This window comes from Acipenser ruthenus, chromosome 27 (assembly GCF_902713425.1).
Source record: "Acipenser ruthenus chromosome 27, fAciRut3.2 maternal haplotype, whole genome shotgun sequence".
In the NCBI taxonomy this organism is placed as follows: Eukaryota; Metazoa; Chordata; class Actinopteri; order Acipenseriformes; family Acipenseridae; genus Acipenser; species Acipenser ruthenus.
The window spans coordinates 14,525,253-14,669,431 of NC_081215.1; the positions used below are offsets into that span (position 1 = coordinate 14,525,253).

Consider the following 144,179-nt stretch of genomic DNA (forward strand, 5'->3'; position numbering starts at 1 on the left):
ATTATTATTATTTATTTCTTAGCAGACGCCCTTATCCAGGGTGACTTACAGTCGTAAACAAAAATACATATCAAGAATCACAGTACAAGTAATAATATAATTAAGAGCAAGATAAATACAATGACTTTGGTTCTAGCAAGTACAAGTATGACAAAATACGATTCAATAGCGGAGCAGATAACAGTGCCAGTGATAGTTACATCAGGATATAATTAAATACAAAATACTACAGATTAAATAACACTTGACAGATTACAATACTCTAAAGTACAGGATTAAATGCAGTAAAATAGGGGGCAGATAAGAGCAAGTAAAGTGCATTTAAGGAAGAGTGATAAGTGTCCCAGGGGAAAAAAAGAGGAGTTCTACAGGTGCTGTCTGAAGAGGTGAGTCTTGAGGAGGCGCCGGAAGGTGGTCAGGGACTGGGCATTCTCTCACAAACCCAGCCCAGTATCTCACAAAGCAAGCCCAGTCTCTCACAAACCCAGCACATTCTCTCACAAACTCAGTCCAGTATCTCACAAACTCAGCCCAGTATTTCACAAAGCAAGCCCAGTCTCTCACAAACCCAGCCCAGTATCTCACAAAGAAGTCACATGCTGGTAATAACTATTATTTTGTCACGCTTATTTTTATTTCGTTTGTAGAACTTCAAGTATCCAGAGCATGCATTGCCCTGTTCTCACTTGCCTACAGTATCCTGTCATTGACAGGAGCTCTGTGTCACATGATCGGGGTATGTCTGCCTGGCTGCTTGTATCAAATCACGGGTAACATTTTACTGCTTCTGTCTCTTTAGAAAACCAGTAGCTTTGTAAGTGTCTTTTCTATGGGTGGAGGTGTATGGGTAGGCTTGCCTGTACTTGACAGTATAAACACTTAGGCTTCAGACACAGGACTGTGGGTCACCACCATTCATGTAGCATTTATTTCACTGCTTACAAACTACACATAGTTCAGCATATTGTCCTGTTTCATATAACGCACATGTTGTGCTTAAACCTGAACCTAACAAGGCTTGTTACTGTGCTGTAGTTGTATTACCCTTCTCCTCCATCCTTACCAGGGAGCAGTGTCACTGCAACTCTTCCTTAAGAGCTTGCGCTCTCAGACTGAGCCCAACTATCGTGAAGCACATGGCACACTGCATGTCACTGTTTTGAATTGACTTTGCAATTGAATGGAATGTTGAGAGGTGATGTCAAAAGCCCTGATACTGAAAATAAAGCACAGTAAAAACGCAATATGTTACATTGCTATCATGAATGGGGTTTCTTTGTGATGTGGTATGGAATACACTGGGCGAAATGTGCACTCTGATTGGCTGAGAGATCCTCAACAGTCTATAATGTCGGATAACTGATGACAAACAATTACACTGTCATACAAATATGATCCTATCATACATCATATTTGACATTTTCAGATTTTACTTGACATTGTTTACAGTTAACATTTTCCAGTCTATCTCACTAAACAGCATCGATTTTGTTAGTTTGTCATGTTAGAATTTTGGCAATACTTTTCCCTGACTGGCTATACAGCGCTCCATGATTTATAATATTTAAAGTCATTTTATTTAACAAAATAATTTCATAAATCTTACCCGTTAGCGCTCCCATTATGTACATAGGTCTAATTTGTGCAGTTATGAAAGAAACACATGTTATATCAAACAGGTATTTTCTTTTTTAAACACACATCTGCTTCTACACTATAGAAGGTTAAAGAAAGTGTGCTTCCCTTGCCTTCAGGAAGTCTGTTTCTGCTTTACTTCCTTGGTCATGTCACCCCAGCAGAGTCTTTTGGGTCATGTTACTGGCTGAAAAACATGTCAGTCAACAGAGGAAGCCGCTGGGTGGTTATTGACAGGAAAGGACCAGAAAACATGGCTTCAATTTCACTCTGTATGTATCGTGGTTAGAAATGTTTGCTAAAAAAAGAACTTTTCAAAACTTGACATTCAAGAAACTGTATAATGAGTGTGCATGGAGAAAAAAAAATGTATGGAACATTTTAGAATGATCTCTAAACTTCGTTCTAACCTTTTAATCAGCCAGGAAATTTAGTGTAGACGAGCCGCCAATCAGCTGAGCAAGGAGTGCAGTAACAACCTGACATTTCAGGTGTAGAAACTCCATACACTGTGTGGACAACAGGGAAACAGAAGAGAAATATAATGTACTTGATATAACAATACCCTCCAATGTAACAGACACAGCAAACAGGATAACTGTAAATCCATAAAAATGAAAACACGCCAATACTAGTAATTAAAGAAACGCATATTCATATTAATAATAATAATAATAATAATAATAATAATAATAATATTTTATAGCTCAGAATATACTATCACACAATAATATATGTTTCAAATTGGTATTTGGGCAGTAATTACCATTCGAAACCCAATGAGAGACTACACTATATATATATATATATATATATATATATATATATATATATATATATATATATATAGACATGCTCAAATTTGTTGGTACCCTTACAGCTCATTGAAATAATGCTTCATTCCTCCTGAAAAGTGATGAAATTAAAAGCTATTTTATCATGTATACTTGCATGCCTTTGGTATGTCATAGAATAAAGCAAAGAAGCTGTGAAAAGAGATGAATTATTGCTTATTCTACAAAGATATTCTAAAATGGCCTGGACACATTTGTTGGTACCCCTTATAAAAGATAATAAATAATTGGATTATAGTGATATTTCAAACTAATTAGTTTCTTTAATTAGTATCCAATCACATGTCTCCAATCTTGTAATCAGTCATTCAGCTTATTTAAATGGAGAAAAGTAGTCACTGTGCTGTTTGGTATCATTGTGTGCACCACACTGAACATGGACCAGAGAAAGCAAAGGAGAGAGTTGTCTGAGGAGATCAGAAAGAAAATAATAGACAAGCATGGTAAAGGTAAAGGCTACAAGACCATCTCCAAGCAGCTTGATGTTCCTGTGACAACAGTTGCAAATATTATTAAGAAGTTTAAGGTCCATGGAACTGTAGCCAACCTCCCTGGGCGCGGCCGCAAGAGGAAAATCGACCCCAGAGTGAACAGAAGGATAGTGCAAATGGTAGAAAAAGAACCAAGGATAACTGCCAAAGAGATACAAGCTGAACTCCAAGGTGAAGGTACGTCAGTTACTGATCGCACCATCCGTCGCTGTTTGAGCGAAAGTGGGCTCCATGGAAGAAGACCCAGGAGGACTCCACTTTTGAAAGAAAAACATAAAAAAGCCAGACTGGAATTTGCTAAAATGCATAGTGACAAGCCACAATCCTTCTGGGAGTCAAAACTGGAGCTTTTTGGCAAGTCACATCAGCTCTATGTTCACAGACGAAAAAATGAAGCTTTCAAAGAAAAGAACACCATACCGACAGTGAAACATGGAGGAGGCTCGGTTATGTTTTGGGGCTGCTTTGCTGCGCCTGGCACAGGGTGCCTTGAATCTGTGCAGGGCACAATGAAATCTCAAGACTATCAAGGTATTCTGGAGCAAAACGTACTGCCCAGTGTCAGAAAGCTCTGTCTCAGTCGCAGGTCATGGGTCCTCCAACAGGATAATGACCCAAAACACACAGCTAAAAGCACCCAAGAATGGATAAGAACAAAACATTGGACTATTCTGAAGTGGCCTTCTATGAGTCCTGATCTGAATCCTATCGAACATCTATGGAAAGAGCTGAAACTTGCAGTCTGGAGAAGGCACCCATCAAACCTGAGACAGCTGGAGCAGTTTGCTCAGGAAGAGTGGGCCAAACTACCTGTTAACAGGTGCAGAAGTCTCATTGAGAGCTACAGAAAACGTTTGATTGCAGTGATTGCCTCTAAAGGTTGTGCAACAAAATATTAGGCTAGTGGTCCCATCATTTTTGTCCATGCCATTTTCATTTGTTTTCTTATTTACAATATTATGTTGAACAAAAAATCAAAAGCAAAGTCTGATTTCTATTAAATATGGAATAAACAATGGTGGATGCCAATTACTTTTGCCAGTTTCAAGTTATTTCAGAGAAAATTGTGCATTCTTCGTTTTTTGTGGAGGGGTACCAACAAATTTGAGCACGTCTGTATATATATATATATATAGATATAGATATATATATATATATATATATATATATATATATATATATATATATATATATATATATATATATATATTATGATGATAATATTTTTGACCCACATGCTATTTTAGATATTCTATGTTTATTAAAATGTCTGTTTTTCCCCTTGCTATATTGGAGTGCTTTTCATTCCTTGGTTGACTCTCAATGTCATTATTTCAAGTGTATTTTACTATAGTACTCAGCGAGTACAGTGATTATGATAAGGTTCCCGGTTCAAATCCTGGCTCAGCCACTGACTCATTGTGTGACCCTGAGCAAGTCACTTAACCTCCTTGTGCTCCGTCCTTCAGATGAGACGTAAAACTGAGGTCCTACTGTAAGTGACTCTGCAGCAGCAGTTGTGATGCATAGTTTGCGCCCTAGTCTCTGTAAGTCACTTTGGATAAAGGTGTCTAATAATAATAATAATAATAATAATAATAATAATAATGTTATTGTTTACATACAGTGTGATTGTAAATAAACGGTGGTGCCAGTAAACACTATAAACTGCATTATAAGTCACATCTGAGACCAATTGGCAGTAACCACCCTTCTAATTCCCTGAGCGTGTACATCTCTCAACAGGTTTTATATAGACAAATTAAATACATTTCTAGCAGCTTCTAAGTGTTGGGAGGCTACATTCTCTTACACTCTTTCTCTTACACTCTGTATAACAGACCTGATGCCTGGCACAGCAAAATAACCATGTCATTGTTTTTTTATTAAAATATGTCTTCTGCTGTGAATGTGTGCTAAATATAATCTCTAGACACTTTTCAACCCAGTGAACTCTTCCTTCAGTTGATGTACAACATGCTGTTCTGTACACGGTGCTTGGTTTTTTCCACTGTTATCTTTACAGTAATGAGAGAAAATGCGTTGGTTCTGTCTGTGACACTTGATGCTCACAGTGTTGCCAGGTTAAATACATTGTTTATTTCATAATAAAGTCACTGAACATTATCTTCTTTCCCATGCCTGCCACTGCGTCACACCAGATCGGCATACTACATGTACTACTTTCAGCAGTAGAGGGTTATAAATGACAGCTTGAAGCTGTTATAGTTCAGAAAGGTAAACAGACACTAACTAACTGCCATCATGGAAAACTTTATTCTTACTTGGACTCTCGTGAAGCCTGTAGTTTGTGTCTCAACACCATTAGAGAATAAACACTGGCTGATCCTTAATTGATTCTCAGCCCTGCTACATAGCTCTTCCCCTGGCTTCCTCTTGGAGAAGCAGACAGTGTGGTAAATTAGGCTCACTTCCATTTCATCTCCTTGGCACATTGAGCCCAGCCTTCAGCACTGCAGTAAACAAGCATAAAAAAAACTGATGATGCATTACCACATGCTTTTGAAACACTAACAATATGCCCAAACTGGGTCAGTGACATGACAATGCACTCAAAACCTGTGGAAAAAAACTATGCTGTTCACAATCGGATAAGCGCTTTTCTAGATATAACCCCTTCATACTGCGTGTTTGATTGTACCATTTTAAGTATCCTATCTATGCTATAATTTACAATGTTTTTTTTGACATACTTTTAAATTAAATATAATGACTGAAGGGGATATGGACAAAATTGCCAACTCAGAAAGCATTTTATTGGTTGAGATGAGAAAAAGTGGTTTAAACAGACACTTAATAAAAGTGGCTACTGGATAACAATTGAGTGTTAAATTGAATACAGACTGCTTTTCCCTTTCAAGGAAGGGAATATTGGCATTGCAGGAGATATTGTGCACTCCCTTGGTAGTGTAGTGTGAGTATTTTTGTTTCCTGTCCATAATCCCTTGGGGTCATAATACAGGTCACAAAGGTATTTCTAGTGTTTTAAATAACAATAATGGGGCAGTTCTCATATGCATTGAAATCAATATAATGTAATATTAATAACGCGATTGAATAACCATGTTATCGTAACACCAGTACTAACAAATAAACACTATTTATGTAAAAGGTGTCATACTTTCAATAAAGCGCTTCTATGTTTCCCATACATGTCAACAGTCCCTATATGGTCGGGACAGTCCTGATTTCCTAGCAAATGTCCCACATCCCGATATGTATTCTTTGAAAGTCTTCACAGCTTGTCTAGCGCATTCACTCTTGTGCCATGCTGTTCTTTTTTCTCTAGCGGCTGTTGACCCTCGTGGGTTTGTGTTCACAGGACCGAAATATATTACCCCCCCGCCCCCCCTCCACCCTCCACGGGTGTCCCACTGAACAGTTTACAAATGTTGCCAAGTATAGTTGCAAAGTACTGTGCAGTGGTTGCTAGGCAAGGTACTCCATAGTGGTTATTATAGGATGCCCTGACTGCTGCTTGCTTTTTTTTTTCAAGCACTTTAAAAAAGTCACATTAAAATATACTTCAGATCAAAATATCGGCGTTCTCTTATTGTGGATGAAGATTGTTCATTGTTTTCAACAGTTCCTGCTCTGCTCACTATGTTAAGAAGTCAGCCATTTTTTTTAATTCTGGGCCTCATTCAGACTTATGGACCACTTATTTGAAATATGAATACAAAAGTACCTTGATTATTATCTCACTGAAATGCAATACCCTTTCCACCTCACTTCCTGTGTCAGCCTCACTCCCAAGCTCAAGCTCAAGAGGCTGGGACCATTGGCACAGAAAGTGATATGGTATCAGTAAGTTTAAACTTATAGGGCAAGATTTTGAGGAAACACAGTAAAACGCTAACAGAAAGACAAAGTGCTTTATGTTTGTGCTGGATTGTGCCGTCCCTTTCATGTGGTGATTTTGAAGGGCGTTTGAGCTGGCACTTTATAATCCAACGCGTGTCCAAAAGCAAACGGTAACTTATTTTTTAAGACTTCTAACCAGTGTAAAATGCAACTCCCTCATAAAAAACAAAGATGCGTTATAAATTAAGTTGTTTTTCACATCCTGGGTATTTCTATATACAGTTTATAAAAAAATAAAACCTTGCCCAGCTAGTCAGTGCTGTGTTCCTGAGGTATAGGCACAGTGAGCTGTATGACAGTGAGTGACAGTAGTTATGCCAACCATTGGCACTAACACAGACAGAAAAGGATGGGGCAAAGCATGTCACCAAAATCACATTAAGGGGCTAAGGCAGTTTGCTCCAATTTGAGCTGCATTTCATTGCCCTTGTGTTAGAGGTTTGCCCTCTCATCAAAATCAAAGTGTTGTATTTGAAAAAATAAAAAAAGAACAAACAGGGGCTCCCGAGTGGCGCATCGGGTAAAGGCGCTCCATGTGGAGTGCAGGATGCGCTCTATAGTCTGGACGTAGCGAGTTTGAGTCCAGGGTATTCCACAGCCGACCATGGACGAGAGCTCCCAGGGGGCGGCCCACAATTGGCTGAGCGTCGCCTGGGGGGAGGGAGGGTTAGTTCGGCCAGGGTGTCCTCGGCTCACCGCGCACCAGCGACCCCTGTAGTCTGGCCGGGCGCCTGCGGGCTTGCCTGTAAGCTGCCCGAGAGCTGCGTTGTCCTCCGATGCAGTAGCTCTTGGGTGGCTGCATGGTGACTACGCAGTGTGAAAAAAGCGGTCAGCTGACAGCACACACTTCGGAGGACAGTGTTTGTTCATCTTCGCCCTCCCGAGTCAGTGCAGGGGTGGTAGCGGTGAGCTGAGCTTAAAGAATAATTGTCCATTCTAAATTGGGAGAAAATAATAAAAAATAATTGGCAACGACTAAATTTAAAAAACAAACAAACAAACAAACAGATGTTCAGCACAACATACAATAACAAGACTTCTCATAATGCTGTGAATGCTAATGAGAGTTCCTAAAAATCCCACTGCCCTGGTCTCAGGTCCTCCGCACACAAGATCAAAGTACTGTAAACAGTCTGTGTAGGAAGATGAAGCACGTCCCTGACTCTGTAACTGAAGCAATAAGGAGCAGGAGCCACACCATTATCTTGGAAAAAAGGAAGTATAAGCTAATGGCTGTGCTGCTCGCTCATTACAGCCATAATGACTCATGAGTTCAGCAATGAGAAGTCTTTTCAAATCTGTTCTTCTAAAGAGGACTTGTTTTCACTTGGAGGTGCAGCTAGCTTTTATTTGCATATCAAACAATCGCTGAAATCCTTTCCATGCCTTCATGTTATTTGTTTTGGACTATTTTTAGTTTCTCATGCACACAGACTTGTCATAAGTAGACATTACGTCATATTTATATTTGGCAAGTGCTGAAAATGTTTGCAATAACCCTAATAACATACATTAGAGGCCTTGTCACTTCACTATTCATGTCTACGTGTGGTGAAGTACTTTCTGAATGAGAGGAGGCCATTCAGCACGACTAGAAAAGTCACATATGTAAAGTATACATTAGTAGCAATATTTAGCCAGTATAATAGTAACCAATATTTGAATTGTATTCCGCTGCTTGAATTGAAACAGAAAGTAATTGAGAAGCGTGCAGTTTCATATGAACGGAAGTACAGCGGCAATCTATTACATATAAATTATATTTTACAATTTAATACATAGTTGAACAAAACTAGAAGCAATTTATAGTGCACAAACAGCAAAGTGTTACGAAACTGTACATACACAAATAGAGCAGCAGATATTATCAAATTCACCATTTATTAATACTTTCTTAAAGTAGTGACTAGTTGACTGTTTCTACCTAGAGTATTCGACTCAAATAAGTAGTTATGCTACCACTAGTACCTACAGCTCTGACCAAAAGTTTTGCATCATCCTATAGAATGAACAAATTTGCACTGCTGGTGAAGCGTGTTTAAGAACCGGAATAAAAGTACAAGAAGAGTACAAGATGAACCTGTGTCAGGGGCACGGCAAGAAGAGTACAAGATGAACCTGTGTCAGGGGCACGGCAAGAAGAGTACAAGATGAACCTGTGTCAGGGGCAGCGGGTGGGGGTGGGAGGGGGGCATACTGCAAAGGAAACCCTGGAGATCTCTGCGATCAGATTAATAGCAGCCCTCTGGAGAACGTAAACAACCTGTTTATCAAATATCACTTACACAGTCTGGTTGTGTGGGGCTAAGCTGGAATCACTTTCACAGGGAGACTCTGGATTATGTTACTAGTCGGTATACTCCGAAGAGGAGATCCTGAAGTTACATGTAGCTGTAAGCCTGCAATAATATCTCTATGCACAACCAGGAGAACAAACTAAAAGAAATGTTTAAAGAGCCAGGTCATTGTAGATGTTTACAAGCCCCTTCCTATTTTATGATGTTTGCAAGCATTGTGAGTGGGTCTGCGTCCAGTATTGAATTTTTCTAATTTATCACTGAATTGTCTCTTCCTGGATTGGAGCTTGCTTTGAGGTTCACTGGATTGAACAGCCTTCCTCATTCCAGGCAAGTCATATAACAATATGACCTTTCAACTCTGCTACAACCAAAAACCAAGCGCCATTACATAGTAAAAAAAAATAGAAATGACATTTAAACCTACTTCCTCTATAAGGAAATCCCTCAGCAGGAGAGTGCAAAACCTAAACAGTGTCACAAAAAAGCAAAAACAAAATGCACATTCCATTTCTTCATTATCAGGCAATCTGAATATTCTCAATTTAGAACACAGTGTTTTCTTTATGGATGGCAGATTACAGTAGATATGCAATGTAGTCTAGGTGTTTAGAAAGTTCATTCTAAATTGTTTATATGGGTCTGAAAAACATTTACTACTCAAGCCAGCAGTAGAACCTCACAATTCATTTTGAAATGCCATATTGATGCACATCTTAGATCTGACCAGTACTGTGTGTTTTGCAGAAACTATTGAACTGGGTCTATTGCATGTAAATTGTCATTTTATTTGAGCTCATTATTTCAGATTATTCTGTCTTCTTTAATTCTAAATGTTTTGATGTGTACCTCTGTATGTTGCCATCATGCTAGGTCAGAAACCCTTTAAAAACAATATGAGAGTCTCTTACCAATTCAATAATAAAATATGGGAAAAAGCAGGAGCTGGTTATGTCTGTGCAATATGTCCTGGAAGTGAGCAATACCTCCTGGACAGGGACAGAGGGAATCCCTCCAGAGCTCGTTTATGAGACTCAAGCAGGAGCCGGTTGTGTCTGTGCAATGTGTCCTGGAAGTGAGCGATACCTCCTGGACAGGGACAGAGGGAATCCCTCCAGAGCTCGTTTATGAGACTCAAGCAGGAGCCGGTTGTGTCTGTGCAATGTGTCCTGGAAGTGAGCGATACTTCCTGGACAGGGACAGAGGGAATCCCCCAGAGCAGCTTGTTTATGAGACTTGAGGCCAGTATGTGATCCCTGGTCTTGACATGACGAGGCAGGGAAGCTGAGAGCACAAGGCTTTAAATAATAAGTAGCAGGAGTTCCCTAATGTGATGAGCTTTCAGTTCATTTTCATTAATTTCAAACCCTTGTGTTACTAAAAAAAATAAAAAGTTACTTCTGTTGTGTTCCCTGAGTGGGGTCTTAAGATAGGAGCACAACCCTGTACCAAGACATTAGTAAAGCATGTTTGCAAGACTGTTGCCAAGAGTAAGGTGTGTTTAAAACTTGAACATGTTGAAATAAACACAAACAATAAAATGACAGAAAGTGAACTTAAAGAGTCAAAAACGTAAAGTTCTCATTGTGATGGAATCTCACTGGTGCTCTTAGACTAAGACAGCCCGTGTATATCTGTTGGACACACAACTTAATTCCAATATGCTAGCAAACCAAAACATACTGCTCTAGCAGAAGTAAAGCCAAAAACCTCCACTGCTTCAGTAGCCGAAGTGTAAAACTATAAAACCAACTGGACTGTCATTGCCCAGCTAAATAGGACTTTATTAAACATGGTCACTCAGAAATACAACGATGCTGTTTACAGTGTTTCTCAAGTGCTCATGGACTTTAAATGAACTCTCAGGAGGATGGTCCCCAGCAGGATGGAAGCCTAGAATCCTTGGGCCTCATCTATACAAAATGCAGTTTCTGTTTCCAGTCTTACAGTGTTACATAAACCCTGCAGTGTTTAAGAGACACATTACACTGCCTTCACTGTGTGCTGTGTTGTACGTATCGCAGTGTTATATATTTAAACATATTACTGAATCATTTGAGTAACATACTGTAAATGAACCGGGCAATCCATTTCTCAACATTTACTTGGGCGTGTTGGTAAGGAGACAAAACTCTCTTCTAAGGATGGCAGTGTATCAAGATCATGCTCCCCCTGCAACAGTTGTGGTTTTCTGTTCCCACAACATGCCACTTCTTTAGAAGAAAGTGCCAACATTGTTGTAACACTGTGATGTTTCGTAGAAGAAAATCTTTCTCCTGGTGAAAGTGTATTGATCTATCCCCAGTGTGTTTACCTATCCCCAGTGTGTTGACCTATCCCCAGTGTGTTGACCTATCCCCAGTGTGTTTACCTATCCCCAGTGTGTTCACCTATCCCCAGTGTATTGACCTATCCCATGTGTTTACCTATCCCCAGTGTGTTTACCTAGCCCATGTGTTTATGATGTGTGAATGAAAAAAACATCAAAACAATAGTGAATATGCTGGGAAAAAATCTGCCGTATGACAGCACGGGATCCAGCAAAGGTAAAATAATGTGTTTCTTGTCAACACTGCAGGGGGTTCTGGGACACTTTAGTTCACAATTCACAAGGCACTTATCTTGTGATGCAGTAAGAAAAATAATAGAGCTGCACAGTTTAAAGCAATGGGAGGCGCAGGGGAGAAAAAGACTTCACCAAGCACATCAATAGAGGATTCAGGTAAGCTGTTATTTTTTTAAGTATTGCAAACTGTCACTTAGTAGAATGAATGAGGATATCTGCAGGTATGTGAAATACAGAAGCTTTTTTATTTCAGCAGGTTTTGTTCATATAACTCAAAGCATGTGAATGGACATTTATACAAGCAATATTTGAATACGTATGTAAAAAGTAAACACGTGCACCATAACAAACATTTTGACTGGTAAAATAAGAATAGTGAATACATTCAACCAGCATCTGTTTACAAGATGTTTATACAGATGTGCTCAAATTTGTTGGTACCCTTACAGCTCATTGAAAATGCTTCATTCCTCCTGAAAAGTGATGACATTAAAAGCTATTTTATCATGTATACTTGCATGCCTTTGGTATGTCATAGAATAAAGCAAAGAAGCTGTGAAAAGAGATGAATTATTGCTTATTCTACAAAGATATTCTAAAATGGCCTGGACACATTTGTTGGTACCCCTTAGAAAAGATAATAAATAATTGGATTATAGTGATATTTCAAACTAATTAGTTTCTTTAATTAGTATCCAATCACATGTCTCCAATCTTGTAATCAGTCATTCAGCCTATTTAAATGGAGAAAAGTAGTCACTGTGCTGTTTAGTATCATTGTGTGCACCATACTGAACATGAACCAGAGAAAGCAAAGGAGAGAGTTGTCTGAGGAGATCAGAAAGAAAATAATAGACAAGCATGGTAAAGGTAAAGGCTACAAGACCATCTCCAAGCAGCTTGATGTTCCTGTGACAACAGTTGCAAATATTATTAAGAAGTTTAAGGTCCATGGAACTGTAGCCAATCTCCCTGGGCGCGGCCGCAAGAGGAAAATCGACCCCAGATTGAACAGAAGGATAGTGCGAATGGTAGAAAAAGAACCAAGGATAACTGCCAAAGAGGTACAAGCTGAACTCCAAGGTGAAGGTATGTCAGTTTCTGATCGCATCATCCGTCGCTTTTTGAGCGAAAGTGGGCTCCATGGAAGAAGACCCAGGAGGACTCCACTTTTGAAAGAAAAACATAAAAAAGCCAGACTGGAATTTGCTAAAATGCATAGTGACAAGCCACAATCCTTCTGGGAGAATGTCCGTTGGACAGATGAGTCAAAACTGGAGCTTTTTGGCAAGTCACATCAGCTCTATGTTCACAGACGAAAAAATGAAGCTTTCAAAGAAAAGAACACCATACCTACAGTGAAACATGGAGGAGGCTCGGTTATGTTTTGGGGCTGCTTTGCTGCGCCTGGCACAGGGTGCCTTGAATCTGTGCAGGGCACAATGAAATCTCAAGACTATCAAGGCATTCTGGAGCAAAACGTACTGCCCAGTGTCAGAAAGCTCTGTCTCAGTCGCAGGTCATGGGTCCTCCAACAGGATAATGACCCAAAACACACAGCTAAAAGCACCCAAGAATGGATAAGAACAAAACATTGGACTATTCTGAAGTGGCCTTCTATGAGTCCTGATCTGAATCCTATCGAACATCTATGGAAAGAGCTGAAACTTGCAGTCTGGAGAAGGCACCCATCAAACCTGAGACAGCTGGAGCAGTTTGCTCAGAAAGAGTGGGCCAAACTACCTGTTAACAGGTGCAGAAGTCTCATTGAGAGCTACAGAAAACGTTTGATTGCAGTGATTGCCTCTAAAGGTTGTACAACAAAATATTAGGTTAGCGGTCCCATCATTTTTGTCCATGCCATTTTCATTTGTTTTATTATTTACAATATTATGTTGAATAAAAAATCAAAAGCAACGTCTGATTTCTATTAAATATGGAATAAACAATGGTGGATGCCAATTACTTTTGTCAGTTTCAAGTTATTTCAGAGAAAATTGTGCATTCTTCGTTTTTTGTGGAGGGGTACCAACAAATTTGAGCACGTCTGTAACTGTGGATCGGAATCAGGAGTGTCTCAGAGGCGATGGTTACAGTTCTTTCTTGTATAAAGAGACCCGGCCAAGGAGATTTAAAAACAAACCCTAAATGTGAAACAACAGGGCTGCTTTGGATGGACTGGAGCCCAAATTAAAACTGCCATCAGCTCTCAGAGCACAGTCTTCAGCTGCTTCATTTAATAATCTTGTAAAACTTGAAGATTAAGAGAATGCTGCACTTATCCCTCTGCAATAAATTAAACTATAGACCAATGTCTGTGCTGTCAGCAGAGGCCACTTACTGAAAGTATAAAAGGTTATCTTTATCATTCCAATCTCCTCAAAGCAGAACAATCACTTTTCATACCCAATATTCTGCTGCAGAAGCACTGCTTAAACTGACAATATTTTAATAGTGTTGGTAAAAGGTGAAATGACCGAAGTAAAAGTTATTGATTAACTAAATCAAAGATTTTTTAAATTGAACTATAAGCTGTGGATACTGCTTGTAGCTTACTTTAATAGAGCATAGTTGACTGTTGTTACGACCATCAAGTAAGGGGTATTAGTGAGTCCATTACTATTTACAATTTATATGATTATGGGGTTCATTCTCCTATTGCTCTGTGGCGCTGTGCTGTGCATCTGCTAACTGACTTTTGGCTTCTCTGTATTTGCTTGCTATTAGGGATGTGCAGAGTAAGGAATTCCAACGAGTATCATCTGTACTGAGAATGGCAATTTGATCGAGCAAAGCCTCTTACTCATACTTCTGGTTTTAGTCCAACCCACTGGGTAAAAACACTTATTAGGACATCTACACAATCTAAATCACTGTCAAATAATGCAAACACTGCCTGGTCACTTTCTGAGTGCTGGAAATATGTTTTTACAGCATGTCAATGTAAACATTGTAAAACTAACGACTTCTAGCTTTTAGATTTTTGCTTTGAATACATTCTCAAAGTTCACATTTTGAAAACAAATGCAGGTAAATAATTAGCCATTTATTTTATATAAGCAAATTTATAAAATAAACTCAAGAATAGAACTAGAATACAGATTTACAATATTGGGTAATTAAAAGTAAAAAAAGATGTAACTGCATTTGTGTACCTTTTAAACCCTTAATCAGCCTTTAACCAATCAGGGATGCATTCTCATGTCCACAAAAAATAAGTCATTTACATTGACCAAATATGGCAATATATACAACAGCCAAGTACAAATTAGCTTCCTTAAAAAACTAATCCCAGAATCCTCCTGGAAAATGATAGTGATGCATGATCATGAGTTTGCTGGTAATATCTCATCTTATAGGATATAAACTCCTGCAGGGAGCCAGGCTCTATACTGACATTCTGCATGCTGAATACTAAAAGATACAGCAGTCTCATAAAAAATACAGTGTTCAAAGACTGGTCCATTTTTGTAATTTGCCAAACAGGTACAGGTAAAAAATACAAACTAAGCACAGCTAAAACAGGGTCAGTTATATTTAGACGCACAAATCAATGTAATCTCGAGGCTGCTTTTGTCTAAGCGTTCCTGATACAGTGGGTGAAGGTGTTATTTGTTCAAATGACAGTAGTAGGTGGCTATGCCTCCCTTCATTCACCAGCAATGGTGTATGAAATTGAAAATGATGGTAAATCTCTTTAAATCCAGTCTGCTAAAAATCCCTAGAATGGAAGCAGCTAGTATAGCCCACCCCTTCAGGACCTTCTTTACTGTCAGTACCCAACCAGCTGCTTCCCCTGATGACTGACATGATGTGCTACCAGTAAGATGCTTGTCTGTGCTGAAGTGTAACAGATTTCCAGGAGGCGAAAGCAGGTGATCTTTCATAAATCTAGAGTAGTACCCGATACATTGATTTCAAATAAACATGGTTACAGTATCAATGCTCAGCAATTTATAAGAAATAATATTAATTCCTACCAATCCAAATTGATCCGTAATGCTTTTTTTTTTTTTAACACTATAGGTAGTTACACAAAAAATACCATGTAGCTGGCTCCAAACTATATTTGACTGTATATATTCTGTTAAGCTTCTTTTGTCAAAGTCACGTGCGATTGTGATTAATTATTGCAGGATTAGTAAAATAAGTTGACGTCAACTGGGTATTCACAAATGAGAAAAGCTGTCCCAGGTCAGTTGATTTCAATGGTGTTTTACATGTTTGAAACAACAATCCGATGTGCCCTTACTGATTTCCACTGGCTCTTCACTTAAATGTTTGCAGGAATGGGACGTATAAACATGATTGTAAAGTCATGAACAAATAGTAAGTTTTACTGTATAGTACTTAACGCATGCATAAAGGCCATTACACATCAGGTCCAATCTGTGATTTCTCATCCGTTATCCATTATACTGAATGTCAAGGTCATTGTACACCAGCTATGTTAATGTACTTGAACATTCAGAACATCAGGTACAGTGCCTGCTGCAGTGATAAAGATATAGCACTCATTGTGTGGAGCAGATGCCATAAGCACAAAATAACTAGGTTCACCCAATACTGATTAAGCTATTTTGGAGCAACTGCAGTGAAGAATTGGTTACTGGTGAGAATTTTTCATTAAATTCATAAGAAAAGATAGGATGTCATAGGCAGTATGGATGGTTTACAGTTGAAATAAAAATAAAAAGTGATTATTAAAATTGAATAATTGATTAAATATACAAGGAGTCAAATAAATTGAAGTCAATGTCAAATGTTGTAGCTCCCAGCACCTCTATGACCACAGTCTCACTGCCCCCGTGTTTGTGCAGGCAGGCTAGCAATGCCATCCATCTCAACAGCAGGGCTAGACATTCTTTCCACCACATGACGGAGTTCACCCGGTCCCTGTAACATTCACCCCCACCACTAATTATTAATCACAGCTTTCATGAACATGACATATACTGTATCAACAGGATGTACAGAATAATATAGAATAGCAATTAGTAATACAATGTTTCATCACAATTCCATAAGCAATTCTCCAGATATATGCAAACATGTAAGTGTGACATACAGAATTTGATATACACTGAAGCACAAAAGAAACGCAACACTCGGGTCTAATGGATTTAATCAAATATTTTAAACATAGATATATAAACAAAATCACAGAAACTGTGAACAAAAATACACATCAAAGAATCATAAGTTTTCAGTATGAAACGTGACACACTGTCAAAATGAAAACATTACAAAGTTAGTATCGGGTATGACCTCCCTGAGCATTAACACAATCCTGGCAGTGTTGACGCATAGATCTGATCAGCCTCTGGATAGACTGCTGTGGGATGTTCCGCCACTCTTCCTGTGCAGCTGCAGCCAGCCGGCAAAGGTTGGCTGGTCGCAGTTGTCTCCTGTGGATGGCACTGGCGATTTGGTCCCACAGATGTTCTATTGGACTCGGTCAGGAGTAAGAGCTGGCCATGGCAAGACCTTGACATTGTTTTCTTGAAGTCGTGCAATTGTAATCCTAGCACTGTATGGTCTTGCATTGTCCTGCTGGAAAATCGACACTTCCAGATTGGCTTGCAGGAACGGAAAAGCTGTTGCCTCAAGGACAGCGTCAATGTATCACTGAGCAGTAAGGTTGCCCTCAATCTGTACCAAAGGCGTTCTTGTGTTAAAGGAGATTCCTCCCCACATCATTACACTTCCACCGCCCCACCAGTCCTGGGCCAGTGTGGTGACCCTCTGCCTTCCAGGGCATGGCCTGTCCCTCACAGAGCCAGTTTCCTGGTTTCTCTGGACTAGTCTGCTGATTGTTGAAGCAGAACATCTCATTCTCCAGGCAACTTCTCACACAGACAGCCTGCCTTCAATCATGCCGATAGCAACCAGGCGATCTTCATTACTCAAGCGGGGCATGGTTGTATCTTTCACTGTTCTTGCATTAATTAAAATCATGTCTTTTCGAATGGCCATTTATACAGATTATTAATAAGCAATTTTAACTCAACTCAAATACCAAACACTGAGCACATTGTGTTTTTATGAAATCAAATGACTTGAGCTCAGTATTTTGTTATCCCAAGGAACAATACTACTCAAACAATCAACAAACCTATCTGCTCACTATTTAAAATGTAAAAGGGTAAAAGTATATTCTTACATTAAATACTGCAAAGCAACCACTACAATATAGAACTATTTATGTAAAAATTTGAGTGTCCCCCCGTACAACACTGTTGTTTATATATTTCGCTCTGAAACTGTTTTTTTTTTTTGTCTTATCCATGGTTCACTGTAGAATCCTTTGAATCATAGGCTACAGTTGGTAAAGTGGTTACAATACAAATTACAGTATAATCTCAAACATCATGGAAGAGGAGTTTCCATAACGCAGAAAATAGGAAGTGGGCCTCTGAAATTGTATACAAGATATTAGCAGTTGAAGATGCTGCTGGGGAGGAGAGTTCTCTGAGATATTAGCAGTTGAAGGTGCTGCTGGGGAGGAGAGTTCTCTGAGATATTAGTTGAAGGTGCTGGGTGGAGAGTATTCTGGACAGTGAAACTCTGATCTTCATTCACAGAATAAAAGTCTTTTCTCCTAAAAGTCATTTTTCTTTTGTCAAACGAATCATAAATGAAAACTCATGAACAAGAAAACTCTTGTAGGTCGTACATAGCATAGCGTTTCATAACACAGGGAATAATACAAATAAATGCAGTGTGTTCCTGAAGACCTTAAATCTCTGGGGGGAGGAAGTCCTTGTGTTCATGTTATATACATGTAAATGTTTCAAACATCAATGCTGACTCAATGGCAACACCATTAAAATGATTCAGTGTAATACTGACATTTTGACTGCTATATTTGTACTTGTACACTATGTGATTGTTAATGTTGTTTTACTCAGTCAATCTGAACCTGGTAAAAGGTCTTTCAGAGGGAAATTGATTTATTGCCAAAAGTGTTCCCTGTTAGGCAATGTTCAGAAGAGTCCACAGTGTGTGTGTGATGCTGGCTAATGTCTGACCCCGTCAAGCAATGTAGGGCTACTGAATTTCCATTCTGGGGAACAGCAAATTCCATTTTTCAAAAAAGACCAATTCTGTTTTTTCCCCACTATTTATCAATTTATTGGTAATTAAACATAACATTTAAACATAAATATAATGTTGATAGTTGAAAAGTAAATTAATAAATATAACCACATTTTAATTTTTTTTTTAATTAAAGCCAATATTTTCAAACAGACTCTTATTGCTGTAATAGTAAGTAAAGCACCTGAAGACACTTACATGTCAAAATGCTTACAAACTTCACTTGGCTCATTGCTGGCATTAAAATAAGCAGGAAAACGTAATTATATTTAGAGCTTCTGATTTTCGGTTTTAACCGGTAAACGAGAAATGAAATCGGTGTATAGCCAATAAAACACAGGATAAACAGTGTACTCAATTCACGTTATCCACCACTTTCCCATAAAAAAAACAAAAAAAAAAACTACCTTCCCCAGTGCAGTTGGGCAATGTCCCTCCTTCCTGACTTGTATCTATCATTGATTCGTTCTGAATAATTTAAACCCACCCCAACTACTGAGTGGCAGCACATTCCTACATTTCTATTGGAGACTCCACTTGCGAGATTTAAAACAAGATTACAATTAGGAAAGGAGGCTTGTTTGCAGGATTTAAAACTGTATTACAGTTAAGTCGCCCTGGATAAGGGCGTCAGCTAAGAAATAAATAATAATAAATAAATAATAATAATAAAGATACAGAGGATTTAAAACAGAACTGCAAATTGTGGCCACATTTTAAAAAAATGCAGACACACAAAAACCTCAGAATGTGTCCGTGACCATAAGGATTTAGTTGTGGAAGACTGCAAAGGAAAGAAGGTACAACTTAAGTGTGCAAGTATACTGTCAAGTTACATATTTTGACAGAAAAAAACAGCTAGAATTTCTTAAAGTAACCGAAAACAGTAATTTCATACAGTATATAAAAAGCGAAAGCCCAGAAAAAAATGATTTACATAAAATTTGAAAAAAGCTCAAAATAAGCACCGAAAAATGAAATCAATAAAACCGAAAAACAGAAGTTCTAATTATATTACAACCGTTAAGAAAACAAATGTCCAGCACTGTTGTGAGAATCATATTTACAGTCTTCCACTTACACTGTAGCTGTTTAGCTTATTGCTAGCATTATATATGACATATGAAACACTTATATGAAATATGAAACGCATTGATAAAAAGGCTAGTGTTTCTCCGAAGAGGTACGTACTGTAGTTAGTGTTTCCTGTATGACACGATTAGACTTTTAAATTTTAAAGTTTGTGTTGTATGCAGGGCTCCACAGTGACTAAAATGGTCGCCAATGTGACTAAAAACTTTTTGGCAACTGTTTTTTTTCAGTTGGCAAACAAAACATGCTGCCTCTCCCTTTAAAAATACTTTCAAGTTTTATGAATGCGTCAAATTGTTGGTACTGTAAACAAATACAAATAAAAATCAAGCCTGCACATCGCATGTTTGAGAAAGACCCTAACAATCACCAAGGACTGAAAGTCCTGACGTTGTAAAACATGTACACCACAGTAGAACATTAAACACAGTAACTCAAGTTTCCTGCAGTAGGACATAACCTTTTGCTCTACTGAAGCAAATGCTGAAAAAACAATTAGGGAATTAAAAATGAAATTGTGGTTTACTTGATTGAAGAAAGTTTTGGAAATATATATGCATATGGCAGTGATACAGCATGCACGGAGATCATTGTGTCATTAGCTGCACAAATTAACCATTTAGCAAAAGGAGGCAAGACAACAGCACAAACAAGTAAGTTACTGTTTTAGTATTTTAAGCAGTTGATTATAGTAACTAACTTACTCCTAAACTGGCACCCACCAATTGAATATGATCTCAATTTTTGCAAGACACTAGTAAGCATGACAGTTTTTATCAAAATGTTTCTTTAGCTAAACTTAGTTTCTTTCAGAACTGAATATAAAATTGAGTGGAGTAATGGAACGGATGGCAAGGATTTGACCCACATCCTCAGGTCACAGAAAGACAGGCTCGCACAGAGGACCCGGACACTAAAACAGGATGTCCCAGCAGGGCTACCCCAGGTAAACTGATACAGCCTATTGGAGTAACTGCATGTACCACACAGACCCCGAATATAGTCTTGTGTTTGAGAGCTTAGAGTTTGATTCCAAATGTTTTTTCAGTAAGTGCTACCGATAACAGATTCCTGACTGGTCATTACAGCCAGCTCCAAATATAACCCTGAGCTAAACGAGACTCAGACGCATTCATGTGTATCATACAGTTTAATAATAGCAACATAAAAACACTCTAATAAAGTGAAAGAGCTCACGTCCCAAAATAAACATGTTCTTTTTAAACTATTTATTCCCAGTCCCCTGTGTTTCCTTGCCAGCTGTGTATTCAATAGCTGTGCAGAACTCAGATTGGCATCGCAGTGTCTGGGGGTGCAGGACACGGACTCCGCTATACTGGGGAGACCCCTCCCTCAGCGTGGTCCCGGCTCAGGGTAGATCATCCGAAATGTCAGGTTTATCCGAGGGCCCCTGTCGTGGTATTCTTTGGGCACCCGGTGCTGAAAACACATGAGTCATGTTAGGAGAAGAGATCTCAGGGGGTAGTATCTTAGTGAATTTTTTTATTCCAAAAACACCCAGAGTGTAAATGATGACAGACCCGTGCTGTGTAGCTTGATGTCTTGTTCAGTGTGGCTCACTGGTGGACTGTTCTTGTTTCTACAGACCTACTTTGTATTCTCTTATAAACTGGAGAGCAACAAAGCTGCTACTATTAAACCTAAACAGCTTCAGTAATCAGTTACTGTATTTATAAAAACAATTATACAACCATACAGCACACACCATCCTCAGAAGGCCTAACTAGTGAGCTGGCTAGAATGCATTCAATGAATGTTGCACATTTGCAGTAAAAAGCAGCACATGCTATATATAGCTAATGTATTTTTTCCAGCTCTCCTACATACTAGATTATAGAAAGCTCTCAATTTGAATTTCTTACTTTCAGGTGGTCTATAACTGTTTCACTTTCTAGGATATTTCACTTTAACAGTATCTTCAGGGTCAAAGCATGTCACTGACTACAGATCATGTCATTCATCAGGGCAAGCAGCTGGCTGATTCAAGACAGGAAGGAAAGAGTTAAAGGGGTGGGGACAATCTCATGCGCTAGGTGAGAAGACCAAGGAAGTGCAAGACTACCAGAGAGGTATCCAAACAGAGCTTTCTTAACCTAGTATGGGATCCACGTGCACAGCAGGTATGAATATTGGACATCAACAGCTGCAACCCATTTACAATGTTAGCTCTGTGTTTCTTATGAGAATCTAGGGTGACAATCTGAAGCAAGAGATGTTCTAACCCCATATATAAAACATGGAATTGGCTTTAACCTGTGAATAACCTTTGCATGTCAGACTGCTTTGAAATAGGACAATCTCCCAGCTTCATGTGTGGGTCAATGTAGGCCATTGTATTGGAAAGTTAGGTGTGCATGTGCTACATAGTGCTAACTACTGAAGAGAAGCAGAAACTGTATTCTCTGTGAGAGGATAGTCATGCTCACCTGCCAGTCCTCCTGCACTGCCCCCTCCATAAGCAACAGCGTCCCATGAGAAAGAGGGACTCGGATCCTCTCTGCGTACGTGTAGTCTCCGTCTTCTTCCTGCCAGGGATACAAGGGCTGGGTGAGGGTCACACAGGTAACGGACTCCACATTGAGGACTCATCAAGGACAGCTAATACTAGAGCAGTTTCACAAATCACTATTTCAACACAGAATTCTCATCATGCCCTCAAATTGAGAAATACACATACATGCCCGTGGCAAACCCTTCGAGGAGCTCCACAAACACCATCTCATTGCTGGAAGTGTCCATGTGTGCATTTCAGAAAAGCACAGCTCGAAATTATTTCAGAAATGGATACATAGATAGTTGTACATGGTCCAATCTGCTTTGTGACCTTGGTGAAGACATGTTTAGATTCCTGTGGTCAAACATTATGCCAATGAATCTGCTAGCTGTGTTCATCTTTCACTATATACTTACAAAAGCACCAATATTTTATCATTATTTTAATGCATTTCGTGGTCATTAATACAGAAGCACAATTACAGTTCTGCTTTTCCAATGCAAACACTGATTTGTTTAGACTCAGTTGCATCAATCAGTGACATCAAGACTGTGGCCCTACATTCCAGGTTATCCCACATGTGCTGTGCTCCTCCAACACGCTGGAGTCAAATTAGAAGAACAGACTTGCAATATCACTGACAAGAACAGGAGTTTAGATAACATGATATATCTTATGCAACTTCTCTGTTGAACTAGTATGAAGTATACAGTGGAAATGAAGCATTCGGTCTGCCAGTCTGTCTGTCCGTCTGCCACTGTGTGCCAGTGTCCATCTCCCTGTGTGTTCCAGTGTCTGTCTGTCTGCCAGTGCCTCTATCTGTATGTGTCTCTCTGTGTGCCAGTATATCTCTCTGTGCCACCGTCTCTGTGTCTGTGCGTGCCAGTGTCTCTGTCTGTATGTCCGCATGTGAGTGATGGGTGTCTCTCTGTTTGTCTGTGTGTCTGCATGTGAGTGATGGGTGTCTCTCTCTCTCTCTCTCTCTCTCTCTCTCTGTCTGTCTGTATGTCCGCATGTGACTGAAGGGCGTCTCTCTCTGCCTGTCTCACTGCAGCAGGCTGCTTGCGCATCTCGAAATTGCGGGTGTCCCCGAGGCTGAGGGAGCCGATAGTGGGCCGTGGCCGCAGGGAGGGCTCAGAGTCACTGTGCCAGGCGATGCTGTCCTTGCCGTCCCGGTACAGGTTACACAGCAGAGAGTTGAAGGAGTGTCCTGATGCCAGCTCCATACGTTGCCGCAGCTCTGCCAACACAGGGTGCCACTGGCAGGAGAGAGAACCAGGAAATAACACTGCAGCATTATACCAGACAATACAAAGAGAGAGTCAGAGAAGAGGAAGGAAGGGTTTATTTTTACTCAAAAATAGACCTAAATGTCAATCCTTCATGAACCACTAAGAAAGTGGATATTTTCTAAACATTTCATAAATAAAACTATTTTTTTATAAACTGCAATTTGTTGTAAGAATATCTTTTGCTTAACATTAGTATCTTCAGTTTAGTTTAATCACTTTGCGCCCACAGGGTGTGCACAGGTACATCTCAATAGTGCAGCACTAAGAGAGAGACCTAAGTAAAGTCTGGTTTTGTTTAATATTAGTAGGAACTGGGACTTGATTTAAAGCAGTAATAACTGTGTACTGTAGCTCATACTGGTGCAGTGTGAGCGTGTGGGCTGGTGCCTGTGTGTTGCATGGTGCAGTGGGAGCGTGTGGCTGGTACCTGTGTGGTGTAGGGTGCAGTGGGAGCGTGTGGCTGGTGCCTGTGTGTTGCAGGATGCAGTGCGAGTGTGTGGCTGGTACCAGTGCAGTGGGAGCGTGTGGCTGGTGCCTGTGTGTTGCAGGGTGCAGTGGGAGCATGTGGGCTGGTACCTGTGTGTTGCAAGGTGCAGTGGGTGCGTGTGGGCTGGTACCTGTGTGTTGCAGGGTGCAGTGTGAGTAAAGTCTGGTTTTGTTTAATATTAGTAGGAACTGGGACATGATTTAAAGCAGTAATAACTGTGTACTGTAGCTCATACTGGTGCAGTGCGAGTGTGTGGGCTGGTGCCTGTGTGTTGCATGGTGCAGTGGGAGCGTGTGGCTGGTACCTGTGTGGTGTAGAGTGCAGTGGGTGCGTGTGGGCTGGTACCTGTGTGTTGCAGGGTGCAGTGTGAGTGTGTGGCTGGTACCTGTGCAGTGGGAGCGTGTGGCTGGTGCCTGTGTGTTGCAGGGTGCAGTGGGAGCGTGTGGGCTGGTACCTGTGTGTTGCAGGGTGCAGTGGGAGCATGTGGCTGCTGCCTGTGTGTTGCAGGGTGCAGTGGGAGCGTGTGGCTGGTGCCTGTGTGTTGCAGGGTGCAGTGTGAGCGTGTAGGCTGGTGCCTGTGTGTTGCAGGGTGCAGTGGGAGCATGTGGCTGCTGCCTGTGTGTTGCAGGGTGCAGTGTGAGCATGTGGCTGGTACCTGTGCAGTGGGAGCGTGTGGCTGGTGCCTGTGTGTTGCAGGGTGCAGTGGGAGTGTGTGGGCTGGTACCTGTGTGTTGCAGGGTGCAGTGTGAGCGTGTAGGCTGGTGCCTGTGTGTTGCAGGGTGCAGTGGGAGCATGTGGCTGCTGCCTGTGTGTTGCAGGGTGCAGTGGGAGCGTGTGGCTGGTACCTGTGTGTTGCAGGGTGCAGTGGGAGCATGTGGCTGGTACCTGTGTGTTGCAGGGTGCAGTGGGAGCATGTGGCTGGTACCTGTGTGTTGGCCTGCAGGGTGGAGTGGGAGTAGGTGTAGGGCAGCTCTCCAAACCAGCAGGTCAGCCTGGGCTCCTCATAGGACTCTCCTGAAACACAGAGGAGGGAGCTCTTAGCATTTGTTCTTCTGTCTTTACAGAAAATAGCTCACTCACACTTTTTTTTGTATTTTAGGTGACAGCTATTTACAGGCTTGCTCGCTCAGCTATCTCATTCACTGACCTACATTGCTACATGTAAATGCAGTGTGCATACACAATCAAACAATTTACAGATACTCAGATTTGTATTTTCAGTGCACGAGATACTGCAGTTTTTTTATGGAAATAAAGGAAGTGCCTAATCAAATGTGTTTATACATCCATTTCCAAAGTTTCACTGACTTTATTCAAATTCACGATTTCCATAACCTCTGTGACAAAATCGTAGCCTTAGTCACTGTTCATGCTTTGCCAGGGTTCCATACACGATTATGTGATAGGAACAGATTTCGGTATAGACTGGGATACATTTTATTCCGCTTTGGATATGACCTCCAGGCTCTCATTACTCCTCAGTTAAGGAATAAACACTGTATTCCATAGCAGCCTGTAACGTATCTGTGGTTTTAGTACCCAGCACACAAGCAGGAGGAAAGAGAGCTGTGACACATGATAAAAACATATAAAATACACCATTATACATACAAACTTTAAAAATGAAACAAAAGAAACCAAAACAATGGGGAAATACGTTTCTAAAGGGTGACCATCCTTTCTAACTATCAGGGGAAAACATTGCGAGGACGTACGCAGGGTTAAGTAAATCTTGTTCTCTCCTGTACAGCTTGTTGTGCCAGAGCCATGCTGTTCAAACTGGGAATGTGCCAAACAGAACAACATTCTTTCCCCAAATAAGGAGATTTCATGGAGACCTTTAAGATTTTACTGATTGATAAACATATTTGGAGAGAGGGTCGGTCACTGAGTAGAACTCCAGGGACTCTAGATTAAGAAACGATGGACATAATAATAAATGTACTAATGAGTCTCTGGTTTGTCTTGCTCTCTGGCTGAGGGAGACTGCGCTAGACTGGGTCCCTGAGTGTTCGCTTGCCTGTGTGGATATACAGTACCACAAGGGACTTTACGACAGCCCTATATATATGCAAGATAATAATCTGTTGGCCCAAAAGATGAAAACAAGATACTGGGAATGGATTCTGCTTAAAGGGGGAATAACAAAAATAAAAACACATTTAACAACATTATTCTAACTTCCCACTTGCAGAAAATGGTTTTGAAAAGACAGTTCATTTACACTTTGAACTGGGTGACGCCCATTTATTCTGCACTGTGCCTCGGTTAGGAAGGCACCGTCCTCCAGAGAACATGATGCCACAGAAAACAGCATATTAACAGGGATACAAATCACTTAGGAATGTTTCACAGCAGCATGGATGACATCACCTTGTAAATATACAGTGATGCCTCCACAAGTCACACCCATCCTTGTAAATATACAGTGATGCCTCCACAAATCGCACCCATAGTGCCATCCCTTCACTGGCTACCAGTTTACCAAAGATATTAAAGATTATCCTCCCAACGTACACAGCTAGGAGAAGTCAAGCTCCTCTCTACATCTCCCACCTGTTAACACCTTACCTGCCCCTTTGCTCCCTTCGGTACTTACAGACCTGTACATGAGACGTACACAGGGTGAGCGCTTTCAGTTGCTATGCTCCAAGGCTCTCGAATGCTCATTTATTTCACCAGATTTTCTCAACAATTTAGAATGTCCAATTATATTCCCCATTGCAGTCCCAATTCCTCACCCACCTCAGTAGAACTGAAGGTCAGTGGGCGTCCTCCGATCCCACAACCAAGCCAACTGTCTCTTTACACCCAGGAACTTAAGAGCGGATGCCAGCTACTGGCCTCTGAAGGACAAAGGCCAGCCCTGCAGGTGTCCACCTGAGCTCACCAGGCATCTGGCCAGTAGGGTCCGCTGTAGCACGATAAGGAGAAACAGTCCCTGCCGGTTTTGCCTTCCTAACCCGCAGGAGTGCCAGAGCCAATGCAACGCTCCCTGTGGACCAGCAACTTCACACAGCCAGGATGCAAACCTTGTCTTTCCCGGCTGAGCTGTTTCATTCAGTGTAAAGGAGAGAGTGTGTGTACCGTGCTGCAGGGTTGATGTGTTTCAGTGTGAAGGAGAGTGTGTACCGTGCTGCAGGGTTGATGTGTTTCCGTGTGAAGGAGAGGGTGTGTACCGTGGTGCAGGGTTGATGTGTTTCCGTGTGAAGGAGAGGGTGTGTACCGTGGTGCAGGGTTGATGTGTTTCAGTGTGAAGGAGAGTGTGTACCGTGCTGCAGGGTTGATGTGTTTCAGTGTGAAGGAGAGTGTGTACCGTGCTGCAGGGTTGATGTGTTTCAGTGTGAAGGGCAGAGTGTGTACCGTGCTGCAGGGTTGATGTGTTTCAGTGTGAAGGGCAGAGTGTGTACCGTGCTGCAGGGTTGATGTGTTTCAGTGTGAAGGAGAGAGTGTGTACCATGCAGCAGGTTTGATTTCTGCTTCCAGGGGAGATCTGCTAAGAGCTGTGCAAACATCCAGTCCGCCTCGCTGACAGGGAGGAAAGAGGGAATGAGACGCAGCCTAAAAAGGAGAGAAGAGGAAATATTATATAGGTCATCTGTCTGTAATACTTTGTAATTCACAAGAGAAGTCAACACTGAAGAACTGTTTATGTAAACCAAGATCATCCTTTTTAATAAAGTGAATTCATACAAATCTACTTCTGTGTCTCTATTGAATCTATTTTGAAGTCAGCGCAAAGTTTTAGCTTTATAAAACTTGGAAGAAACTGCTCCAATAGTTATTTATGCTTTTTAATGTTGAAGAAAAAATAAAATCCAATTTTGCACGAGGTACCATCTTGTTCCTTTTGTTACAATATTTCCTTTGTGGAATTATCTTTTTTGGCCTTCCCTGGATGCTGTGTCAAAACAGAAACATTGTTCCATTGTCTTAATCATTTGGTTTGTTTTATATAAGCATTAACAGATAAACACTTTATCTATGAATCTCTCTCAATAAATAAGTAAATAAATGTGGAGGACTATAAATTAATAAATTACTATATGAGGCTGTCCAAAGTACTGGTCCTTTTTGTGAACAAAAATGAAGCAGCCAAGGGACATATTCTAAGGGGAATGTCACAGGGATGTGCACTGAATTAAATAACACTTTGCCTGAAAACATGTGTTTCATATACACTACCGGTCAAAAGTTTTAGAACACCTCAATTTTTCCAGTTTTTATTGAAATTTACGCAGTTTAATGTCTCAATGTACTCTGAAATTAAAGCATAGAACAAATAAACAATTGGAGATAAAAAAATCATGGAATCGTTTTGTTTAACAAAATTTAATCTAAATTTTTGACTCAAAGTAGCCACCTTTTGCAGATATAACAGCCGAACACACTCGTGGCATTCTTTCTACAATGGAAATCAAATATTGTTCGGAAAGTTCTTCCCAACACTGTTGCAGAAGTTCCCACAAATGTGTTGCACTTGTAGGTTGCTTTGCTTTAACCCTTCTGTCCAGTTCATCCCAAACCAGCTCGATGGGGTTTAAGTCTGGAGACTGTGCTGGCCATTCCATGATTTGAAGCCTACCGTCTTGTTCTTTTCTTCTAAGGTAGTTCTGACATAGCCTGGAGGTATGTTTTGGGTCATTATCTTGCTGTAGGATGAACCCCTGACCAACTAGGCGTATACCAGAGGGTATTGCATGGCGCTGCAAAATGCTGTGGTAGCAGTTTTGGTTCAGGGTGCCACTCACTCTGTGCAAGTCGCCGACTCTGGATCCAGCAAAAGAGCCCCAGACCATCACGCTTCCTCCTCCATGTTTGACAGTTGGTGTCACACACCGAGGAACCATCCATTCGCCTACTCGACGGCGTACAAAAACCCTGCGTGATGAACCGAAGATTTCAAATTTTGATTCATCGGTCCATAAGACCTTCTTCCAGTCTTCAGTAGTCCACTGGCGGTGCTTCATGGCCCAGGCAAGCCTCTTTTTCTTATTTTGCCATCTTAGCAATGGCTTTCTTACTGCCACTCGACCTGTCAAACCTGCAGCTCGAAGTCTTCTCTTCACAGCTGAAACGGAGACTTGCTTACTTCGACCAGTGTTAAGCTGTGCTTGAAGCTGTTGTCCTGTGAGCCGCCTATCACGCAAGCTGTTGACTCTCAGAAACTTGTCTTCCGATTCTGTTGTGGCTTTGGGTCTGCCAGACCTCTTCCTGTCAGAGTTTCCTCCAGTTTCCAAGTGCTTTTTGATGGTGTAGGAAACTGTACTCACTGACACCTTGGCTTTCTTTGCAATTTCTCTAAAGGAAAGACCTACACTTTTAAGGGTTATAATGGTCTGTCTGTCTTCCTTTGTTAATTGCCTTTTTCTCGCCATTATGAGAGCAATATACTACTTCCTGCAGTACAATACTGTCCAAATAATGCTTAAGAGGGTGTAGTAACACAGTCTGTTCCAACACTGCTTTTATACAGACAGAGGGTTTGTAAGTAATCAACAAAAGTTGGGACACCTGTAGGAATTGTTAGCATCAACTTTCAAGGCTTAATTTACATCCATTGCTGCACAACAGCTGTAAGCTGTTAACCCATTACTTGTTCCCTGAAAAAGGCCTTTTTGTATAACTCTGAAATGTACATTATTTTTCAGTTTTTGGTAACCTAAACTTTTTTTTTTAACCTCTGGCAGTTTACCGCTTACCTTTGTACCATTTCAGGTTATTCACTGGACTTGAACTGCTTAAATTTCAATAAAAACTGAAAAAATGGGGGTGTTCTAAAACTTTTGACCGGTAGTGTATATTAGCTAATACTTTAAACTCAGCACAGAAACCAGGACCAGAGGACACAGTTGAAAATGAAGTGGCGATAGAGACTATTTTTGGGATCGATCAACTTGTATCAATCAATCAATATTTTGTATATAGCACCTTTCAGGATTAATCATCTCAAAGCGCTGTACAAGTTTAAAATTATATATATATATATATATATATATATATATATATATACAGACGTGCTCAAATTTGTTGGTACCCTTACAGCTCATTGAAATAATGCTTCATTCCTCCTGAAAAGTGATGAAATTTAAAGCTATTTTATCATGTATACTTGCATGCCTTTGGTATGTCATAGAATAAAGCAAAGAAGCTGTGAAAAGAGATGAATTATTGCTTATTCTACAAAGATATTCTAAAATGGCCTGGACACATTTGTTGGTACCCCTTAGAAAAGATAATAAATAATTGGATTATAGTGATATTTCAAACTAATTAGTTTCTTTAATTAGTATCACACATGTCTCCAATCTTGTAATCAGTCATTCAGCCTATTTAAATGGAGAAAAGTAGTCACTGTGCTGTTTGGTATCATTGTGTGCACCACACTGAACATGGACCAGAGAAAGCAAAGGAGAGAGTTGTCTGAGGAGATCAGAAAGAAAATAATAGACAAGCATGGTAAAGGTAAAGGCTACAAGACCATCTCCAAGCAGCTTGATGTTCCTGTGACAACAGTTGCAAATATTATTAAGAAGTTTAAGGTCCATGGAACTGTAGCCAACCTCCCTGGGCGCGGCCGCAAGAGGAAAATCGACCCCAGATTGAACAGAAGGATAGTGAGAATGGTAGAAAAAGAACCAAGGATAACTGCCAAAGAGATACAAGCTGAACTCCAAGGTGAAGGTACGTCAGTTTCTGATCGCACCATCCGTCGCTTTTTGAGTGAAAGTGGGCTCCATGGAAGAAGACCCAGGAGGAAAGAAAAACATAAAAAAGCCAGACTGGAATTTGCTAAAATGCATATTGACAAGCCACAATCCTCCTGGGAGAATGTCCTTTGGACAGATGAGTCAAAACTAGAGCTTTTTGGCAAGTCACATCAGCTCTATGTTCACAGACGAAAAAATGAAGCTTTCAAAGAAAAGAACACCATACCTACAGTGAAACATGGAGGAGGCTCGGTTATGTTTTGGGGCTGCTTTGCTGCGCCTGGCACAGGGTGCCTTGAATCTCAAGACTATCAAGGCATTCTGGAGCGAAACGTACTGCCCAGTGTCAGAAAGCTCTGTCTCAGTCGCAGGTCATGGGTCCTCCAACAGGATAATGACCCAAAACACACAGCTAAAAGCACCCAAGAATGGATAAGAACAAAACATTGGACTATTCTGAAGTGGCCTTCTATGAGTCCTGATCTGAATCCTATCGAACATCTATGGAAAGAGCTGAAACTTGCAGCCTGGAGAAGGCACCCATCAAACCTGAGATAGCTGGAGCAGTTTGCTCAGGAAGAGTGGGCCAAACTACCTGTTAACAGGTGCAGAAGTCTCATTGAGAGCTACAGAAAATGTTTGATTGCAGTGATTGCCTCTAAAGGTTGTGCAACAAAATATTAGGTTAGCGGTCCCATCATTTTTGTCCATGCCATTTTCATTTGTTTTCTTATTTACAATATTATGTTGAATAAAAAATCAAAAGCAAAGTCTGATTTCTATTAAATATGGAATAAACAATGGTGGATGCCAATTACTTTTGTCAGTTTCAAGTTATTTCAGAGAAAATTGTGCATTCTTCGTTTTTTGTGGAGGGGTACCAACAAATTTGAGCACGTCTGTATATATATATATATATATATATATATTTTTTTTTTTTTTACAGTACACCCTCGCTATAACACCATTCATTATAACAAACCTGGCCCCTGGACCCCAAATTAAAAAAAAAAATTAAAAGATACTATAAACATCTATATTGATCGTTTGAAAAAATTAGTAACGCAGGCATACCTCTGTCGTGAATATAGATTGTCAAAAAGTGCTCTGTTTTTTGGCTTGTTCAGCAACCATGCGGAAAAGTAAAATTGATTAAAGAAAAAAAACTTGAGGATCTGATGAACTTTTCATGTCGGGTTGATTTGGAATAAAAGCTCAGTTTGTGATTCTTGCATGCTGGATTAAGATTTGCTGCACTTTGAAACGATTCATGTTAGATTGATTTTGAATAAAAGTTCAGCTTCAATTCGGGATTTTTGTTTTTTGTACTGCGTTTTAATTCTTTAACAAATAGGATAAAGCAAAGGCAGAATACTGCATACATGAGACAAACAGGTGCATGTAATTCTACTTTTATTCAAAATCACATCTCATACCCTTACTCCAACAGTTTATCATTCATTTGTATTGTCCTTTCGCTATAACAAACCCCTCGATATAACAAACAAAAGGCTTGGACCCAAACAGGTTTGTTATAGCAAGGTTGTACTGTATATATACCAAAAGTAATATACATACATTCAATATAAAACAATAAATGAAATAAAAACAGTGAATACAATATGATGAGTACTGGTAGGCCAAATTGCCTCCTCTCATTGGTAATTGTGATGCACTGCACCTCACACTGTAGCACCATGTTATTGTGATACACTGCACCTCACACTGTAGCACCATGTTATTGTGATGCACTGCACCTCACACTGTAGCACCATGTTATTGTGATGCACTGCACCTCACACTGTAGCACCATGTTATTGTGATGCACTGCACCTCACACTGTAGCACCATGTTATTGTGATGCACTGCACCTCACACTGTAGCACCATGTTATTATGATGCACTGCATCTCACACTGTAGCACCATGTTATTGTGAAGCCTGCACCTTATAATAAATAATGGTGCTATATCGGTGTGGTGGCTCATACTGAAGCCTCCTTGATGAAGTGTTCATATAAACGACGACGTCTCTTACCTGGACACTCCTGAGGGGCCCTGACTGATCTCGAACTCTCCTTCCTTCCTGTACAAACACACAGCTGACTTTAGCACTCAGGCTGGTTTTGCACACAGGCAGATTTGTTTTATTCCTCACAGAAAAGTTGCCTTTGCAAATGTATACATGTTGTCAGATACCATTACCCTTACTGTTTATACATATTGAGTGCCTGTACACTAAGGCTAACATATAAAAACATTTTAGTAAATACTGTCATCCATGTAATGATGCTGATGAAGGCGTTTTAAGTTTTAATATCCAGTTTTATAGAGAATACTATAGCTAGGTTCAGCTTCCCCTCCATTATGCACCAAGTGCTAATACATCTTCCCTTCTTGTTAGAGTTTGCTACAGCGTATATTTATTTGTAGTCAATACCGTTTTCACACTGGCTCTTTAGAGCAGTGAGCACTGAAGCAGGACTTGCAACTTAATACACCTTAAGTGCAACCTACTACAGGACTAGCTAATGCACCTTCTGAGGCAGTTTTGAGCCTGCATTAATTATACCAGAGTCATTTTACCCTGCATTGGCATGTGTAAACAAGGTGTACTTTCCGCCCGCTGTGTGTTATTGTTTTCTGTTACACATTGATATCCTGTCACTTAAAAAAAGGCTTAATGCAAAAGCTTGTTTTAACGGTGTCTTTATTACAGCGGCCACAGACCCGCACTTACAACTGCATTGTCAAATTTTCTAAATTTTCTTTAAATTCTCAAATTAATAAATCGATACCCGGGTAGTAAAACAAGACCCGGGTAGCGTCAGGTAATTTAAAACACGACGGGTACCCCTGCCGACCTCACACACACACACACACACACACACACACACACACACACACACACACACACACACACACACACACACACGGTTAATCAAACTTTATTTAAACAGGAAATCAATTATTTTGGCACCACTACTGTATATTGCACTCTGAAATAATGTGTAATGTATGAAAAACAGAGCGGATACTCACTCCATGATCACCACCTCTGGCACTTTCCTTTTCACCTGCAGAAGCGAGAGAGCAGGGTTACACTATTAGCAGCAGCTCAGAGGTGAGAGAGCAGGGTTACACGGTCAGCAGCAGCTCAGAGAAAGAACCATGTGAAGATAATAAAGGCAAAGAAAATGTATTTTAAAACATTAGGGACTACACATTTCTGAACAAATATGTTAGGAACATACATCCCTCACCACTGATGTAAATGCAAAGCTAGATCTTTCTATCATGTGTATATTCAGGCAGGGATGCAATCAGCAACCAGTTCCCCAACTGAATATCAGACCAGTAATAAATAGACAATAATCCATGCAATGAGAACACTTTCTAATTCAAAAGCAAGAGAACAAAAAACGTAGACTTCTTGAAAGCCTTAAAATACAACTGAACACATGCATGTGCCAGCAATACATACATGAGGCTGGAAGGGGCATCAGGACGATTCATTGTTCAATAAAAGCAATGGAGATCAATAATGGATTAGCAGTTGCCTTTTTACATGCAAGTGTCACCCTACAAGTCCAGTTTGGGTTGATGGTTAAAGAGAGACGATCGGCCTGGAAACCAGCACAGGTCGGCCACTGTTCTTCAGTCGTTCATTTTAACAAGAATAAACAGTGTGCATTTTTCATTTAAAAATATAATTTATAAGGGAGTTCATTTTTTAGTTCTGTTATAGACTCCCGTATTATGGAGCGTGTCTCCCTCTGGTGGAGAAAGTATTGAACAGTACCTCTTATTTTACCTGTGTGGGCTGCTGAAACTCAAACGTCCTCTCCGCTCCACCCCAGGCACTGCCGACCGCACAGGGCAGGCTAGCTCTCCCACCACTTCCAGTAGCTGCATGTGGACAAATACAAACAGAGTTTAAAAGTCACAGAACAGGTAGCTGAACTCAGATTTCATTGTCACTTTATTGGGGAGTAAGACTCTTCAGACAATCCGTGGGTCAAATCAGGTAAGGCTGACTACAGAAATCCTCTATCAGCAAGAGACCAGCATACCTGCTGATTGAAATCCGACATCAGCATGTGTACAGCGTACCTGCTGGCAGGCCGGGGGCTGGCTTCCTGGCTGGCCCAGCCCAGGAGCCCTGGATTCTCACCCGCTGTCTCTTATCTGCCATGATGCTGTTAGCTGGAATACAAACAGACATGACATACAACAGCAATGTTTAAATCCTGCATGGACCATGAACAGGGACATTACATCAAGGATCCAGCAAGCTAATGAAAAAGGCTTTCCTGCCTTTCACCTCCAGCCTGGGTTCAAATCAAGCTCACTAACAAAACACTTTCAACTTGATCTCAATGTAACCAAGCCCTATTTTGACCACGCAATCTGTCACACCTGTCAGTCTGTGTTCAGGTCAGGACTGAGGGGGAACTGTCAGAATATTTGCCTGCCTGTAGTAGCGCTGTGCATCCGTTTTGCAGGAGAACTCATTTCACACAAATAAAAAAAGATCTTCCAAAAATTAGAACAAATGAGTCAAAGGTTTGGTATACATTTTCTTTTACCGCTAGAGGCATAACACTATGTAACACAATTTTTGTTCCTGGGTAGTAAGTGTTATTTCCTAATTGCTTATGCCTCAAAAGTATAGAAAATGGCTATTATTCCCCACAAACTTTGCTTTTGTGACCAGGAGAGTGATATTTTGAAATTTACCTATTTCCAATGAGAAAACGGGCGAATTTGTGTCTTTCGTTCACATAGTCAGAAAAAAACAACATATGAATCCAAATTAACATGTATTTATACTAAAGTAATACAAAAATGACTACAAAAGATTTAGAAGTGAGTAGTTTTTCGAGATTTACGATTATACTGTAAATCACTTTCACGAATCAGCCCCCAAATGTAGTCTCCCATCATGTTCTCGTTATACTGTCCTTGGTAGCAACGTTCAAAGTCCAGTATATCCTGGTGGAAGCGCTCGCCTTGCTCCTCCGAGTACGCTCCCATGTTCTCCTTGAATTTATCAAGATGAGCATCAAGGATATGGACTTTGAGGGACATCCTACAGCCCATTGTGCCGTAGTTCTTCACCAGAGTCTCAACCAGCTCCACATAGTTTTCGGCCTTGTGATTGCCCAGGAAGCCCCGAACCACTGCGACAAAGCTGTTCCAAGCCGCTTTCTCCTTACTAGTGAGCTTCTTGGGGAATTCATTGCACTCCAGGATCGTCTTTATCTGTGGTCCGACAAAGACACCGGCTTTGACCTTTGCCTCAGACAGCTTAGGGAAGAAGTCCTGAAGGTACTTGAAGGCTGCCGACTCCTTATCTAGAGCTCTGACAAATTGTTTCATAAGGCCCAATTTGATGTGCAGTGGTGGCATCAGCACCTTCCGGGGGTCCACCAGTGGCTCCCACTTGACGTTGTTCCTCCCCACAGAGAACTCGGTCCGCTTGGAAGGGTCCACCATGCAGAAGTAGCAGTTGCTTGAGTGGTCAGTGGGTTCCCGCCAAATTCTTGGGATAGCGAACTTCATGGCTCTCTTTTCCCCTCTGTACCATCCTACAAAGATACATTTATTTCACCCATGACTAATATGCAAGAGATTCTCGCAACATTTTTCATATATATTTTTTCAATAACATTGAAAATTGTAAAACATTTTAAAATTAAAAACTTTTACAATTTTAAAAATTTTAACAAATTTTATAACATAAAATTCCGAGCAACAATTGTCCATCTTACCTTCCAGAGTTTTTTTGCAGTGCTCGCAGGTGAAATGAGGTGCCCAGGGTTTGTCTTGATCCCCGACAGGCATGCCGAAATATGCCTTGTAGGCCTCACACATCTTAGCAGATGCTTCCACAGAGTACTTTTTCGCTCTTGTCTTGATAAATTGGCCGCAGACATAGCGAAATGCGTCTGCCGGATGCTTGCAGCCTCTTGATGCCATCTCAGAAAAATGCAGATATGTATCCACTTAGGCAGCTGGAACTAAACTGAACTGGTGGGCTTAAGGCCCCTGTATTTATACTACTATTTATATTACTAGAAAGTTCTAGAAAATTCTAGAAGTTACTCCAAGTTTACTCAGCACTGAATCTATCTGGAATGTTCTGGAAAATAGGTAAATTTCAAAATATCACTGTCCTGGTCACAAAAGCAAAGTTTGTGGGGAATAATAGCCATTTTCTATACTTTTGAGGCATAAGCAATTAGGAAATAACACTTACTACCCAGGAACGAAAAAAAAAAAAAAAAACTCTGTTACACGGTGTAATTTACAATAGAGCATGGATTGAGATTGAAGTGCCGTATAAACCTACAAGACATTCAGAATGACAGTTAATCAAGTTTCATACATAACTGAGATAGGAGCAAACCATTTCCAAAGAGCTTGGAGTAGAAGGCATGGTCTAATGATTCAGGCGCTTCATGTTTTATTGTTGTGTTTATCGCAGTGCAAGTATCAAACGTAGGCTAGCAAATTACATGAGTGGCGCACAGCACAGTTTCAAAGCGTGGCATTGTACCTGTTAATTTTAAGTAAATTTCTATCTACTGCTGTGTAAAATTTTACAAAACCGTTTATACAGAAATAACAATATTTTATTAGTATTATTGCCAACGGAGTACACACCCTCATCATCATTCAAAAAGGCACCGTGTAATATACGTGACTTATTAGTATAAACCAAGTATAGACTATAAAGATTATGTTAAATATAAATAACGCTAAAACTTACTGATCTTTTAATCTAACTTGGTGGTATTCTTACCGTGTCGCAGTCAACACCGTCCCACCAGTACAGCGAAAACTCGACCAACTTGAGAAAGGTTCCCACCCTCAGAAGGCTTGATCAAGTGACGTGTATGAGGCTGCTGAGTTTAATGGAAAAACACAGCTAATGGGAGGACATTACTTAATTCCTCGGTCTTCCTAAGTCTTTTTTTCACAGCTTTGGCTACACTCGCCATGGACAAAGGGGTCTGCCTAATTAATTAATTAATTAATTAATTAATTAATTAATTATAATAGGATGACAACTGCCAGTCCGTTTTAAGCCTTCACAATTGTGTAGATTCTTTTTTCAATACCAGCTGTACATATACAGTATGATTTCCACAGCTCTGTCTAGATTTTGTCTAGATTCTACTTTTTTGTTACTAATTAAAAAAAAGACACGTGTTACTTGTTAAATAAGCTAAACTGTTATAAAATTCCATAAGAACCAGACAAGTATTAAAAATACGAGTATCGGTGGAATTTCAATGAAGTTAGTAAAATGCTACTAGAGTAGTAAAAAATAATACAAAAAAGCTCTCAAATTGAATCTGAAACTGAAGTACCTTCAGAACAGATGGAGCCTTTTTTTCTTTAGTAAATGCAGGCAGGTGCATAGCATAGTTTACCAGGGGAAGTAACATCTAAAACTGAGAACTTTAATAAACTCAATTGGATTCTGTCCTGGGGCACACAATGCTCTAGCAATCAGACCAAAGACTGTCTCATGAACAGAACATTTAGAATAAAGGAATGATATAGCGGCACCTTATTCAATGTATGAAGATGTGATATCTACAAAGAGAGATACCTAACGATGAGTCTATAGGACCCTGTTAGTACTAATGAAGGCTACAGGATGGGTGCTGAAAAACAAATGTTGAAAATGGTGCAGAGCTCTTATTTATAGCTTGGTTCCTTATAGAGAATAGTTGAAAATATTGCATGCAGGACGGGAAAACAAGTCAAAAATACAGATTTCCTCAGAATTTACTAGACAGATATCATTACATTTCATACCTGTAATGGCTATTTACCATAAAACAAAAGTTTGATGCGTTGCCTACCAAGTTTGCCAAAGTATTTATTAAAATGTATTAGAAAAGTGGCTTTTTACTTCCTGGCATCTCATTGGCTAATACCCTTAGCAGGGGGTACATTAACTTCCAATAGATGACCAGGAAATAAAAAGTACCGGCATAAGGGCCTTTTCACCTGCACAGATATCCTTGAGCCACCTAATGTTCAAGTTTTAAACTACAAAACTTGTTTTGTCTTTTTTTCCGTAACAGTAGCCCATTTTCTAAGCGCAATTAGACCCTCAGGGTGGGCGGTATACCGGAGCTTCCTGCAGCATCGGGCCTCATTATGCCCTTGGGTGGTCCGGTATTGCCCAATGCCGCCCACCCTGTCGGGTCTTATTGCTTACACAAATACTGTGCATGTTGATCATGCCCATTTTTGCTTGTATCCTAACACTCGGATTTTGGTGAAACCTGGGATACACATTCAGGAATCATCTGTATAGGAGGTGCATATAAAACTACATGGGCTGACCAAAACATTTAAAACGTAACCCACAAACTGCATCTCCCGAATGTACAAATGGAAAAACATGCGTCTTATTGAAAGCTGTGATCTGGGACACTGGCACATCTATTGCTTGTCACAGTATTCCACACACCTGTTTACAACAGGTGCCCCTTTCCTTCCGCTGGTGTTTTTCTGTAAACGTTGCCCCCCAGGAGGTCATTCTGGTCACTGCAGCCAGTGGCACGACAGGCCCCACTATTACACCCCTTATGAAGTCACTGAAATCATTGTGCTTTTCAATTATTATTGCTGCCTAGTTGCACACAGCTCTCACACAGCGTATATAGATCTAGTGGAGCACATGGCATGTCACAAGTCCACATACATTTAAATACACTGCTGGTAAGGGGTTGCTCATTTTACTGACATTTTTCTGGCCTGTCAGTGTATAACTGAGTCCTGGCCTTGAGATGTCACAACAAAGGGCTCATTCTAAATGTATTAATCATGCAGAAAACATCAGTTCACCTTCTTCTCACACAATTTACATGATGCATATGAAACAAAATCAAACACCAGAATGCATAGTTCCCACACCCTAGTCTCTGTAGGTTGCCTTGGATAAAGGCGTCTGCTAAATAAACAAATAATAATAAAATAGGAGACTATCATTGACCCTTTAATATTCTTGTATGATAAAAATAAAAACACCACTGGACATGGCTTTTCAGATTATGTTTTATTGTTAGGAAACCTAAATCCATACAAGAAAGTCTACATTCACGAAGCGATAACTCACAGGCAGCCTCCAAGCTAAACATCCAGCATTCCACTACAGACAAACACAGTTAAAGTTCGGAACCAACACCACACACGTCACCCTTTACACCCAGTGACTTTCCCATCGGGAAGCTGTACATCAGCACCATTGCATCGGTTTTGTGTTTATTTCACTGCTATAAACTGAGCATGTTTCAGTAAAGATGCATAATCTGTTTCTAGAAATCCATCCATCCATTATCATTAACCGCTTACTCCTTTACAGGGTCGCGGCGAGCCAGAGCCTAACCCGGGATACACAGGGCGCAAGGCGAGACTACACCCTGGACAGGATGCCAGTCCATTGCAGGGCACCACACACACACAGGGCAATTTAGAGTGACCAATCAACCTGGACAGCATGTCTTTGGACTGTGGGAGGAAACCGGAGTACCCGGAGAAAACCCACAAGAACACAGGGAAAACATGCAAACTCCACACAGACAGTACCCTAGGCCAGATTCAAACCTAGGACCCTGGTGCTGTGAGGCAGCAGCGCTAACCACTACGCCACCGTGCCGCCCGTTTCTAGAAATCATCCATTAAAATAACTAAAACTAAAAGCAAGTCAAACACTACAGTAAGGAATGCATTAGCCAAAGCGCTTGTCTGCTTGATAAGTTTGCTCACTATGCAGTGTACCAGCATCCAAGCTTCCCTGCCCACAATATAGCAGCTTTCTTAACTACATTTTGTTTGCCAGATTTCAATGTGTAAGCCAGGGTGGATGCAGGTTCTTCCATTCTTTAACTCCTATTTTTTGAAAGGAGAAAAAACATGTTCATTTTACAGAAAAACAAAACATCCTGAGTGCTTAAGAGAATGTGAACTACATAACATGGTTGTTTGGTTCTAGTTTTGTAAAATGAATGTTAGATATTGTACCTCTGATTATGGGCCAGAGCACCTGTTTACCCTCATCTCTAAACCCGACTGCATTTTGGTGTCCGTAGTCTCTCCTGTGTGGCTGCCTGGAGCATCAATGGCCACTGGGTTTTGTTAATTGCAGTTGGTTTTCTTCTGCAAGTTCCATTTAAATCAGTATTGTGATCTCATACCAGGACATTTCTGGAAAGTGGATAAGACTCATCTAAAGTGATATGGATTTGAAGCACTACTGTATTAAATAATTTGTACTATATGTTTGTCCCTGGTCATCAGAAAGAGATGATGCATCTTTACTCTTTATATATACACACACACACGCACTCCAAGAGAAGTCTAAAGATTTCCTGTAAAAATGGTCAAGACGAAGTCAGAAGCACTAAATCCAAAACATGTAGAGTAGTGACAAACAGGGTCAGACTTGGACTCAATGGTGATAAATGTTGGTTATCTTGTTATTGTTAGTTTGTTATCACACGTATTCCCATCATTTCAATCCACAAACAGGCTCCTGACTTGGGCTGCACTTACTGTATAGTTAATATATCAAGAAAAGCAAGATTGATATTCAGTAACAGCAACAGCAATGAAAGACAGACTTACCATACAATACAGATATTGATTCCGTCAGGATTTCTGTCTAAATTCGTACTACAGATATAGTGTTTCATGTAATAAATTGGAGATTGGTGGTAGTTTGTGTTTGCATCATTTTGAAAAGTGTGTACAACAGTAGCAGGTTGGATATTTTATGACTGCATAGATAAATCCTTTATAGCGTTGTGGTACGCGTTGACAGTTTTTTTTTGCATATGGTTTAAAAGGTTTCAGTGAATACAATGTAATGATAGCGTACAATAAAATGCTATAGCGGCACCTTATTCAATATTCAGAGACCCAGAAAAAAACACACACAGCTACAGACAAGAATACAGCAGAAACGCTGTAGTCTGTATGAATTATGTAGTGTTTGTCACCCACACACCCACCCACACACCCACACACACACAGCTACTGTATCACTATGCAAACCTATTCAAATTTGTACAATTTCACATTCCATATAATCGTAAGGCTCACCATTCTGCGGACCGATTTGTCCACTCAACACAGACTAGAAACTGACAAACACACAGTAAAACAAACACAGGAGACAAACCCAGAGGTCACTTGGGAATATTTTAGCAGTTTAGCTTCCTCCATGGTTAAGATTCCTCAAAGCAAGAATTTAAAAGTTGTGTATTATTGCAAAACATAAAATGTATTTCCTATAATAGTTTGGCCCACGGTTTGAAGTCTTCCTTCGCACGCTCCTCGTCCTCTTTACTGAGCCTTCTGCTTCTTCAGGTAGCGAGCACGCAGCCCTTTGTTCATCTTCATGGAGTAGTTCATCACCATCTGCAATGGCATCAGGCTTGTGGTCACCCAGCCCTGCACACATATCCACAGAGACTTGATTAGGGACAGACACACCATCACCCTACCCAATTGTGAGCAAAACGCATTGCATTTTTACATTTTTGAACATATTGCTAGTATACTGCAGTTTCAAAAATTCACACAGTTTACAGCGTAAAAATAGCTATATATTGAAAACTGTACATTTCCCGTCCATGTCGTAACAATCTGGCACTGTCCTTGTGCTTTGGACCCAATCAACTCAACTTTAAAGCAATATCTTACAGTAAGTGGACCTCACAAAGTGATTATCAACAGTTCCTTATCATCTGGTTCAACTTCTTAATTCCTTAAAATCAGCTGTTTGGAAACAAACAAAAAAATGAAACCCAACACACAACATAATTTTAGTCCTGTGCTTTGAGCAACTATAGGCCAATATCTAACTTGCTAAGTCTTGGAATGTGTACTGGCCAACCAGCTGTAGAATTGTCTTGCTAAGGGTGACTTACTGGAACAATTCCAGTCTGGTTTTCATGGTCACCATAGCACAGACAGACACATCTCTGGTGTGGCTGGTAAATAACTTGCTGATCACCTCTGACTCAGGCTCACTTTCTGTCTTAATTTTATTGGATTGGAGTGCAACCTTTGAGAGACTTGATCATAACATTTGACTTCACTGCCTAGAGCACTATGTTTCTGTGAAAGGTATTGCCTTGGAATGGTTTATGTCTTATCTTACAAAAAGACAACACTTTGCACCCCTTGATAAATTCTCCTCTTGTACCAGGGGAAGGTCCCTCTGGGCTCCATACTTGGTCCTTTGTACTCTGAGGTAACGTGTGTGCAGAAGAATAATCTGCAAAGGTCATGGAATCACTTTACACTTTCACACTGATGACACACAGATTTACTCGTCTGTCAGCCTGTATTGCTCATGTTAAACTTTAGATGAGGCAATGATAAAGCAGAAGCCACAGTCCTGGGGTCTCAACGTGAATTACGTGATGTATCCAGTCTAAATGTTACATTGGATGGTATACCTATTGAGCTTAGCTCAGTGGTCTGCAGTTTAGGAGTCATTTTGGACCCAGAGCTTACTGTTGGTCATAATCGCACTTTTAGTAGTCATTCTTTCATCTCAGAAACAGTCAAACTTTGATTGTGCTTGACTGTGGTGGATGCTGAGAAACTGGTTCATACTTTCGTCATGTCCCAGATTGATTATTGCAATGCTCTTTTCATTAGTCTGTCTAATGGGGTTGTTCAGAACTGTGCAGCTTGTATTTGGACAACATTTCACTATCTTCCAGTGCGATGCAGGGTGGATTTGAAGGTTTCATTACTGACCTGCAAGGCCCTACGTGGTCTTGCTCCTGTTTATATTGCAGAGATGCTTCTTTCTTATGTCCCTAGCTGTGCCCTGTGGTTGGAAGACCTTGGATTATTGGTGAAGCACAGAGTTAGACTCTCTATCCAGGGAGCGCGTGTCTTCCTACTCAAACTATGCGCCTGAGCTCTGAACCTCAATCCCAAAAGGTATTAAGGACTGATTGGAGTCTTGTTTATATAGTTTGGCCTTGTAACTGCTTAGTCCTGTATCTTAATGTTAATAGTGTAGTTTTGTACTCAATATGTACAGTGCTCTGGGGTGTGTCTCACATCGAAAGCACTTTATAAGTTTAAGTTTGTTGTTGTTGATCCTGACTTGAAATCACACATTAAACATTTTTGGTTACAAAACTGTCCTGATAGTGTATTTTTGGTGCAGCAATGATGAACCTTGGGCCCTATTCATTAAAAACAAAATGACTGTTTTACACAGTGCTTTGAAAAGTGTATAAATTAATAAACCCTCGCTAAATAAGTTATTAACTGCAAACCTGGTGTAAATCAATCAAAATGGGCTTTAAAAACTTGTTTTATAAATAGCGATTGAAATGTGTGCTGAAGAAGAAATGACTGAGTTTTTGTGATTATAGATGCATAACCAAGACCTATGGCTGGTTTCAAAGACCCCCCCCCCCCCCCCCTATTATCACTACCTAGGCCTGCCTTTCTCAAGGGGTATATGAAACTAGCCATTAGTGGAACCTTCTCAATCATTAAAGCCATTTAAAACAGCATATTCTAGTCTCAAAATCAAAATAAATATTTTATATTAGTAGAAATACAGGGGGGTGGTGTCCAAAAATAGTACTGGAAGACCTTCATAAACTCTCAAACAGTTTATATTTCAACTGATCTAAATCATTTTTGTTGATTTTTTTTTTGGAGTGCCCAATTATTTTACCCCTGATTTTCTCCACAATTTAGAAAGTCCAGTTCCATTCCCTCCCTGCTGCAATTCTCCATAAGGAACTCAAGAGCACGATGAGAAGAGGCAGTTCCTCCCGATTTTGCCTCCCTAACCCAAGGGAGAGCCAGAGCCAATGTGGCACTCCCTCTGGAATCCCCAGTGAAGACCCGCAGCTTCACACAGCCAGGATGTGAACCCGCGCTCCCCTGCAGTATGACTCACCCTGCTGCTACCAGGGGACCTCCCAGGGATCCGGAGTCCTTAACCTATTTTAATATTTGCCTGGATTTAACTTGCTGGCTATTTAAGTGTATCCTTGCTTGTCAGTACACTTTCCATTACCACAGTTTGACAGTGTTATTGTTTTAAAATAACATGTTTTGTTTCAGCATCATTCAGTTGAGTCTGGAAAAGGATATTACATTGATATTAAACAAAACATGAATCAGTACTATTTCAACAAGCAGTAGGAGATTGACTTGGTGGTGGACTTTGCCTCAAGAGTCCATTAATAATGCACTATTCAGTTACCTTACTAACCATCAGGCCTATCACATGTATTTTATTGTCTCACAGAGATCCTAATCCTCACCATCAGTGCATGAAGCAGGTAGCCGTTGGTTTGGATCTGCAGCCCCACGGTGCTCAGAGCTGCCTTCACATAGGCTGCAGGGCTGGGCTTGTCCAGGGTCGGCTGCCGGATCTTGCTCAGCTTGGTGGCCACGAAGAAGGGCAGGACGCTCTGGGGAGACGAGCAAGAGAGCGAGAGCGAAAGACAGAGAGAGAGGAGACACACACATTCATTACATTAGATGTAATATGAATACTCACTAGGAAACTAGTTCTGCTTGTCTAGTAATGAGCATGTGAACATTAAACCACACCATCCAGTGAAAAGAGAGGTTTTAAATTGGATTTGATATTTATTTGGGGGATTAAAACAGAATATATGTGTTCTTAGATATACAACTACAGTAAAACGTATTACTGATAGGTCTACAAGTTGTTGTTTAATGTGCAAGTTTCCACTTGACTCTGATCATTGCTTGATCTCTTGGTTGCAGTTTGAGTAGTTCTCCAGTGTACAGTGCAGTATGCTACAGTCTGCACCTCCAATACAGTGCAGTATGCTACAGTCTACACCTCCAATACAGTGCAGTGTACTACAGTCTACACCTCCAATACAGTGCAGCATACTACAGTCTACACCTCCAATACAGTGCAGCGTACTACAGTCTACACCTACAATACAGTGCAGTGTACTACAGTCTACACCTCCAATACAGTGCAGTGTACTACAGTCTACACCTCCAATACAGTGCAGTGTACTACAGTCTACACCTACAGTTAGGGGTGTAACGATTCTTCGTGGATCTGAGAATCATGAGACCTTTACATGATTATCGCATCACAACAGAGGAATGCATGGTTTTATCGGGATACAAGAACGAAAGCACAACATGGTCTGGCATGTTGCTGCTAGCTGGTTCAAAGTCAGAAGAGGCCACAGTAGAACACCTGCAAACACGTTCAGGGAGTGAAGGAAGTACATGGCAAAACGACTTGTAAGAGAATATGAACTTGAATTGTCGTGTTATAATCCATTTTATGAACATTGTATATTGGAAATACATGATTAGAACGCTAGAAGTCGATTTGAGGAATGTGCTGAAAGACCTTTGTTCTCTCATCAGTCAGTTATTTTAATTAAATGCTAATTGTAATCTATTCTTTCTTATGTACATCATGCTAGAAAAATAATTATCAATATTTGTTCAAATGTTACATCATATAGTGATGGAGTCACTTCTATTTTCTTTTTGCAAAGGATGGCATCAACTTATTTTTTTCTTGGATTTATATGTATTGTATATGTATCTTTACACCATTTTTTTGTGTATCTTTAAAACATAAAATTACAAGATATACAGTGGAAGCACAATTAAATTGAGAGGAGCTGAGCAAGGCAGTGCCACAAGGGGGAGCTGAAGTTCAAGTCACTTGAGCCAGATTCATGAAAACCCTCACATGCAAACCTAGACGAACAAACATCCAAGTACGTTCATTTGGAATTTTAATAATACATTAAGTTTCTGTTCAAGGTAAAACGGTACAACTTTTTTTGTTTTCCCATTTTTAAAATATATATTTTTACAATATCCCAATCCCAAATACATATTATTTCTAAAAAAAAAAGCAGCAAGAACAAATACAACATTGTCCATAAAAACATAATGTCCTGTCATGATGTCATCATTACGGAATTAGCACATCAAGATTTTCTAAAACTTAAAGTCAGTCAAACAGGCAAACATTTTGGCTAGTGCATTCATCAGTGTATTGATTAAAACGGTATGTGGTGGATGTATGTAGTAGTTACTTATCTAACCAATGAGTAAATAACAAAGAGTACTAAACAAAGAGCTGTGCCTTTAAGACCTAATAGTGTCACAGCCCTAGGTGTGTGAATGCAAGTTCTTGCTGTTGCTAAGAGTGCAGGTCTCCATGGCAACAGTATACAATAAGAAGAAAGGAAGGAAGGAAGGAAGGAAGGAAGGAGCAGGGCCTCTCCACTGGAATGGAAGTGCATTACCTGCACAATGATCCCCCGGCTCTTGTACTCTGCATGCACTGCTCGAGAGAAAAAATCAACAAATGCCTGAGAGAGAGAGAGAGAGAGAGAGAAAAAAAATAACATTACACAGCAGTCAATATTGAGCCACACCTTCAAGACATAGCAAGCAAAGCCTGCTGTAACCAGAAACCAACCAAATCACAGTGAAGTATTTGCCTAAATTCCAGTGTACAGATATCATCCTATGCATAGAACACCACACCTCATTCCAAAGTTTAAAAATGTCAAATGGAGATTCCTATTAACTTCATCAATTTAAAGAAAGAGTGAACTTGACACGAGTTTCTCAAGAGGAAAATATTACCTAAAAAAACCGCTATAACCTTTTTAAAAACACATTTCTGCCGCTGCACTTTTGTTTAATGAACAGCCTCACCAGGACACCCACCTGTAGGCCACATGCATGATTCAGGGACAGAACCATTTCACGACCAGGGGAGAAGGGGATAAAAGTTATGTTTTACAAAAAAAAAAAAATATATATATATATATATATATATATATATATATATATATATATATAGACACACACACACACACACAGACGTGCTCAAATTTGTTGGTACCCTTACAGCTCATTGAAATAATGCTTCATTCCTCCTGAAAAATGATGAAATTAAAAGCTATTTTATCATGTATACTTGCATGCCTTTGGTATGTCATAGAATAAAGCAAAGAAGCTGTGAAAAGAGATGAATTATGGCTTATTCTACAAATATATTCTAAAATGGCCTGGACACATTTGTTGGTACCCCTTAGGAAAGATAATAAATAATTGGATTATAGTGATATTTCAAACTAATTAGTTTCTTTAATTAGTATCCAATCACATGTCTCCAATCTTGTAATCAGTCATTCAGCTTATTTAAATGGAGAAAAGTAGTCACTGTGCTGTTTGGTATCATTGTGTGCACCACACTGAACATGGACCAGAGAAAGCAAAGGAGAGAGTTGTCTGAGGAGATCAGAAAGAAAATAATAGACAAGCATGGTAAAGGTAAAGGCTACAAGACCATCTCCAAGCAGCTTGATGTTCCTGTGACAACAGTTGCAAATACTATTAAGAAGTTTAAGGTCCATGGAACTGTAGCCAACCTCCCTGGGCGCGGCCGCAAGAGGAAAATCGACCCCAGATTGAACAGAAGGATAGTGCGAATGGTAGAAAAAGAACCAAGGATAACTGCCAAAGGGATACAAGCTGAACTCCAAGGTGAAGGTACGTCAGTTTCTGATCGCACCATCCGTCGCTTTTTGAGCGAAAGTGGGCTCCATGGAAGAAGACCCAGGAGGACTCCACTTTTGAAAGAAACATAAAAAAGCCAGACACGAATTTGCTAAAATGCATATTGACAAGCCACAATCCTTCTGGGAGAATGTCCTTTGGACAGAGGAGTCAAAACTGGAGCTTTTTGGCAAGTCACATCAGCTTTATGTTCACGGACGAAAAAATGAAGCTTTCAAAGAAAAGAACACCATACCTACAGTGAAACATGGAGGAGGCTCGGTTATGTTTTGGGGCTGCTTTGCTGCACCTGGCACAGGGTGCCTTGGATCTGTGCAGGGCACAATGAAATCTCAAGACTATCAAGGCATTCTGGAGCAAAACGTACTGCCCAGTGTCAGAAAGCTCTGTCTCAGTCGCAGGTCATGGGTCCTCCAACAGGATAATGACCCAAAACACACAGCTAAAAGCACCCAAGAATGGATAAGAACAAAATATTGGACTATTCTGAAGTGGCCTTCTATGAGTCCTGATCTGAATCCTATTGAACATCTATGGAAAGAGCTGAAACTTGCAGTCTGGAGATGGCACCCATCAAACCTGAGACAGCTGGAGCAGTTTGCTCAGGAAGAGTGGGCCAAACTACCTGTTAACAGGTGCAGAAGTCTCATTGAGAGCTACAGAAAACGTTTGATTGCAGTGATTGCCTCTAAAGGTTGTGCAACAAAATATTAGGTTAGCGGTCCCATCATTTTTGTCCATGCCATTTTCATTTGTTTTATTATTTACAATATTATGTTGAATAAAAAATCAAAAGCAAAGTCTGATTTCTATTAAATATGGAATAAACAATGGTGGATGCCAATTACTTTTGTCAGTTTCAAGTTATTTCAGAGAAAATTGTGCATTTTTCGTTTTTTGTGGAGGGGTACCAACAAATTTGAGCACGTCTATGTGTGTGTGTGTAATTATATATATATATATATATATATATATATATATAAAATATTTACATTTTAGCACTATTCCCAAGTACAATCTTCATTTGTGTGACTTAAGTTTGGACGTCATGTGTAAGGTGTCTCAGACAGTTCAAAACCTACTTGCACCTTGCAATAAAAACATGCAACTCCAAACATATCTGCCTTCTGTTTATATGTTTAGCATTAAAACATCCATCTGCTAATGAGAGAGCATGCTAGAGAACAATGAGGGAGTATTCAACAGAAAACTTTTTTTTTTTTTTTCTTTTAGGACAATGTCTGCCCAAGGAGCTGCATGCCAAGGTCTGAAGCCCACGTAAATGAATAAAGTGCACCATGTAACCTAATAAAATTCATAAAATCCTTGAAATATTTCTGCTCACAATTAGTGTTGCATTGATTTAACTTAGTCTCTATGCTCACATCCAGGAAAATGCATAAAGAAAATTAGAACCGTACTTGAAGGATGTAACATGCAGTGTGTGTGTGTGTGACAGTGAGAGTATAGGACCTACCTTTGTGGAGGAGTACAGTGAGAGAAGGGGGACTGGGTACATGCCACTTGCAGAGGAGATATTCAGAATGGCCCCCTTGGACCTGAAACACACATATCCTGAATGAATCACCCCTGTAATATCCAACAGATCAGCAGCAGACGCGTGTCTTGCAGTCAGAGAGCTACCCCAGTTCATACCTATTCGGCAAATAGAACAATAACTGACATATTAAACTAACAAGAAACAGTTCAATGAGCTACTCAGTATTGTTCTGAGTAGTTTCTTGATAGTTTTGTAACATTAATTATTTCATTTGCCTTTCGTTTGCTTTCAAATAGGATGCATGCTCTCTCGCTGCACTCCACAACGAGACTCATTTTCCGAGATCCTTTTGACTTCAGCAAGTCCAATACCAGCAGCAGCATCTCCAGATGTGTCGCACCATATGAGTTGACTCAGGGGTGAAATTCTCAAACAAGTGCAGATACTGAAACGCAGCCGAGTGGAAACATTACAAATATTTAACCAATTTGATTGTCAATGAGTAAATTCTTCTAAAATGCATAGATATCGGCAAACAATAAATAAATAAATAAATAAATAAATGTACTTGACATGGCCATTTTAATCCCCATACTTTCCAGACTCTGTGTACTCACCTACAACAGGACCTGGCCATGCTACAATGATAGCCTTGGACTAGAACATATATCCCAGTTGTTTTACTTATTACTAATCCCACAATGATATATGATGTGTGCTTCTCTCTTGTGATTCTGTCTATATTAATTACCATGAACTACTCCAGGAAAAAAAATGCTTTTGATAAGGCTTCAAAGCTGAACAAGGAAATGTGATGGAATTATGTCAGTGTTATACATACTGTACACTTTCTTCAATTGATTTTTCATCATGGCCTGATCATCATCACAGCACACTTTCAGAAGAATTTTTTTTTTTAAAACAGATTTGCTATCCAGAAAATTAACACTGTACATTATGAATCCTCATAAAACCGTTTAAAAAATGCAACATATTTCTTTTATTAAGAAAAGAATGGGAGAACAGTGGGTAACATTAGTTAAAATAAGCCCCGGTACAGAGTACCGGCAGAATTTCACCCCTGGGTTGACTACTGCTGCCAGATTTACCATTTACATATTAAAGCTATTTTTTTTTTTTAATAGCTGGTAAAGTGAAAATCACTTTATGAATGTAACTCTTTGTCTCCTCGTGGGGTGTGATTCTCAATGTTAAGTGCTGATCAGTGAATTACATGGATTAAAGTCATATTTAGTTAGCTGTTATCACAAATCTGCACACAAAAGCTAAGGGACAGCTTTTTTAAGAACACCAAACCTCCACTGCCCCCAGTAGAAACTGACTATTAATGATTCTTTTATCCACCACGTGTCTATACAGTAGCTTGTCTCAAGAGTACAGCAGTGTTAAATTGGCGATAGCACAGGGGTCTCTGTGGGTGTGTGTGCAAATCCCAGTTTTCTCGAACTGTACACACTGCCTATATATAATAATAATAATTTATTTCTTAGCAGACGCCCTTATCCAGGGCGACTTACAAGATATCACATTATTTTTACATACAATTACCCATTTATACAGTTGGGTTTTTACTGGAGCAATCTAGGTAAAGTACCTTGCTCAAGGGTACAGCAGCAGTGTCCCCACCGGGGATTGAACCCATGACCCTCCGGTCAAGAGTCCAGAGCCCTAACCACTACTCCACACTGCTGCCCGTATATATCAAGGGTGACTATAAAGTCAGCATGCAATGTTGCTGTTGAAATGCAATAAAACTTGGCAGATGGAGGAGCCAAATGGCAACAAGAAAACACCATTAATATTACTGACTCATTTTTTATACAATAAAATGTATACTCTCTTATACCACTGAAGCAGTTGTATTTAATTTGAAACGGAACCTTAAAAAACAACTCCATTAAAAGCTGTCCCCGATTATCTGACTCTCCTCCCATAACCCCCCAATATTCTTCAGGCTTACATACTTTGCACACAGCAGCAGAACATTATATTTATATACAGTACTGTGCAAAAGTTTTAGGCAGGTGTGAAAAAATGCTGTAAAGTAAGAATGCTTTCAAAAATAGACATGTTAATAGATTATATTTATCAATTAACTAAATGCAAAGTGAGTGAACAGAAGAAAAATCTAAATCAAATCCATATTTGGTGTGACCACCCTTTGCCTTCAAAACAGCATCAATTCTTCTAGGTACACTTGCACAAAGTCAGGGATTTTGTAGGCATATAGTCAGGTGTATGATTAAACAATTATACCAAACTGGTGCTAATGATCATCAATTCAATATGTAGGTTGAAACACAATCATTAACTGAAACAGAAACAGCTGTGTAGGAGGAATAAAACTGGGTGAGGAACAGCCAAACTCAGCTAACAAGGTGAGGTTGCTGAAGACAGTTTACTGCCAAAAGTCATACACCATGGCAAGACTGAGCACAGCAACAAGACACAAGGTAGTGATACTGCATCAGCAAGGTCTCTCCCAGGCAGAAATTTCAAGACAGACAGGGGTTTCCAGATGTGCTGTCCAAGCTCTTTTGAAGAAGCACAAAGAAACGGGCAACGTTGAGGACTGTAGTGGTCGGCCAAAGAAACTTACTGCAGCAGATGAAAGACACATCATGCTTACTTCCCTTCGCAATCGGAAGATGTCCAGCAGTGCCATCAGCTCAGAATTGGCAGAAAACAGTGGGATCCTGGTACACCCATCTACTGTCCGGAGAAGTCTGGTCAGAAGTGGCCTTCATGGAAGACTTGCGGCCAAAAAGCCATACCTCCGACGTGGAAACAAGGCCGTGACTCAACTATGCACGAAAACAAAGGAACTGGGGTGCAGAAAAATTGGCAGCAAGTGCTCTGGACTGATGAGTCAAAATTTGAAATATTTGGCTGTAGCAGAAGGCAGCTTGTTCGCCGAAGGGCTGGAGAGCGGTACACGAATGAGTGTCTGCAGGCAACAGTGAAGCATGGTGGAGGTTCCTTGCAAGTTTGGGGCTGCATTTCTGCAAATGGAGTTGGGGATTTGGTCAGAATTAATGGTCTCCTCAATGCTGAGAAGTACAGGCAGATACTTATCCATCATGCAGTACCATCAGGGAGGCATCCGATTGGCCCCAAATTTATTCTGCAGCATGACAACGACCCCAAACATACAGCGAAAGTCATTAAGAACTATCTTCAGCGTAAAGAACAACAAGGAGTCCTGGAAGTGATGGTATGGCCCCCACAGAGCCCTGATCTCAACATCATCGAGTCGGTCTGGGATTACATGAAGAGAGAGAAGCAACTGAGGCTGCCTAAATCCACAGAAGAACTGTGGTTAGTTCTCCAAGATGTTTGGGCCAACCTACCTGCCGAGTTCCTTCAAAAACTGTGTGCAAGTGTACCTAGAAGAACTGATGCTGTTTTGAAGGCAAAGGGTGGTCACACCAAATATTGATTTGATGTAGATTTTTCTTCTGTTCACTCACTTTGCATTTTGTTAATTGATAAATATAAACTATTAACATGTCTATTTTTGAAAGCATTCTTACTTTACAGCATTTTTTCACACCTGCCTAAAACTTTTGCACAGTACTGTATATATATATATATATATATATATATATATATATATATATATATATATATATATATATATATATATATATTATACACACACACTACCGGTCAAAAGTTTTAGAACACCTCCATTTTTCCAGTTTTTATTGAAATTTACGCAGTTTAATATCTCAATGTACTCTGAAATTAAAGCATAGAACAAATAAACAATTGGAGATAAAAAAAGAAATCATGGAATCATTTTGTTTAACAAAATTTAATCTAAATTTTTGACTCAAAGTAGCCACCTTTTGCAGATATAACAGCCGAACACACTCATGGCATTCTTTCTACAATGGAAATCAAATATTGTTCGGAAAGTTCCCACAAATGTGTTGCTCTTGTAGGTTGCTTTGCTTTCACCCTTCTGAAACCATATGAACCATCCTTTCGCCTACTCCACGGCGTACAAAAACCCTGCGTGATGAACCGAAGATTTCAAATTTTGATTCATCGGTCCATAAGACCTTCTTCCAGTCTTCAGTAGTCCACTGGCGGTGCTTCATGGCCCAGGCAAGCCTCTTTTTCTTATTTTGCCATCTTAGCAATGGCTTTCTTACTGCCACTCGACCTGTCAAACCTGCAGCTCGAAGTCTTCTCTTCACAGTTGAAACGGAGACTTGCTTACTTCGACCAGTGTTAAGCTGTGCTTGAAGCTGTTGTCCTGTGAGCCGCCTATCACACAAGCTGTTGACTCTCAGAAACTTGTCTTCTGATTCTGTTGTGGCTTTGGGTCTGCCATACCTCTTCCTGTCAGAGTTTCCTCCAGTTTCCAAGTGCCTTTTGATGGTGTAGGAAACTGTACTCACTGACACCTTGGCTTTCTTTGCAATTTCTCTAAAGGAAAGACCTACACTTTTAAGGGTTATAATGGTCTTTCTGTCTTCCTTTGTTAATTGCCTTTTTCTCGCCATTATGGGAGCGATATACTACTTCCTGCAGTACAATACTGTCCAAATAATGCTTAAGACGGTGCAGTAACACAGTCTGTTCCAACACTGCTTTTATACAGACAGAGGGTTTGTAAGTAATCAACAAAAGTTGGGACACCTGTAGGAATTGTTAGCATCAACTTTCAAGGCTTAATTTACATCCATTGCTGCACAACAGCTGTAAGCTGTTAACCCATTACTTGTTCCCTGAAAAAGGCCTTTTTGTATAACACTGAAATGTACATTATTTTTCAGTTTTAGGTAACCTAAACTTTTTTTTTTTAACCTCTGGCAGTTTACCGCATACCTTTGTACCATTTCAGGTTATTCACTGGACTTGAACTGCTCAAATTTCAATATATACTGGAAAAATGGGGGTGTTCTAAAACTTTTGACCGGTAGTGTATATTTTATATATATATATATATATATATATATATATATATATATATATATATATATAGATATATATATAGAGAGAGAGAGAGAGAGAGAGAGAGAGAGAGAGAGAGAGAGAGAGAGAGAGAGAGAGAGAGAGAGAGAGAGAGAATTGGATAATATTCACTGGCATGAGAAAATCCTTTTAACAACTAATAATAAAACACACACTGGCACGCACGCACACACCCGCCCACGCTCACACACACAGCATGCTGTATTGTATTCATTCCAGCTGCCCTGTGTGTTGCCATGGAAACCCATTCCCTTGCACGACCTATATGGTTCTGAGTCATCAGATACCTGTGCGAGAGAGAGATTCCTTCCTTAGAACCAGGGCCAGTGAACCAATTACTGTGCTGAAAATAGACTATTTATAGGGTCCAAATCAGAAGGCCCTTTCAGTTTTCAAATGCTTTGTTTTGTATTTTCAGATCGAACACCCCAGGGCTGAGTTCTCTAATTATCGCTCATTGGGGATTTGGGCAGCACCAACCATACAGACACACACAGATTTTTACACACCTGTAACTAGATTTGGAGAACTGCTTATCCGATTGTGATGCAACTTGCTAAGCATGTTAAACGTATTACAATTTTGAGGGCTGTCCTTCTGTTGTCTGGCTGCATGTCAATCATACACGTGCATACAGTGGATGAAGACCAGGGTGATCTGTTCTTTTCATGTTAGCGATAGCTCTATTTTGCAAGTATGTTGTACTTGTTTCTTTGCCATCATCTATTACAGAACACTATTGAATTTGACAGCCAATGCTAGTTACCCTAGTATTATATTACTACATTTCCATTTTAAAATTCATTGCAAAATTTAAGGGATAGGAATTCCTCGCCTGTAAATTTCTTACTCACATTTTCAGCAAACCTGACAATTGTTTTTATGTGAAATCAAATCTCCTGAAAGGAGGGGGGGGGGGGGGGGGGGGGGGTGGCGAGAACAGGTTTGTAGCCAAGATCAGCTATCTCCCAGCACTTAGCTCTTACTGCTAGGCCAGCTTGCCCAAGTGATGACAGAGCGAGGAAACTACCAGTAGATTCCCCGCTGCCCCCTCGAAGAGTCACGGAGAGTGAATGGAGAATTCTGTGTTAGTCACCATGAGTCAGCGACAAATTCTTAATAGAGTTACATAAGTGGAGCCCCTAAGCCGGCAAGGCAGGCATGGAAGGAAGCTAGGAAGGGGATCCTGAGCAGGGGATGACTCAGTCGCCTGACAGAGGGAGCTTCCACCTCAGAGTGTTAGTCACAGGGATCTCCTTTCACAGCACAGGGGAGCCCCTCTCACACTCCCCAGGGGTGTATGAGAGGGGGTGTTAACAGGGAGCTCACTCTCCAGAGGACTCAGCAGGTGTATGTGTGTGTGTGTGTGTGTGTGAGGGAGTACAGTAAAACATCTGCTTATGTTTTATAAGCCTCAATTGCTCATTAGCTTAAGTGAGGTTGTTGCTACTACAATGTGTTTGATTTAGGAAGCTTGCAGTTTCAGAGTGTGCACGCAACACGACAAGTGAAAGAGCCGATCAGTGCTCATCTCATGGTGGGGACTGATAGGTTTCTTGCTGTGCTCAACACAGTACTGTACGTACAGAAGACTAACAAAAATTAGTTGTTTCATCACAATTTGATACGCAGCTTTCCAGTGGTGGGCAGTTACTCACCTCTCCACCATCCCTGGCAGCACCAACCGCGTCATCTGAAAGAGGCAGGAATAAAGAGAGAGACGGTTAGTCAGGGGTGCCAGGGTACCCCACGCAGCAAAAAGAACCCTACTCAACCCACAGACATTCAGAGATTTTGAAGATTTTCAATGGGTTTAAAATATACTTCTTCTAACAACTAGGCCAAACTGTCTCCCTCCAGTCCCTCAGCTCTAACCACTAGGCCACACTGCCTCCCTAGTCTCTCAGCGCTAACCACTAGACCACACTGTCTCCCTTCATCCCTCAGCAATAACCACTAGGCCACACTGTCTCCCTCCGTCCCTCAGCTGCCCAGAAAGAGGCACATTGCAGTGTTGCGGGTGTCTCATGGCTGCAACGTTTGAAGAAATGTAGGTGTGAGTGGATGGGTGAGCGAGCATGCATGGGGGAGAGAGAGAGAGAGAGAGAGAGAGAGAGAGAGAGAGAGAGAAAAACAGACACACACGACTGTGTGGGTGGTGGGGAGCAGACAGCGTGGGTGGAGCTCACTGTTGCTCTGGGAACCACAAACTGCAGGTACAATAGCATGAGCGAGGAGGGGAGAGCAGATCAGAGCAGAGCAGAGACACCCACCTCCCCACTCAGATCAGGCTTATCTCAGCAAAAACAAGCAGACAAACAGCCCCTGCCCACAGCCTCCAAGTTCAGTGGAGCTCACGTCCCAGGGAAAAACGCTGCAAACTGAAAAGGCATCCTGCTGCAGAATAGTTACCTTCTCACTAAGATGGGCTACAATATAATCCCCTACAGCGAGGCATGCACAAGCAGAAGCATTGCAGACCGAGGAGGGGTGCATTTAAACCTCAACACAGTTCAAGTTTGAGTTTCTGTCATCTAAAGTGCATGCTAGAAGACACTATTATCCCGTAACAGACAACAGAACTCCATTTGCAGTATTGTGGTGTTTCCCCTCTGCTCTCCCACAGTAATCAAATACAGTATGAGTTTATACGATCACCTGTCTTTCTACAGAATAAGGGGTTATTCTTTCATGTACTTTGGTGGGCAAGAAGTCCATGAATTGCTAGCATAGCCGTGTACACGAGAAGACACTCTTGCTTCTCAGATTTGCTTTGTTTTAACTGAACATTTCATTAAGTAATGTATGTACTGCATTGCTCCCTACAGTAGTTCAGGAGCTACTTCAAAAAAAGGACAATTTCTGAATGTTGGTTTCACTAGATTCCATAGCTGATTTAAGAGCTGCACTCTCAATATGCCCAAGCTGATAATTCCTCACCCTGTACACTCTGGTCAAAACATAAAAGGCTAAAACACTTAAAATCCAGGCCAAGAAAAACAGCTCTAAAAAGAACAATTTCCTTTCGTCTCATTGTTACAAAGAAAAAAAAAAAAAACACACACCACAAAGAATCTATTACCTGACAGACTGACGTGACGTTGATACTAATCATGTTGCTGATCATCTGTGAAACAGATTTTAAAAAGTAGTTAAAAAAAGAAAAGTAGGTTATTTGTTTTGCTAATCAATCAGCACAGTAACTTTGCTACCTAAACTCCAACACTTATTTTCATTTATACAGTGCAGCAGGTCAGACGATTGAGCTGCACCTTACACAACTTCTTTCAGCTTGCCTGTTTCTAACTGCAGCCACAACGTTGATCCCATGTTGGGGACCGATGGCTGCCTCTGTACTATCAGCACAGCCACAGTGCGGATCCCAAGGTGGGGACCGATGGCTGCCTCTGTACTATCAGCACAGCCACAGTGCGGATCCCAAGGTGGGGACCGATGGCTGCCTCTGTACTATCAGCACAGCCACAGTGCGGATCCCAAGGTGGGGACAGATGGCTGCCTCTGTAGCCTCTGATGCAAGTCAGACCTATTTTGTTACTCGTGATGTTTAAAGTTCAGATGTGCACGTTGACTTCAGGGCAATCAAACATATATATTCACTTTCTTGTGGCTTACCTGTGCTGCTTACAGTATACCTATCACACACACATGTTTACTCCGTTTTAAAGGGTTCTTACGTTATCAAGGTCAGGGACATCAAGGAAGTACTCTGGATAGCTGTAGGAGATCCCCACGTTGTTAACTAGGGAGAAGAAACAACAAAAGTTGACTGGGTGGCTGAGATCTGGCCTGCGACAACACCAGCTTAGCACCACCCCTTCCTCCCTCCCCCTATAGGGTTCACTATTTCCAGAACATAGTAATGCACAAGAGTGAGCTGCACACACCCTATCAGATACATACAATAAGAGTGAGCTGCACACACCCTATCAGATACATACAATAAGAGTGAGCTGCACACACCCTATCAGATACATACAATAAGAGTGAGCTGCACACACCCTATCAGATACATACAATTAAGCAGAAAGACGCAAAAATCTAGTGGTTTAGATCATATCGCAAATGGTTACTATGTTGCTGTTTTTTCTATTGTATTGATGTTCAGTCTTTAAACTAAGCATACAGGATGGAAACGGATATTATGAGCTTCTCATGAACAGAACGAGGATATGTGTGCTGCAACGGCAACAGGACACAAATACTTGCAGGAAATATCCCACTGTACCCTACAGAAGGATATTTCAAAGAGAATGCATTTCTGTGTTGAGCCACTAGATGGCTGCAGTGCCTAAGGAGTGTCAATGACAGCATTACTCAATCTGGTTTCTTACAGCACCAGCACTGAAGGAATCACTCAGTGTACCCACTCAGTACTCCGATCTCCAGCCCTGCCAGTCCCTTCACTCAGTGAACTCGCCCAGTACTCCGATCTCCAGCCCTGCCAGTCCCTTCACTCAGTGAACTCGCCCAGTACTCCGATCTCCAGCCCTGCCAGTCCCTTCACTCAGTGAACTCGCCCAGTACTCCGATCTCCAGCCCTGCCAGTCCCTTCACTCAGTGAACTCGCCCAGTACTCCGATCTCCAGCCCTGCCAGTCCCTTCACTCAGTGAACTCGCCCAGTACTCCGATCTCCAGCCCTGCCAGTCCCTTCACTCAGTGAACTCGCCCAGTACTCCGATCTCCAGCCCTGCCAGTCCCTTCACTCAGTGTACCCACCCAGTACTCCGATCTCCAGCCCTGCCAGTCCCTTCACTCAGTGAACTCACCCAGTACTCCGATCTCCAGCCCTACCAGTCCCTTCACTCAGTGTACTCACCCAGTACTCCGATCTCCAGCCCTGCCAGTCCCTTCACTCAGTGAACTCACCCAGTACTCCGATCTCCAGCCCTGCCAGTCCCTTCTCGATCGTCTGGTAGATCCCAACCCCCTGTCCAAAATCCACGGCGATAGTCTTGGTGTCAACTTGGAACTTCTCCCCTGAAAGAAAGGCTGGTGTATTAAGAGGCTGCAGCTCAAACGGTTGTATTGCCATACAAGGACACTTGGGGTTAATCTCTGCGTTCCTAGTCTTCCTAAAAGCTGGCCAATCATTTTTTAAAAGAAATGACCACTGCAATGTAAACCGTATAAGGTTCAAGAGAACAAAAACCTGGGCTCATTTTGAAAAACTAGAAATAATCAAATAAAACATCTGTTGTAACATGTTTTTGTAATATTTGCAGAGGTTTCTTCCGTACAGAAAATACAAATACAATGAAAAAGCATTACTACATATTCTGTGTCAGTTTTTTTTTATTATTTATTTCTTAGCAGATGCCCTTATCCAGGCCGACTTACAATTGTTACAAGATATCATATTATTTTTACATACAATTACATTATTTTTACATACAATTACCCATTTATATGGTTGGGTTTTTACTGGAGCAATTATTATTTATTTCTTAGCAGACGCCCTTATCCAGGGCGACTTACAGTCGTAAACAAAAATACATTTCAAGAATCACAGTACAAGTAATAATACAATTAAGAGCAAGATAAATACAATGACTTTGGTTCTAGCAATTACAAGTATGACAAAATTCGATTCAATAGCGGAGTAGATAACAGTGTCAGTGATAGTTACATCAGGATATAATTAAATACAAAATACTACAGATTAAATAACACTTGACAGATTACAGTACTCTAAAGTACAGGATTAAATGCAGTAAAATAGGGGGCAGATAAGAGCAAGTAAAGTGCATTTAAGGAAGAGTAATAAGTGTCCAGGGGAAAAAAAAAGAGGAGTTCTACAGGTGCTGTCTGAAGAGGCGAGTCTTGAGGAGGCGCCGGAAGGTGGTCAGGGACTGGGCAGTCCTGACATCTGTAGGAAGGTCATTCCACCACTGCGGGGCGAGGGTGGAGAAGGAGTGGGCTCTGGAGGCAGGGGAGCGTAAAGGAGGTAGAGCGAGTCTTCTAGTGCAGGAAGAGCGGAGAGGTCGAGTGGGGGTGTAGGGAGAAATGAGGGTCTGGAGGTAGCTGGGTGCAGTCTGGTCAAGGCATCTGTAGGCTAGTACAAGAGTCTTGAACTGGTAAAGTACCTTGCTCAAGGGTACAGCAGCAGTGTCCCCCACGTGGGATTGAACACACAACCCTCTGGTCAAGAGTCCAGAGCCCTAACCACTTCTCCACACTGCTTCCCTACTTTTTCCCCCCCAATGGAATCCTAGAAACAGGCAAGGAGGAACACAGACCAGCGGTGGTCGACTAGCCAGTCATTGTGAAACTCAGGTTTACAGTGCAATCACAATCCCTCACACAGGCATCTGAACAGTGTAGGGGTGTATCTTATACACTCACCAGTCATCGTGAAACTCAGGTTTACAGTGCTATCACCAGTCCCTCACACAGGCATCTGAACAGGGCGTCTCAGCTGAAATTGTGAAACACCCTGTCTGCCTCACCTGAATCAGTGCTGGTCAAACACCTGGTTTGTCTCGCTCTCTCACCTAAATCAGTTCTGTGGAACACACCCTGTCTGTCTCACCTGAATAAGCACCTTGTGAAACACCCTGTCTGTCTCACCTGAATCAGCACCTTGTGAAACACCCTGTCTGTCTCACCTGAATCAGCGCTTGTATTGGCCCATGGTTTTGGTTTGGTAATTTTATCACTGAAATTAACCGATTGCAACAAACAATAATACAAATGAAATCCAAATTTTAAAAAAAACAACAACCGACACAATCGACTGCATACAAATGGTTGGTATTGTGGTGAAACACAGGATTTGCAGCTTTCGGTCTCGGATCTTTATTTAGCTTTGCAGAACTCTTATGAGATTCTTTGGCAGAAGATTGCTTGCTCTAGAACTGCAGCACCCTGAACTATAAATAAACTACACAGCTGATAGTATACAGCGCTGGCAAACCCAGGCTTTCTAGTTTTAACAACACTGGTCCCGAACTGTCTTAAACTTCAGACAGTCAGGTAGACCAATGTTACAGCTAGTGCCTTGATCGATGGAACAGCTTTGTTACAGACAAGGAACAAAAGACTGGCCTTGTGCATTTGTTATACAGATGACATTTAAGCAAAATCCAAACAGCTTGGAATGCATCTACACCCTGAAAGAAAGTGGTTGCTTTTCCTGTAAATACCAATTAATAAAAGTACAAACTTTTTTTTTTTTTTATTGCATGTAGTGTAATGTAATGATTTTTCTTGTTTGTAACAATATATTGTATACAGCATTACAGCAGCTTGTTACAGTGCATTGCCGGTATCTGGGGAAATTAATCTGACACACTGGCAATCTCGCTACTAGCTAGAACACCATTTCTATTCAATGCGAGTTATAGCCTAGATGCCTAGATAGATAGATAGATAGATAGATAGATAGATAGATAGAGAGATAGAGAAATAGATAGAGAGATAGATAGATATAGATAGATAGATATTTAGAGAGATATATATCTCATAGTGCTGGGAGGAACATGGATTTGTCATGTTTCAATATTCTTTCAAAATCTAAATGATGAAATCTTTGATACAGCAATTTATAAATTCTGTTATATTAAACAAATGTAGTGTTTCATGTAGTGTTTGTTCGAATATTTGTCATTGCTAATATATTATACAACACTAATTATTTTCAATCCTTTAGCTGGACTAATACACAGCTTTTAAAATTCTAAATATAGACTAGTTTACATAGAAATGAGAGGGACCAGATTTGTATTTAATTATATATATATATATATATATATATATATATATATATATATATATATATATATATATATATAAAGTACTGATGCACAATTTTACATCAATAGCTCATTGGGCACATTTGACTAGTATTGTTCCTTGGGATAACAAAATACTGAGTTCAAGGCATGTGATTTCATACAAACGCCAGGTGCTCAGTGTTTGGTATTTGAGTTGAGTTAAATTTGCCCAAATGAATTGATTAAGAATCATGCCCCGCTTGAGTAATGAAGATCGCCTGGTTGCTATCGGCATGATTGAAGGCAGGCTGTCTGTGTGAGAAGTTGCCTGGAGAATGAGATGTTCTGCTTCAACAATCAGCAGACTAGTCCAGAGAAACCAGGAAACCAGCTCTGTAAGGGACAGGCCACGTCCTGGAAGGCAGAGGGTCACCACACCGGCCCAGGACCGTCAAATCCGACCGCTACATTTGCGTAATCATTTTCAGACTGCAGTGGCTACAGCACGAGAAATTCCAGGAAGAAAATACCAGCGCGTCAGCAGAATGACTGTAGCTCGCTGTCTGCATGAAAATGATTTGCATGCTCGGAGGCCTTTCAGGGGTAACATGTTGACAGCTGAGAGACGAAATCGTTGTCTTCTGTGGACCAGAGAACATCTGAGGTGGAGGCAGAGAGAGTGGTGGAGTGCTTTATTCACTGATGAATGCCGTTTTGCCCTTGACAGACCTGATGGAAGAACGTGTGTGGAGACGTCGTGGTGAGCATTATGCTGACTGTTGCGTTGTTCAAGCCAACCGGTGGAAGAACACCTTTGGTGCAGATTGAGGGCAACCTTACTGCTCAGCGATACATTGACGCTGTCCTTTAGGCAACAGTTTTTCCGTTCCTGCAAGCCAATCCGGAAGTGTCAATTTTCCAGCAGGACAATGGAACACCACAGTGTTGCTAGGATTAGAATTGCACGACTTAAAAGAAAACAATGTTGTGGTCTTGCCGTGGCCAGCTTTTTCTCCTGACGTCAGTCCAATAGAACATCCGTGGGACCAAATCGCCAGTGCCATCCACAGGAGACAACCGTGACCAGCCAACTTCAGCTGGCTGCAGCTGCACAGGAAGTGGCAGAACATCTCACAGCAGTCTATCCAGAGGCTGCTCAGGTCTATGTGTCAACACTGCCAGGATTGTGTTAATGCTAAATGATTTCATACCTGATACTAACTTTGTAATGTTTTCATTTTGACAGTGTGTCACGTTTCATACTGAAAACTTATGTTTCCTTGATCTGTATTTTTGTGATTCTGTGATTGTTTGATATCTATGTTTAAAATATTTGATTAAATCCATTAGACACGAGTGTTGTGTTTCTTTTGTGCATCAGTATATATTAACAACAATATTTTATATTACATATGTAAATAGAAACATGGGTCCCTAAAGCTCTCTGATGTGTGCTATTCCGCTTCCTCAGGCCTGCTGCTATTTATAGAAATGCCAGCATGCACAGCCTTCAAAACCTAGGCAACAGCAGGACTGCACCTGAATACATGGGCTGCACCAATAACAAGACAGGACTCCAGGCTCTCGGGGAACTCAGTGCAGAGAGCTCACTCAGTTACTACTGCGAGAACACGGGGCCGCTGCAAATCACTCCTCATCTCATTCACTTCCACAGCTAATCCACAGAGCTTTTATCAAACATATTACTAACACATTTTAGATTACATTTCATAAAGAGGGAATCCTGAAACCTTAAAAAAAAAATTATTTATTTTAGCGCAGGTGCAAAATAACCCCTTCACATGAACCCTCCCTGTCACTTGGTTTTGTGTGTTGTGCACAATACGTGCAATCTACAGTATTTCAGTACTGCGGTACAGCATGCTACATAGTACAGTGTTACACATTTTCAGCAAATTGTTCAGATAACTTACATTTTAAAACAATATGTGAACATTAAAAAATGTATGTTTGTCCCAGCACTTGTACATCTTTATTGTTCTTCTATGTAGAGTGCATTCATGAGTAGAAAGATGATGGATTACTGCAGTCATGACAGAATCTTGACCTGAAAAAAGTGCCATTTTTGTAGACCTGCCACTGAATAAAAGCTATATGCTTAATTATCTCATTGAATGATGCTGGAACATGTTAGCTGGGGGGATGTAATGCCCCACCCTACTGCTAAAACGTATTTTACCAAACCAAAATGTCTATATTAAAAAAAAAAAAAAAGAGGAGAGACTGTCTTGATAACAATAAACAGACAGAACACAAAAGAATGACAATGACGATGGGACACTGCAGTATCTATGGAGTTTACTGTACCAGGCACTCTGCTTCAGCTATGTGTTAACAGTGAACTTCTGCATGATCATCTGTGGTTATAGTAACTGCTCCTCAAACTGCTAAGCTCAGCAGTGTCTTCAGTTAACAGACAAAGAAACAGGTCTACATATACTTTAATGAAGTTTCAAATGATTGAACAGCAATAATGAGCATCTGGGTCTGTAAACTCAAGTGTTCTTTTCTGCTTTATTAATCCCCAAGCCTTTCCAAATTCTAAGGAGTTCTCATTCAAAATGTGGACCTTGATGCACGGATCGTGTGAACATGATAGCTGCCCTAAATTTGATATCTGACATGATCGCTGACCTCTTTACCTAATTTTTATCATACACTCTTTGCCTTCTCTAGACCTTTTGGATTGCACTAGTACAAAAATCAAATAAATGTTTTTTTCCCCCCACGCAGGGCAATAAAATAAAATTGTCAGCCACATAGCCCTCTTCCCTAAGCACTATGGTACCGAGCCTTCCAGTTCCCTACCTTCCCCTCTTTAGTTCTAACCACTGGGCCACGCTGCCTAAAATGAATGCACCGAGTAGATTATGAAGGCCAGGTCTGTTTTTCTCTCTGGAATAAAGCACCACCACCCCTAATGTCTCCAATGTACTTGCTTCCGTTCACAAAAACAAGAGCCAGTTAATACAGGAGGAAAATCCCATTCATGAAAAAGTAATCCAGAAGCTTCTTTCCCAGCAGCCCCTGTTCCATTGAGGAAATGGAGCGGCAGCAGCAGGGCCTTTATCCCATGATGCCGCTGAGCCCATTCAGGCATATTGCTGAAGACAGCAGAGAGTGTGCTGCTGCTGATGGAGTCAGAGAGGGAGACAGCGGGCAGAAAGCTTTGACACACACAGATATGTAAGCAAAAAGGGCTGAAATGCAAAGATGGGGAATAAAACCAAGAAGGAAAGGGACAAAGACAGGGAGCAAGAGCCAGGGACATAGTGAGAGGAGTTTGTGGGGGGGGGGGGGGGGGAGGGGGGGGACTGCCTGCCTTTTTCTCCTTGCAGCCCCTCTTTCTCCCCCCTCTCTTCCCCAGGGGAGTGGCTGCATTGTGAAAGAAAAGGCTTCGACGTAAATGGCACTCAACCCCTAGTGAGGCGGCATGGAGCGATCCTAATCTCCTCTCGCATTCGCTCACCAAATTTTCCATGACGATCAAAATATCCGAGGGTTTTTTTATTATACACACACGCAATTATCACATGCGTATTGACTGAATGAATGACGTACTCAAATGCCCTGGTAGGATTCGCATTGAAATTAAATGCAGTGTGGAACACAGTGGGTTCGCGTAGTTCAGTGGTTAGAGAATGCACTGGGCTGCAGTGTGGAAGACATTGGGTTTCACAGCACAAAGTTGTATTAAAAAATAATTAAATCAATCTATAGCTTTACAGACCTACTGCCAACCACCCGATTAAGTAGCTTTTTAGAAAATAAATAAATGGCTAAACTGTTACACATAAAATAGTTTAAAGGTTTTTGTAATTGTAGACTAGTGTATATAGAAGTGAGAAGGACCAGATATATCTATAGATATAGATATATACATTTGTTATGTTAAATATTCCTCCTAGAGCTGGCCGTCAAACTTTACTGGGCTACTGTAGACAAAGGCAATGTAACAGTATTGTTGCATTCATTTAAATATGTTTGTTACTGTGTGTGACTGAGGGTTTATGAATTAACATTATATGTGTATTTGTGTAGTCTATATTTGTGCTTTGAGGGTTACTGTTACAGGTTGGTTTTTTTTAAATGCGGGATTTCTGCAGGTTAGAGTTTTCAGGAGCTTGGGCGACTCCCTAGAAATCTACAGGAGTTTTTCTAGCAACAGAATGTTGTCCGACATGCAAAATATAATGGTAAAACGTCGGGCAATGAGTATTGCACCCCCTGCACCTGCTTCGCTGCTCATATTAAACACCTTGGTAACCTTGAATTGATAATTGTCCACTCTATAAAAATAGGCAAGAGAATTTAGAAAGTAAGGTGTTCCATTTGTGCAGTGGCACCCCAAATGTTATTATGCAGAGTGACTGTGTGGGACATTGTTTTTCATTTTACCGCAAATCATGTGTTTCTACAAGTAGTCACCCACACAGTCATTCTGCATTGGTAGTAAATGGATAACATTGCATTTATTGAAACATCTTGCTTATTAGAATCTTATACCTATTTTTGAAGATGGAACATCTTTTCAGGGGTACCAATGTGGTTCCTCCTCTAAACACCCGTCTCCACACAGAACAGTAACCCTCTATATTATTAAACAGATTGTCCAACAAGCACACCTGATTAAAAGAACTTCACCTATAAATAGGTTTTTAAATGAATCAGCTGGGCTAACCAATTATTACGATCTAAATATGGACATAATGGAGTTAAGGGTGTCTGTTTCTATAAATCCTTCCATCTTTTAATAAACATCAGAGAAACATTAAAAAAAACAGAAAGAGCACAACCATGCAGAAACAGCACGGACACACAGCCACCAAGAAACAGCACAACCACACACAACTACCAAGAAAAAGCACAGCAACCAAGAAACAGCACAACCACACACAACTACCAAGAAACAGCACAGCCACACACAGCCACCAAGAAACAGCACAGCCACACACAACTACCAAAAAACAGCACAACCACACACAACTACCAAGAAAAAGCACAGCAACCAAGAAACAGCACAGCCACACACAGCCACCAAGAAACAGCACAGCCACACACAACAACCAAGAAACAGCACAACCACACACAGCAACCAAGAAAAAGCACAGCAACCAAGAAACAGCACAGACACACAGCAACCAAGAAACAGCACAGCCACACACAGCCACCAAGAAACAGCACAACCACACACAGCAACCAAGAAAAAGCACAGCAACCAAGAAACAGCACAGACACACAGAACTACCAAGAAACAGCACAGCCACACACAGCCACCAAGAAACAGCACAACCACACACAGCAACCAAGAAAAAGCACAGCCACACACAGCCACCAAGAAACAGCACAGCCACACACAGCAACCAAGAAACAGCACAACCACACACAGCAACCAAGAAACAGCAGACACACACAACTACCAAGAAACAGCACAGCCACACACAGCCACCAAGAAACAGCACAGCCACACAGCCACCAAGAAACAGCACAACCACACACAGCCACCAAGAAACAGCACAACCACACACAGCAACCAAGAAAAAGCACAGCAACCAAGAAACAGCACAGACACACACAACTACCAAGAAACAGCACAGCCACACAGCCACCAAGAAACAGCACAGCCACACACAACTACCAAGAAAAAGCACAGCAACCAAGAAACAGCACAGCCACCAAGAAACAGCAGCCACACACAGCCACCAAGAAACAGCACAACCACACACAGCCACCAAGAAACAGCAGACACACACAACTACCAAGAAACAGCACAACCACACACAGCCACCAAGAAACAGCACAACCACACACAGCAACCAAGAAACAGCACAACCACACACAGCAACCAAGAAACAGCAGCCACACACAACTACCAAGAAACAGCCCAGCCACACACAGCCACCAAGAAACAGCCCAGCCACACACAGCCACCAAGAAACAGCCCAGCCACACACAGCCACCAAGAAACAGCACAACCACACACAACTACCAAGAAACAGCACAGACACACACAACTACCAAGAAACAGCACAGCCACACAGCCACCAAGAAACAGCACAACCACACACAACTACCAAGAAAAAGCACAGCAACCAAGAAACAGCAGACACACACAGCCACCAAGAAACAGCACAGCCACACAGCCACCAAGAAACAGCACAGCCACACACAGCCACCAAGAAACAGCACAGCCACACACAGCAACCAAGAAAAAGCACAGCAACCAAGAAACAGCACAGACACACACAACTACCAAGAAACAGCACAGCCACACAGCCACCAAGAAACAGCACAACCACACACAACTACCAAGAAAAAGCACAGCAACCAAGAAACAGCAGACACACACAACTACCAAGAAACAGCACAGCCACACACAGCCACCAAGAAACAGCACAGCCACACACAGCCACCAAGAAACAGCACAGCCACACACAGCCACCAAGAAACAGCACAACCACACACAACTACCAAGAAAAAGCACAGCAACCAAGAAACAGCAGACACACACAACTACCAAGAAACAGCACAGCCACACAGCCACCAAGAAACAGCACAGCCACACACAGCCACCAAGAAACAGCACAGCCACACACAGCCAACAAGAAACAGCACAACCACACACAGCCACCAAGAAACAGCACAACCACACACAGCAACCAAGAAACAGCAGACACACACAACTACCAAGAAACAGCACAGCCACACAGCCACCAAGAAACAGCACAACCACACACAGCCACCAAGAAACAGCACAGCCACCAAGAAACAGCACAGCCACACACAGCCACCAAGAAACAGCACAACCACACACAACTACCAAGAAAAAGCACAGCAACCAAGAAACAGCAGACACACACAACTACCAAGAAACAGCACAGCCACACAGCCACCAAGAAACAGCACAGCCACCAAGAAACAGCACAGCCACACACAGCCACCAAGAAACAGCACAACCACACACAGCAACCAAGAAACAGCACAACCACACACAGCAACCAAGAAAAAGCACAGCAACCAAGAAACAGCAGACACACACAACTACCAAGAAACAGCACAGCCACACACAGCCACCAAGAAACAGCACAGCCACACACAGCCACCAAGAAACAGCACAACCACACACAGCAACCAAGAAACAGCAGACACACACAACTACCAAGAAACAGCACAGCCACACAGCCACCAAGAAACAGCACAACCACACACAGCCACCAAGAAACAGCACAGCCACCAAGAAACAGCATAGCCACACACAGCCACCAAGAAACAGCACAACCACACACAACTACCAAGAAAAAGCACAGCAACCAAGAAACAGCACAGCCACACACAGCCACCAAGAAACAGCACAGCCACACACAGCCACCAAGAAACAGCACAACCACACACAACTACCAAGAAAAAGCACAGCAACCAAGAAACAGCAGACACACACAACTACCAAGAAACAGCACAGCCACCAAGAAACAGCACAACCACACACAGCCACCAAGAAACAGCACAGCCACACACAACTACCAAGAAAAAGCACAGCAACCAAGAAACAGCAGACACACACAACCACCAAGAAACAGCACAGCCACACACAGCCACCAAGAAACAGCACAGCCACACACAGCCACCAAGAAACAGCACAACCACACACAGCAACCAAGAAACAGCACAACCACACACAGCCACCAAGAAACAGCACAGCCACACACAGCCACCAAGAAACAGCACAGCCACACACAGCCACCAAGAAACAGCACAGCCACACACAGCCACCAAGAAACAGCACAGCCACACACAGCCACCAAGAAACAGCACAACCACACACAGCCACCAAGAAACAGCACAACCACACACAGCCACCAAGAAACAGCACAGCAACACAGCCACCAAGAAACAGCACAACCACACACAGCAACCAAGAAACAGCACAACCACACACAGCCACCAAGAAACAGCACAGCCACACACAGCCACCAAGAAACAGCACAGCCACACACAGCCACCAAGAAACAGCACAGCCACACACAGCCACCAAGAAACAGCACAGCCACACACAGCCACCAAGAAACAGCACAACCACACACAGCCACCAAGAAACAGCACAACCACAAAGAAACACACACACACACAAAGAAACACACACACACACAAAGAAACACACACACACACACAAAGAAACACACACACACACAAAGAAACACACACACACAAAGAAACACACACACACAAAGAAACACACACACACACACAAAGAAAAACACACACACACACAAAGAAAAACACACACACACACACACACACACATTTGAATAATGTAGCCAGCAAAGAATCTGCAGACTGACAAACACCCTGCCCTGTTCAATTCACAAATTTATCTGAGAAGTGGGTTAGGGTTGCATTAAAACCAGGATGACTAACAACAGTCGCTAGTTCTGCCACTGTATCACTGGTACATGGTTTGTTTAAAATACATGCATTGGTTTATTTTTTAAAAAGCAAATTTATAGGACAGATTAAATCAGGGCTTGATTTTTAAGCAAAACAAAAGTAGCCCGTACTGCACTACAGGTGAACAGGTTGAAAAGTTCTTTAATTCACATAATTCAATTTTGTTAGCGATATAGTTGTTAGAGGGGATCTAGAGAACACTCGGGTGTTTATTACACTACATGTCACAATATCAGCTTCACCCCGCTTTGAGTTCAGAGCTGCCCACAGCAACGGCAAGGGTTAAAAATGATTACTTACATCAATGTGTCATAATGAGAAAATGGTTCATTTTTTGTGGTATAAACGGAAGAAACAATGGCTCTTGGTGGGTAACTGAAAAAATGAGTTTGTGAGTAAAGACATTACCAACTTTGAACTGTCGTCCTCCATGCGTATGTCTTCCCTCACTCATGGATTATTTATTTAATCTACATTAAAAATAAAATATACAAATGGGAAATGACTAGAGTACTGTATATAAATGTAAATGGTGAATTGTACGTATGCATGTATGTATGTATGTATGTATGTATGTATGTATATGTATGCATGCAGAGTGAGTGAGTGAGTGAGTGAGTGAGTGAGTGAGTGAGTGAGTGAGTATGTATGTGACCCAGAGCTCCCTGGAGATGCAGTGCCATCTCCTTCCCCAGCAGCCCTGTGTCACTGAGGATAAACAGGTGGCTCAACGCCTTCCTTTCAACCGAGCTAAAAATAACCTGGGCTCATTTGCATCAGCCCGAGTGCTGGATGGCACACAAATGCCATGTAGTCACATCACGACACCTGCTGTTACAGGACCCTCGCCGCCCAGAGCTAGCAAACTACCGCAATCCAGGCAGCCAACGTGCCTTTCAAAAGGGTCATGTTCGCATGAGACCCAGGACCGAGAAAAGAGAGAGAACAACCTAGCGTTCCCTTTCAAGTATGAAATTTAACCATTACCTAATGGGATAGAATACCCAAGCCATCGCAAGGACTTGCAGCACCGGCAGATGTGATAAAACGGAAGACAACTGCCTTTAGCATTCTGGCAGAGGACCAATGAGGATCCATGGCATATATTCCACAGTACAGTGAGGGAGAACCCTCATGCAGTGTATATGCTGCAAGGTTACTCTGCTGTCAACATAATATGCTAGTGTCCTAACCGGGCACAGCATATGGAAATTTCTCTCCCTGTCAGACTGGAAAGGAGGTGGATGGAAGGCCTGACTGGTTGATATGGAAAGCAGAAATGCTTTAAGGGAGAAAATCATGATTAGTGCGGAGAGTAACCTTAGTTCTATTTTCCGCAAAAAATAAAACAGGCTTTCGCTGTTAAAAATGCTTGCATTTCACCTACATGTTTAGCGGAGGTAATAGTAAGCAAGAAAACTGTCTTTAATGACAGGAATTTCAGCTGTGCTGAATGTAGAGGTTCAAATGGTGGTTTTGTAAGTACATCCAGCACTACATCAAGTCACCAGCAAGGGACCAGGTCCTTTTCTAGGGGGTCTTAACCTTCGAGCACCCTTCAAAAACTGTCCCGCCAGGAAGCGTGCTCCTAGGAGACCGAGTCAATTTAATATGGCAAGGTGAGATAGCTGCCAGGTAGACCTCAAGCATGGAGGGAGAGTTCCCTTCATCATAAAGGTCCGGCAAAAATTGCAGTATATCTGCCATGGGACAAGTCGTGGGGTCCAGTTCACGTGACTGAGACCACATCAGGAATACACCCCATTTATAGCCATACAGGGAGTGTGTAGACACTGCTCTGGCATTCTGAAGTGTCTCAAGGACTTTGTCAGATAACCCGAGGCGGCTCATAATATATCTCCACTCAGGGGCCAGACCAAATGCTGCAGAGCTGTTGGATCTGGGTGCCAGTCCCCCGCGTCGGGCCAGCAGCTCCCACGGCAGACCGACAGGAGCGGTGACAGTGACGAGAACCATGTTCTCCTGGGTTTTCGGGTGCAAAATTGTCAAGCAACAATCGAATCTGATTTTGTTTACTCTGTAATACACAAACTGTTGATTACTATTAAAGAGGCTCTCTTTGGTACTAAAAATCATTGTTTATAATTCCTGTTGCGTGGATTGGCTTCCCCCAGTAGCACATGACATGGCTTGCAGAGCTCAGCAGCAGACACGTGACCCATATCGAAGGTGTTTCTTTTAGATTATTCTTAAAAGTCAGAGTAATGGATTTGTTTATGAAGGACATGAAAGAAAAACTAATTCCATGAACAAAAGCTCACAGAATTTAAGGGATCATTTGTTGTTATTGTGGACAAAGAAAACAAGTTTTGTAAAACACAGATTTTATATCTCAATTCCATTTGCTCGTGTTAAGTTTGTAATAAAATCACACATTTACGAGATAGTACTTCAGTTCATTTGATTTTCAGATAATCTATTTATCTTTGTATCTTTTACACAAATATATTATATATTTAATTGTACAGTCCTCTGTGTAGGTTCATGATGAATTCCAGGCTGACTGGGAAAAAAAAACAAAAAAAAAACACTGCTTTAATATTGTATCTAGTTGGTGCATATACTAAGCTAGGGAAAGGAAAAGCGTTCCACTTCTTTTGGGCTGGGTCGGATCAGGTAAGTACTTGTTGGTTCGTGGTCGGGTTTGGTTGACTAATTTGGACCCGTGAAGACCTCTACTCCCAAGCTGCTCCAAACAGTGCCCCAACCTAGGTTGGAAGCATCTGTAGTCACCCCCTTTCTCGTGACACAGCCCAGAGCTGTGCCCAAGCACAGATGAGCTGGTTGTTTCCACCACGAGAGCGCCTCCATACACAGGTGACAAGACACTAAGTAAGCGGTGGCGTTCTAAGACAAGGTCCTGGACCCCGTGGTTGAACCAGGCTATAATATAATACATATATATATGAACCCGGTCAGACAAACCAGGATAAGAGAGAAAAGAACCTCAACGGGCACAAGCCTGGAGTTAAATGGCCAAGAGCTTGTGAGAAAACTGCATGGGACACAGTAAACACAGATCTCTGTGTTGCATTGGAAAGATTAAGTGGAACAGTTGAAAAGAAGCTGGATAAATTTGGGGACATCATCTACGCATATGGAAGTGAGAGGTTTGGAGTTGAAAAAAGGAAGAAAAAAGTACAAACTATTCCTGGAAAGTCTAGACGGCAGCAGGAGATTGAACGCTTAGTTAGAGAAAGGAGACATCTGAGGAATCAATGGAGAAGAGCAGAACAAAGTCAGAAGGAGGGACTCAATCTCTTACAAAGGGTCATAAAATATAAGCTTGCAACATTGCGCAGAGCTGAGTGCCTACGGAAACGCTACAAAAAGAAGGAGTGTGCTAGAGCTAACTTTTATAAAGACCCATTCAAATTTGTAAAGAAGTTATTCACCAGTGAGAAGAATGGCACACTAAAAGCATCTAAGGTTGAGCTGGAGAGATATTTGGAGGAAACACATACAGATTCAAAAAGGCAGGAGCCTATGTCAATTCCGTCAGACATCCCACCTATCAATCCACCAGAATACCAAATGGAGGACTGTGCACCTAAGTGGAAAGAAATAGAGCAAGCTGTGAAAAAAGCAAGGGCTTCATCATCTCCAGGGCCTAATGGAGTTCCGTACAGAGTGTACAAGAGTGCTTCAGGAGTTCTACGAATTCTGTGGAAATTGATGAAAGTGGCATGGGAAAAACAGGTTGTACCAAGAGCATGGCGCCGAGCAGGTGGAGTCTTTATACCTAAAGAAAAAGATTCTACAAGCATCAGTCAGTTTCGTCCCATTTCCCTATTAAACGTAGAAGGCAAGATTTTCTTCAGCATTATTGCTCAGAGATTGTCAACTTACCTATTAAAGAACTGCTTCATTGACACTTCAATACAAAAAGCGGGCATTCCAGGTTTCCCAGGATGCTTAGAACACATCAATGTGATCTGGCAACAAATTCAATCAGCTAAAAAGGAGAGGAAGGAGCTCCATGTGACATTCATGGATTTGGCTAATGCATATGGTTCAGTGCCACATGAACTACTTTGGGCAGCATTTGATTTTTTCAGTGTACCGATGACAATAACAAATTTAGTGAAAGCCTACTTTGGAGATTTGCAATTCAGTTTTTCAACTTCAGAATTTAGCACTACATGGCAATGCCTAGAGGTTGGAATAATGGCAGGATGCACCATTTCTCCACTGGCTTTTACCATGGCAATGGAAGTAATCATTAGGGCATCAAAATGGGTAGTAGGAGGAGAGCGCTTGGCTTCTGGAATGCGACTACCACCAATTCGAGCATACATGGATGACATGACAACCATGACTACAACAGTAGCCTGCACTAATCGATTATTGGGCAAATTAACCAATAACATTGAATGGGCACGAATGCAATTCAAGCCCACTAAATCAAGGAGCATCTCTATAATTAAAGGCAAAGTAGTAGATAAAACATTCTTCATTAATGGTGAGGCAATACCAACAGTGTCTGAGAAGCCAGTGAAGAGTCTTGGGAGATGGTACGACGGGGATCTAAAGGACACAGTTCGTGTGGGAGAAGTTAGACAACAAGCAGTGGAAGGGTTGAAGAGCATAGACAGCTGCGCTCTACCAGGTAAACTAAAACTCTGGTGCTTTCAGTTTGGTCTACTGCCGAGGTTGCTGTGGCCACTGACTGTGTACGAGGTTTCTTTGACAACAGTAGAGAAGCTGGAAGCTTTAATCAGTTCATACATCAGGAAATGGTTGGGAGTTCCACGCTGCCTCAGCAGAGTGGGACTTTATGGTAAAGGAATACTGCAGCTACCAGTCTCTGCTCTAACCGAGGAGTTTAAGTGCGCCAAGGTCAGACTGGAAATGACATTAGTAGAGTCACGGGATAAATGCGTAAGGGAGGCAGCACCTGTGTTGAAAACTGGAAGAAAGTGGGCGGCAAAGAAAGCTGTGGAAGATGCAAAGGCTGCCCTTCGAATTGGTGATATCATGGGGCAAGTTCAGCATGGAAGAGGGGGTCTTGGTTTCAGTTCAGCTCCTCCTACATGGCACAAGGCAGCCCCAGCTCAAAGGAGGAAGCTGGTAGTCAACGAGGTGCAAAAGCAGGAGGAGAGGATGAGGTGTATAAAGGCCATTTCCCAGGCCAAGCAGGGAGAATGGATGAGATGGGAGAGTGTGGAACAACGCAAGATTGGCTGGCAAGACCTATGGTCAATGGAACAGAGCAGGATCAGTTTCCTCATCAGGTCAACATATGATATTCTCCCATCACCACAGAACCTAAACCTCTGGGTAGGAGAGGATCCCTCATGTCCTTTGTGTTCATCACCTGCAACATTAAGGCACATTTTGACAGGATGTAAGGTGGCTCTTAGCCAAGGACGGTTTACTTGGCGCCATGACCAGGTGCTGCGATGTTTGGCCTTAGCATTGGAAGACAAGCGTAACATGACCAATAAGTTGTCACCTGTTCCATCAAAACATTACACACAAAAGACAACATTCCTCCGCCCAGGAGAGCAACCACCAAGAAAAGGTGTTAAAACCAATCCTCGCCCAGGACAACTGGAAGCTGCTAGAGACTGGGAAATGCTGGCAGATGTTGGTCAACGGCTTATTTTTCCACCTGAGATTGCCACCACTAACCTTCGACAAGATATTGTCTTGTGGTCTGGATCAGCACGCCTTGTTCACCTGGTAGAGTTAACAGTGCCATGGGAGGATGCTGTAGATGAGGCGTATGAGAGGAAGAAACTGCGGTATGCTCAACTAGCCACTGAAGCGGAACAGCGAGGATGGAGAGTTCGGGTTTACCCAGTGGAAGTGGGTTTCTCAGAGACGTCGGATTCAGTGGCCAAGAGTTGTGTCGCACAGTGAAGAACTTATCTGAAGCAGCAGAGAGGTGCAGCAACTGGCTGTGGTTGAGACGGAAAGATTCTGGCTGGGGATCTCAAGCACAATAGAAAGAAAGAAATGCTGATGTACAGGTAAGTAAGCTGGGCTGAGTTGAGTGGGGGACGGGGGGGGGGGGTGATGCTGGGACGCCAGAATCACCGTCGAGCCCTCTTGAGGTGTCGTGGGCTAGTCGACGAAACACTGAGGATGGAAGGTGCCCACTTGAAAACCCCAGAGATGTACCCTACTTAGCTCAATCCAGACAGTTGTCATGCTGATGCGCTGGGGAGGCCGCACTTTGGTTGATCCCCGGAGCCAGCATCGCAGCCGTTGTGTGTGCTGATGCGCCAGGGAGGCAAAATAAGCTGATCCCTGGAGCCAGCATTACACTTCAGCCATTAACACCAGACTGAAGGATATCTACATCATCATATGGAAGGAAACGTAAATGGATGGAGACACAGATGGATCACATTAGTTTACTGTAAAGCTACGTCTTAGTTGGTGCTTATCTTGGCGAGAGCCGAGTTCAAATCAGCATGAAGTTTTAACATCTACTCTCGTGTAATGGAAATCATATATATATATATATATATTATATATATATATATATATATATATATATATATATAGTGCCTTGCAAAAGTATTCAGACCCCTGACCAATTCTCTCGTATTACTGAATTACAAATGGTACACTGAAAATCTGTTTGATATTTTATTTTAAAACACTGAAACTCAAAATCAATTATTGTAAGGTGACATTGGTTTTATGTTGGGAAATATTTTTAAGAAAAATAAAAAAATTAATATCTTGCTTGCATAAGTATTAAACCCCTGTGCTGTGGAAGCTCCCAGTTTACACCGATGAAAGAAATTGCCCTAACGAGGACACAATTACCTTACCATTGGCCTCCACCTGTGAACCATTAAAGTTGCTGTCATATTTTCTGGATAGAAACCCCACTGTTGAAGGATCATTGGTCAGGCTGTGAATCTGAAGGAAAATGAAGACCAAACAGCATTCTACAGAAGTTAGAGATAAAGTAATACAAATGCATAGATTAGGGAAAGGGTACAAAATAATATCCAAGTGTTTGGATATCCCAGTGAGCACAGTTGGATCAATAATCAGGAAGTGGAAGCTGCATCACGCCACCCAGGCACTGCCAAGAAAAGGCCGTCCCTCAAAACTCAGCGCTCAAACAAGGAGGGGACTTGTGAGAGAAGCCACAGAGAGGCCAACAATCACTTTGAAGGAGCTACAGAGTTCAGTGGCTGGGAGTGGAGTAATGGTGCACCAGTCAACCATATCAAGAGCTCTGCATAACACTGGCCTGTATGGGAGGGTGGCAAGAAAGAAGCCATTACTCAAAAAGTACCATCTGAAAGCACGTCTGGAGTTTGCCAGAAAGCATAAGAGTGACCCAGCTGCGATGTAGGAAAAGGTTTTATGGTCAGATGAGACCAAGATAGAGCTTTTTGGCCAAAACTCAAAGCGGTATGTGTGGCGCAAACCTAACACTGCCCATGCCTCAAGACACACCATCCCTACAGTGAAGTATGGTGGTGGTAGCATCATGCTGTGGGGATGCTTCTCATCAGCAGGGACTGGGCATCTTGTTAAAATTGAAGAAAGAATGGATGGAGCAAAATACAGGGAAATACTGCAAGAAAGCCTGCTTCAGTCCGCTAAAAACCTGAAGCTTGGGAGGAAATTCACCTTTCAGCAGGACAATGATCCCAAGCACAAGGCCAAAGCAACATTGGAGTGGCTCAAGAACAAAAAGGTGAATGTCCTACAGTGGCCCAGTCAAAGTCCTGATCTCAATCCCATTGAGAATCTATGGCACTATTTGAAAATTGCGGTCCACAAGCGTTGTCCAACCAACCTGAACAACCTGGAGCAAATCTGCCAAGAAGAATGGGCCAAAATCACTCCAACACTGTGTGCAAAGCTGGTAAATACTTACCCCAAAAGACTTAAAGCTGTTATTACAACGAAAGGTGGCTCTGCCAAATATTAATGTGTGGGGGTTGAATACTTATGCAAGCAAGATATTCCAGTTTTTTATTTTTCTTAAAAATATTTCTCAACATAAAACCAAAGTCACCTTAAAATAATTGATTTTGAGTTTCAGTGTTTCAAAATAAAATATCAAACAGAACGAAATTTCAATGTACCATTTGTAATTCAGTAATATGAGAGAATTGGTCAGGGGTCTGAATACTTTTGCAAGGCACTGTATATATATATATATATATATATATATATATATATATATATAATATATAATATATATATATATATATATATATATATATATATATATACACACACACACACACACACACACACACACATATATATACACAGTACTATGCAAAAGTTTTAGGCAGGTGTGAAAAAATGCTGTAAAGTAAAAATGCTTTCAAAAATAGACATGTTAATAGTTTATATTTATCAATTAACAAAATGCAAAGTGAGTGAACAGAAAGAAAAATCTACATCAAATCAATATTTGGTGCGACCACCCTTTGCCTTCAAAACAGCATCAATTCTTCTAGGTACACTTGCACACAGTTTTTGAAGGAACTCAGCAGGTAGGTTGGCCCAAACATCTTGGAGAACTAACCACAGTTCTTCTGTGGATTTAGGCAGCCTCAGTTGCTTCTCTCTCTTCATGTAATCCCAGACCGACTCGATGATGTTGAGATCAGGGCTCTGTGGGGGCCATACCATCACTTCCAGGACTCCTTGTTCTTCTTTACGCTGAAGATAGTTCTTAATGACTTTCGCTGTATGTTTGGGGTCGTTGTCATGCTGCAGAATAAATTTGGGGCCAATCAGATGCCTCCCTGATGGTACTGCATGATGGATAAGTATCTGCCTGTACTTCTCAGCATTGAGGAGACCATTAATTCTGACCAAATCCCCAACTCCATTTGCAGAAATGCAGCCCCAAACTTGCAAGGAACCTCCACCATGCTTCACTGTTGCCTGCAGACACTCATTCGTGTACCGCTCTCCAGCCCTTCGGCGAACAAGCTGCCTTCTGCTACAGCCAAATATTTCAAATTTTGACTCATCAGTCCAGAGCACTTGCTGCCATTTTTCTGCACCCCAGTTCCTGTGTTTTCGTGCATAGTTGAATCACGGCCTTGTTTCCACGTCGGAGGTATGGCTTTTTGGCCGCAAGTCTTCCATGAAGGCCACTTCTGACCAGACTTCTCCGGACAGTAGATGGGTGTACCAGGGTCCCACTGAGCTGATGGCACTGCTGGACATCTTCCGATTGTGAAGGGAAGTAAGCATGATGTGTCTTTCATCTGCTGCAGTAAGTTTCCTTGGCCGACCACTGCGTCTATGGTCCTCAACGTTGCCCGTTTCTTTGTGCTTCTTCAAAAGAGCTTGGACAGCACATCTGGAAACCCCTGTCTGCCTTGAAATTTCTGCCTGGGAGAGACCTTGCTGATGCAGTATAACTACCTTGTGTCTTGTTGCTGTGCTCAGTCTTGCCATGGTGTATGACTTGACAGTGAACTGTCTTCAGCAACCTCACCTTGTTAGCGGAGTTTGGCTGTTCCTCACCCAGTTTTATTCCTCCTATACAGCTGTTTCTGTTTCAGTTAATGATTGTGTTTCAACCTACATATTGAATTGATGATCATTAGCACCAGTTTGGTATAATTGTTTAATCATACACCTGACTATATGCCTACAAAATCCCTGACTTTGTGCAAGTGTACCTAGAAGAATTGATGCTGTTTTGAAGGCAAAGGGTGGTCACACCAAATATGGATTTGATTTAGATTTTTCTTCTGTTCACTCACTTTGCATTTAGTTAATTGATAAATATAATCTATTAACATGTCTATTTTTGAAAGCATTCTTACTTTCCAGCATTTTTTCACACCTGCCTAAAACTTTTGCACAGTACTATATATATATATATATATATATTATATATAATTAGACACACACACACACACACACACAAAGGCATTAGCAAGAATTTAATTTCGACTCCCAAAGATCCGAGCAGCAAGGGAGAGAGCGTGAGCTTAGCCACAACAAGGTACTGAATCCTGGGGAAGGGGCGGGGAGAGCCGCCGGCTTCACACAGGGCACACGGCCCAAAGCTAAGAAGAATTATCACTAAAAAAAGCAAGATTTCAAAATATGTGAATGAATCAATTTAGCTACGTTTTTTATGACAAAGTCAGAGCTTACTCCTTCCTCAGGCAGGCTGAAAGAGAAAATGGCGTCGAGACTTATGGGTCATTCGAATTTATCTCCTGGGGGCAGAGACGATGTCTGACGCAGACGGGCCTTTTTTTTTTTTTTTTTTTTTTTTTTTTTAATTTAGTCGTCGCCAATTATTTTACCCCGATTTTCTCCCCAGTTTAGCATGCCCAATTATTATCTGTATCCTCGGCTCACCGCTCGCAACCCCCGCGCCGACTCGGGAAACGGAGGCTGGAACACGCGTCCTCCGAAACGTGCTCCTGCCAAGCCGTCATTTTTCGCACTGCAGATCCACAGCAATGCCATCAGATCTATAGTGCCGGAGGTCAACACAGATCTGGCGGCTCCGCTGCAGAGCCACAGGCGCCCTATCGGCCACAGGGGTCGCTGATGCGTGGTGAGCCGTGGATTCCCCTGCCGACCTAAGCCCTCCCTACCCGGGCAGCGCTCAGCCAATTGTGCGCCGCCCCCTAGGAACTCCCGGTCACGGTCAGCTGTGACATAGCCTGGATTCGAACCTGCGATCTCCAGGCTATAGGGCACATCCTGCACTCCGCGCGGAGCGCCTTTACTGGATGCGCCACTCGGGAGCCCTTGCAGACGGGGCTCTTAAAAGGAGCAGCTCTGATGTAAGTGCTCAGGTAATTCGGGCTACAAGAGGTTATATCCCATTAGGTAATGGTTACATTTCGTACTTGAAATGGAACCAAAAAGGTATGTAGCATGAAGGCAGGGAACAAACGATGTGTATGAAACACTTCAGTGCAGATCTCCTTGTTCTAATCACGCATTAGGAGACTAGGGGCCAGATTAATAAAACATGTATAGGGATGGATGGGATGACAGTATTTCCCCAGTAACATGTATTAAAGAGTCAGACAGTTCTAATATCCAGCTCCTATACTGCTGTTCAGCCCATGCTGTTCAGTAAGACTGGGTTGATTACCTCAGTCTTGTTTGTGTTACATGTTTTTACATGTCTTTAGGGTCACGTTTAATGAACTGTGGGGGGATCGTAATACTCTTGCCCTTTAACTTTGTAGGACTCCTGCAGTAATTTTATTATTATCGTCCCCAGCTAGGGTAGAAATCTCTTGCTACGGGGATATACTGTAGTGGACATTTCCCATCTAGAGGGAAAACCGCTTATCCAACTGTCATGAAACTCGGTATGAACATTTAGTTTTAACAGATTTTGCAGATGTAAGGGGTGTCTGTCTGCACATCTGTATGTCACTTACATTTTTGTATATATCTGGAGAAGCAATCAATGTGTTCAATGTCAATGTTTTTTGCTAATTCTTTCTCTGTTGTGTACATATTGCTGATTTACATGGTCATCAGCTTCTTCATCACAGCCATGGTGGAGGATGTACGTTAATGACATACTTGTTAACATCACTTCCGCTCTTCATTTTTTTTTGTGTAAAGAGGTGTCTGTCAAAGACCAAGATTACATTGCAGCGCTTAGGAAGGAGGTCAACAGATCTGTGCTGCTGTTTTGAACATTAAAATAGACCCTCTTGTAGGCCCGTCACCAACACCCAAAAAATACCCCAAATTCTCATTTAGTCTGCTGGTTTGTTACAGCCTGTTCCTATATTTGACACGTGACTATGTGAATAATGCCCTTATACTTGAATGCAATCAATGTACTGATGGAGAGCAGTAATCAGACAAACAAAACTAATTTCATGTCTCCAATACATAGTAAATTAAACGGACTTGCTTCATAAAAAACAAACAAACTAAAATGCGCACAGAAGCACTCTATTTAAAAGCAGCTTTTAGATATTTGCAATAAGACTCCAAGCGGTCACCTACAACACCCTTTGAATCCAGGTGCTTATTTTACTCATTTTGGAATGGTCATCCTCAAATTACTTTCAAGTTGTCTTTGGACGAGAATGCCCACGTGCACTGAATCCGTTTCACTTGGTTTTCACCTTTGCCTTGTTCACTGCTTATTTCAGGTTCACTCTTGTTCAGGAAATCAACTCCTGAATATAAAATCAGGAATATTTAAACCTCACAGTAAATCAGGTTCAGAGTTTAGCAGTCATTATTCTAGGGACGGTGCTGCTTAAAAGCAAACAGGCTTTGCAATCTTAAACTTGCTTTAAAAAGAGACAGAGGGGCCTACATTTTCAAGTGGTCTAAGGGATTGAGTCTAAAATACAACTTAAATACAAGTTTAAAAAAAATTAAGAATTGTTCTACATAACAGCTTTAGAATTAGAATAGCTTTAACGTGCTCTGCAACGGCCATCACCTGAAGAGAACTGACTTAGCCTTTCACTGAGAGACCGCCCCTTCGCATGCTGGCTCGGTCAATAATCATCATTTAAAATTGTATATAGCGCAATTCATACCAAGGCATCTTGAAGCACTTCACAAACATTACCTAGAAATAGTCAAACGTCAAATATATAAAAATAAAAGCCTACAGGTGAAGAAACATCTCAGGAAACAGTTGCGTGTTGATTGCTTCCTGACACCCCGATTTCTAAGGGAGCTCCTCTAGCAGGGAACGAATGTTGCATCTGACATCAATGCTGAAATGGAAGGTAAATCAACCGGCATGCAACAAGGATTTCTGGTGCATATTTTGCCATAGTTTTGACCACCGACATCATAGTGCATGTTGAAGACTCAGTGTCTCGGGTTACAAATCAGGAAGCTGGAAATATTTAAATCAAATACTCTGCTAAAGCCAAAATTCTACTCTTAAAACAAAAAGGTAATGTACCTGAACGTGTGTTTTATTACATGATATTTAAGATGAACTCTGCTTACTTAATTTGGCAAACTAATCTTTCCCAGCAGAAGGTAGGGAATGAGAAATGTATGAAAAAGTCTGAGAATTTGGGGTATTATTATTATTATTATTATTAATTATTATTTTGGTTTATTTAGCAGACGCCTTTATCCAAGGCGACTTACAGAGACTATGGTGTGTGAACTATGTATCAGCTGCAGAGTCACTTACAATTACGTCTCACCCAAAAGACAGAGCACAAGGAGGTTAAGTGACTTGCTCAGGGTCACACAATGAGTTAGTGGCTGAGGTGGGATTTGAACTGGGGACCTCCTGGTTACAAGCCTTTTTCTTTAAATCACCTGGACCACACAGCTACACGCAGGATGGCAACATCTCAAAGGATAGAGCCCAATGAACACAATATCCCCAGAAAAAGAAAGAGGCAGTCATGCTGGTGTAACCCAGGAGCGTGATGTACTGGAGATTAAATGAAACTCACTGATCTCATTGGAAACTTGGTCCAGTTTCTCCTGGGTCCTGCTGATGAGAGCGACACACATTCCTCTGCGAGCCAGCTGTGGAGGAAACACCAGCGTTACTGACCAGGCAGAGCCACACAGCACAGGAGAAACAAGCAAATCGCACAGGCATCAAGGTGCTGATGCACACGTTCACAACAACCAAACAAGAGCAGAACTTCAATACAGATAACAAAACAATCCCATACATTTCCCATGCCATGCACATCGACTCATTATAGACAGGGGTTCACATAACTGAACCCCTGATTATAGAGGTCTGAAATGTGTGGTTTTGAAAGAAATATATGTTTTACAAACATGATTTTCATTTACTGCCAAACATGATATCTGTTACTACACAATGTTAACAGAGTTTGCAAGCCTTCCTTTTAGATAGTCTTGCACTTTCATGGTCATTCCACCTGCAGCGTTACAATGTCTCCAACCCTTCAGGGCCTTCTTTCCTGTACAACCAACCAGTTCATTATTCTGTTGACTGACATGATTAACAGCCAGTAAGGTGCTTTGACCAGCGAAGACATTGCCGAGATGAAATGACACGCAAAGTGCAAGTGCAACATATTTCCTGGAAGGCAAGGAAACCGATAACTGTCTGCACATTTCAGACCAGTATAGTGAATAGAACTGCACGACAGGTGAAAAGTACAGTCAATTCTAGGGCTCCTGATTTTCTATTCTTGGGAATGGCACATTCCGTTTTTCAAAATGACCAATTCTGTTTTTTTTCAGTTTTTACCAATTTATTAAGAATTAACAATGTAGCTTGAACATAAACATTTAAAAACAGTCCACTAGTAACAATGTACTGTAGGTCAGTCAACAAATAAAGGTGTTTTGAAAAAACAGCTTATTGCTGAAAATACAATATACAGACTAGTCAAAAACAAGGGGCATTATTACAAAAACATACAATTTTCATAAAAACACAAACTAAATACAATGTTCAGGACACTTCTCTCTCCCATCTGTAGTTTCATCTGCAACACAGTTTCATCTGTGTTTCTCGTATAACCTGGACAGATTCTAATTTTATATATATAGGGGGCCAGATTGGAAAAAAAAGTTAGGAGTAGGCAGGCCAGAGTATTTTTAAGCATAATAAATAATACATAACTTAATGTTCACATATTGAACAAGACTTACACATTTTACCATATGTACTTTAATAACAGAACAGTGTGAACACTTAACAGAGTATCATTACAAACGTTTTAAAATGTATGTGACATTAATAGTATAAGAGATCAGCGCTTCTACTTTTGAGCTTCTACCTACTGTGCCCTCTGGATTCGTATTTCTAAAAGCTCCTTGTTTGGTTTCATATTGTATTCCTTAACTACCTACACATTAATTGCACAATAAACACATTTGCTTTGCGTTTGGTACAGTTGGTAAAATAAATTTATTAGTATTTATTGGTCCACTCATTGTTGAATCTACAATTTTCACCATGTTCTGTTCTTATTACAGTAGCTAGAGAGAGATGTTATAGCAACACAAGTAAAAAAAAAAAAAAAAAAAAAAAAAAAAAAACACCACTAAAAATCACTCGTACATAGTATTAAGGCATCAAATCAAAAATTAGAAATAATAAGTTATAAAACTAAAGGTTTCACCTCAACCACCTTGCCGTTTCCTTGTGTTGAGCGGGTGAGGGGGTAACGGATTTGCGATAACTAAATAAATTAATACATAAATTCAATTAAGTTTTTTTAATCTGGGGGTTGATGGCTGTTTTTTTTTCCCCAGATACTTTTCTGTATATACAACTCGAAAATTATTCCACAGAATAGAACTCACAAAACAGCTAGTTGCTTTTTTGAACAACTCGACTCACACAGCACACAGGCAGCACCGCAACAGAGACATATGGAGCACCATTTGTGCCAAAACTATCCGGCCGTTAGTTTGTTAATTCGTGAATTTGTCAATTTGTTTGTCAATTCGTGAATTGGTCAATTTGTCCAGCAATTCGTCCATAAATTTGTAATCAGAAAATGACTGAATCTCTCTTTGGAGATATTTCAATGCTACCCTTCCAGTCACCCCATTCGACTGCAGTCGACACTGAAAATAAAGTCACTGCTTTCCCAAGGACTCGCAGATCTTCAATATCGACAGCATTTGGAAGTGAAGCATTTAAATATTTACAAAAGGTGTTTGTTCACTAAATGAAAAAAAAAAACATGCACGTTTATCATTATGTGCATATCATACAGAAGAAAGCGAGATTTAAGAAGTTGTGGTAAAACACACTAGTTAAGAATTTTACAAACCACATACAAATTCAACCAGTATGTGCATTTCTACTCAAATCAATGACAAGTATGCATTTTACTTAATTATACTCATCATTAACATTAGCATGTATTCATAAACCTCAGCATTTGAAAGCACCTTCCTTGCTTGAGAGTAACGAACTGAAGCAATGCCCAATTCTGCTGAAACTCTCATAAAATGGGATTTCACATGCTGTGTATCAGGATGCCATAGTTCCTCAACTGTGTTACTCAATATTTGAATGGGATGTGCACTGTATTTAATGATAAATCATATCACGTTACAGCATACCAACAAACCAACCCCACCTTTTCCTTATCAGTTCACGTAGTTATTTTATCCTGGGTTTAGTGCAACATGTAGCTGTACGTTTTAGAAGTCTTACCTCCTCGGCATAGGCTTTTCCAATTCCATCTGTAGCTCCGGTGACAACTAAATACAAACAGAAACAAAAGAGAGTCAGACTTATCCAAGGGGGGGGGGGAGAGAGAGAGCGAGAGAGAGAGAGAGAGAGAGAGAGAGAGAGAGAGAGAGAGATAGAGAGAGAGATAGAGAGAGAGATAGAGAGAGAGATAGAGAGAGAGATAGAGAGAGAGATAGAGATAGAACACTAAGGCTATATCCAAATCCTTCAGGTGAAACCAGGTAACAGCAGCTGCTGTTTCCACTCTACTGCTGAAGACTGCTTTCATTTTGACATTGAAAAACACAAAACATTAGGTACATTAAAACAAAGAAAGTGTGCTTTCTCACAATTACCACCCAGTGTAAACTACTGCCTTTGTCAGTGCAGGCATTTTTAAATGGTTTAATTTATGATAAAGCTAGAGGAGCGATAGAAACATGACGTGTACAAAAGCATTTTAATAAAAAATGTGATACATTAAGTACAATGAATCACTTGAATTAGTAGCAATGTCTTTGCAAATATCTGGAATTTAAATCTGCTATAATTGCGAAGGCCTGACAGTTCATACATTACTTGATATTTGTGTGAAAATGTATTTATTAACAATCCCACAATCATGTTCAGTTTTGCAAGCATAATAGACTAGTGTCTTACTGAATTCTGCCATTCATGGCAAAAACAATGTTTAATACAGTATTTCGCAAACATGTAGCGTGGCACCTTTCATACAAATGACTGCAGTTTCACATTAAGAAGTTTCATTTGGACCAAAGATGGTGCTCTATGTAAAATGGTGCAACAAGCATCACAATTCAGCCCAATTGAATAACTTAACAGAAGTAACTGAAGTTTGGTGTGTCAGGGGGCGTGGCCACGCTTGCTGTATACACATGCTCAATTGAAAACTAGCCTTGATTTATTCATTATGTTACTGAAGTATGTTAAACAGGCAGGCTTGTATAACATTAAAACATAGTTTACATACATCTATCTACTCAAAATAAAAGGTATAGATTTTCTTGATACAAGGCAGCTTTTTCACATGTTTGAATGGGTCACATTTAATACATAGGTTTGGTAAAACAATATATAATGTATCAATAAAATCTAAATATTAATTAATTATTACATAGATTAAATGTTGATAAATAATCTGAATGTGTAGAAAGCTTCATTTCGATGTTTAACACAACATTCTGTAATAAGCTTCCAAATTCTTAGTGTTATTTTCAGTCCTACCAATAAGAGGCGCTGCACACCTGGAATTACAGCTGCAGTTGCCAAGTTACAAAGAAACTCAATAATAATAATAATAATAATAATAATAATAATAATAATAATAATAGGTAAGGAAAGTGTTTGCTAGAAATGATACATATTCAGATGTCAGGACTGCCCAGTCCCTGACCACATTCCGGCGCCTCCTTAAGACTCACCTCTTCAAACAGCACCTGTAGAACTCCTCTGTTTGTATCCTGGGACACTATCACCCTTCATTTAAATGTGCTTTATTTTGCTCTTATCTGCCCCCTATTTTACTGCATTTAATCCTGTACTTCAGAATACTGTAATCTGCCAAGTGTTTAACCTGTAGTATTTTGTATTTAATCATATCCTGATGTAACTATCACTATTTAATCATATCCTGATGTAACTATCACTATTATCTGCTGTATTATTGAATTGTGGTTTGTCACACTTGAACAAAAGTTATTGTATTTCTTGCTCTTATTGTATTACTTGTATTGTAACACTTGAAATGTATTTGCTTACGATTGTAAGTCGCCCTGGATAAGGGTGTCTGCTAAGAAATAAATAATAATAATAATAATAATAATAATAATAATAATAATAATAATATTCCAGATCCACAGAACTACATTGATACAAATAAGGTACATTTAGAAGAAAAAATAAAGATTAATAATTTGGTGCTGTTTTAATTAAACATATTGGAATAGCCACTTTCTCATTTTGTTTTTGTAACTTGTCCCTATGGCTGGTAAAAGACTGCAGATATTGACTTTTAAAACTGAAACTCCCTGCAAACATACATACCAGTGACTTGTAAGTCTTGTAGTAGAATATGCCGCACCTCACAATTTGGCTGCAAAGCAGCCCTGGCACACCCTTTCTACATTGCTATTTGGGCTGCACAATACATCACAGAACACTACAATTAGTATTTTTACAGCTATGTTTTTAATTATGATGTGTTGTTCATGTACCATATATAGGTGGTAGACTAGATGTACAGTAAAATACATTTCATTAATGAACACTAATATAAATCAATGCAATACCCAGAACTGCAAGTTCCACAGCAAAACAGGCATGTGTGCTGAGGCAATGTTTGAACAGAGCTTAATTGGTTAAGCTGTACAATTGTGAGATGCAGCTCTGATTTCCCTGCTTGGCCTGTCCTCACCTTGCTAAAGTGGATGGCTATTTTAAGCCAGTACCTAATCACCCCTGTTTTGAATGCTCACGTCTAAAAATAGAGAGCCAGAGGCAGGCTGGTATTTTTAGAAAGAAAGAGTCTTTATTCTCTCTCTCTCTCTCCCATATCAGTATTCTAGGCAAGTCCTGCTGACCTCTGCTTGCCTCAGTGCTGAAGACTTGAGGCTGATTAAAAGATTTATATCAGCAGCCACAGCCCAGCAGAGCTGCACTGGCGGGCGGGGGGGGGGGGGGGGGGGGGGAGGAGGAGGAGGGGGGGGAGCAGTGACGAAGAGAAGGGGGTGAGCAAACATCACAGGACTGACTAAAAATAGAAATCAGGGAGAATGAAAAGCAGGGAGGGTGAAGAGTGGGGAGCTTGCAAAAAAAAGAAACCTGGTCTGTGAGGTTGGGAAATAAAATATAGGAGACAGAATCCATAGCAGCCTGTTGGATATTAGGTCAGGGTGGGAGGTATAATCATGAGCCCATTTAAAGGGCTCTAATACACAATAAAACATATCAATCTATTTTACAGCAAAGGCATAAAAAGGCATAACTGACAAGTGAAAAAACAGATTGGAGAACATAGAATGCAGTGTTAAGAAACAAAGGGAAGCAAGACGACGGCAGCATGGTCTGTATTTAGAAAGCTCTGAGGTCCCACAGTGTGCGTGGGAGGGAGAACAGCTATAAAGGTAGTGATGCAGTGGAGCAAGGGGATTGCAGGAAACTCACACCTCACTGGAGAGGGGTTCTTAATTCAGGAAACATCAGAGAAAACAAGAATAAAACATAGCACAAAAGCATGGGAAAGCAGAGAGGTATGATAAAGCATGGATAAACATGAAAAGGGCAAATTTACCATGGAAAACTTTACTAAGGGGTGCAGTAAAGAGAGAGCCCTCAAATGAAACAATTAATTAAAAGGGAGACTTGATTTTAAGGTTAAAAACAACATGGATTTTAGGTAGAAATAAAACTTACTCCTGCATAAAATCTGCATCAAACAAAGGAACAGCCTGCCCAGTAGTTTAATTAAGAGAACAAAATACCAGACAGCAAATGTAACACAGGTAATAAAAAGCTTTAGGAAACAGCAAGTTCGTTTGCAGTGTACAGGTGTCTTGAATTGTTTTAAGACGTGTCATCTTGAGCTCAAACTGCAAAATGATTTCTATTGCAATAAAAAGGCCTCTCTACACACAACATATTAACTAAGAAACAGTGTTGTATCATTTGAAAACACAAATACACCCTGTACTTCAATGAAAACAGATGCTATTCATGTTGGCCACATTAGCTTCACATTTAGATGATTCACAAAAACTAGCGAACACCACACAATATAATGTTTTTGGACTGCTTTGAACAGAAATGTAAGAAAATTTGTTGGGAATTAAATAAGTTGAGTCGAAAATTGTAGGTTACGTATCCTCCCTGTGCAAATTCTCTTCTCATTTGATCAGATTTCCAGCAAGTGTGAATGGCTGTTAGTACAGGATTTCAAAATGATGGAGCACTATGGAGCACCCAGGCTTTAGTGTATTGCCTTTTAATCTCATATCCGTTTTCGAGTAATGTCCGAGTCAACTTGGCTAGTTTCAATGACTGCCAGTGGCCCTCAAAGGGACAAGAGTTTTAAAAGTAGGGACTTTGACGAGATACAATAGGTCGCTGAAAAATACATTATTTAGAAATGTCTTTGTCCTCTACAGTTATAGAACTCTTTTGGTAAGAATGAATTTGAGTAGTACATTCAAACCCCCCCTTACAAAAACACCTAGAAAATAGCTCAATATAAAATTGCTTTATAGAGCAAATCCATTTCAGTACCATCTGATGTACCGTCATGAACAGTTAAAAAGCTATTTGTTTTCATTTTCATAGGCTGGGTTTACATGCACATGAAAACCGTCTCTACAGTCATGACTTGTGTGATGTGGTCACGCGAATACATAGTGAAACAGCAAAAGAACGTCCTTTGGTCAGAGCGACATCAAGGCAGGGGTTAAACGCTTTCTCAAAATAGCTGTAAAATCCCATATAAACCGGAGCAGGAATCGCGCTTGTGTGTCACGTTTAACTGAAGGAATCGCAAGTTATTCCTCAGCAAAGCCGTACCAAACCACACACGCACACGCACACAAGAACGCAAAAGACGCTGCAAATGTAAACCTCTTGTATAGCTTTTAGCCTCATATTGACTTTTAGCCTCATTATTATTATTATTATTATTATTATTATTATTATTATTATGATTAGTAGTAGTAGTCGTAGGGTATTTTCTTTCTATAATTCTTTTAAGATGTCCCAGGAATAACAGAGCTCCACCTCTTCCACCGCACTGAACTGGAATGAATTGTTAGCATCAATTGGCATATTGTGCAATAAGTAACGGATGTAATTAACATAAATGTACCGTATCGCTTTAAATAAAGACTTTTGTTTGAATGTTTATAATATTGCAAGACATCCACGTTTCATTACAATGTGTGTGCATTAAGCAGATTCTGTGCCCGGCACTTCTACCGCAGCTGCAGACCAGCAGTCACTGGCTTCTCGGAGCAGAGGCAGAGTATAGGGACTGGCAGATGTGTACAGGAACATTAGGATGCTCAGCTTGGTACTCCATCTATAGAACTGCCAGTGCATGAAGCTGCTCAGGAACCTTGTATGTATTTTTACATATCCCCCTGTTCTCAATCTTATATTCATATAGGCCTAAGGATCATACCATTTTTTATTGTGTTGTAGTGCAACCCCTCGTTTTCCCACATACATTTATAGACTAATTTAATTACATAAAACTTTTAGATGTTATTCATATCTATTTAAGTAGTAAAACTCGTACTTAATAGAAATTTGATGTTATATACTTTGATGTGTGTGTGTGTGTGTGTGTGTTGGAAAGGTAACGAGGCACAAACAAGTAATGCGTGATAATTCAGAATGTCCTCTTGTTAATTTTTTTAATCTTCACGGCAACGCATGAAGCTCTCCTCATGATATTCAGAGTCGTTCTTTTCCTAATTACTAGGCAGACACAGACATTTAAATATCGCCTCCCCTAAACTACTATGAATTGAGTAATCTGCATTGGTACGGGCGACTTTTTTTTCCTAAAATCAGAACAGCATAGCAACGCATTTCCTGAACACTACAGCAAAAACTGTGAGGAAAACTGTCATGACTTGTCCATATAAACACTATCATACTGCAACAAAACCAAAATATTTTGGGAATCCCTGAGCACATGGGTGCAGATTAACTGCATTTAAACATTACACTTTGTAATGTTTAAAGGTTGGAACAAATCATAAGTTTCAACTCCATAATTCTGGAACTGACTTTAAATCTAATGAACACCACTGTGAATGAGTAACTCTTTCACCATTACAATGTTGCACAGGTATTAATAAACAGACGCTAATGTTGTAGTATGCACTTCGTTCAGCGTTTGTATTTCTTTCAAAAGGATCCTCAGATGCAGATGTTTATTATAGTAAATGCTGATGGTTTTGAAAATGTACTACTGTTTTGCTTGTCATCCAACCACCTAGTTTTCATACTGCAAACTGTGCTTATGTTGTAAAATCTGTAGTTTTTACCTTTGACAATTTCCTGGTGTACCAAAAAGTCCCCTGAAGACACTGTGTTATTGACTGTAATTTTAAGGTAATTAATAGTCATTATTAGCTAGACATGCAAATAGATTATTTGTAGATGACTCGCAAAAAAGCTTTAAAAAAAAGTAGTTGCATTTATTTTAAACTTCATACATTGTTGTCCATGATTTTTTTGTAGCCTACACAAATGGTTTATTGTTTTGTGTGAAGGTTTTATTTTATAAGACATTACTATTTATGATTAATGATATGCACACCCTTGTTTACTAAAAAAGAACATTATACCTTTTTATTACTTGCAGTAATACTCTATACTGGCAAACGGGGGGGAAAAAAGGTAAGAATCTAGTTTGTTTTTTTGTTTTTATTATTTATTTTGCTTAAGGTTACAATATGGTGACTTATTGCACTTCAGACACCTGGCAGGTATCATTGTCAACTAAATGCGCAGCAAAGGTACTCTTGTATCAGTAAGGTCAATGAAGTGATCCTGCAAGTCACGGTGTCCTTAATGAATAAAGCTGGAGGCTAGGAGTGTAGAATAAAATAATTGTGTAAATGTATCTGATTATAGAAAATGTCTATACAAAGCTAGGAGTGTACAAAAGTTTGCTGAGGACTGGTACAAAAATCAAGCCAGTTATGGTCTTCACCATGTCAGGTGTGACAGACAGACAGAGACGGGTGGATTAGGCCAACTTGTAAAAGAGAAAGGCGGACGTGACATTGCCATCTGCACTGGCTGCAAGAGCATTGATGATCTTGAACGAAAACTTTAATGTTAACATTTATAAGTGTAAAATCTGTCCATTGTACAGTAATACTGTGTCTGTGTGAATGGAGTAGGCTACTCTGGGTATGGACGAGTCTGGGATAGGAAATGGACGACCGTGGGGGAACAAAAAAGCTCAACATTCCCGTTGCCGTCTCCAGAGCCACAGGGGGAGGAGTCACCTTCAACAGCCGGAGGGGGAGGAGCTGCCGTCCGTGAGAGAAGGGCAACGGCCATGCCACCCTCCGCTGCCGCTACACATGCTGCTGAGGGTAGCACGACGGAAACCAGCCAAACAACCGCCAGTGGTGCTTCTATCGTCACAACCGGAGTGCGGTGGCGAAGCCGCAGCTACTGATGGAGGATCCTCCCTAAGCGATGATGCCAACAGCAAGCCCAGGGCTTGTACAAAATCGACAGGGTGATCCTCTGGAAAGGAGCGCCAAAAAGGGACAATGGGGACACCCGGCACCCCCTTACAGAAGCCCAGGACCACCCCAACCAAAAAAGCACCAGGAGACTATGTTGGGGCCAGCTGGCACCAGAAGGCAGTTTCTGGGTTTGTGAGGGGAACCCTGTCTGTGTCTGTGTGTGAAGAATTGTGAGCCAGCACTTTTAGTTCACATTGCGTTAGTAAGCACACTTTTGTACACCAACAATGTTACGATTGTCTCCTGTACTAAAACAAGCAGCACAAACATTGTTGGCTACTCATTTTAGTCGTCATGCCAACAGTGATAGAAGGGTGGTCAAACAGTTTCGCAAAACTCAGAATGACACTGCTCATTTCTTTCCTTCGCTGCATTTTCTAGGCTTAATTATGCGCTATTGTTTCCCTTGCTCACTCAGCATTCAAGCAGAAGCACTGCACATTTCCTCATGCAATACCAACTAAAGAAAGAAAAAAAGGTTATATTGCATTACAAAAGGATAAATTGAACGTTTTACATCAAAAGTACATTTACACTAGTAAGATATCTCAATCTGAAACCGGCCAGCATTTGAGTTTGGCACTGGTACTGTAGCAGGGATGGGTTCCCACTGCACAGCAGTACAAGCCATTCCATGTTTTACACATCATTAGATACACTTGAGCCTTCGCTCTCTATGGTTTGTCTGATTAAGCCCACAGCAAAACCTGGAATGTCTTAAACTATTGTGCAATGGGAGTCTTACGTCCTGCAGTGGGATCTGAAATGCTGCCAGTTGAGATCCCAGTGGAATTTCAAAACTTACTGGATTGAAATATGTACATATTCCTGAGCATAGCCAAGTAAGATTCTGTGTATATGAACAGCAAGCACACATTCACAATATGACTACACACAGAACTCAGCAGACTTGATAACAAAGCTTGTTTCTTCTGTGTTGAAAAGGTCGTTGCTGGGGAGTGTGAGAGCGTGGGCGAAGGGTAGTGTAGGATAATTCCCCTCACGTGGAAGCAGCTCATGCGTTTCTCGTGACACACGACAATAAAACAGACGTGCACGAATACCAATGACTGACCCTAAATAGGGTGGGGGGGGGGGGGGGAGAGAGAGCAAGAGCCTTAGCTCCATCACGTTTAGGAATATTGACATCTTGACAGCACGACGCAGCTACTAAAAATTCTATGGGCTAAAAAAAGAATGTGAGAGATTAAAAATAGCAGCTCACTGCTGCAGTTCTGTCTGGTACAGCTACAGCACTGGAATACAAACTAGCTACTCAGCATCCTGACATTAAACATTTAGTACCTTCCAACACACAGGAGCAGCAGCACCAGCAAGCTGCAGCACACATGCAAACACTGTGGGACAAATCACAAACTAAAAGGGACCAATTCAAACAGAATACACAACAGTGCTGGTTTAAATGAGTTACTTTAATGCATTAATCTGTTCTTTTAATATAAAAAAACTTGATTTCTAAGTAAGCTGTGTAATGTTGCATGTCTGTTACATCTGTAGCAATGGGTTGCCATTTCAAGAAGATCACATCATGTGATTAATGAAAAAAATAAATAAATCATCATTACACTGACCAATTATTAAATGCAGAAGTAACAAGGAACAAACGAAATAAAAATAAATCTGCACTGGGTTGGAGTTAGTTTGAGTATAATGTACAGGCAACATTCATGGAAAATCAAAAAAGTACAGATACGATAAAACTCCCAAACTACAGTAGCTGTGCCATTTGTGTATCCAAAACAAACTGTTGGTTGGTTCCCCACTGACTACCCATTATGAGAGGCAGGTACTGTGTATTTAAACTGGAGATATTCCTCCAGTGTTGAATTACTACCTGCGCTCTGTTATAGCAAGGGAACCAGGACAATAACCATGGCAAGAACAGAATCCGTGCACAGTGCAGCCCTGCAAACCCTAGCAAATACAGTGAATTCAAAATGTGCCAGATGTAGTGTCTGCTACACGTCAACATTAACAATGGTTCCTTCCATAATTTTATCCTGGGGGAAATCTAGTCTTAATGGTTCAAGATCCTGTATGAACCCTAAAAGTTTGGGGTTGAGAGCATTTTCAAAGGTATCAACAGAACGGAAAGAAGCACTGCATTTTCTAGTTAAAAAGCAGCGACAGGGTTAAAACATGAACACCTTTACATGGTTAAATACGGTAGGTAATTCAGCATTCAAATAACTCATTGGTTAAAGCTTTGTGAATCAGGCTCTATCACTTGCATTTAAGGAATACTCAAGTCATGAAAATGAACTATTCCAAGTACCTATAATCCAAATGTTCCATATTCAGAGGCAAAATAAGATCCTCAGTCAGCCTATTTCATAAACTAGTTTACAGTCTAAGAACAGTGTGAGGTACATTCACATAAATTGCTCCCCATTTAATTTATGCTCCAAATCCTTAATAATCATGTGGGCCTAACCCCTTAGTCCATTTGAACGACGGCATTTTATCAAATATAACGCCAAGTCACAGAGAATGTTATTTTGCTGCTGTAAGTAAGTAGGACTCAATACAAAAGAGACTATAGGGAATGTTACAATCAAAATATAATAACTTGTTTTCTGTTTAACATAACACGTTTTCTGTTGCATATAAAGGAAACAGCCCAAAAGCAGTTCTTATCTCTGGTAATTTAGTAACTTGCAGGTTGCATGAGCTTTCTTGCTATAATGTAATGTTTAGTGGCAGTCGCACCCAGACCACTCTTAAATGAAGCAAGGTGACTGCAGCAAGAAATCTGGCACTACAGTCACTTCACAATCCTGGCAGCTCTGAACAATCATTTCAAAACAGGAGACTGAGAGAACGGAAAAATAGGGAGGAAAACCAGCCAAATGGTGGATAAAAAAAAAAAGAGAGGCAAGCACAGCAAGACAAAGAGTAGAGAGAGAGAGAGAGAGATACCAAATGGAAATAGGAATAGCCTAGGGGCAGGGGCTGGATATTTGCAATGCACTCTCTACAGCAGCCCCAGTGACGGCACGTGTCCAAGACAGTGTCCTTGTCACGTGAGTGGGTGCATGTGCCCACCCCCTCCTGCTTGAGAGCCAGTCACAACGAATCACCATTCAGAGAGCTCAGCCCCTGCTTCATACACACTGGCTCACAGCCACATGACACTCTCAGCATGAATGGCATTTCCCCCTATTCACAAATTAATGCTTCCCAACCCAGCCCTGTCACACAGGATCCCAAACCAGTCTGCTCTCCCCCAATCAGCTGACGGAACTTCTACAGTATGTGTCAGATAGCCTTAACTTCAAGTTTCACTGTAATAGAAGAGAAAGCGACAGTGGGAATGGTGTTCAGTTATGTTCTGAATGGGGGTGGAGTGGGCCTCCCGGGATATGTGGCAGACTCGACTTGGTTCTCAAATGTATTATATATATATATATATATATATATATATATATATATATATATATAACAAATACAAAAATAAAAAAATCAACAAATATCATGATTGCATTAGAAAGGCAATATAAGGATAGGTCAACATAACCTCCCCACAATTTGTTGTTGCTTACCAGTTACCACAACATGGAAGGGGACTGCACTGTGATTGGTGACTACTATTCCAGCTTCCTCCGACCAATCACAAGATGCAGTGCGAGAGGCCTAGAGCCCCCCCCCCCCCCCCCCCCCCAAATCACGCTGGAATCGACATCAGCAGCAATAATCCGCCCTGGCACGCTTATATAATCTCTCCATTCTGCCCTGGGCTTCAAATTGGAGGAAAGTTCAACTTTAACTGTTTGCGATGAGGAACTCTATCCATAGAGCGGCAATTAACTGATTCCTTCTCTGCCTCAGCAGAGCCATCAGAATAGGGTTCTTTCTTTCTTGTTATAAGGCGCAACAAATAGCATGGTTGTGTAACAACGGCTCCTGACTAACACTCTAATGGGGGGGGCGCTGTAGTCAGAGTACATTCTGACAGCTTAAAACGTCTGATTGATCTGAAACCATGGACGTCAATACTTCTGGGAAGAGCTGTAGATATATTTTTGTTAAACCATGTGATTTAAAAGCAGTTTAAAAGAGCAATATGTAAGGTCTGCCAGTGGACCACTGCAGTGAAGTATTTCTACCTACTGTAGCTAACAGATTTCATAAACTCTCCACTACACACTTGCCTCTCACTCGATCCCGGTCCCTGATCAGTCTTACATCTACACCTAGGATTGAGGGAATCTTGGGGTCAGTTGTGCATTTTCATTTTTCAAGTTTAAAAAAAAAAAACTGAACAGCAGCAAAGCTTCGAGAAGCTAGGATTATTTATTTTCATGCCTTTTAATTAATTATTCGTTTCTTAGCAGATGCCCTTATCCAGGGCAACTTACAATTGTTAAAAGATACCACATTATTTTTACATACAATTACCCATTTATACAGTTGGTTTTTACTAGAGCAATCTAGGTAAAGTACCTTCCTCAAGGATACAGCAGCAGTGTCCCCCACCTGGGATTTAACCCACAACCCTCCGGTCTAGAGTCCAGAGCGCTAACCACTACTCCACATTGCTGCCCCACCTTTTAGGGCCATTTGCTTTTGAATTTAAACTATAAATTTGCTTTTCCATACAGTATGAAAGGTTCAATTATGAAAAATCAGTTAGAAATAAATATACTTTTAATAGTGTCCATAAACCTCGCATTTACACCTAGACAAGTGAATGAAAAAAAGCAACATCTGTGCAATGGCAGATTTGTTTTAATATGATAAATGGCAATATATATGAATTATTGACCGTGTTCTGGAACAATGTCTTTATTAAAATATTTGCTTGCTGTAAGTAACATGAAACGTGATGTATTTACATTGGCTTATACTTATCCTACATTACAAGATTATCAGAAAAAAAAAAAATCTTTAAACCAAACACTGAAGTACTGCTTCCTGCCACTAGATGGTGATGTATAACTTGTTTTCTGCAGCAGACCGACTTGCTATGAAATAATTTTGGAAGAGGGGTCAAATTATTTGGAATTATTTCATATGCCTTTTAAAAGTATGTTCCAACAGCTATGTAAAACAATCTTATGTATTTTTCCAACTAAAGATTTTTAGCACCATATTCTGTAAACCAATTGTATTTTATCAATCCATTTCATCTTGAAAATAAAAACAAGACATGGGTACATTTGGTATTCAGGTTAAAATTATTATTATTATTATTATTATTATTATTATTATTATTATTATTAAGATGGACATTTGTTTGGAACTTTACCTTCGGTATCATTGATATGGCCCGTTAATGCGTAAAAACTTTGTCAAACTAGCTTCGTTCTAAGTTCGAATCTTTAAGTCTAATGTTTTTTGTTTTGTTTTTTTGAGCTCTCAAAACGTGTTCTCTCTACAGGTACAGCTGATACACCAGAATTCAAACAATTACCTGTCCCCCTGCAACACTCTGCCCATGGTGGATTTAAAGTGCTTGTAGCCAGCACAAGGAATTTATAAATCTTACCTGTCTTGCACTTTCATTCACGATAAAGGTCTCAAGTGTGCAGTTTTGGAAGAAGCACAAGTTACAGCAACGTTTTAAAAAGGACATCTGATCAGTTTGCTTGCCTTACAGGATCTTACTGGCTGCAAAGCCATTTCAGTCAACAGGGGAAGCAGCTGGCTGGTTACTGACAGTAAAGAAGGCCTGAAGGGGTGGGGGACAAATTCACTCTTTAGGTGCAGTGACCAAGGAAGTACAAGACAACAATGATCCTAGTGTATATTTTTAAAAACATGTGGTTCTTTCATAACTGCACATTTGAGACCGATATTTTGCACGGCAAGAAAAAATGTATGGAATCATTTTGTTAAGAAATAAATCTAAAAAATACCACATGGAATAATTTTATTTTGTCCACTGGGGACAAAGTGTTGCAGGGGGCAGGTTAATGGTTAGTGCAGCTGGTACACCATATGAGAGAAGACAAGTCTGAGAGCTAGGGGGCCATGCTTCACACTTCTGAGTTTCAAAAACCCTGTAATGCAATGAAACAGAAAACAATATACAAAGTAGGGCTCTTGACCAGAGGGTTGTGGGATCAATCTCAGGTGGGGGACACTGCTGCTGTACCCTTACCTAGATTGTTCCAGTAAAAACCCAACTGTATAAATAGGTAATTGCATGTAAAAAATAATGTAAAATAATGTATAATGTGATATCTTGTAACAATTGTAAGTCGCCCTGGATAAGGGCGTCTGCTAAGAAAAATAATAATAATAAAAAGAAGAGCACATGAAGTAAGAGCGCATTAGGGAAGATAATGATGTACAGACAAGAAGGGTCTGATCCAGATTTCATATCCAACCACAGGTAGCGTCAATGGATTCTTTGATTCTCATCAGCTGCAGTAAGCAACTGCTTGGCTGAGTGGGTTAGGGTTAGGGCAACTTGGATACAAATGGGCAGGAGTGTGAGTAGTGGTTAGGGCTCTGGACTCTTGACCGGAGGGTCGTGGGTTCAATCCCAGGAGGGGGACACTGCTGCTGTACCCTTGAGCAAGGTACTTTACCTAGATTGCTCCAGTAAAAACCCAACTGTATAAATGGGTAATTGTATGTAAAAAATAATGTGTAAAAAATAATGTAATTGTATGTAAAAATAATGTGATATCTTGTAACAACTGTAAGTCGCTCTGGATAAGGGTGTCTGCTAAGAAATAAATAATAATAATAATAATAATAATAATAATAATAATAATAATAATAATAATCATATGGTAAAGCCTCTGAAACATACTCAACAATGAACCTGTTTCATGATGTTTTAGTGAAAAGTACACACCAAAAAGTAATATTTACTTATAAAAGTTATAAATATTAGCCCAAACTAGATCTATGAGAAGTCTACTTAAGGTAATCCTGTGAAAAAGAATGGATTGAACCCTACAGGTATCTAGATTTCATATCCGTAATGGCTGTTTACCAGGGAAAAAAAGCCTCTTTGTGCCAAGAAATATGAACAAAATAAAAAGAGATCACCTTGATTATTTTGTGTGTGAATAAACACAGTTCCCAGTGCTTGTTGTGCTGAAATGAGTCATTGCAGCACACAGTAGTGTACATGACCATTGATGATGGTGTTACTTTTAGAACTATCAAACAACAAACAACTCTACTTAAATAAAATAAAAATTATAATACAAAAATATACATAGTGCAAAGCTATGCTGAAGGTCACTTCTGAAGAGGGACATGTGTTTGATTTTGTGAGAAAGTCTTGTCTGCAGCAAAACACTGAACCCAGTTTAACTCTGAATTACTCATAAAACACTAATATTTTAGTTTTTTATTCAGTGGTATTTTCAGATTGGCAAGGTTTGACTGTCAATTATCTTTTTTTAGCCGTCTATAGTCAGAAGAGGTAATACTATCAAAATCCAGCAGGTGGCTTGTGAGTCAAAAGCAGGATGGTGCAGTCAGTGCACAGCTGCCAAGCTTCATCAGAGACCGTGATAAGGAAGAAAGCCTAGAAATCAAAGCACCATATGTAGGAGTATTAAGGGAAGTAGTATAAGTGTACAGTACTTCATTGGAACCCACCAGTGTGATAGCGAGCAACACATGGACGTCGACTGTGCGGCTTGATTACACTCCATACCAACTATTCAGTATCGCTACACAGGGAAAGTGTCACACTGTGAAATGGCTGTTGTAGTTACTTGGGCAACATGTTGCAGCCTAAGAATTAACATTCATTGGTTAAAATTAAGAAATATCATTGTACTATGAACTGGATTATAAACATGCTGAATGAAAAAGTCTAATGTTCAATGAAAAGTATTGTATATTGAGTATCAGGAGTTAATATTTTACTAGTTTAATCAAAATCAGAATCGTTGGTAAGGCTGCAACAATTAACATACTGCCCAGTTCTGCTCCAGTAGATTTTAATGTGTTTTATTGCCAAAATATTGTGTATTTATACACTGCTTAAAACATGGAGGACTCTTTCAGCACTAAGTGCATTTACAGAAAGGTCTACATCAGGATAACAAATCAAATAGTGGCTTATACTATAAAAATAAAATAAGCATATAGGGGCTGATGCAAGGGTAGGCGTAGTGCAAACAATTGCGACTGCAAAATCCAAACTGCATTGTAGCCAGGCAATGATTTTGCACTGCGGCCTACATTAGCTTAAGAGCAATGCAAACTACTCAACACACACAAATAAAGTTCCGCAATCATGATTATGAGGGTCACAGTGAGCGCCGACTGTGCAACAGGCTATTTAGCGGACGCACTTACAGCCCAGAGGTGAGGTGAGTTAGTACAGAGAGGCACTGTATGAGATTTGTGGAGCACAATCAAACCAAACAAAAAAAAGAGGAAGGGCAGCAAAGTCCTCTTGGCGCATGGAAAAGTTACGTTTTCTGAGGTAACAATTTAATGCGGAGTGATTTGGATAAGCCTCAGCCAAGATCAGTTATGTTACCAAAGAGGCCACATGGTCCTCTACAGTGGAGAAAGTCAATGCTGTCAGTGTTACCAGGAGGACAATAAACCAGGTGATGAAAAGGTGAAATTCAGCTATTATGTCTAGGATGACACCTTACCCCTGCATCCCAAACAAAGTGACCCTGGCTGTGAATATGCGGGGTCTTCTCCGTCTTGCCCTTCTCCCCCAAAGGGTTTCATGCCTCTCCTCAACAAGAGCCTAGTGTCGCCACATCAGGAAGTGGACCACAGAAGCCATCCTGAAGCCAATGGCAGGGGTGTGCCTTTATACAGCTCTTAGTTACACTTCTACAATGATTTGCATCTTGTAAGAGGAGGTGCAAAGTTTTTGGATGGTCAGCAATTGCCCAATTGCAAGGCAAAATCCTTACATCTCATTATAATGATCCAGGTCCCACCCAATTCCATACTCTTTTCTTCATTTGAATACATTTCGATATCATTTAAATTGGATTATTAATGGCAAAGTGTTAAATCGATAGCGGGTGCAGAACGCCAGGTGAAAACCATTCTTTACATACGCCACATTTTTAGTGGCTGCTAAAAATATTTTAAAAAATCCAAAATGCCACTGCTTTCTCTGTTTGTCACTGCTGTTGTGTTTTTTCTTTTGCACGAACCAGCCACCGATCCATCATAATAAGAGCAAACGTAACACTACAAACAATAGTTTACCGATTGTGTCCAGCGCTTACTGAACTGCACACCACGTAGCAAGCCAGTAAACAACACACATCACCAGATAGCAGAGGACTTTGTCCAATAATATGCAAGCTTAAATAAAAGGCACCAGACAGATGCATAGCGCCATACAGAAACGCTGACATGCCAGGTGTCAGCAGTTTGTTTTATATATATGTGCACTGTAATTTATTTTTGTTTAATTTATTTTGTGTGTTCATGTCTGACTGCAGTGTGTGATGTTGTGATTGAACAGTTTTCTCCAGCTTACATTAGCAGGCAGTCCTGACATTGACAAAAGTTGTGTTTCAGTTTCTTATTAAGATTTTTAAAGGATTCAAGACCATTATGGTGATATTAAAATGAATGATAATATAGCCGGTGGTGTTGGGTGATTCTGACCCCTGGTCAGTGGGATGACGGTAAAAGCCTGGCTCTTGTGCATAGTGGTTCAAATGCTCTCTCGAGGTGTGCGTGGTCTCCAGTTCACACACAGCCTCTGCCCGGTTACACTGTCAGTTCAAATGCTCTCTCGAGGTGTGCGTGGTCACCAGTTCACACACAGCCTCTGCCCTGTTACACTGTCAGTTCAAATGCTCTCTCGAGGTGTGCGTGGTCACCAGTTCACACACAGCCTCTGCCCTGTTACACTGTCAGTTCAAATGCTCTCTCGAGGTGTGCGTGGTCACCAGTTCACACACAGCCTCTGCCCTGTTACACTGTCAGTTCAAATGCTCTCTCGAGGTGTGTGTGGTCACCAGTTCACACACAGTCTCTGCCCTGTTACACTGTCAGTTCAAATGCTCTCTCGAGGTGTGCGTGGTCACCAGTTCACACACAGCCTCTGCCCTGTTACACTGTCAGTTCAAATGCTCTCTCGAGGTGTGCGTGGTCACCAGTTCACACACAGCCTCTGCCCGGTTACACTGTGTCTTACCATCTGCCCCCTGAAAGTTCTGCACAAATGTTTTCCAGAGACAACCACCACGACATACAGCGAGTGGATGATTTCAAAGTGTAAGGCCTCACCCTAACTGCAATTTAGTCTGTCAGAGAAAGTAAAATGGAACCAGGATGAGCACTGCAAGCTTTACAGAGCTATAGAGGGGTTCATTTAAAAATCTGCACGAGAAACAAAAAATTATATATATATAATTTCATAGGAAAACAATAAAAAGATACCCATCACAAACATTATTTCTAATGTTGACAATGCTAATAATTGGCAAGAAAATAAGCTTGTATAACTCCTTACATTCTTCCAGAAATCTGATACTACACAAAGTTTAGTTTCATACCAGGAAACTTTCTTTTTAAACTCCAAGCCCCAGTGCTCACACTCAGAGGGGCACCAGGCAGGCAGGCAGGCAGGCAAGCAGACTGGGTGTAATTCATATCAACACAAACAAAACCATTTTCTGCTTTAATACACACTGATATCTAATTAAATGCTTCTTAAACTGACTTTATTCTTAAGGTCCAACGCAACAATGCTGTACCCCGGCTATAGAAACTGCTGATCAGATACATTCGGTACTAAAAGACCGGACTGCTCAAAGGCGCCAATCAGCTTGAGATTTGAGAATATTATAAAAAAAGAAAAAAAGAAGATTTAAAATCCAAGGAAATCTGTTTACTGTCAGACAGTGTTTGACTAATGTATCATTTTAAAATCTGTTGACTTTATGCAGTTAGTTTACATTTTAATAATGTGATGAGGCAACAAAAAGTTCTGACATCCTGGTCACGTGATCACTAACAACCAATCAGAACGCTTAGCTTGCCCACGACATTTTATAAAATTGAATATATTGAACTGTGTGTATTGCATAATTCTATACCATTATTTACCTGGTTTTGAACCACAGGGGGCGCATCTCAAGACAAAAAGCTGAATTTCTGAAGTGAGGTGATTTTAGAAATCACTCTCATTTCTGTCTCTTTTGCATAAAACAATATTAAAGAATTGTATGACGATCACTTAGGGGTGGTTTCACAGACCCCGATAAGCATTAAACTTGCATTACTTTACCTAAGATAACATTGGGATAAAGTAAACCTTTATTAGAAGGGCTCTTTTTGAAGGTGCGAACGCAATATATTTTCTTAGAGGCCAAAAACAATTATTGTAACACAAAACTAGAAAGAAAATACTTGGTTGCGGAAATTAGCAGTTAAGCCCGGGGCTTGCACTAAAAGGGCACCCCTAACAGAAGACCCGGGACCGCCACACCAGGAGACAGTGTTGGGGCCAGCTGGCAAGGGCAGCAGGTTGTCTGGGTTGGCGAGGGCAGCCCTGTCCATCTGGTCTTTGACCAGGGCCAGCTGAGCGCCAACACTGACTCCCACCCACCCAGGATGGAGTTCATCAAGGGGGAGGTGGCTAGTGGCTATTAGTGGCCATGTGTGCTTTGCACCAGGGGGAGGTATGTGGCAGGGTGGAAGCTATGCACATGTAAATAGTGGGCGTGTGATTTGGGGTGTTGGGTTTAAATAAAGATGAGTCACTTTGAAAGCAAGTTTGGCAGGGATGGGGTTAAATCCATCTCTGCCAACATTCGCAAAGTGCTAATTGGGGAGTGGCCACATGTATACAAGGGAAGCTAAATCATTTTTTTAGTGGAGGTCAGGGTGAGTTTGTAACTGTGTAGTGAAGGTGAATGCCCAGCCTACAAGTGTTTATTGTTGTATTTGAACCGTTCATCTTGGCCCTTGTGCCATGTGTATTTTGTTCCTGTTTGTTTTGTGCAATAAAAGGGTGCATATGCGCTTGAACCGCAACTTTCTGTCTCTGGTCTCTTTCCTGCCAGGACCAGCCTGGGCGTGACGCTGCCCTGCCACAAGTAGCTTTATAATGTTAGAATGATTGTATTCCTCTCTGAAAATGTTCATTTGCTTCATACAAGTTTATTGAAATGTGTTGCACTCATGAAATTAATGTGTGGTTAACAGTTAGGATAAAACTAAAAGATAATTGCACTGCACGTAACTCACCCTTAAGATGGCATTCTCTTAATACATGTTATACAGTGTGCAACATGTACTACAAACCTGATATTTCCTACAGTATTATACCAGGTGATGGGTGAAAAGAGTTACTGTGTTTCTCTCTCTCTCCTGCTGCCCCCTGCATGTGCACACGTTTTCCAGACAACCCAGAAAGTGGATGAATTAAAAGTATATGGCAATCCCTTTCTAAGCGGTGTTGGGATAGCATGCAGTGGTTTAATTTATTACATTTAAAAAATGTAGTATTTTTGTAAATCTCTTAACAGAAATCTGACAGTAGAAGCCAACAACAAGGTCTGGAAGCAGAAAAAGAAACACCTGTAACTATACTTATGCAGTATCTCAGCCATGGAAACGTATAGCAATGTATGCCATACTATCATACAGCAGCATCCCTGGACAGATGCACTGTATATCACACACTATTACAACAGGGAGGCTTAAACATGTGGATGGACTGGATAATGCTAAATCCTTAGAGCCAACAGCCACACCAGCAGAGATAACAGAGAGGCTTTTGTATTAATTACCCCTTGCAAGAAACAGGTATAGCACAAAGAATTAGTGAGGAATGGAATTTGACTGAAGGCACTGCAGGACAAAGTCTATAGAGTGGATCCATAGCACAGGCTGGATCTCTTGAGATTGAACTGAACAGCAGTTTAAAAAGAAATGGCAGGAAAGTGTTCCAACTGACTTCAGATAAAGATAATGATTGCAACACACTCGTGGTGTGATGGCAGCAAAGGTTCACAGACTGTACCTCTAGGCCTATTTTGACCCTGTAACACTCCCGTTTGGAAACTAGTATTACGGGTTTTTCACTTATCGTTCAAGGAAGAAAAATAACTCCATTTAAAATCTCATTAGGTTGATAAAATACATTCTAGTTGTGTACCAGTATGGTTGCTGCAAATATATGTTGATGTTTTGAATACCATATACTGTAGGTACATAGTAGGAATGCTGAGAATGTGTGTATTCGAATGGTGGAGAACTACGTGTAAAAACTGTAAAAGTTGCACAGAACGCACATGTTTACCATACCTGTTAGAATTCGGACACAATCCTGTTCTAATACACAGGCCACGTTTTAAAAAAAGGTCATTACTTAATATTGCCGGGTGTTTGCTCAATCATGTACAAGGTTAAGGAATGCATTCTTGACTTCTATTTTACTTAGATTCGAGCCGACCGTTTCTTAAGCACTGACAGAGCTGCAAACTTGCTGCTCAGACAACACAGCATGGCAAGCAGGTTAAACCTGTGGGAGACCCGCAACGCCGCCCGTACACTACGAGAAGTTAAGCATTCTTGAGACTCACCTGCCCACTTGCCGAGCTGTGGTCCCACCTGCTGACCGTTCCCCAACACCCACACACGAAACCCGGTAGCAAGCAGGCTGCCGGCGCGCAGGGAGAGCCAGGCCGCGGTCAAAGCTCCTAGCCAGTACAGCGGGGCAGCTGCCGAGAAGAAAGCTGTTTCTTGCTGGAATGACATAACGCCAATCCTGGGGGAAAACTCCAGCTTTAAGAATCTGAAACGCAGAGTGACAGACCCAAACCGGCGTTTGCAGAATCCACACGCTCACACACTAACTGTCTTCCACAGCACTCCCACACAGCACCCGCCCACTCTAATAACAATTGGAGCCTGGCGTTGTCAGTCAAGTAAACATTTGCTATCATTGGTCAATGCCCTGTCAGGTACGCAACCACGCGTTCTAGCTGTCAGTGGAGGGGGTGGATCACAACGTCACTCAACGATACCTGATTGGGTAAAAATGACACAATCAGGATTATAGATCTCTGATTGCTCCGTCTGTTGCAGCAGTCAGAATTAAACCCCCTTCAAAGCCTGTCATGAATGAAAAGCGGAGATTACTGGTTTACAGAAGTGCCAATCTAAGATATCTCCGCCCTTTACATTGTTTCATAAGAGGTAACACGTTGAAGTGCATGTCAATCATGAACAGACGACACAGTATACTCCAGTAAAATTATTTATTTTCAGCTCGTCCCTTATTGTCCCACCCACAACACAACTTTGCCCAAAACAGGTTCCGGTTTTAGTTATGCATTTTTTAATACATTATATATTTATTTTTTTATTATACTTATTATTTTTAACTTGTAATCACATACATAAAGCGATACCGCAAGTTTACGTCTTGATAAAGTAGAAAAACTCCAATCCCCAGAATTCAAATCGAAGCCCCCAATGCTTGGAGTTTCGTCATTAAAATCTCGCGGCAGTCTTTCAAATGCGGAAGTGAAGCTGTGTTATATAAACATGTTGGAGAAAATACTATTATACGAGTTTTATTTAACTGCCAGTGTAATAATAATACAAATAAAAAACAGACAGTTTAGTTCTGAATATTGTACTCTACTTGAGCGCTTGTAAAAATAAAGCAGCGTTATTGTGTGTGTGTGTGTGTGTGTGTGTGGGTGAATCTGTGACAGGGAACCCAGCAATACCCACATGAACAAAAAGAGGTACCATAAATGCACCCGTCTCAAACCTTATAAAAATGTAAAGAGCTCAGTTACAATAAAGAACCACATACAGGAGATTGTATTTTGGTTTGGAATAACTGAATAGAAAAACGTATTATTTATTATTTGTGGATTGTAATGACGTAAATACAGTGCATATAACATGACAGAGACCCAGAAAGTTACAGAAAAAAAATTACTCAATATACAAACAATATACACATTTGCAAACGGTCCACATTATTTGTAACAATCAAACAGAATGTGTGCCGCGTTCTGTGTACGTAGTAAAGGCAATGTTTTTAAATGGGTAACTGACATCACCTTAGTAATCTGCATTTTATTTTTGCATTGTTTTCTTTTTAACACAAATATATATTGTTATGTATAAAATACACACATTTATATATACATTTAAATAACATAGACCAATACACTTAAGCATGAAGAAGGTGTATAACTTATGTCTGATTCAATAAGTATTACAGTGTTTACATATTGCAAATACAATACCATCAAGGAAAAATGCATCTACTGTAAAAATCGATACTAATAATAATAATAATAATAATAATAATAATAATAATAATAAAATGTCTCTGTACAAAATACTCTCTTTATAGTATATTGTTCAGTAAAAGGTATATTGTGTATGCATTATTAAAAACAAGAGCTGCGAGTGTGTATTCACTACCACAGCACCCATGGAGTTTATTACACCTTAAAATGACCCTTCGCCATTGAATTATGAAACACAATAATACAAATGCAGCGTCCATGCATTGTAATATATACAGTAGGCCATAACAGTGAACACAGATTTGCCACCTTTACTTTGCACTGGTGAAACCCCCAACGCAGAAAAGGTCAGCGGCAGAATGCCACTAAACCCCTAAACCAATAGTGTTATTTATACCAATCATTAGTAATATAGGCCCTACAGGAGATATGTGTGGATTAATGCGTGTGTTACAAATATATCACCCATTCTAGACAGGCCATATCACACGTTGTGTGTTAAAATAAAAAACACAGCGATTAAAAAAATAAAATACAACAAACGTACACCAATTTAAAATGATACCTGGTATTATTGTAATGTATCCCTGTTCAATAAGTACTGTCGTAAAATAACCTGTAGGACAAAAAGTGATCAAATAATGGGTCGATTGATTTTTAACCCACTAAGGCTCCTAACAACAGAATATCCCATTCTATTTCACTGGTTGAATGGAAAACATACCTTCTCTTATATATTTTCTATATATCTATATATACAGTTTACATTTAACCCATATTTGCTCTTTTAAAAGACTATTTTTCTCGTACGCTTTAGCCTGTTCTATATTCCAATTATGTTCAAATGAAACATCGAATCTTTAAGTTACATAATTCTAGTATGTAAATAAAGCCTGTGACCTCACGTTTCTATTAATCTATAATTGTAATTTTACAATAAAATATGACAGTTCGTATATTCCCTCAAATAAAGAAACAGCAGCCAAAATTCATTTTAAAAAAAAAACATTTTATTTTAGAATCAAATAAAGGGGAAACCACATGTACAATAATTACATCTCCACGTTTAAAACAATTTACAATTCGTATACAATTTTACAGTATAGTGTTCCGGGCCGTCAGTTACACAGAACATGAGATTAAATACATAATCAATTAGAGTTTCAGTGTCTACGTCCAGACTTTAACAGTTCGCCCTGTGACTCAATTTACAAGTTTTTTTTGCTAGTCATAGGACAAATCCTGATTATATTTATTATTTTATTTATTCTTTTATTCGTTATTCTTTACATTAAACCTAGCAGAACACAGCAGCAACGTCTGTACGACCTGCATAATTACTGTCTCAGAAACCTACACAAAGAACAGTATCCACAGCACCAAAACTAAAATAACCATCCATTTACATAACAAAGGAGTTTTATTCTCCTCCTCTTTTTACACATAGATATAGATTAAACACCCCTCTGATTAATTAATATTGTCATATTAACTCGGATGCCTGTAATCCACAATCAGAACCTCAAAACAGTGGGCAGCTGTGAACGTTTCCATCTTTATTTGCTGTTTACATGTGTATGTATAAGAGAAACATGGAATCAATCCTAAGAACTTTAAACACTTTGCTTGTATTGTTTGTTTGTCAAACACATCTCGTTTTTGGCCATTTTCTTATACATATTACATATAAAGCGCTATATATATATATATATATATATATATATCTATATATATATATATATATATATATATATATATATATATATATATATATATATATTACAGAAAATAGATCTAACCACTGCTAGACTGAATTTTAAGTTCTACATACTAGTATTTTCACTGTAAAAATAGTGACATTTATTTTGTCATGCTTGGAGCCTGTTTCTATAGGTTTCTATTTTATTTTTTTTCTAGTACTTGCTGTTAAAATTGTATATTTTAAGGGTTTTCTTCACCTTTAGTTTGTCAGTCATTAATGTAACATCAAATACCTTTTCTGTCTGATAATATACTGAACATATATACTGCATGCATTTCCATTCAGGACTAGACAGCTGTTAAAGCATATAGAAATATGTGTGTGTCCATGCAGGATTGGATCACTGTCAAAGCATATAGAAATAGAAATATATGGTACATATAGTTACATTATTGTGTGTGACGTTTTGTGCCTAAAACTGTCTTCTTCTGCAAACACTTGTATTGTCATTTTTAGCACTACGTTTTTATTTGTAGTTACATTAACCAAGCCTGAATACATAAAACAATAAGTGAATAATATTGTCAGAAAAGGTTGCATTTGTTGTTTTTTTTCTTTATAGAGGCAGTAGCCTACAGTTTAACTTATATAATTATGCTAAATCCTAGTTTCCTTCCTTTAAATGCCCCTCTTACCCTAACCCTCAATATTTCTGTCAGTATTTCCTACATAAGTCTTTCTAACAAGTCTTTGTACTGTTGCTTTCTTTATTTTATATTGTATTTCCCCATGCCTCGAAAAACAAAGCATCTTAGATGACGTACACATTGAGAAAAACGTGCTATAAACCCAGCTTTGCGCCAGCACGGTTGTTGTTGTTTAGTGCCTTTGATTGCCATTAATCACTTAATTAAGATTACCTGAAGTAACTGTGAATCCTTGAAAAGGCCTCGTTGTCTTCAGTAGGCTATCGAGCCGAAGTGTCCTATATTAAAAAAAAAAAAATGTTATTGCACAAAACAATGCACCAACCCCAAATTCAACTAGTATGATGAATCATTTTAACGATGAACTATTAATAGGGCACAAAAAGCAAATTAATAATTGCGCTATTTATTAGATAACTTTAGTGGGTTTGCTCGCTTAACTTTTTAGCAAACCTTTTGGGAACCCCCTTTTTTTAAGTGCCCTGTCCCTGTTATCTAAATCTGATGAAGAGTTGTAAGAAATTACGTGTTTTCATACAAGAACAAAAGGCCATAGGATGTACAACTATTCCACGAGAATTCATAGCGGTCAGTAGGTATCCGACGATAAGCTCCTCCATATGAAAAGTTGTATTTCCATAGTTTAATTTCAATAACTTTGTGTATAGTACTTGAAGATATTTTAATAACGTTTTCTCTCACTTTTAATCTGTGCATTAAAAATACCCTAATAAAAGTTTAATACTGTATTTTTGCAGTTTTAACAGACTTTTTCCCATGGTTTCACCTCTTACAGGGGATACCACGGCGGTAAGCCACTCGAAGTCTTTTACTCACCAAACTGTTTGCAGGGTTTTGGCAAGGACCAAGGAAGCCCTCATCCTGCCCCCTGATATAAAATATTCTCACACCTTCCATCCTTCCATTGACTTTACAGTATATTTAAAAAGATACGTTAATTAAACAACCCCACTGTGTTAATTCGACTGATAAGGCAGAGCCACGTTTATGAAACATGCAGTCTTTTATCTTTTAAAAAACCGCGCAGGTTCGATCTCCCCTGCCAAACACCTGTCCAGGCTAACACGATGTGCTCCCGAGTGGTTCCCTTTAATGTTGCTTGGTTATTTAGACAAGTATCCCTATCTACATAACAATGTAACACCAGCTGTTCCAGTCATTTACAGTACATGCACCTTCCACCCTCTCCTTTCTCAAGCAAACTTACACGCAGACCATATATGTATATATTTTACATGTGTGACTGTCTGCATTACACTTCCTGTCCACATACATCTGCTGGACTGTACACGCTTCTTTCCACTCTTATCTAGTTCTCTTCTCACGTTAACTAGGAGGCAGGTTTTCCATTCACTATTAAAAAAGCTACATATGTGTGGGCACTATATTGTTCTTAACAGCATAACACCACTATGAAAAACATATCAACAATGTATCAAATTATATGCCTGAAATAAATCTGTTTCTGGACACCAGTCAGCACTTAAAAATAACATTTAAATTAAGTTTTTCATCTGTACTTAAAAACACATTGAGTAAATAGAACATATACCAGCTAATATATATATATATATATATATATATATATATATATATATATATATATATATATATATATATATTAGCTGGTATATATATATATATATATATATATTAGCTGGTATATATATATATATATATATATATATATATATATATATATATATATATATCAAAGAAATATGGGGGCTTTAAAGAGTATAACATTACAATTCATTTTATAGAAGTGCTAAAGAGTAAGTAGCAGGGTTCCAAAAAATATTGAGTTACACGTCCCCACGTGTTGCTACAACTGTTTAAATAATTAACCTGTCATTTTTCTTTTCATTGTTAACATCTTGACAAATTTTTACACTTATTATTTTAAAGTCTGTTTCAAAGTTCTTTTCAAAATGGCCGCTCTAGTGCACTGATAGTGTAAGGATTATTGCCCACATTGTCAAACAGGTAACACAGCAATAACCATCCATGATGTGGTATGGAAAAGAAAAGCCAGAGCACTTGTTGTTATGTTTTGTTTTTTCCTGCAGTGATTTTGAGGCCAGATCTCAAGCCCCAGTGCACTAGAGCGGCCATTTTGAAAATAGCTTTTAAACAGACTTTAAAGTTATATGTGTAAAAAGACCACTTTGTCCCATGAACGGATTCCACTAGACCTGCTTAAAAAATTAGCATGAAGAATTAAATTAATCTGAAACAAATCTACAACAAAATAAAATTGCTACTAGATTACCAGAATGCTCGAATGACTGTGCTGACTGTAGGAGCAATATCTCAATACTAGTACGTTTCCAGCTATCAAAAAAGTACCTTGTGCAGTATCCCTGTTTCATTCTGAGGTTCAGAAACATCACTCCACAAAGGAATTAAAGGGTTAACATTCCTTACCACTATAAGTGCTGATCCCTTTAGCAGGAAATCTGCAGGAGCATCATGAAGCAACCCCATGCAAAGGAGCACAACCACGTTACTTGTCAGGTGATCAACAATGCTGTCTTCAGGGTCCCTCAAAAGACAGGGCAAGATTCTGTGTAATAAAAGAGAGGGTGCTGTCATACCTGTCTACAGCTTCTCAATGTGACCACCACTGCTTTTCATAAATGAATGCATACCTTCTAAGTTACATTGCTCTAAGCTGCACCCCCTTAGTAACTGTACTTTATAAGACCTGGGTCAGTTAGCTGTTAGTTAGTTGTCCATAAACCGAGAAAGGTGCATAAAAGGGGCTACCCGATTACTAGAACCAAGTCATAAGGAATCACAAATGTTAGCCGATGGGAGCTGCTGGCAACTAATAAGGGAAGATAATGGTTGCTGAGGATTGTGACATGTGAAAGGAGTCAATAAATGGAAAATAATACACATAATGCAGGTAGGTACTGACTAGTGGGCAAGTTTTTTGAGTGGAACATTGTGCAGGGAGTTATGAAGGATGGATTTCACTAAGTAATGCGGGTTTAGCCAGTTTATTAGGAACATTTTATATTATATATAAATCACCCTTGAGTAATGAGGTCTCCCTCCTCAGAGTATTTAATACCCTACAGTTAGTCTCCATACATCAGTCACTATCTGTGTTTAGCTGTGTGTCAGTTGGAAAGAGCCACACCACCCTCCTGAGCTCTCAAAAGAGGCCTCTCACACTGCCCTACACTCACGCTCACTTTATTGTATCATTTATGTTAAGCGGGTGTTTGATTCAATTAATATCTATATCTACATAAATATCTATATCTATATATATATATCCATATATCTATCTATCTATCTATCTATCTATCTATATATCTATCTATCTACACTACAATGCTTACAGTGACAAACCCTTATACCCTTATAAAAGTCTTCCATAGTAAAAGCATAGCAAAGTCTAATAAAGCATGGTGAAAGCATGGTGAAGCCTAGGTAAGCATATTAAAGACCAGAGAGGTATGGTAAAGCATATACAAAACATGGCAAACCAGGGTAAATTAAGAGAACTGAAAGAAACTAAAATCCAATGACGAAACATTTTTCAATGCCAGGGTAAACCATGATGAAGGCATAGTATAACCATTGGAAAACAGCAAATTTACAGTGCAAAAATACTATGCTGAACTTTTACAAGGTTACCTCAGTGAGCACTTATTTTATACTAACCCATACGGAAAGAGCTTATATTTTACATGTATTAAAAGCAATATATGTTACACTTACATGCCTTATTTTCTTCATTTGTTTTTTATCTGTAAATAATATTGGTTATAAAATTGGCCTGATTTTATAGTGTTTTTCATATAAGGATGTCATGTGTTAGTATATGTTTTATGTAAATTATTGCATCTTTTCATATATTATCCATTATCCGAGTAAGATAGTGGATAATATATCTTTTCATGAAAATGTGTTCATACTGGTTATTTAATAAAATATTAGTACATATTTAGATTAATGAAACAACAATCCAAAATATAGCCACTGTTCAGCCCAGCACTCGAGAATGCATAACTCAGACAGTAACACCTGACAGGATGTACCATTGCTTTCGGGTTGGGGGATGGGGTTTTTATATGTGCTGTAGAAAGGTATGTGCAGCATTTTATTTTTTGAAGGATGACTATTATGGGTATTTACTTGATGCAGGCTGTGGTCAAATCAGCAGGGCTTCTTTTGTATAGTATCTGATGAAAATATTACACTTACGAAAAGCCAGGTTTTAAACATGCCTTAAAAGGGACACATTAAAGAATAAATCTGTATTGAGGCGTATCTCTGTCTGTCTGTCTCACTCTCTGTCTATTATTTGTTTATTTAGCAGACGCCTTTATCCAAGGCGACTTAAAGAGACTAGGGTGTGTGAACTATGCATCAGCTGCAGAGTCACTTACAATTACATCTCACCTGAAAGACAGAGCACAAGGAGGTTAAGTGACTTGCTTAGGGTCACACAATGAGTCAGTGGCTGAGGTGGGATTTGAACCTGGGACCTCCTGGTTACAAGCCCTTATCTTTAAACAGCCTCCTATCTAGAGATGTTTATTCCAGCAGCCTGCTTTTTCAGATATGTGGAGTATCTGTCAGTCATTCTTGTTTTTGTGTTTAAAATTAGATAGCTCTCCACCAATAAACCATTACTGACGTTATCATATTAAATTACTCAACAACTGGCTACTTAAATTCTGTTGACAACACATACATTCTAACTAATGTTGTTCCACTGAATTAAAAAGAACTCCCGGAAAGCACAGTTTGTTTGGCCTCAAAACGCATTATTCTTTTTACTAAAAATATATTTGAGAGAAAGAACTGATTTGATTATTTTAGGTCCTATGGCATCTTTCTAAAAGGGAGTTTAAAACTATTTGCTGTGGGACCGTTTTGATGCTCACTTAAAAAAACATTTTTTTATTAAATCATGATTGGAGGGCTGAACACAGGTTCTTCATAACTTCATAGCTGCAGAAGACGTGTATAGTGAGGCAGCTGTTTTAATGTCAGTCCCATCTTTGCAGTTGCTTAAAGCACAATGGTAGTTTCTTTTGCCCTCTAATTAAGTTAAATTGTTAAACGTTCCACAGTAGGTTGTTTAGTATATACCAGTCAAGCTGGTATATACTAAACATACAGTTCCTTACCAAATGCTGGTAAATACCATTAGGAAAACGGAAACGCAAACTTTGAGCTTAATTAAGTTAATTATCCTAATGCTTGCAGCAAATTAATTTAAGAATAGCTCAAATAGATGAAACTTTAAGACAAGCTTCTTGTACAGTGTATATATACAGTATATATATATATATATATATATATATATATATATATATATATATATACAGTATATAGATATAGATAGATAGATAGATAGATAGATAGATCTATATATATATATATATAGATATAGATATAGATATACTGCTGTGCAAAAGTCTTGACGTTGTATTTTTCTACTCTGATGCATTATGAGCATCAACAATTTACTCAAAGTCTCCACTAGTGTTTTCTACTATTATAACAACCTTGACTTGCATAAAGAAGGAAAAACATTGTGTGAAGTAGCTTGCATCACTTGATTTACAAGGTGTGGTATCCAAACCATAATCAACAAGTACAGAGATGCATCATCTGTAATTGACAAACCCAGGACTGGAAGACCCAAAAAGCTGTCTAACAAGGATGAGAAATACTTAAAGATAATATCCTTAAGGAATAGAAAGAAGACAAGCGTTGAATTGACAACAGAACTGGCAGAAGGCACAGGTGTCGTCCATCCATCAACAGTCCAAAGCACCTTTGACCATTGTTCCATAGTCCAATTTCTGTGTTCTTGTGCATATTTTAGCCTTTTAGTCTTGTTCCCCTTTCTTAACAGAAGTATTCTTACTGCAACACATCCTTAAGTCCTGATTTCAAGAGTGACCTTCGTACTGTTGATTTGATGGACAACGACACTTGTGCCTTCCATTGAACTATCGGGTCACGATGATAGTCGTTACGTTTGGAGAAAATCTGGTGAGGTGTACAAAGAAAAGAACACCATACCTAATGTCAAGCATGGAGGTGGTAATATCATTCTATGGGGCTGTTTTTTCTCTAATGGCACAGGAAATTTAGTTCCAATACATGGTAAAATGGATTCCATAGCATACCAAAAGATATTGACAAATATCAAATAATTGTTTAAAATAAGTTATTATTTCTAAAGGTGCCTCAACTAGCTATTAATTTCATTTTCATTGTCAAGGTATGAATACTTTTGAATTAGCATTTTTGGAGTTTTGCAAAAAAATTGCTGAAATAATAATTGTAGACATCTATTTCTTGTAACTTTTTTCCTCATCCACAAAAGCAAAACTTTTGCTACAAAAGATTTTTCCTAAAATTCTTTGTTTGAGAAATTTCTAGAAATTATAAATTTCCTTTGGGGTATGTAAACTTTTGACTACAACTGACTACGACTACATTTATAATACAGGTCAAATAGTGGATGTGAAAAATGTGTTTTTTTTTTTATTTTTATGAAATATCCTTACGCCAATAAAGGGACCAAAAAAATAGTCCCATTTATAACTTTGAACTATACACTAAGTAAAGCTGAGTAAATATATTAAATTAAAACATCCAAAAGTAAGTAAATATTTATTTTTCATATGTGTTGAATTGCACATTAGCATTGAAAAGATCCACCCGGAGGCGGTGTTGAGATGGTACTGAAATCATTTTTGTTCTCTCAGTGCAAGACTCTGTTGTTTCAGCAGAACAGAGGGACGGAAGGAAAAAGGTTGGAGAGGGGTGGATAATGTGCAGAAGTGTCTTTTTGTGTTTTTCTGTAGTCTTTACAAACCGATAAAAAGACTTGTGATGAAGTCGGGGTGAGTGTGTACATTGACAGATTCTCCAGTTTTGATTTCATGTAGATAGCAGTTTATTCCACCTCTGAGACTAATGTAGCTTGACATTGTATATTCTTCTCCTCGGGCATTTCTTAGATTTCCATAAGGCAGGTACCCCGGCACGCACTTGGAAGCTGGCAGGGAAGAGTGTTAAATGCAAAACTAGACTCGCCCAAATAATTGGCATAGGCAAAACTAGGAAGCTTTAAAGACATGTTGTATGCAGACAGGCTAAAAGAATTGAATTTATTCAGTCTTGAACAAAGAAGACTAAACGTGATCTGATTCAAACACTCAGAAATTCTAAAAGGTATTGACAATGTCGACCCAGGGGACTTTTTCGACCTGAAAAAAGAAACAAGGACCAGGGGTCACAAATGGAGATTAGATAAAGGGGCATTCAGAACAGAAAATAGGAGGCACTTTTTTACACAGAGAATTGTGAGGGTCTGGAACCAACTCCCCAGTAATGTTGTTGAAGCTGACACCCTGGAATCTTTCAAGAAGCTGCTTGATGAGATTCTGGATCAATAAGCTACTAACAACCAAATAAGCAAGATGGGCCAAATGGCCTCCTCTCAATTGTAAACTTTCTTATGTTCTTATGTTCTTATGTAGATTGGCCCAGCATCGACGTTGAAGCTTTGGATGAAACTAGACTTGCCCAAATTAATGGTATGGGCGAACCAGATTTGCCCAGCATCAATTTTGAAGCATTAGATGAAACTAGACTCACCCGGGCTAGCCCCGAAATTCAGTGAAAACTGTTGAAAATATGGGTTTCGCCCAGTCGTATTTTTCAAGTTCTGGGCCAATCTAGATTTGCCCGATTGGATGTGGGCGAGTGCCGAACAAAAGTGTTAACTTCACGATTCACCCAGAAGGCCTTGGTGAAACTAGATTGGCCCAGGCAATGCAAATTAGCCCTATTAGAACTATCACGTACAGGATCGACCCGGATACAACGATCTCAGTACTGACTGACACTGAACTTTCTCCAATGTCTAGTGTGTTATTCTCTCAGTGAAAATAAACACCATGGTTGACTAATTCAAAGATAACGCTAATTCGATGACCTATTGTAGTACAAATCATGCATGACGAATGCAATTGTTGCCTGTTCGTCACACAAGGTTACGGGCACGGGGAGCAATCTACGCTGGATAGTTTTTTCAAGAGAAAGGGCATGTAATTACTGTATTCAGCATGTTAGTGTACATTGTTTCCTTTTTCATTTCTTTACTGTTTTCTTTTAAACATACCTGGAGCAGGGCAATTGCCCTGCACAGGGAGAAATTATTGTTGGTGTATATGTGGAAACGGGATTGTTTTGTGTGCTTTTTGGAGTTGTTATGTTTGATCAAATGATTGTTTACAGATGGGCGCTCGATTGAGGCTTTCTGCCTGCCTGTCTTCTGTATTGTGTCCTCTGTGCGTTACCATCGTTGGTAGCGTCACATGACCCATTTGTTTACTTTCTGTTTTGTGTTTAATAAATCCTGTGCACCTGTGCTGGCGTTTCAACTCCAATGCGGTCTCTGTCTTGCAATGTGGTTACGCACACGTCACACGAGTACCTTGTCACAATACCATTTAAATGTTGATCAACGTGAAGGATAAGGGCTTCTGCTAAGAAATAAATAATAATAATAAAAGTACTATATATTGATGTTCAATTCAAATTTGGCATTTTGTCATTATTCTGATACAGAAAAATGCCAAACCCTATTATGCATAGAACCAAGAAAATAATTCCAGTAAATCTTACCTAACATGTCATTCCATAGATCTCACGTTTTCCTATATAAAAGACAAACGCATTTTGGGAAACATATATATTATACTAAGGATCTAAATTCTCAGATCGCTCCTTCAGGACTTTTCAAACATGCTAGTCATGGCAAACAACTGTTTTCTGAGAAGGGGAGCCAAAGTGTGAGGCTTCTGGGAATTGGAGTTCTTAGAAATACAAAAAGAAATAATATAGTCAATGACAAACATTTCGACTAGTAATCGTTTTCAGTGTCTTCAAAGACACTGAAAAGGTCGCCTGGTAGAAACAATTGTCATTGAATTTATTACTTTTCTTTTCTTATTTCTAAATTCAGCACTATAGAGTGTTTATTAGTTGGGGATGGATTTGAGTTCTTTTAAAACTCCTAGAAACAACGTGTCTCCTCAGTAAGTTTCGGGGGTGGGTCCAGGTTATTAGCCCATCCTCATTGGTGGAATAACTACAGCACTCCATGGACATTCATGGAGTTTTCTCTATTCATACTACTGGGTTGTTAGCTTCTGGATTTGTACAATCAGAAGGAATTCATTACAGACTGGAGGAATTAGCTGCTTTTGGAAAGCTTGGACATGTGTCAATTACTGCTGGGTATCTTTTTTAATTGGCATTCTATATGGAGCGTTTTGTATTTTAATCAGAGATTTGGTGGCAGAACGAGATTAGTGTATAAACAAAGGCAAAGGATTAGGTAAAACCCCAAAAGTGTCAGGAAACAGACTTTTCATTTTTTATTTGAAATCCTTCTGCTGCTCAATATTCTAAAACTCCTCACTTTATTGTTGAATTGTTTTTGATTATACATAATAACCTATAATTAGTATGCAATATATAATAAGATACAGAAGTTTGATTTGGTCCTTTGTTCCCCTTTTTCACAGCTTTAACAGTAAATTGGTCCCCCTAAGTTTCTTAGCTTTACCTAAGAGTTTAAATGTTTCAAGTACTAGCCTTAGATCTGTATTTTGCATTTTGATGCAATTTGATGTTTTATATATATATATATATATATATATATATATATATATATATATATATATATATATATATATATATATAGTAACCGGCTGGCACTTATGTCGTTTGTTTGCCCCTAAAATGCACAGACCCAGGACACAGAAATGGATTTTTCAAGCGCGGTTGTGCTATTTTTAATAACAAAAACACAAACAAACCAAAAACAAAATAAACACCTAGCTCATAGAGCCTAACTTCACTTTGAACAGGTCCCTGACTAACATGCAGGACAGCTAAGCCGTTTACCTCTCAATAAACAATACACACAGGTTTATCACAGCAATTTACTTTTATATTGACCTGCACCTCTTAAATACCCTGCACCTGGTTCTAATTTACAATTACTACCAGGTGCAGGGGATAATTAACAATAAAATAAATTAAACAATAAACAAAATGTGCATACACACATATTTTATGCAGGGAGGATATTAACCCCCTCCCTATATATATAAAATCTAAAAATACACCACAGTACTTTTTAATTGATCAGCCTAAAAAAACAGTGCATCTACCCATGATGTGATTCTCTCTCTCTCTCTGCCACATCTCAAAAGCTGTAACAAAAAGAACAGCTCCGACATATTGCACACGATGGAGAAATGACTCACAAACTACACACATTCAAACGCTGTATAGAACAATAGGACCTATTCATATAGCTTTAACTCAGTAGCTAAAATAATGTTTATATGCATTAGGATAAATAACTCATGAATAGGGCAGTCTAAAACATTTCATATGTTCAAAGTTAGAATATAAAAACTACCTAGGTAAACACATGCATATACTGTATGTGGCGGCTGGTGCCCCAAAAAAATGGGAAAGCAGAAAAAAGACAGAGGGCTTGGGGTCCCCTTAAATCCCCAGCAGCAGAAGAATCTTATTCTTGTATCTGACAACACTTTTCATATCTTCTTAACATTTTACCCCAATTCGGCTGTTAAACACATTTTCTCCAGTAGCCAACAGAGAAAATAACACAAAAGCTCATCATAGTTTATTCTAACAAACTGTTACACACTGCTAGCGTATGTTTAAAAATACACTGTATACAACATTAATATAGAATTTAGATTTCAAGACCACGTCACTGACATACTTTGCATAACATATTTTGTAAACACAGTTGTCAAGTCAGGAGAAAGGCAGACAAAAATCAAGCACCTCTTATCGGCTTAATTTGCTAAACTTAAATAAATGACCAACCAAATAATTATATACTGTTCTGTACCAGTGGTGGCTGGTGACTTCTAGTTCTAAGTCAGAAGAGGCACAACTGCAAACACATTGTTTCATCAATCTACCATGCAAAAAAAGGAGCTTCATTAATTCTTGATCTCTTTTTGCACAGTAAAGGAAATGGATTAAATCGATGAATTCTGTATCAGACCCCTTCTGTCCGGAAGATTCACCTAAAGTACCCCTTTACAATTTCTGCTCTTGGGAATATCCTCGGAAACACATTAGCTTTCTATTCGGTTACTATAAATAATACAAAAGTCTACACTGTAAATGATTACTTTACCATTTACTTCCCATCTCAGCATAATTATGTGTCATTTAAAATGTTTACAGTACCAAAAAAATAAACCTCAAGATAAAACTAATAACTAACAATGATAACCTTTTTTCCATTAAAGCCAACAAAAAAATTATCCAAAGGGACATTCTGTCGCTTTGCACTTTGTGTACACTCTTGTGTTTTCTTCCTTCGTTTTTCTTTTGCAAGTAAGAAATGTATGCATTTCAAATACTGAAAACAATTTCAACCAGCCGCTATTGCTGTTACTAAAATGCAGCCGCGTCTAATAAATAAAACAGAAACCGTCAAAGTATTGTGATTATTATTGATGTTTACCGTAGCATTTATACAGTACTTCTAAAATATTTAGAAAGATTGTGCTTCACTCATATGACAAGTTGAAAACAGCAAAGTTCATGAGCAGCACAGATCGCTCTCCGAAGGCAGAATTGCCAGACGTCTGCTTCACCCACCCTTGTAATATATTTTAAGAGTGGAAATCCACTCAATCGAAATCCGTACAAGTGGAAAGTGTGGACGTGAGAGATTCTGTTTTTTTTTTTCATCTGCGGTTCACTTTGAGCTGCTAAACAAAAATTAAATAAGACGATAAAACAGCTTGTTTAAATATATTGTGTTTGTTTTTAATTTTCGTACCGTTGTGATGATTTTTTAAAAAAATTATGGTCACTTTTTAAAATATTTTTCAGAAAATTGGATGCGAAACCGAATTATGCAATTTCCATTATTCAACACTCATAATCGCAAATGCTCAGTACAGCACTGCTTTAGCAGGGGGCGGCAGGGTGTGAGTGACTCCTCCAATTAAAACCAGGGACCATGTCATTTGCCATTGCTATTACTGTGGTTAAAGCAGATAGGGCTTTCTAACAGAGGCTTGCCTCCTCTGAGGAAAAAACCTCACTGGGCTCCAGAATTGCTGTTAGTATAGGAATGTTGACTCTAGGGTTAACATTAAAATGTATTTTTTCTTAAAATGTAAACATTAAGTTTTGTTTTGTTTTAATGAACATTGTTATATAATTATGATACACGACTATGTGTGTGTATATATATATACACACATAGTCGTGTATCATAATTATATAACAATGTTCATTAAAACAAAACTAAACTTAATGTTAGGTTATTCATCCAGAAATTCCAAAAACACTCAATAACTGTAATGTAAAAGGATATAGCTTGAACGTTTGTCAACTTTTTAAAAGCCATTTCATTTGGCCATTTTAGAAGCACGCTACCATGCCTGAAGTTGCACAGCAGTACTAAAAATCCCTTGCCAATCCCCTGGGTTGTCTGTGTTATTGTCACTGTCTTATGTCTGCTCCAAAATTGTTACACATTAAAATACTTTTTTCCCATGATTTTACACCAGAAAACTGTTCGGTACTGTCAGCCAATCAGCTTCTTGCTCTAGAAGCCCGCTTTGACATCAACACAACAGCTGTGATTCAAATTGGTCAGCGTACGTTTTTGGATTTTCATTTCCCAGCTTTGTAATTCTGTCAACGTTCACTGTGAACTTGTCAGGACCGCTGAGAGCCGTCATGGGCCCCGGGGAAGGATTGGTATGTCCCGCTGACAAAAATAAACCATTCATCTCTGCTCTTAACTAATAGCCTGTATTGGTAAATATATTTGTATTTTAAGCAATATAACCGATCATTCTCTAATTGTGTTTACCACCAGCTGAAGAAAGTACTTTATTTATTTTACACAATACCATTTTTCTAACAAACTGTTGAACCACGTTGTTTTGAGCAAATTATAGATCTTAATAATAGAATAATTCATTCTGTGGTATATATTGTGCAACTTCAGGGTTCTTTTAAAGTTTTTAAAAGTCTTTAAAAAATACGTAAAATTGCTATGCCTTTTTTCAGATTTTTGGTGTAGTAAAATATGAAATGCGAAAGTTCAAATCACTGTGTGAAAGGAAGTGTTTGACAGTGCCTGGATACACAATCATTACACCACAGAAGCACATCGGCTCGGTGTGCAGTACGGGAGTCTTTCTTTTTAATGTGGTGGTGGGAACGCAAAGGGTCTTGTGCAGGGCTACTTGTTTTAAAATATTTTATATATATATTAAAAAAAAAAAAAAAAAAAAAGTTCCCCCTTCATCAGGGGCCCCCTTCGGGGCGTTGGGCCCCGGGGAAATTTCCCCGTCCTCCCAACCCTCTTGGTGGGCCTGCAACTTGGCTATCTCTTGTAATGTACATCAGCAAAGGTTAGCACCTGATTCACTGCTGCTGGTCCAAAAGCTCTGCCATGATGGGCTCACAACATGCTCAGCAACCTTTCATGTTACACCTGTGTATTGTACTAGCCACTCAATTGACTGAAGTTCATTTATTTACAATATGAATATTGTTATTTTATTTGTATTCATCTTGTCGGGACTAGGAGTAGAATGACAATATTCAATATTCAAGGTAAAATCCTGCATTTGAAAATGTCTAATTCTCTATTTGTGTACAGTAATTACAGTTTTGCACTCATTGCTGTTTGTGCACTATATTTTAAAACTGCTTGGAATTTTGTTTAACTATTTAATAATGTACCAAAAAATTGTTTATACGTAATGAATTGCAACCACAACTGTACAGTTCAAAATTGCTTTCCATTTCAACTCAAACAGCTGCATACAATTCCAGTCTTGGCACTGCTAGTCGTTACGAGTATACACTGTAAACACACAGAAACACACTTATGCTGCTGCTGCTGTTTTGAAATTGAAGCATGAGATTAGTGGACTATCAGTCTCAGAGGACGATGGTCACATGGGCCCCCTAGTCCTCTGCTTACATTTGTCAGCAGAAGGGTACCCAACATATAACAACAAGGCAAAGACACTTTCAAAATATGTGAGAAACATTTTCTAACAGCAACACTGCCCTCTCATTGAAGGCTCTACTGTCTGGAAGATGACCGTGATTTTCATTAGCGTCCTTGCAAATAACTCCCGTCACAGTCCTTCATCGACAGAATTAAAACAAAGGAAGTGCAACTGTCACAGCAACTCCCTAAATGTGCCATTTGCCTGTATATGGAGTCACAGTCGGATTTATATTTACTGTGGGACAGATACTTCAGGGTCTTTTGTATTACACAGAACAGGGGTGAGAAATCTGAGCTAACCCAAGTGAGGCATTCCCCCCGTACGACACAGCTCTGTTATGAGAAACGGAATTCTTGGATTTTTTGAAACAATGATTATTCTATGTTTTATCATCTCAATGCAGTTGATCTTACAACATACAATGCAATATTTGCACACCATAGGAACATATGAAAATGTAAGAATGAGAGGAGGCCATTCAGCCTATCTAAGCTCGTCTGGTTCCTAGTAGCTGATTGATCTCAAAACTTTGTCAGGTTGGGTCTTAAAGGATTCAAATGATTCAGCAGCACCAACATGACCAGGTAACCTATTCTCTAGTCACAACTATCTGTGTGCAAAAATGTCTCCTGCCCTCTATATTTAATTTTTTTAATTTAATATTCATTACATTGATTATATTTTCTAAAGTAATGACTATACCCATATGCTCCCCCAGTGTAGTTGTGGATTTCCAGTGCTATATTATTCAGAAATTATCTTGCATTGCTTAGTTTCTTGTGCACTTGCACTGGGGCAGGCCTGCAGAGCTGGGTAAATGTGTATCTTTCCACAGTCTTTCAAGTCAAATCAATTTCAGAGGACTAGAAGAACATCTTACTACGTTACTGAACTATCACAGTCCTGTTTTTTATCTAAGAAAAAGACAGCTAGTTAATGTATTATGTAGCTAATAAGATTTGTCATGTTGCTATATGTTTCAGAATGGTGTGCGGTTTGTTAATATGTGGTTACTTACGTCGTAATAAGCACCACAAATTGCTGTTTATGTCATTCAAAGTATACTGCGGTTACCTTTGTAAAACTGAAGCACAGTACAGTAAAGCAAAGTAAAACCCAAGGGAAAGACTGCTGGAGCACAAGCAAGTATGGTAAAGCTGTGGGAAAATTACCATGGAGAAGTTTTATAGGGGCAACTTAAAACATAATGTATTTTAAATATATACTTTGAAAAGTAATTGATAAACAGATAACTTATTTCATTAATTTCATTATTTCATATATATATACAGAGAGAGAGAGAGAGAGAGAGAGAGAGAGAATGTGAAACATATATGCATGTATTTTAAGAACTATGAAGCGACGCCACTCTCCTAGGATGAATATCAGCATCCTGTAAAATATATATTTAGATCTACAGACTATACTACTAAAGATTAGTAAACATAATGAAATGCCTATTGGTTCCTCAGCCTACTTTCATATTGTATGCATTTCCATATTTTATAACAAAATCTATTCATGTGATTCTAAGCCAAGTAAACAAGTAGTCAATCGAAGATTTAAATAATAATAATAATAATAATAATAATAATAATAATAATAATAATAATAATAATGTCTTTGTGTCTGTCTCTCCATTAAAACTATTTAGATTTATTCATGATAATTGTTTTCATGTAAAATATTTTCATAGATCGATTGGGAAATAGTTATATAGTTTTAATTTAGTTTGTAAATGAAAATAAAGTAATTGGTACTGCTTCCTACTGTCTTCAGATATTCCAGGTCTTTGTTTAATTCAATGAACTAAATAATTCCAAATCAGTTTAAGATTGTGAGTTGCTAAATCTACACGTATATCTGTAAACTGGTTTGCTTAATTATATGCAGCCCTTGTAAAACTAATCTAAATTACTTAGGGATAAATGCAGACAATCTGTACATTTTAAATGTTTCTATTCACATATAAGACTTCCAAATCAATATATGTCAAATAACAGAGAAATAAATCTGTTCTCCGCCCCCCCCCCCCAAAAAAAAATGAATTCTGTTTTTCAATTATAAGATGCTTACCTGGCATTTAAATAATTTGTAACAAACCTCTTCTAAACAATAGCAGAGTCATTTTATATCATTAAAATCTGAGTTTATCCCCATTTTAATCTTTTTTCTTTCATATCCCAAACTCAACAAAATGAATACAAAAATGCTTATCCAGGATATGAAAGGAAAAATATGATTCTGACATAATGGAAAATGGACTGAAGATATTTGTTTTAAATAAAACCAGTTTGAATGAAATACCATTGATGCCAAAGTGTTGGCTATATAAAAAGAATAATATTACTAATACTCTGAGCTTTAAAAAGGTCATACATGAATAGGAATACCAGACGTAAAGGTGATGCATGAACAGGGTTACCAGGCGTAAAGGTGATGCATGAACAGGGTTACCAGACGTAAAGGTGATGCATGAACAGGGTTACCAGACGTAAAGGTGATGCATGAACGGGGTTACCAGACGTAGGGGTGATGCATGAACGGGGTTACCAGACGTAGGGGTGATGCATGAACGGGGTTACCAGACGTAGGGGTGATGCATGAACGGGGTTACCAGACGTAAAGTTGATGCATGAACAGGGTTACCAGACGTAGGGGTGATGCATGAACGGGGTTACCAGACGTAAAGTTGATGCATGAACAGGGTACCAGGCGTCCTGAGATTGTCCCACTTTTCAGCCTTCATTTTTTGTCCTGGTCAGAAACAGTAAAATTGTTAAATCGTCCCAGTTTTGTAATTGTAATTCACATTTATTTAAGTTCAAAACTGTAGCAGTTTGGTAAGTTAAACAGCAGAGTCATTTATTAGGTTGTGTTAGTACCATTCAAAAAGAAAATAAACAATGTATGCATTATTTGTTTAATAATTCTGATTGTGTTTATAAATAATATTCTGTTTAAGTTCCTGGACCATGTTTTTATGTTTTTCATCTTGGTAGTGCCACCAGCCATGTAGCCTTTTAAGTAAGTCCCAATTGTGTCTTTATTAACACAGCCATTTTTAAAATATATACTGAGCATCAAAAGAAACTTATCACTTATATTTGGATAAAATTCACTAGATGTGATCGAAAAATGACAAACTGTGTTTTAGAGCAGGTGCAGTGACTTCTTATTGTTCTGATTAACAATTGACATCACGAAGATGCTGCAAAATGATCTGTCGATCTTGGGCAGGTGTTGTGACTCTTGTTCTCCCAGTTCGTGGCCTGTCATTGACAGAGTGTGTCTGGTTATACCGTCTCGCCAGGTTTGAAATTGGTGGCTGTGAGCACCCAAGACGGCGAGCCACAGTACGCTGCCCTAGTCCAGCCTCCAACATGCCGACTGCACGAAGGCGCTGCTCTCTTGACAAACGTGGCATAATGTTTTTTTTTCTGTGATTTTTTTTATTGCTTTTATTCAAGCTTGCAATTCAACAGCTGAAATCACTCCATACCCAGTGTCCAATCAACTGTCTCACTAATTAGGTGATTAAGTGCATATGCTTCAGTCATAGTCGCTCAAGCGTGTCATGGTGAAGGATGAATGATTGAGAGATTAAAAAGAAACCAAAAACATTTCGTCAATGTCCATCATTTATATACTATATTTTTTTCGAAAATAAATGTGTTATAATAGTGATACGTTTCTTTTGATGCTTGGTATACAGTATATAAATGGTAAAAGCTGATCTAATTTTTCTAACCTGGCCTTTTATATATTTAACATGTTTTGGTCATATGACAATATAAAGAAAACAATGCACTGTTATGATCTACAATAAATACATTGCATCTGTTTACCTTTATACTATGAATGTTTTCTTACAGTATATAGGCTACAATTATTTCAACTCTTCACAGTTGCTACAGCGTCAGTGAATTAAATTCACTGTGAGTATAAATAATCAAAAGAAAATAATCTGAAGCATTTTATCATGCCAATATTTCTGTTGAGAAAAAAAGCTATAATTTTAAACTGGTTCTTCATTCACTTATTTAAAGTGAAAGTGCCTTTACAATTAGCCTTCCATCTATATCTACACATTTATCACTAAATGTCACAAATATAATGATTGCCTCAATACCCATAAACAAAAACATGAGCAGAATCTTGAATAATATAACTCAGTTGCTTTCTTCCAATTTTATTTAACAGTTTTGATTTTTAAAAAGGTTTATTAAAGTGTTTATTAAAGAGTAAACAGGTTCTAGACATGCCCCCCATTAAGTTCTTACCCATTTTAGTTAGGAATTGGACATGCAGAAAATAAAATATTGACAGTTGAATTAAGAACTGTTATAGTGATACAAACCTCATAAAAACACATGCTGCTGCCCTGCACTCCCACGGCAGATATAGACACGCAGGGCTCAATTCATTGGAAAGGTTCAGACACTGCAGCAAACATTATGCCCCAAATCTTAATGAAAGTAAAGACAAAAGGGAGAGTATTGGTATGAAAAAAAAGAGGAAAAAAGTATCTTAACAGCTGAATAAAACTCCATTGTGGGGCACAAACAGCATTTTTGTTCGGCTCCCAGTTTTATACAACAAGTGCTCAGAAATCTAGCGTCATTCATGTTGCTTGGTAATTTTGTTTTTACAGGATCTTGTTTTGGAAATCTATCTTGTATTTATTCTAATCAAGTTCCCAAGCTTGATCAAGAAAACAGGTCTCCAAATTGAGCTGTTTAATTGAATTTAATCAGCTGGTATTTTAACATTCTTTCTTTTCTATACACTGGCTTGTGATATCTACAGATTACTACATGAACAGACTTGTTATATGTTGGTATATTGTTAGGTACAGTATATGTATTGTTGGTTATTCATCCATTCTTAAGGAATAGCTGCTTGTTCATAGTGTATCCTCTGTGTATTTCTGGACTTGTTCAAACTTCTTAAGTTTGTCATTTTTCATCTCATTGATTACATCCTGGCAGATTTGGAATGCTTTCATGTTTTATTGTTTAGGGTGTGCTTTCCAATAACTTTTCTGCAAGACCCCTGGAACAGCATTCTCTTCTATTTCTTTTGCTAGCCCTTTTCCAAATACAGATTTTAACTATTCTTGGGGAACTCCATTTTTGCAGCTGTCACTTTTCAGATTGTATATCCTGCAGCTCTTAGCATCACTGAGCTCAGTTAATATGCTCTATTCTCTGATGCCCAGGAACAAGCCAATCAGATGCATGTTCTGAGCAGATGAGCTCCTGTCGCTCCTGCTGCGTCACTGTGTTTGAGCAAAGGGGCGTCTAGGAACACAAGTTTTATCACGCATAATACACGATTACGCTTGATTTTCATGAACTTGTTTACAAAGAGTTCTATTTAAATTATTTCCACGTGCCTCCAATAAGATCAATTGAATATTTCCATTAGGTTGCATGACTGGATGTATTCATGAAAAGCTGACAGTTTCATATCATCTGCCGTTGTGTATGCTCAGTCACCAAAAATCATACTTTTGTGTATTTAAGCTCTTTACTTAATATTCATGGTTTGTAAGTGTAATTTGAATACTATTTTGATTTGCTTACATTGTATGTCTAAAGTTTCATCTGGTCATATCTTCTTCGCATGCAGCCTAATCATGTGGTGTAACTCCATGGATGTTATGTAGTTTATTACTTTTTGTTACTTCTGAAATATCTTTTTCAACATGATATCAATTGTTTTGGCATTTTTATTCAAATATCATGGACATAAATCAACTCAGAAATTAAGGTGACATTTTTTTTGAGTCGGTAGACGGTAAAATCCACCGTGAGGATTGCGTCATACTTAAAGGGATATGCTGATGCTGATCAAGCATAGTGATATTCCTAAAGCTGAGGGAACACAAAGCCACTTTCAGGGGTGCAAATCTGGTGCTATGGCGCTAGATTCTAGTGCCAGGGTACCTCATATAGCGCCAGCAACATTACATTCTGGCGCCACATTTGATTTATTCCTTAGATGATGATAGTTTCTCAGTGGGTCTGAACTACTCACATGACCCACCCACACTCATCCACATAACTGCACTAAAAACATTGAAGAGAGGGATTGATTAATTTAGCACCACTAGGCTCTCTTTCTAAACAGTTTAGCACCAATTTTCCAAATGATTTGCACCCCTGACTTTGTGGTTTGAAGCTTGGTTTCAGGCCACTGCATGGCACACCAAGGACTTGATGTTTGATACAGCAAAGTTGCCTCAGACTAGGTCTACCAGTCTCCTGGAACCAGGTTTCAAACCGCTGGTCCTGAAAAAGTGGTTTTGTGTTCCCTTAGCTCGAGGCTGGAGATACACAAGCATTTTTTATTGTCAATTTTAGTTGACAACAAAAAATTGACAACTGAATTGCTGTTGTTAAATGTGCCACATGCACACTGGAAAATTATTTTAAGTAAGCATGTTTCAGCAGCTGCTGTAGTAATTAGAATAATTTTGAAAAGATGTTGACGCAGAAAAACTCGAATGTGGATCAGAGTGCTACAGAAACAACAGGAAGCACATCATGCTGTGATGCAGGAGCTGAGTTCGGAGGTTTTTCGGTTTGTCTTCTACCTTCGCTGGCGATTTCCCTGAAAGCTAATTCCTCCTGCTCGTCTTCAAATGAACTCATTTTTGATTGATAGTTCGTAATTGTCCAGTGACTACATCGACATTACATTACATTGCATTTATTATTTCTAAAATGGGAAAAAAAATATTAATATTGCTTATGCTATTGCTTAGGTAAAATTATTTATATATCAATGCTCTAAAGAAAAGGTAACAGATTTGAAAACGAGATTCATGTGTAGGGCTGTGTGTCTGTAAAGACCAACACGCTGGATATGTGAGCAGTAGAGACACGTCTCATTGTAGACATCCACATGTACAAAAGTGCACAAACTCTCGTGTCCTCGCCTGATCCATGGTTGTGGCATGTGAGGAGATAAAAGTAAAACAACACGTATTTATAACACCTACTTAATACACTGTAAAGTGATTACTCTTGCATAACTAAAACATTACATTAACACACCATTTCATACAAATTGAGAACAGGGTAAACATTTCTTAAATATGTTTTCAGATGTATATATTCTTTTCAGAGATATTGCCTATAATACCTGGCCGGTTATTAAGGGGAAAACGTGCTCATTAATACCAGCAACAGAGTGCAAGCTGTCAAAGTGAAAGGAATTCCACAACAAGCAACACAGAACTTTAGAACTCTGGCTGGAAAAAAATGGTCCCCAGATATTATGAAAAATACTGCATGGGGTAGTGTGGGATAAATGAGAATTGAATGCCCAACCTGTGGGTGGGATGCTTGGTGGGTATTACATTCTCATATCCCACACTACTCCGGGAAGTATTTTCTATATTATCTAGTGAACAATTTTTTTGTGCCAGGGTTTTTAAGTTCTGCCTTGCTTGTTTAGCAAAACTGTGAGTGAAATCAGATGATTAGAAAATGCAATATCACTGGCTGAGCATACACACCGCGTAGAAAATGTGTCCACTGCATTGTTGAAAATAGAGCAGTGGTGTATTCCAGCAACTCGAATGCCAATTGAAAATTTGAATTGTCAATAGTAACACACAGTCGATGTTTATTGTCAGTTTCAGAAAATGCTTAAAAATTGCTTGTGTATCTCCGGATATTGGATTGCAAAAAGTTGATATACACTCTGAAGATTTTGAAAAATAAAAAATTAATGAATGCTTAGAAGCTATTAGTTTTTGTTATTCCTGGACACTATTCACTGATCACTGAAATAAACTGATTATTATTGTTTATTTCTTAACAGATGCCCTTATCCATTGTTACATTACATTAGAGATCACATTATTTTTACATACAATTACATTATTTTTTTTACACATTATTTTTACATACAATCACCCATTTATACAGTTGGGTTTTTACTGGAGCAATCTAGGTAAAGTACCTTGCTCAAGGGTACAGCAGCCGTGTCCCCCACCTGGGATTGAACCCACGACCCTCCGCTCAAGAGTCCAGAGCCCTAACCACTACTCCACACTGCTGCCCCTGATGGATTTTTTTTAAAATAGGTTTATCATTATTGTTTTTTTTGTTTTGTTTTGCTTCAACGATTTTGTAATGAGATGGAAATTACAGTAAAAATTAAACAAAAACATAACATTACAAAACTAGCAACAAACAACTCATACAATTAATTTTAGACTAAAAAGTTAAAGGACTTCTGCTCTTTCCTTTTGCAAAAAATAGACTACTCATTGCACATTGATTTTTATATTTATCAATTTATGAATGTATTTTCTTTATATTAGACATAGCCTGTGTCCCACATTGCTAAATTGCTAAAAAAAATATATAGTTCATTCTGTCTTTCCATTATTTTATGTGTGTGCTGTTGAAAACATGAATCCGTTATTACAAAGACTCGAGATCAATATTGGTCATTTTTGCATCAAATCATATCCCTGTCTAAATCACTGGGTCCTGGAAATGCTGTGGCAAAACTTGATGCAGGTTCGTGTGTGGTATGGGCTAAAAAAACCCTTGTATGTTATTATGAACAGAGGTGGCGGTAATGCGTTACTGTAATAATATTACTTTTGTCAATCCCGAGGTAATATAACGCGTTACATTTTAATGGGAGTAATAATATTACAGTTACTTTCCAAAAAAAAAAAAAATCTAGTCTCATTACCTTTTCTCTGTTGTACACCTACTTTTTCAAACCAAAGTAAATTTCAGTTTTCAAACTCTAAGCCAATAAGGTCTTAGTTTCATTTTTATCTGGCTAATTGTGTGCACGCTGTGCAATCAGGTTAACTGGCTTGCGTACAGAGATTAATAAAGGCATAACAGAGCTCTTGACAGGCAGAGAAACAGCTTCTTCTTCACTAACCGCATTCAACTATTAAAAAAAATGGAAAAGATCAGTGAAGAAATCATTGAAAACATGTCTTCGCAAGTATCACGGCCTACCTTCTCTGGTTGGGGGTATGGCCACTACCTTGACATGACTCAGGACGATGGCAAAAACTTCAGTCAAATGTTGTTTGTTTGTTATACTACAAGAGTGTTAAAATACTATTTGACACATTTAATAATGAATTACCAGACGTATAGTTAAAAAGTAAGGAAAAGTCACAACAACTGTTTCACAGGACAGGATGAGACAGAAATGTAGCGAGTAACATGTAAACGAGCAATATAACATGCTACTTTTTTTTTTAAAAATAAATAAGGACATTATATGAGTTTTTCCTGAAGAAACAAGTAACGAGTAATTTACATTACATTTTTCAGTAACGTGCCCAACACTGATTCTGAAACAACAAACTCATCTTACTTATTGTTTTTAACAAAAAAAAAAAAAAAAAACAGCTTACATGGTTTTGTGCTGAGTAATGGCAGATAAATATAATTAAATAAGAACGTACTGTAACTTTAAAATAATAAATAAGTGCATAGTTTAACCAGGGTAAAAAAGCATGCTAACTATATTAGAGCTGGTGTTGTGTTGTTTCTTTTATATTATTTATTTATTTATTATTTATTTATTTTACTATTGGTAGCCAGAAATATTTATTTTGTAAAGTTCTTATGGATAAAGTCATCTCCATTTATTGATAAAGTCAACTCTGCTTAGTGTCTCCATGTTTGCCCAATCCCTTGGAAGTGTGTATTGAGCGGGATGACTATATATTGAACATTCTCTAGGTAGTCTAATCCATGTGATCATGAAATGGGCTAAATGAAAATGTGTATTAATTTACTGCAGTAGCAATATTATGTATTAGTAAAGATTTTTTCAAAAACTATAATAAAACATTTACAGAAAACTCTGAATGTGTTTTTTTCCCCCAACAAAACCAGTACTTCCGACTTTCACAAACTGACACCACTGCAAATGAATTTCTTCACATTTAGGCAACTCTAATAGAGATACTTCACACTTACTTTTTTTTCTTTTTTTTTTTACTACAGCCCTCAACACAGCACAGTTGTAGTGTATAATCTTTCTTAAAACAGTGTATGTGACAGACTAGTACCAGCAAAATTGGCAAATGCACGACTCTATCTATTGACAAAACACTGATACTTACTATACACACACCGTCTTTACATGCCAGCTATCGTGTAGGAACAGAAAGCATGTACTAAGTGCATTTTATTTGGATACAAAAGTTGGACGTTTAATTTTGCCTTGTACTGATTCTCAATGAAGATTTGATAAATAATGTATTCTTTTTCATTCTTCAGTGGATTTTATGACCCAGGGTATATCAATAGAAATATCAAAACACTTAATATGTTGAAAAAGATACCTCAGTAATACATAGAGCACAGGAGACAGCAATTGAAAGTCATGCATTTGTTGTAAACACTAAAGGGTGTTTAATAAAACCTGAACATTGTTTCTTGTGATTATTTAGAAGAGTATGTTTTTTTTCAATTTACCAGCTGCCTGTCCTTTCCAATATGATCTTGTCGTCCATCACCACCTCCAACTGGAAGACAAAAAACAGCTGTTAGCTGACACTGGAAACATATTACATGTATAACTGCTGCTTGGAGCTGTGATCCCCACACAAGCAGCACCCACAAAGGGTTATGCAACAGTTCCATATTCACAATGCGCCCTGTCTGGAACATTGCACCTGGTTCCATATTCACAATGCACCCTGTCTGGAACATTGCACCTGGCTCCATATTTACAATGAACCTTGTCTGGAACATTGCACCTGGCTCCATATTCACAATGAACCTTGTCTGGAACATTGCACCTGGCTCCATATTCACAATGAACCTTGTCTGGAACATTGCACCTGGCTCCATATTCACAATGAACCTTGTATGGAACATTGCACCTCGCTCCATATTCACAATGCTCCCTGTCTGGAACATTGCACCTGGTTCCAATATCAAACTGGGGCTGCTGCCGGTTCTGCAGTCTGCTAATTTGACAAAGCTCAGATTTTGTCTGTATGTATCTTATTTTGGTATAATTGCTAATAATAAATAACTTCACCTACTTCCAATATTTGCTGATAATAAAATGAATTCACAGCCCTCTTTCCTGTTTTTTCATCAGTCCTTGGCATTTCATGCTCATAGGGTGGGAGAGTATTTCTAACTGGGGCTGACAGACCCACTTGAAATCAGTTTGATATTGATCTGCTGCTAATGGAAACGAACGGGACTGATTTCAAATCTTCAAGCTTCAAGTCGGCCTCAGTGGCAGTTGAAAACGTAACTTTAAACACATAATTGCAAATGTGGCCTGTACTTGGCAGTCTTTTGAAACTAGCAGCCATTGGGGTCCTAGGCCCTAGGGGACTGAAGCCAGAGACCCTACGGACGGAACAGTTATAGGGATGGAAAAAATAAAAGGAGCAGAGAATTTAGGGGAATGAAGGTTCCAAACCTCCCTATGACCAGCTCTGAAGGCACATTTTAACTAGTGATATGCAATGTTGGGGGGTAACACATTACATGTGACGGGTTATTGTAATCTGATTACATTTTTCAGTAAAGAAATGTGGTAAAAGATTACATTTTATGTGAAAAAATAATGTTACTTTTAGTTACATGTAATGTTGAAGTGTAAAGAAATAAGGAGAGACGATTCATTGAAGATCCATTATTTATGGGAGCTTGACATTTGAATTTGAGCAAAAAGAGTTTCAAATGAAGTAGTACAGTTCTAAAAGAAGCAGGGATACAGTGTTCTTGTAAGTCTTCCTGATTGGAGTTTCAAACCCACCTATACAGGTTTTAGAAAATGTCAACGAGAGTTTCTTCAAATTGTTCTTTCGATTTTGAAAGTAGTGACGGTAACTTGCAATCTGCAATGGCAATTTGTGAATAAAAGATAATCCTAAGCAAGAACATGACTTCATAAAATTCGTAATTGTTGAAGAGATCAAATAAGACATTTACATTTAAACAAACAAAAAAAGTTAGAAACAGGACTGTCAATGTTTGTTTTCAAAAACACACTCCCTTAAAAATGGATGTCAACCACACAAAACGGGTAACTCTGATTCTTGAACAATACTAGTAGCAGTCCTAGTATTAAACTACATTGATAACACACTACAAAAAGGCTTGTGATTCAAAAAACATGTATTAGCTGTTCTGTTGTTAAGAGTAGTGCAGTAACAGGCATCAAATTCAAGACTTTATTTTAACATAGAGATCATTATGCCTGCTATAAAACATTATTCTTCTGTAACCTCAAACAAGTTTTAAAAACATGTGTGAGTTTATGGACTGTCTTCACGAAGCATTATCTCATGAGATACTGAAAAGAAAAGATTTACCACATGACCACTGCGTAGATTGAAAATAATGGAATAGACAGTATCATGCAATTAACACATTTTCAACAGGTTCCTTTCCATTTTAAGTGATACCTGTCAGCTTACACCATGTTAAAGGGGCAGAAATAATTATTCAGAGAAACCTAAAGGGTTTGCCAAGCTGGATTACTATTTACCAGACTTTATAACTTCTTCAGAAGGAAAATCCTGTTTGTGCAATCAGGGCAGCTTCTAAACAAAACTCAGAAAAGCTGATTATCTGTGAAAAGGTGGAGAAGCTTATGGGTGATGCAGTGGGCTTCATTTACTGCACACAGTCAAGAGAAACGATATTTAACACGTCATCACCTTTAGGATTTCCACCACATAATATACAATGTATGAGCCATGTTTAACAGAAGAAAGTGGCTGAAAAAAAATTCCAAGTACCTATTAATCACGGCACACTAATGATTCAAGCAAATTGAATATTTTGAAAAAAAAAATTCTATAAAGTAACCTTTTAATAAGTATAAATATTGAGATATGTAATGTTTTCATACAGGAAGCGCCTGGTTTGGAGATTGGACACTTCATACAGGAAGCGCCTGGTTTGGAGATTGGAGTTTGGAGGATAGCACAGAAAGAGAAATGGAGAGAGAGAGATACTTCTTGAAAGTGAAATCAGAGGAGAAGAGGGCAGAAAAGAGACTAGATTTGCAGCAGTAAATCGGAAATAAAATAGATTTTTTTTGTGAATTGAAAATCTCGGAATTTGATATTATTGAATTTGCTACTGTGAAATGTAATAAATATACTTGTGTAGAAATGAAATTACAAAGACTAATTTATTCACAAAATGTTTTTGAAAGTAAAAGATTCCACTCTGAATATCACCATCTCTGTCTCTGAATCCACTTTCAATGTAGATCAAACATTGCCAAAGTGAAAACAAAAACCTATATCCTCGTAGCTTGAAAGTTGGAAGTTTTCACAATATGTCCATACTGTCCCAGTTTAAGGACTTAAAAATCTGGAACCTTAATTGTACTACAACTTTTTAAAAGTTATTTATTTATTTACCTTGGACTGTCTGATCACACCGTGTAACAAATTTTTTTTTTTTTTTTGGTTCCTGGGTAGTAAGTGTTATTTCCTAATTGCTTATGCCTCAAAAGTATAGAAAATGGCTATTATTCCCCACAAACTTTGCTTTTGTGACCAGGACAGTGATATTCTGAAATTTACCTATTTTCCAGAACATTCCAGATAGATTCAGTGCTGAGTAAACTTGGAGTAACTTCTAGAACTTCCTAGAACTTTCCAGTAATATAAATAGTAGTATAAATACAGGGACCTTAAGCCCACCAGTTCAGTTTAGTTCCAGCTGCCTAAGTGGATACATATCTGCATTTTTCTGAGATGGCATCAAGAGGCTGCAATGGTGGCATTCCTGATGGGTCTCCAAGGCGGTTTTACCAAGTTTCCCTGCTATCTTTGCTTTTGGGACAGCAGGGACACCAAGGCGCACTACCACAGGCGGGACTGGCCACAGCGGACCGAGTTCTCTGTGGGGAGGAACAACGTCAAGTGGGAGCCACTGGTGGACCCCCAGAAGGTGCTGATGCCACCACTGCACATCAAATTGGGCCTTATGAAACAATTTGTCAGAGCTCTAGATAAGGAGTCGGCAGCCTTCAAGTACCTTCAAGACTTCTTCCCTAAGCTGTCTGAGGCAAAGGTCAAAGCCGGTGTCTTCGTCGGACCACAGATAAAGAAGATCCTGGAGTGCAATGAATTCCCCATGAAGCTCACTAGTAAGGAGAAAGCGGCTTGGAACAGCTTTGTCGCAGTGGTTCGGGGCTTCCTGGGCAATCACAAGGCCGAAAACTATGTGGAGCTGGTTGAGACTCTGGTGAAGAACTACGGCACAATGGGCTGTAGGATGTCCCTCAAAGTCCATATCCTTGATGCTCATCTTGATAAATTCAAGGAGAACATGGGAGCGTACTCGGAGGAGCAAGGCGAGCGCTTCCACCAGGATATACTGGACTTTGAACGCCGCTACCAAGGACAGTATAACGAGAACATGATGGGAGACTACATTTGGGGGCTGATTCGTGAAAGTGATTTACAGTATAATCGTAAATCTCGAAAAACTACTCACTTCTAAATCTTTTGTAGTCATTTTTGTATTACTTTAGTATAAATACATGTTAATTTGGATTCATATGTTGTTTTTTTCTGACTTTATGTGAACGAAAAGACACAAATTCGCCCATTTTCTCATTGGAAATAGGTAAATTTCAAAATATCACTGTCCTGGTCACAAAAGCAAAGTTTGTGGGGAATAATAGCCATTTTCTATACTTTTGAGGCATAAGCAATTAGGAAATAACACTTACTACCCAGGAACAAAAATTGTGTTACATAGTGTCATTATTGTAGGCCTCTGAAACGTTTTGAGACAGAGCGCCAGCTTCACTGTGAATCATCTCCTCAGTAAGCAATGGTTTTAGAACAGTGACCTTAATGAATCTCACATTTTCCTTTATTGAGCAAACACAGGACAGCTGACCTCAAAGCAATGGGAGAGCAGGGTCCGGTTGTTGTATAATGTATAATAAATTGTTATTGTATCACAAATAAAAAGTAAATGGTAGCTATCAACCATGAAACCAGTGTACTACAATACTACCCATATTGGTAATTCAAAAATAAACCGCGAATGTTATACATCTTTCCTTTATAATACTTCTTCTACCTCTGTTCAAGGTACTGTATGTAATGTAGAGAGCATGGTTCATAGGCTGTCTACATCATGGTTCAATACTGTTGAACGTGGTGTAGTGGATCACATGCACAAACCCCATCCCAGAAGATGGCAGTCTAGATGATGCAAGAAAGCCAGCTGCAACACCATAGATGTGATTGATTTAAACAAAATCCAGACACACAAATCAGCCTGCAATGACAGATCCTGACGTCCACTGTTGCAATGTTGGACACTATCACGAATGAGCACGGTCCCACAGTCACACTGGAATTCATTACATTTGTAACCTTCGCACGACTGACTCAGAGTATTTTGACATTTAACATATGTGGCAATGTGCCCGCCCCTGTGTGCATATTATGTGTTGTAAGTTGCGTGCGTGTGTTAATGTTGGTGTATAGTCATTGGTACACGGGATATAAACGGGTCTGTGTTTCACGTGTGATTTAAAAAGGTAGATTTATATTTAGGCACGAGGAGGGCACACATCACTTCACGTGCTTGTTAAATGTAATATGTGAGCACGGGGTTGCACAGAATTAATTCACGTGCTGGGATTCAAGTGAATAATTAATTAGTAATTGAATCCCAGCACAACAGTATATATAGATGCACATTTCTTTCACTCGGGGTTAGGTGTTCGGTGAGTGGAGAACGGGATTGGAGACGGAGGTAAAGATAATAATAATAATAATAATAATAGTTAAATCTGCTCACCGTGTTTTGTCTGTGTAGTACGTTTTGTTTGTCTATTTATTTTGGCCTCAAGTGCCGTGTCCTGTGTTTTTGTCTGTTCAAACCTTTTATTTTCTGTTCTGTTTATTAAATGCTGAGCGAAAGCATTCGCTCAGCTTCACCAAACCACACATCTCTGTCTGTTTATTTCCTGCTTCTGGTCTGACGCCACCCACTCCAGCCGTCTTTGTGACACATATCATTCAATGTTGAATCTTGTCAAGATTTTTTTTACTTATCCCCTTATGAAGGGCTGTCAAGGCATGAATTACACTGTCTGAAAACTTCAGAACGTTCTTGTAAAGTGCACCCTGATTACAAGAAAGCAGTTTCTTGGGTTTATAGCGCAACTGACAGTAATTAAGGCATTCATCACTGCAATAGCATAGGAATTTATACCGTAGGTTCCAGGAATTTAATATTTCACTTTAACTGAACAAATAATCATAATAATTTGCTGGTGGTATAAAAATAAAATAAAACCTAATATTAATTTGGTGGAGACCTAACACACTTGCACGATGAGTGGAAGGTAATAGACACATGATCTCAGTTTAGGGTTTTCTCCATAAAACCTAATTTATAACCCCTGAATAGAATTTATTAAATTAGTTTGACCTGATTTCACTTGGAAATTCTACTAGAATTGAAGTCGTTAACCTGACAGGTCCCTTGGTGATGTACTGTAGCTTTATAAGCAATAAGCCTGTTTTTTTAAAATAAAGACAGCTTACTTTCATTGTGGTTGTATCATATATTACAGCATGTGTTTCAGAGTATAGGGTTTAGTGGTGATTCACCAGGGAGCTGCATGGCTGCATGGGCCAAGACCTTGCCACCCTGATTCATTGCTTATTGAAAAAAAACAAAAAAAAACAAACAGAAGGGCTGAATAATACTAAAGAATAATATGCAGTGTCCAAACTTAATACAATGTAGTAGACACAAAATGTCTATATGCAGCCCTTATTGATTCTGGTTGTATTGTATATTGCATTATTTGGAGTTCAGGTATTACCATTTATTATATTAGACAGCATTTTAGCGATGAAGGACAAACAATAAAACTGCTGTATAGTGCTACATTGTGTCGTATCCACTCGACAGGGTGGCTGGACATCGTACAATGTACCACACCTCTGGTGTGTGAAGCACAAGACAAGTGCTTAAACTTTCAGAAACTGACACCACTCAGTGTGGTAATGTTCTGTCTTGTTTGGGTATTGGTGATTCACGATGCAGGGTCTCTCATTGTATGATGCCATGCAGTTTCCATGCAATGACTGAATGGAATAAATCGTGTAAATTAAATTTTAAAAAGAAGAAGAAATACAACATCAGCTGGAAATTATGAAATGTTTTTAAACTATTGCACTATTACATACACTAATTATACATTAGGGTACAGCATTCAAGTTTGGTTTTTAATCCTCTGTGGTGGAATGGTTCAGTGACTCTCACCATTTAAAGTTCCTGCATCCTAATATCCAGAAATACAAAAATAAATTAAATGACAGACGTTTAGACTAGAAGTGTTTTGCAACGTTTTCAACATTGAACATGAGTTTGGGTTCACAGATAGATCCCTGGGTGGGGGGATGAAATATGAATGATCTCTTAATGGTCCCATCAAGAGGAGTGTGTGTGCGTGTGTGTGTGTGTTGTGTGTGTGTGTGTGTGTGTGTGTGTGCGACATGCAGGCAAGAAAGGGAATATAAATAAATAAAATCAAATAAAAATGCATACATAAAAGTAAGCCATGGACAATTAGAAAAGGGAACAAAAAAAGGACTGAAATAAAAATAAAAATCAAACAGGATGAGAAGGGGAGAAACATGTTTTCTGCTAGAGTGGTGTTATTTTGTTAAGAGATATGTTACATAAGCTTAGTGTAAATAAAGTACACATCCCACCATCCCTGC

The 144,179-nt window shown here is 39.6% G+C and overlaps 2 protein-coding genes across 7 annotated transcripts; both read right to left on the reverse strand.

Annotated features, from left to right (window-relative positions):
• Positions 1–16,836: 16,836 nt before the first annotated feature.
• Positions 16,837–37,876, reverse strand: LOC117432411 (alpha-ketoglutarate-dependent dioxygenase alkB homolog 3). Of its 6 annotated transcripts, XM_059002453.1 has the most exons (10): positions 36,695–37,086; positions 35,034–35,126; positions 34,735–34,829; positions 33,963–33,997; positions 32,959–33,006; positions 27,670–27,773; positions 25,138–25,226; positions 23,483–23,692; positions 22,366–22,464; positions 16,837–21,358 (listed from the first exon to the last, which is right to left on the reverse strand). In XM_059002453.1, exons 1-10 carry the CDS (start codon positions 36,900–36,902, stop codon positions 21,272–21,274), a joined length of 1,068 nt encoding a protein of 355 aa, XP_058858436.1. In that variant the 5' UTR covers positions 36,903–37,086; the 3' UTR covers positions 16,837–21,271. The 6 variants fall into 6 exon arrangements, with proteins under 6 accessions (XP_058858436.1, XP_058858438.1, XP_058858439.1 ...); XM_059002455.1 differs by lacking the exons at positions 16,837–21,358; positions 22,366–22,464; positions 36,695–37,086 and adding an exon at positions 37,729–37,876 and having other exon boundaries at positions 22,861–23,692; XM_059002456.1 differs by lacking the exons at positions 16,837–21,358; positions 22,366–22,464; positions 36,695–37,086 and adding an exon at positions 37,696–37,876 and having other exon boundaries at positions 22,861–23,692.
• Positions 37,877–39,990: 2,114 nt separating this feature from the next.
• On the reverse strand, positions 39,991–108,507 carry LOC117432394 (very-long-chain 3-oxoacyl-CoA reductase-B-like). Its single transcript, XM_034054273.3, has 11 exons — positions 108,192–108,507; positions 87,377–87,423; positions 84,669–84,744; positions 59,945–60,055; positions 58,752–58,816; positions 58,139–58,183; positions 56,715–56,749; positions 50,026–50,107; positions 47,264–47,329; positions 45,263–45,412; positions 39,991–42,401 (listed from the first exon to the last, which is right to left on the reverse strand). The coding sequence occupies exons 1-11, from the start codon at positions 108,364–108,366 to the stop codon at positions 42,294–42,296; spliced, it is 960 nt and encodes a 319-aa protein (XP_033910164.1). The 5' UTR covers positions 108,367–108,507; the 3' UTR covers positions 39,991–42,293.
• Between the last annotated feature and the right edge of the window lie 35,672 nt (positions 108,508–144,179).

What these genes read in the sequence shown, in the direction of transcription:
- LOC117432411 (XM_059002452.1), bottom strand. Translation starts at nt 36,902, where the DNA reads ATGGCATCAAGAGGCTGCAAGCATCCGGCAGACGCATTTCGCTATGTC. An exon ending in CCAGAGGTGGTGATCATGGA is followed by an intron (nt 33,007 to 33,962) that starts GTGAGTATCCGC and finishes GTGTTTGTACAG; the next exon opens with GAAGGAAGGAGAGTTCGAGA. An exon ending in GGCCCCTCAGGAGTGTCCAG is followed by an intron (nt 27,774 to 32,958) that starts GTAAGAGACGTC and finishes TCTCCTTTTTAG; the next exon opens with GCTGCGTCTCATTCCCTCTT.
- LOC117432394 (XM_034054273.3), bottom strand. Translation starts at nt 108,366, where the DNA reads ATGTCATTCCAGCAAGAAACAGCTTTCTTCTCGGCAGCTGCCCCGCTG. An exon ending in CTGCCAGGGATGGTGGAGAG is followed by an intron (nt 50,108 to 56,714) that starts GTGAGTAACTGC and finishes TGTGTGTTTCAG; the next exon opens with GTCCAAGGGGGCCATTCTGA. An exon ending in GCCGGGGGATCATTGTGCAG is followed by an intron (nt 45,413 to 47,263) that starts GTAATGCACTTC and finishes TCGTCTCCCCAG; the next exon opens with AGCGTCCTGCCCTTCTTCGT.